The sequence below is a fragment of the Adiantum capillus-veneris genome, chromosome 15 (assembly GCF_014529385.1).
Source record: "Adiantum capillus-veneris isolate H3 chromosome 15, ASM1452938v2, whole genome shotgun sequence".
Lineage (NCBI taxonomy): Eukaryota > Viridiplantae > Streptophyta > Polypodiopsida > Polypodiales > Pteridaceae > Adiantum > Adiantum capillus-veneris.
Window position 1 is genome coordinate 80,405,278 of NC_140945.1, and position 144,179 is coordinate 80,549,456.

Below are 144,179 nucleotides of genomic sequence, written 5' to 3' on the forward strand. Positions count from 1 at the left end.
TATCCATGTAGGATACAAATAAGGAAGAAAAACTCTTAAGAGGTAAGAAAAGGTGGATTTCTTACAAGGTTGATGCTCCAAGTGTCTTGAGTAGGGCCGATTTTGACGCTTGTTGACGGTCCACTAGCTTTGATGGTACATTTTTTCTCCACTCTTGACCTTCCTTGAGAGACAAGGTAATTGAAGCTGAGTAATCAACCACCATGATGCTGTCTTTTAAGAGAAGAGGCTGAATTTTGTGGTTTTTTTGATAGATATGGGTAATTTGGAGGAGGAAAAATGAGACTAGGTGGTCAATTTTGGAATGGAATTGTGTGTGGGAGGTATGAGTTCACCATGGTTTCTCTTATTCTTCAAGGTTGAGGAGAAGGTGAGTAGGGTGCAGAGAGGAGTGGTGAGAGAGGTGGGGATGATGAGTGGAGAAGTGTGTGTGAAAGAGGAAAATGATAAAGTGGAAGAGAGAGTGTGGCTGCATAGCATGGGAAAACTGGGGTCCACTAATAGAATCATAGCTCACAGCTCGTAGCTCAAAAAAATATGAAAACATTTGAGGCAAAAGTTCAGTCCACGAGCTACAACTTTTTCTTGTATCACCTTTTCAAATCCGGAGAGCAAGTGAACTTTAAAAATTCAGCAAAACCGACCATTTTTTTCCACTGCACAAGGTCCTTGTGGGGTCCTTCTTTGGATGATTCTTTTGAATACCTCCAAGAGTGAGCCCTCCATAGTGCATGTATGCATGCCACCTACCCTTGACCTTCTTTGGTAGGTCTATAATTGAAGATATTGTTGAGATCATGATATAAGTGAATAGTACAACTAAGAAAATCAAATATTGAGGGGTCTAAAAAATATGTACATGTCAAATATAAATAATATAAGTGGAAAAAATATAAAGGGGTCAAAAGAAATCTCTCTCATTATGAGGCTACCATAAAAAGATAAATATTTTTGGTGTTCTAATTTTTTATAAAAAAAAACAAAATAGATGTAGGAAGGGAAAAATCACAATAGTGAAAAAATATACACATAAATAAAACTAGTTTTTTTGGATTTTTGTTTGGGTGGATTTACACCAAATATAAGAGAAGCTTACATGAAAATATTTCTATATGGAATAAAGAGTATGAAAAATGGTAAGAAAAATTGTGGTAATGGTGAGGCAATGTACAGAGCATAAATAACACACACCTAGGTAAAAATATTTAAATAAATACCAAAATAATTATGAAAAAATCTTTTATTTAGGCCCTATATACAAAGAAATATTTACATACGCATGGGCCATAGTATAATTATATTTTTTATATTTTTTATTTTTTTGGCTCAACTAGCCCAATGACTAGCTAATTGAGGGTTTTTTATTTCAGTAAGGAGATATGGGAAAAGTCCCCTAACTCACACACACCTATATACAGTGAAAGGGTGAGGGTACAGTGTTTGAGTGATTTGATAGGGTGAGATAACTCACTATGGCAATTACAGAGAGCCAAAAAACGGCTATCAATACTCTGTTTGAGATAACCAAATCAACTTCTTTGATATGTCTCTCTCAATGCGCATACCAAGTATATGACTTGCCTCACCCATGTCTTTCATGTCAAACGATTTTGCCATCTTTGACATCAAAGCTGAAACTTCTTCCAAGTGCTTGCTAGTGATAGCCGTTTTTCGGCTCTTTGTAATTGCCATAGTGAGTTATCTCACCCTATCAAATCACTCAAACACTGTGGTTACCCTCACCCTTTCACTGTATATAGGTGCGTGTGAGTTAGGGGACTTTTCCCATATCTCCTTACTGAAATAAAAAACCCTCAATTAGCTAGTCATTGGGCTAGTTGAGCCAAAAAAATAAAAAATATAAGTATATTATGGCCCATGCGTATGTAAATATTTCTTTGTATATAGGGCCTAAATAAAAGATTTTTTCATAATTATTTTGGTATTTATTTAAATATTTCTACTTAGGTGTGTGTTATTTATTGTTGAGATGTAGAGAGAAAGAGAGAGAGACGAGACAAGAGACACACCATATACGCTCCCAAAGACTGATTCATATTGAGGACAAGATACAAATATATAGGGGAGACCAAGTTCAGTAGAGTGAGCCATATATAGCTCCAACACCCCCACTCAAATAAAGGTCTCTAGCTTTGGATGAAAAAAACCCTTGGGGAGCTCAAGGGAAAAACCCAAGCCCCTATACAATGTGAAATATGAACCAGTGGTGATGATGTGAAAGTGAATTGTGCATCTATGTACAAATATTCAAGTGACTTAGATATCACAAGGTGCAAATGTGGAGTGTGCATAGTGCATGGTACCTAAAAGATTACAATGTCATATGTACAAAGCTATTACAATAGAAAAGAAGCTAATCTAGAAAGAGTGAGGCCGAAGCAACTCCAAGCTCCGAGCGCAAGAGGATGAAACGTGACTCATTGAGGCCTTTGGTCAAAGTGTTTGCAATCATCTGGTCACTTGGACAATGTTCAACCATAATGGTTCCCTTGCGTACTTCATACCTGACATAATGATAATGGACAACAATGTGCTTTGACTTATTATGTTGAACATAGTCTTTTGCAAGACTAATAGCACTTTGGTTGTCACACCGCAAGGGTTTGCTAGAAAGAGGAGAGTGACCAATATCAACCAGCATTTGTCGAAGCCAAATCAACTCACGAGCTGCAAGTGATGCCGCAACATATTCTGACTCAGTCGTAGAAATTGCAACACAACGTTGTTTCTTGCTGGTCCAGGAAACAAGACAACCATTTATAAAGAAGCAATTTCCACTAGTAGATTGCATAGATAAATGTGAGCTTGCCCAGTCTGCATCTGTGTAACCCAAAAGAGAAAGAGATTGCATAGAATCCGATGTGAGTTGTCGTCGATAGACTAAACCAAAATCTGTAGTGCCTTTCAAGTATTTCAATACACGCTTTGTAGCAGACCAATGCTTAAGAGAAGGACATGCAAGATGTTGTCCAAGATAGTTAGTAGCGAACAGAATATCAGGACGAGTGTTTATGCCAACAAACTGAAGACATCCAATCAAGTTAGCATAAGGTTGATTTGTGACAAGTTGACCGCCATTGTCAGAAGTATTCTTCGTAGAGCTCGCAAGACAAGGTGTGTTGGCGGAATGTACAGATTCCATACCAAATTTTTGAATAGTATCTGCAATAAACTTTGACTGTCGAAGGAATAAAATACCTTTTGTACGGTTCCGTTGGATTTGAATGCCAAGACAAGAGTGCATCTCTCCAAGATCCACCATATCGAATGCAGAAGACAATAAATTTTTCACTTGCTGAAGAAATCCCAAATCATTGGAAACAAGGATGGTATTATCCACATAAAGAGCAAGAATCACAAAACTGCTACCTTGGCGTTTTATGTATAAGTTGGGGTGTGACGAGCAAGAGATGAATCCTTTAGAGGTGAGAAAAAGATCAAATTTTTTATACCAGGCTCGCGAAGCTTGTTTGAGACCATATAGTGCCTTATGGAGTTGAGCAACAAGGTCTTCTTTACCTGGAATAACAAACCCTTCTGGTTGTTCCATATAAATTTCCTCTTCCAAGTCACCATTAAGAAAAGCAGTTCGCACATCCATTTGATGAGCTTCTAAATCAAATTGAACAGCAAATGACAATAAAACTCGAACACTTGTAATGCAAACAACTGGTGAAAAAGTCTCTTGATAATCAACACCAGCTACTTGGGAGTAACCTTTTGCAACTAAACGCGCCTTGAACTTGTCAAAAGATCCATCTGCTTTTACTTTTGTTTTATACACCCACTTACATTTAATAGCTGTACGACCAAGAGGTAATTCAGTTAGTATTCATGTACCTTTAGAGATAAGAGAATCGTACTCTGCTTCCATAGCCTCTTGCCATTGATCCTTTTGTGGTGAAGAGATAGCTTCATCATAAGTAATGGGATCTTCAGAAGTAGAAAAAGCATTATTAGCAATATCGTCATCATAAACATGACATGAGCCATGTTCAAAATCAATAGGCAGATCAACAAAAATATCAATATCATCATTGGCAACATTTGGAATGGATGGTTGTGAGGAGGAAAGTTGCTCTATAGGAAGTGTTTCATCTTCTGAAAGAAATGGAAAAGCCTGAAGCAATGATTTAGTATCATCAGAATCATCCATGGACCATGAGCCTCCCATAAGCTGTTCGTTAAAAGTAGCATCACGATTCACAGTTACTTTCTTGGAGGAAGGGTCATAGAATTTGTAGCCTTTGGAAGTGTCAAAATATCCAATAAAAATAACTTTAAGACCAGGAGCATCAAGCTTTGTTCGTGTTTCTTTGGGAACATGAATATAAGCAATACATCCAAAGGTTCGAAAATGAGATACAGAAGGAATGTCACCTGTCCATGCTGTGATGGGTATCTTACCAGAGGGTGCAGTAGTAGGAAGATGATTCTGAATAAATGTTGCTGTCAAAGTAGCTTCACCCCAGAAAACACGAGATAAGCCAGAATGAATCAGCATACATCTTACAGCATTGAGAATAGTGCGATTCTTTCGTTCAGCAACACCATTCTGTTGAGGCGAATATGGAATAGTGTGTTCATGATGAATTCCAGTGTCAGCACAGTAACTCACAAACTCTCGAGAAACATATTCGCCTCCATTGTCACTACGAAGCTTCTTAAGGCGACGACCAGTTTGAAGTTCCGCAGCCTTGTGGAATTGTTTGAAAACAGATAAGGCTTCAGATTTTTGTCTAAGTAGAAATACAGTCGTATACCTTGAGAAATCATCAATGAAAGTAATGAAGTAGCGATATTGTGATCTAGAAGAAGGTAGAGGTCCACATATATCAGTATGAACAAGATCCAAGATGTCATGAGAATGAGTTGTATTTGAAAGAGGAAAGGGTTTACGATTGTGTTTCCCAAGAGCACAAAATTCACAAATTCCCATATGGGGATGGGCTTTAAGATCCATGCCATGAACAAGATCACGACGTTGAAGATCAAGGAGTTTTGAGAAATCAGCATGAACAAAACGGTGATGCCATACTTTGCAATCATGATCACCTAGAGCGGTGACAATATTTGCTACAGCATCGTTGAGAGAGAGTTCAAATAAATTACCGTTTCAAGGAGCAGTGGCTATAGTCTGTCCATCTTTCTCAATTCGGCATTTGGTATAATCAAATCCAACAAACAGACCAAGATCAACAAGTCTAGCAACTGAAAGAAGATTACGTTGAAGATCTGGTACATGTAATACTCCTCGCAAAATTCGAGTGGAAGAAGATAAGGTACCAAGATATAAGTCTCCAATACCCTTTACTTGACAAGTAGTATCATCAGCAAGATAAACAACACGTTGAAGTGACAGTGGATGATAGTTATGGAGCCACTTAAACTGATATGTCATATTTCCTGTAGCACCAGAATCGACAATAAAAAGTGATCCATCACGTACATGAAGTATTCTGTCTGGAGCAGCTGAACATAGGATGCAGCTTGTTTCTGGTACAATGTTGTTTCGATGTTCAGTAGCATATGCTCTATTCCGATCTGTGTCGAATCGACGCTTATAGCACATATGAGTGGGATGATCAGATCGGCCGCAATATTCACAAGAAGAAGAAGAAGAGTCTCTAGATAAACGTGGTTGTTTTGTGGTAATATTGTGTTCTTCATCATATTGACGTGCCCAACAATCATCTTTAGTATGGCCATTTCTGTTGCAGTAAGAACATTGCTTATTAGGAAATTTGAGACGAGAGAAAATATTATCGCGACGGCCACCTCTGCGGTTTCCTCGTTGAAATGGACGCCTTCGAGCATAAAAAGCACGTTCCATTTGTTGTGACTCAGTCTCCTCTTGTGAAATCATAGCTGTATCGTGACCAGCATTCCGACGTTCTTGACGTTGAGAGTATTCAATTAAAGACATGCAAGCTTGGTCGAAATCAAGACCATCTTTATAAGAGAGAATAGTAACAATGTTATCATAAGAAGAGTCCTTCACCGTATCAAGGAGAAGTGTAATCAGTTGCTTTTGTGGAACAGGATCCCCGGCAGCAGCAAGTTGATTAATAATAGATTTGAAAGACTCAATATGTCCCATCATGGCAGTACCAACTTCATATTGTAACTTGTTAAGCAACCCTCTCAAATAAAGTATTTCTGTAACAGATTTCTTCTGAAAGTTTGCAATAAGGTACTTCCATACGTCATGGGAAGTAGGCAGTTCATACATATCAAGCAAAAGGGAATCAGTAAGAGCAGAAAGAATATACCGACGAGCTGCTTTATCACGTCGTTGCCAATCCGTATAGGCAACATTCCAATCTTCAAATATAGGTCCTTCAGTGATAAGCACGTTATCATTATCCGTATCAACAGGCTGAGGCGGACAAACACGATTTCCAAGAACAACATCGGAGAGTTCATCGCCTTCAAGAATTAACAACATCTTTGCTTTCCAGCCTGGAAATCCTTGACCTTGGAAAGGAGGAACAGAACGTTGGCCAGAAGGAAAGCCGTTCACGAGAATATTCATAGCCATATCTTTCTGCGAGAAGACGTATAAGATAAGATCATAGAATCTGCACACCATATATGGTGAAGGCCGCAATTGAGAATGAGAGAGATATGAGTACTGCATTCTGTCAACGATAAATGTAAGAAGAATGCTCAAGGAACGTCCAAAGATGTGAGAGACGTCACCCAAAAAAGACAAGGTAAAGGAGACGTTAATAATACACGAGTCCTCAAAATAGAGTGGCGTGAGACGCAAGATTGACGGCCACAATACGAATAGCAAAAAGCTAAATCTTCTCGAAAAAGTTAACGCCAAAATAAGAAAAACGATCGCGGACGCTTCACGAAGAAGTAGGACAAAGAAAGCTGCGTCAAGCTCTATTGCAGTAAAAACAGCATAACTTTCTGCTGCGAACTCCGATTGACGCAAACCTAGAACTCAAATCGAAGAGCTCGAGGAGACGAACAAGTTTTGGATAAAAACTATCATTGCGCTTTTCCGATTTCTCCAAATTTTGAGCAGAACAGCAAGAAAAATTGAGATGAAGTTCAGGGTGTCATTAACAAGAAAACGTAATCAACGATTAGATTGATTATAAATAAACGCCACATAAAACACTAATCATATTCTTCTTAACACAAAACAACCACAGTTAACAAGAATCAACGCTCAAAAATAAAATTTGTAACAATTTTGAATCTTACATGCGAATCGCATACACATACTGTTGTCACCATGAATTGAATCGGCGCGTGATCGTTACCGCTCTGATACCATGTTGAGATGTAGAGAGAAATAGAGAGAGACGAGACAAGAGACACACCATATACGCTCCCAAAGACTGATTCATATTGAGGACAAGATACAAATATATAGGTGAGACCAAGTTCAGTAGAGTGAGCCATATATAGCTCCAACATTTATGCTCTGTACATTGCCTCACCATTACCACAATTTTTCTTACCATTTTTCATACTCTTTATTCCATATAGAAATAATTTCATGTAAGCTTCTCTTATATTTGGTGTAACTCCATCCCAACAAAAATCCAAAAAAACTAGTTCTATTTATGTGTATATTTTTCTCACTATTGTGATTTTTTCCTTCCTACATATATTCTCTATTATTCTCATAAATTAGACCACCAAAAATATTCATCTTTTTATGGTAGACTTATAATGAGAGAGATTTATTTTGACCCCTTTATATTTTTCCACCTACATTATTTATATTTGACATGTACATATTTTTTAGACCCCTCAATATTTGATTTTCTTAGTTGTACTATTCACTTATATCATGATCTCAACAATATCTTCAATTATAGACCTACCAAATAAGGTCAAGGGTAGGTGGCATGCATACATGCATTATGGAGGGCTCACTCTTGGAGGTATTCAAAAGAATCATCCAAAGAAGGACCCCACAAGGACCTTGTGCAAGGGAAAAAAACGGTCGGTTTTGCTGAATTTTTAAAGTTCACTTGCTCTCCGAATTGGAAAAGGTGATACAAACAAAAGTTGTAGCTCGTGGGCTGAACTTTTGCCTCAACTTTTTTCATATTTTTTTGAGCTACGAGCTGTGAGCTATGATTTTATTAGTGGACCCCAGTTTTCCCATGTTATGCAGCCACACTCTCTCTTCCACTTTATCATTTTCCTCTTTCACACACACTTCTCCACTCATCATCCCCACCTCTCTCACCCCTCCTCTCTGCACCCTACTCACCTTCTCCTCAACCTTGAAGAATAAGAGAAACCATGGTGAACTCATACCTCCCACACACAATTCCATTCCAAAATTGACCACCTAGTCTCATTTTTCCTCCTCCAAGTTACCCATATCTTTCAAAAAAACCACAAAATTCAGCCTCTTCTCTTAAAAAACAGCATCATGGTGGTTGATTACTCAGCTTCAATTACCTTGTCTCTCAAGGAAGGTCAAGAGTGGAGAAAAAATGTACCGTCAAAGCTAGTGGACCGTCAACAAGCGTCAAAATCGGCCCTACTCAAGACACTTGGAGCATCAACCTTGTAAGAAATCCACCTTTTCTTACCTCTTAAGAGTTTTTCTTCCTTATTTGTATCCTACATGGATACTCCCATTGTAAATATCCAATTCCATTTGTAAATTAATACTAACTCTACTAACACTAACCCACAATGAAAAGTCCTATCACCTCCATTTCTCTCCTCTCTCTTTCCCCACCAACTTCTTGATAATTCCAAGCAAAAGAAATTAGATAAATTGCTGAAAATCTAACCCAACCATGGTTAGATGAGTAACCCTAGCCTTCAAAATTGCTATAAAAGGAGGGTGTACCTAGCACAAAAGGGGGGAGCCATAAGCAAGAGCACTATGCTATAGCTTGAGAAGCCAAGCTCAACCTCTCTAGAAGGAGCTCTTGAGTGGAAGCTCATTGTCTTATGCATGTGCATGTGTTGTAATAGGGGATTAGCAAGGGAACTCTATGCCATTGTAAGAGAGAGAGTGATCATTCAATTGAGAGTAGGAAATCTATCATTTCTCCTACTAGTGTAAGCCCAACATTTGCTGAATCAAGGAGGGTGGATTTGGACTAAGCTTGGATACTTTGTCTCCCTTCCAACGTGAAGTAATGGACAACAATGATGCGTAAGTGTCTTGGTGTTTTTTGTTAAGTTCTTGATAGCTTGTCTCTAGTGTTGTCATCAATCTAGCCATAAGTCCCACATACTGTAAGAGGGCGACAGGGTGGAGAGGACTCCCCTGGCCTTAAGACAGTGATTGGGGTGGCTTTTCTTGTGATGTGTTTACGCAAGCTATGCTGAACAAATACTAATCTCACTTTGATTTGTCATGACAGATTTGTAAGAAGGTATTAATGCAACAAGCACCCCCTCCCCGTTTCTCTCTCTTTCTTAAATATATAGTTGTGTTTGCTTGATCATTGCCGATACGTTTCAAAGCAGCCCGAGCACTCTCTCTCTCTCTCTCTCTCTCTCTCTCTCTCTCTCTCTACGTGTCCTAGTTCGCATCCAGAACTAGGTGGTGCCCCAAATTTGTGTAGGGTTAGGTTGCGGGTTTGTGTGTGTGTTGTTGTTTTTTTCCAACCCCAACCCAATTGAGCAGCATGAGAGCCTAGAAGAGTGCTTGGAGGCCACTCTTCTTGTTGCCCGCCCCAGACCGTCTCACCAGCAATCAACATGTCATCCACATACAAAATAAGGATCATCCAACTACCATCCTTAGCCTTCTTTGTATATAGACAGCGATAGAACTCACTACGTTTGTAGCCTTGAGAAAGCATAAACTTGTGGAATTTATGGTACCATGCCCTCGGTGATTATTTTAAGCCATAAAGACTCTTTAACAACTGGCATACCCAATCTTCCTTGCCTTTCTCAACAAACCCTTCTGGCTGCTGCATGTAAATTTCCACATCTAAATCACCATGCAAGAATGCTGTCTTAACATCCATTTGGTGCAACACCAAATCTAATATGGCAACCAATTGCAAGAAAGCATCTCAATGTAGTCATCTTGACCACCGGAGAGAAGACTTCATCAAAGTCAATGCCTTGTTCTTGCTTAAAGCCCTTGGCACCAAGCCTTGCTTTGTACTTTGGTTGACTATCATGAGCGGTGATCTTATACCTGTAAACCCATTTACAAGGTAGAGCCTTTTTGCCCTGTGGTAATTTAACTAGCTTCCATGTCTTGTTTTTATGCAGAGCTGTCATCTCTGACTGCATGGCCAATTGCCAATTCCCGGAGTCCTTCATTTGCACTGCTTCCTTGTAACATGAAGGCTCATTGCAATCAGTCAACATGACATAGTTCATAGATGGAACAAACCTATTAGGAGGTCGCGTGACACGTCCAAATCTACGCACAATAGGTGGCTCAGGCTCAGCCACAACATGTGGTTCCACTCTATCTTGTCCTTGCTCCTCTTGAGCCCTGACATTTTGTCTTGCACGTGCAGGTCCATCTTCCTGGAAGAAAACTCTTCTAATCTCCTCAACCCTCTCTGGTTTAGAATGATATTTGGATTCATTAAAGTGAACATCATTGCTACGGACAACCTTTCTGGATTCGGGATCCCAAAGTCTGTAGCCCATCTCACCAGAATTACCATAGCCTAGAAAGATGCACTTTCTACTCTTTGGCTCAAGTTTGTTCCTAAATTCCTTTGGAACGTGAGTATATGCCTCACAGCCAAAAACTCTGAGATGCTTGTATGAGGGCATTTTGCCTGACCATACCATCTTTGGCACTGAATCCTTCTGCAAAACCTTGCTAGGAGATCTATTTACAAGATGAACAGCTGTTGATACAGCTTCAGCCCAAAACCCATTTGGCAGCTGTGCATTAGACAACATACTTCTGACCTTCTCTTGTATGGTCCTATTCATCCTCTCAGCAACACCATTTTGAGGAGGATTGTAAGGAGCAGTAAGTTCACGTTTTATACCTTTTGACTCACAAAAGTCTTGAAAGGCCTTTGAAATATACTCTCCACCATTGTCAGTGCGTAAGCATTTAAGCTTCTTGCCACTCTGATTCTCCACAAGTGTCACAAACGTTTTGAAAACACTAAACGCTTCATCCTTGTGCTTGAGCAAGTAAACCCATACTTTCCTCGAGTAATCATCTATAAATGTCATAAAGTAAGAAGCTCCCCCTAGAGATAGGTTAGGCATAGGTCCACACAAATCACTATGAACAAGTGCCAACTGTGTATCTCTTCTACTGCTTCTATGCTTATGTGGCTGTTGTGTTTGCTTACCATACAGACAATGTTCACAGAATTCAAAATCATTAAATGAAAAGCCAGGCAAATAACCAGAACGAGACAAGATTTCCATTCCCTTCTTGAACATATGTCCTAACCGGCTATGCCACAAAGAAACGTTCGGCTGCTCGGTTACATTGATTACATTTTTAGAGACATTTGATACATAAATCATGTAAAGTCCTCTAGACTTTACTCCATGTGCTACTGTCATAGAACCCTTGGATATCTTCCACATGTTTTGTCCAAAAGTGGTGACGTAGCCAGCATCATCATGTAAACCTGTGCTGATCAAGCTCTTTGTAATTGCGGGAACATGTCTCACATTCTTCAGCGTGAAAGAAGAGCCATTCTGAAACTTCAATTGAACATCTCCAACACCTAAGATCTCACATGTCTGCCCATTGCCTAGCCGAACATGATCTTTAGTGGTCACATAAGAAGTAAACCACTCCTTGTTTGGAGACACATGAAGTGATGCCCCTGAGTCTATAATTCAGTCACTCAGTGCATTTCCATCAGATGCTGTAAGAAGAGCTGATTCCATTGTATTCTTCAAGAAGTAGATGTCTCCTGACACTAGACTGTCATCCTCTGCAACAGTGTTTGTCACATTTATTTCTTGAATCTTCAGTGAGGACTTGTTCTTCTCACCATGGTCTTCAGCTTTCTCTTTGCCTTTTTCTGCTTTCCATTCTCTGCAGTCTCTTTTCATGTGACCCTTCTTGCCACAATGGTAGCACTCTATGTCACTCTTGCCTTTAGCACTACGGGACTTGCTACGAGACTGATTCCTCTTTCCACCTTTGTACTTTTCTTTGGTCCTTCCCCTGAAAACTAAGGCTGTTCCTTTTACTTTGTCCATTGTCTTTCTATTGGTTTCTTCAGTAAGCAGACTTCCTTCTACACTTGCTATGTTCAAACCATCTGGAGGTGCAGAATTACTCAAAGCTGTGCGAAAAGTGTCCCAACTTTCCGGCAATGTGATCAACAGGAACATAGCTCTAACAGATTCATCAAACTTGACACCTTGAGCTGACAACTGACTATAGATTGTGTTGAATTCATTCAGATGATTGGACATAGGTGTCCCTTCTTTCATCTTCAAGTCAACAAGCTTCTTAAGCCACTATACCTGTGAAGCTGCACTCTGCTTCTCATAAAGATCACTCAGCTTTAACCATGCTTGATAAGCCGACATCTCGTCTGCTACATTGAAGTAAACGCTTTTTGCCAAAGTCAGCATAATGGTAGAAAGTGCCAATTCATCCATTTCGCTCCATTCATCTTCGTCCATATCTTCTGGTTTTATCCCCTTGAGCTTTATAGGTTTTATCTGCTTCTTTTGTACCAACACGTGCCAAATCTGCTGCTTCCACAATGGGAAATTGGTTCCATCCAGCTTCTTGATATTGTAAAGAGCAGTGTCCTGTGATCCAGCCATAGCTACGCTTCACAGTAGTTTACTTTCTTGGGAAAAATTCGGCAGAGTTTCCCCTATAAACTGACCTCTGAACCAATATCAACCTGTCAAATGAACCAAGAAAGCTTCAGATTCTACAGAAATTTTGGCAGAGTCTCCTTTGTAAAATAGCTCTGGTGTACTAAAAACAAACCAAAAAACAGCTCAAAAAACCACTGTCTCTCTAACACTGTAAGCTGTGGGTAAAACTGTCCTGCACCTGTACTGTCTCTGACTGTCCTGTCACTGTCCTATAAGCATAGACTGCGACAATGCCTCAACGGCAGTAAAGCAAAGATGCAATCCCAACTGTCTAACTCACAGTCAATACATCCTAGCTGCCTACCTAAGGGTGCTCAAGGGATCGCTCCAAGACCTGTATCACCGAAAGGATCTCAACATTCGAGAATCCCCCAACTCAATAAAACCTCACTCGACCCTCAACAAAGGCTGCAGTAAATTTGACAGTACATAGACTTCCCACAAAGTCATACATCCACAAATTTCCTACTGTATGCTGTAAATGCTGCGGCGGTTGTTTGCTGCGTGACTCACAGCCAGCAAACCCTCAACAGACATACATCATCTCTGAAAATACATCCCATGTGGAAGTACCTGCAATGTCAGGATGAAATCTGGAATATCAAGCAATAAACACAAGCTACCTGATGAACTAGTGGATGTCGCCTATAGTCTGTGTGTAGATGCGCCCGTGTCGTATGTGACACGTCTCCAAGAACTATGAGCCGTCCTTCGATGTGTAGACAGCCACAAATCAACACTCTGGGAGTGTCGATATCCTCAGCACCTGTAGTCGTAGGCCGAAAACCCCGAATTTGCAGAGTCGGATCTGCACCCGTCGAGACCACGTAGTCGAAAATGGCCTACGCAGACCTTTGTCGAAGCCGAACGGTGGCCAAGATGACCTCAGAATACATCCCATGTGGAAGTACCTGCAATGTCAAGATGAAATCTGGAATATCAAGCAGCAAACACAAGCTACCTGATGAACTAGTGGATGTCGCCTAAAGTCTGTGTGTAGATGTGCCCATGTCGTATGTGACACGCCTCCAAGAACTGTGAGCCGTCCTTCAATGTGTAGACAGTCACAAATCAACACTTTGGGAGTGTCAATAGCCTCAGAACCTGCAGTCGTAGGCCAAAAACCCCAAATTTGCAGAGTCGGATCTGCACTCGTCGAGACTACGTAGTCGAAAATGGCCTGCACAGACCTTTGTCGAAGCCGAACGGTGGCCGAGATGACCTCAGAACGGTGGCCGAGATGACCTTTGTCGAAGCCAAACGGTGGCCGAGATTTGAGGCCGTGTCTTCGCCTGTCGAAGTTCACTCCAATCTGAGTTGGTGACTCTAGCCTCCTACACTGCTGCCCCGAGCCTCGATCTGAGCTCTGATATCAGTTGAAGGAGTACGAGCGGAAGTGCGACGTGAGAGAGAGTGCAAGAAGAAGAGCACGACGATATGGTGAACTCACTCTACTGTAATGTGTAGAGCATAGTGAGTTCTTCTTAGGTTTTTACCTTGTCGACCACATTGGGCTTTATACCCCAACAAGCTAGAGGCTTATGAAAATTTGGTAAGAATCACACATTAGGAAGGGAATGGGGTCTAAGGGGGCCTCTTTATTTGCCATGGGATTAAAAAGGAGAGTATGGAAGGGGCAAATGGGTGGATGCCATGTGGATTGAAATGGTGGGTATGGCAGGTCCTAAAAGTAAGTGGTCAAACTTGTGCTCTTTTACAAAATACAAAGAGAAGATCTCTTATAATTTCAAAAAAATGAACTTTTCTCTAAATAGTTGAGTAGACACCACTATTTTCTCTCTCTAGTGGCTATCAGTTTCTCCCCCCTCTCCTAAAAAAGGGCCCGTCCAAAAATGTGTTAATCATTCCCTCCCTCTCTCTCTATTGTACCATCTCTCACTTCACTTTCAGTTTTCCCTCCCAAAAGCTCTACAGCAAAGGTTTGAACCTTCTTTCCCTCCTCAAGCTTACTGCATTCTCCTCAAGTTGAATTTCTCTATTTCTCCATGAGCCTCACTAAACACCTCTACCTAAAGCTGAAGATATGCTGCATATTCTTCTGCTAGATCATCCCTCTTTCTTTCCTCAACAGGTTTCCCGCTCCTTCTGTATTGTGCTCTCTAGAGAGGATCTACTTTCCTCTCAATCTTTGCAGCATTATCTTTCCAATTAAGCCAACAAGCAGGTGGAGCAGTATAGCAGTAAGTGGCATCCTTCGTCTGATGTACCATCGAGAATCTTGCTCTATACAACTGAGAACATGGATGTGCAATCTCTAATCATAAGTGTTTGTCTGTAGATATTGTGCCACCATTCTCCATGGCATCATCAGGTACTCGATGACCTAGGAGTGTCATTGACTCCATTTCATGTAGCAATGTACAAGACGACAGTGGATGCTGGGTGACGATGGAGTTAAAACGATTGATGTAGGTGACAATGCAACCCAGCTCAAGAGGTGCACACAAGGTCTCAAGGAGACACATGGCTTCTCGAGAACACCATTGGAAGGGAAGGATCATGGAGTTCAAGCAAACCCATGATGGAAAGCGTCTTGCAAAGGTGCAACATGTGTATGTTGCTTCACAACTGAAGCTAGAGACAACAATGGCTCCATCGAGGTTTCCTGCAAACTGTAATTTCACTCCTCTATCAAATTTTTAGATTGTATATTTTGTATTTGTGTTGTATATAATGATTTGATGTCTATAAGGCTTTCATTGCTTGTTCATGTTTGCAGATGTATTCCCATCTGATTTTGTAGAGTGGGAGCCATTAGAGTCCTTCATAGGAACTTTTGAGTCCATTCACGTTGACCTTGGCAAGCTGCTCTATGTTGGTTGTCCATCTGTGGAGCTTGTCTCACGGGACATTTTTTTTTATAACCATACTTATGGAGCACCTAGTCAAACTGGGTATGGTAATCTTTCTCTAGTTCATCCACGAGCCTTCTAGAGTATGGAATGGCCTAAGCATGATAGTGCCTTGATCACAACAATCAAAAGGAGAATCGAGGCAGATGTGTATTCAGTAATGAAGTGCACCTATGGTTCCCATAAAGCTTCCCTAACTTGGTTTATGTCCCTTCATGTGTTTGTGTTTATCTTTTGACATAGGACACCAACAATGTGACTTGCAAAGGGGAAAGTGAGATCAGCAGTTTCCTTGCAGTTGGATGGCAGACTAAGGTGGTCAACCACTAGGGAGATACAATCAAGTGCTTTGTAGTTGCTGAGAATGTGGTGTGCAGATACCATATTGCGAAGCAGAGCTTGTCAATTGTCTTTCCCTACAGAACATGGAAACTGACAAAGGGAGAATGGGAGGCACTAGACTCTGATGTTGCTCCTAAAGAATCAATTGATCTGCAAATATGCCTCCGTAATAATGCAGTGCATGACATCGCGGTGAATAATGACTGGAATCTCAGTCACCTTCGTGAGTATCTTAATATTAGATATACCTTGCCCAATCAATATGTTTTTGCAATCAATAAAAAGGTTGTTCGTTCCAAAAAAGAGAAGATCTTTCTGTGTGAAAACATTGGTTTTCTACGATGTATTAATGTAAAATCTTGTAACTAAAATGATTTCCCTCCCATTAATACATATGGCGTTTTGAATCTCTGTCTCATTTTTCAAATTGTTCAAGATAAAGTTTGAAATATGCAAGTTTTTTAGTTTTGCGTGTGAAGATTCTCAATGTTGGTGTCTTCCAATGCTTGTCGCGTGATTTTGTTTATAATTATAGTTTTAAGTTAATTTGATGTTACTTTTAAGTGCTTTAAAAAAGTGACATTGAGTATAAAAGTCACTTTGTAGGTTTCAAACTTCATTTCTCACATTCACAAAACATAAGCTTTCAGCTCTCTTCCCATCTTCTTTATGAACAGACCCATGGCAGCATCTTCTGATGCACTTCTCACACAATTACAAAAGATAGGACTTGAAGATCATGCACATGAACTAGTCAGTGTGTTTGAGGGGACAATCGACATGCATGCCATTGCTAACCTTGATGTAGAGGGATTCTAGAGCTTTCTTGACTACATGATGGAGCACATGGAAGAATATGCAATAGTCTTCGAGGGATCTAACATGGAGTGGTTTCCAGTGGATTTTCTCAAACACCTATGCGGCTGACAAAATTTTTTGCTATCGCTTGTTGAGGTTTATAAAGGGTTTACTGAGCGGGACTACAGGAAAGAGGATGAGGATGACCTCATAGACTTTGGCATGGGGTGTATAGGCACCCAATTCATCTCTTGGGACATGGTTCTGGTATTGCTTGTGCTTGAGGGCATGGAGAAGGGAAAATCAAAGGAAAATGCCGACAACAAACCTCCGGTAACCATTGTGGAGGAATCAAATCAATTTGTTGAAGAGGTTGATGAGAAGGTTGAAGCATCTATGGAACTTGTCCTCTTGCAAGGTCCCAACTCCATTAAGGAGGAAGATGGGATGATAGAGGGAGACGAGGTGCTCAAAGAAGCTCTTGACCTCCAAATTCTCACTTTGCATGCAGTGGTGGTGGGTGGTCGTCACTTTTTGTTCCTTGATGAAATTGTAAAGACAATAGGACTCAGAGAAGATAAGTCACTCTAAGTGCTCACTATCTATGCGGGAATAAAAGATCCCAGTGGAAGGCAAGAGAAGGTCAACTTTCAAATTGACTTTGAAGACCAAGGTCTCCCACCAAGCTTGTCATTCCTCCCTAGTGAAAACGAACAGAATTTGGTATAGACGTGGCAAATACACATATGGAAATCAAATCATGTGCCTCATTTTATGAAAGCATCCCGGAAGGCGCTTTTCGTCCACACAAACCACTGACCATTATGGGTGGATAAGATCGCTCTAGCATTGACCTTACAAGGAAAACTCTTAAAGAGATGGATGAGGAAACTCAGGCATCCACTTTTTAACTTTATCAATAGTAAATTGTTTCCTATAGCAAGTGTTGAAGTTGTTTAAAATGTTTTGCAGACCACATACCATGTTGATAAATTTGCAATGCATACTGGAGGTTCACGCAGCAATCCTATGGGTAGAGATAGCTCCCTGTGGCACTACCTTGGCCATATGGGGTCATCCATTCTTTGAGTTACACACACAGAGTTCTCTAAGCATGGTTCTGTGGAGTTTCTCAAGTGCAGGGCATTAAGTGCCATCCTTGCCGAAGATTCCCTTACCCTTAATGCTCACAAGTGTATCTTGGTGAATCGAGAGGCGACATTGTATGCTTTTACAGAAAAGCACCATGGGTCAGTCCTCTCCCACTATGCCTTAAGCCTAGGTCAACGGGTGACAAACCCAGAGGAGATTGTCAAAACGTTTGGTGTCAAGTTGGCCATTCGCCCTATACCAAAAGATGTAGTTTACAAGAAAACCAACCAGCCATGATGTAATATCCAGAGCAATATACAATAATTTTGTCTTCTGTCTTTTGTTTGTCACTTCATGTACCTTTTTTTCTATTGCACATATTGGCCAATAAATCTTTTTCTTCAACACGTTCACACCTCCTCGACCATCCCAACACCCATCTGACGTGGGACACCCACCTGTGAATAATTTGTGAAACGGATCCATTTTCGGTGTGTACGGAGGTTGTGGGATGACCAAAAGCGACGGATATGACCAATGACGCGAAACAAGACACAAAAAATCCATGTGCACCACGGTGCGCATGGGGCAGTTCTGACATTGTGGCGCACAAGGCTTTTTTGCGGCCCATTTCGCGTCGTTGGTCATAGCTGTGGCTTTTGGTCGTCCCACGGCCTCCGTACGACCCGAAACGGCTCCGTTTCACAAATTATTCATGTTGAGCTTATATGTGAAGCTACTCAATATATGGCTTCTCTATATATGGCACCCAGGTCCCCTCTATATATACATCATCTCATGTGTGTATTCTACACACTTTGGGGTTCTACTTTTGTGTTCTCTCCTTCTCTCTCAACATGGTATCACAGCAGTACGTTTTTGTTTTCGATTTTTTTGTTTTGGATCGGAATCGATGCGGTCTACAACTTTGCAGAAGGAAGTTTTTTCAAATTCTGCACCGATTTTGAGTTATCGTTCACGGACTGCGTACATACCTGAAAAACAGCTTTCGCGTTTTGTTTTTGATTTTTGTGCTAATTGGAAACGATTTTGCAGAAACTACTCGCGTGGGAGACCGGAATCGATGTGGTCTACAACTTTGCAGAAGAAAGTGTTCTCAAATTCTGCACCGATTTTGAGTTATCATTCGCGGACTACGTACATACCTGAAAAGCAACTTCCGCTTTTTGTTTTTGATTTTTGTGCTAATTGGAAACGATTTTGTAGAAACTACTCGCGAGTAGAGACCGGAATCGATGTGGTCTACAACTTGCAGAAGGAAGTGTTCTCAAATTCTGCACGGTACATCATCTCATGTGTGTATTCTACACACTTTGGGGTTCTACTTCTGTGTTCTCTCCTTCTCTCTCAACATGGTATCAGAGCAGTACGTTTTTGTTTTCGATTTTTTTGTTTTGGATCGGAATCGATGCGGTCTACAACTTTGCAGAAGGAAGTTTTTTCAAATTCTGCACCGATTTTGAGTTATCGTTCACGGACTGCGTACATACCTGAAAAACAGCTTTCGCGTTTTGTTTTTGATTTTTGTGCTAATTGGAAACGATTTTGCAGAAACTACTCGCGAGTAGAGACCGGAATCGATGTGGTCTACAACTTGCAGAAGGAAGTGTTCTCAAATTCTGCACGGATTTTGAGTTATCGTTCGCGGACTACGTATATACCTGAAAAGCAACTTTTGCTTTTTGTTTTTTAATTTTTCTGCTAATTGAAAACGATTTTGCAGAAACTACTTGATTTACAGACCGGAATCGACGTGGTCTACAACTTTGCAAAAGGAAGTGTTTTCAAATTCTGCACCGATTTTGAGTTATTGTTCGCGGACTGCGTACATACCTGAAAAGCAATTTTCGTTTTTTGTTTTTGATTTTTCTGCTTATTGAAAACGATTTTGCAAAAACTACTCGCCATAAGACCGGAATCGATGTGGTCTACAACTTTGCAGAAGAAAGTGTTTTCAAATTCTGCACCAATTTTGAGTTATCGTTCGCGGACTGCGTACATACCTAAAAAGCAATTTCCGTTTTTTGTTTTTTATTTTTCTGCTTATTGAAAACGATTTTGCAGAAACTACCCGCGTGAGAGACCGGAATCGATGTGTTCTACAACTTTGCAGAAGAAACTATCCGCGATGGGGATTGGAATCGATGTGGTCTATAACTTTGCAGAAGAAAGTTTCTCTAAATTCTGCACCGATTTTGGGTTATCGTCTTGGACTGCGAATATGTTTGAAAATCAAAATTTTACTTTTTGCTTTTGATTTTTCTCATAATTGAAAACTTCTCAATTATATTTTTTTTCATCAATCATATATTTGTTACTGACGTAACTTTGCTGCAGAAGCCAGTTACACATCGTTCCAATTCAGTCGAGCCGTTGATGATTGTCCAAATTCTATCGAGCTACTGTTGGTACATGATCTTTTGTTATATGATATACTCGTTCATTGATTCTCGTATAATTATTCTTTTAGAGATATAGTTTACGTCGTTTTATTGATAATTTCTCATTGATACCATAGTGATTTTGATGGTACCATGATGATGTTTTGTTAATACTTTGGTCATGGTGATTTTCGTTGATACCATGATGATATGTCATTGATACCATGGTTATTCTCGGTGGTGCCATGATGATATTTCGTTGATACCATGGTTATTCTCGGTGATTCCATGATGATATTTCGTTGATTCCATGGTGATTTTTGTTGATACCATGATGATGTTTTGTTGATACCATGGTTATTCTCGGTGATACCATGATATTGTTTCGTTGATACCATGGTTATTCTCGGTGATGCCATGATGATGTTTCGTTGATACCATGGTTATTCTCGGTGATGCCATGATGTTGTTTCGTTGATACAATGATTATTCTCGGTGATATCATGATGCTTTTCGTTGATACCATGATCATTTATTCATTTTTATTGATATAATGATGATATTTTGTTAATACTTTGATGGTATTCATTGATCACTACATTGATAAATGTTGTTTTATGTAGTATATACACATATCATTTGTATCACGTAATCACACATTTTGTACTTTTACGTTTATACTTTATGTACCATATGTTGTCGTGCGTATATATGTCGTCAAAAGAGTGGCATCGCGAACCATCTCTTATGGCATTGTGAACGTAATTACTTCATTAACGATGCTAATAATTTTCATGACATGTTTTTTTTTGGAGTCTATGATCTATGTAGGATTGATCAAAGAATTGATTTTATGAAGACAAACTTGGTGACAATAAAAGATTTATGAAGATATGTTTGGTGATGCCATATTGATGACAACATGAAGACATGTTTGGTGATGCGATATTGATGACAAGCTACACAGCAGATTCACGGAGACACTTTTGATTACAAGCTAATCGATAGCTTTTACACCTCTTTATTGAACCTTTGTATTCATTATTGTATTGATAGGATAGGAGTAATGTAACTCCTCATAAAACATTCATTGTAAAAGAAGTGATGTAGCTCCTCGTAAACATTTGTATATTCAATGATTTTTATAATATAACGGTGGGTGTATATAGAGCTGTGGGTTTTTCCCTTGATCCCCCAAGGGTTTTTTCATCCACAGTTAGGGACCCTTATTTGAGCGGGGGTGTTGAGCTTATATGTGAAGCTACTCAATATATGGCTTCTCTATATATGGCACCCAGGTCCCCTCTATATATACATCATCTCATGTGTGTATTCTACACACTTTGGGGTTCTACTTCTATGTTCTCTCCTTCTCTCTCAACAATTCACCGGTGGGGGTCCCACGTCAGATGGGTGCTTGGATGGTCGAGAAGGTGAAATCTAACTACTTGATTAATTCAAATAGTTCAACAATAGAAAGGACACAATTAACTATTAGAGTTACACCGAATGAGAGAAAATCGAGTTGTTTATATTATATCGAAAGATTACAAATCTAATAGACAGTGAGTACATGGGAAAACTAATTCTTATGGAGGCACCCTTCATTCCTCAGATTGAGCGCTAGAGCTAGTTCTGTATTTTTTAATGTAACTTGCTTTGCATGCACCATACAAGATGCACCATCTTGGAACAACTGCACCAGAATGTCCTCAGTGGTATCCTGTAAAGCAAAAGATCCGCATTCTGGATATGTGTAACTGAATCTAAATATTTGTCCATTATTTCTCTTACGACCCGAGAAAAATCTGCCTTTGGTATTTTTGGCTCCGTGCTCTTTTGATATTTGCAGATCTCACGTAGAGCAAGTGTTCCAGGCTTCCATCGCCTTTTCTTCTGCGTTGTTGGAGGTGGTGGAGGAGCCACTTGTTTGGCCCATTGAGGAGGGTCATTTTTATCATTCTTCCTCCTCTCTTCTTGGGCTTGCTCCTCTTCAGGTGTGAGCTTGTGCTTTTTCTTTTTTGCAATTTTTTTTTCTCTCTGAGGAATTTTTGCTGGTCTGGAGCTCCCAGCCTTTGCTTGTTGGGCGGCCTGATCTCTGTCCTCTTCTGCTCTCTTCTCAGCCTCTCCTCATGCTTGTAAATCAGCCAAGTGGGCTCTCTCAGCCTTGGCTCTCTACCATTCTTTTTGCTCTCTCTGCCTTCTTTGTTCTTCATGCAATTTCTGTGCTTTTCTTTGTGCCGCCTCTTTCTTTTCTAACTCTCTCATTCTCTTCCTCCTCTTGGCATCCCGTGCTATTGAAACAGGATCACCGGGTATTACCTTGATCACCCTTTGTTTGATTCGTGGAGGGAATTTCCGCGGTGTAGTTGCAGCTACTTGAGCTTCAAGTGTTGGCGTTTCTTGATCTATAGTTGTTGTTGCTGCTTGATCTTTAGTTGCTGCCATTGCATGAGCTCCAGGTCCTGTTTCTTGTGTTGGTCTTTCATGAGCTGCAAATGCTCCAAAATCTGATAGAGGTGTGCAATTTTCATGCTATAGCTAGTGGCTGGAGATCATCAAATATCTGTTGCATGGTGTTTTGATCCTCTGTAGTTGAAGGTTGGGGGAATGTTTGGGTGTTAGGAGCTAGTTCTTGTGGTTGAGGCCTTGGATTTGAAGCAGTGGATTCTGTATGAGGTGCTGGTTGCGTATTTGCAGTGTTGTCAGTGGCAGTGGTGTCATTGTTGTGCATGGTGGTGTGCTCTTGTGTATCGTCCATGTTGTGCAAGATATGAGTGCGTGTACGTTTGGGCTTGAGAGGATCTTCTAAAATGTGGAAACAAGAAATGAACTTTGAGTTATGAGTTTTGACTTATATAGTACTTAAACTCTTTTTTTTTTTTAAAGCTCAATAAAATAACTAAAAATTAAAAAAGACTCCAAAATAGATGAAACTTGAACCATTGGACTAATAATTTTCGGCTTTACAAATCACTTTGCATGACAATGCATGTTTACAATAGAAATGGTTAGTGTCAAAAGGAAATTAAATTTCCACCCAACGCTTGCCATCACGTTGCCTTGTCTCCAACCAGCGTCGGAATCGATATTTTGCACTCGAAGCATGATATGATTGTGATCGCCTCAAGCTAACCACTTTTTCTATTCTTCATTTTAAACTTCTTTGTTCTCTTGTCTTTTTTCTCTCTCTCCTTGCTAAAACTCTGTAGAACCAATTGAACATATTGTGAAGGGCATTGCTCTTTTTCCTTCGACCTCCATGTCGTGTATTTTTAAAATACACTCCTTTTGCTTGATAGTGTGAGAACTCCATTTCTTGGCTACTCCAAATGCCTAATGAACCATAAGTGTCGAGGAAAAAAGCACTATGTGCAAAAAGAATGTGCTGAAAAAAAACAAATTTTAGTTTTGCATACAAATGTATTTTGATTGAAAATATCAAATGTGCAACACACCATGTAATGTTTTATTTTTGTCTTCCCCCAAGCATCCACCATTTGTGTTGTAAAACTGTTGATTACAAAATTTAGGATGGATATCTCATCATCGGTTAGCTTTGCCTTTTTGAGAAGACGAAAATATCATCAGTAGACTGCCACACACGAGCACGCTTAATTCCTAGGACTGCTTCATTACCTTTGCAGGTGGTAATGTCACACACCTTTTTCCACAACTGAAACTCATTGGGACTTTGGGAGTCTGAATAGTTTGAAGCAAATGTCTAGCTTTACTACCACCCATACAAACTTTATTAGGGTGATCTTGTGTACTTCCAGACACCTTCCTATCTTTTGATAGCTCAACTACACCCCTATGTAGACCAACGCTCGATAGAATAGATTCTAGTTCTCGTATACACTCTTCTCTTCTTTTTGCAGGCTCCATATTCCAAGCATAATTAATATGGAGCATAAGCAACTTGTGAAGAATTCATAGACGGGCATGAAGGGTTCACACATGCGCATTTATCAATGGTATTGAAAGAATATGATCCCGATTTGGATCATCCATGTTTCGATTAGGAGGTACTTGCTGGTCACAATTGAGGATACCTTGAAACCATTGTTGTAGTGCTTTACCCACTGCTTGTGTAGTGGGTACACCTTTTGCAAAGTTGACTGTAACTTTGCCTCCCTTACCCTTACCACCTTTCAACTCGCTGGGCTTTGCAGTCTTGCCATCAGTTCCCATTGAGACTTTACTGTGGCAGCAATAAATGCATGGAAAGAGGGTCATTGCACCTTTCTTTCACCCTAACATACACTTGAGTGTTTTCAAGTCTCCTGCCAAATTCCAATCAACTTGGAATATTCACAGACCTGAAACATACAATGTTTGTCCTTCTTGTTGTTGTTAAATGACATCAATGATTGCTGTGTGATTGAAATACCTTTTGAGAGTCTCATGTGGGAGATGAAAAGCTGCCACCAAATATTTTTCTCTGATTGAACACCTAAACAAGTGTTTCCCTTCTCACTGGCATTTAGCTCCACATCAACATCCACCAAGGCCCTGCTCATCAACATAACGCTTACTCTTTCGAGACGTTGACCTTTAACAACTTAGCACTCATCAAGTTTCATAACAAATATCACTTTCCCATCACACTGTTCTTGTGTCAACCCATAAAATCTTATCATTGACTCTTGGAGCTTCAACAAGTCAACATACACATTGTTGAACTCATTGTAGGGGAATACTTTGTTGTCATCTAATGGCATGTCATCCTTCACATACTGAAATCTTCCCAACAAGCTTGCAAAATCATTATTGGCGCACTTTTTTGTAACACTGACACTGTAAGGCGTTGGCAAAAACCAAAACAAAACTTTTGTATGATGACCAAGTGTGACACTTTTAAACAAAGCTTCATAGGCCTTGAAACTTATTCCTGTGCTGTCACGCATGTCCATCATCTCTTGAGGCGACACAATGTCCTTTAGCTCACTGAAATACTTCTGCCTCAAAACATTAGCAGTGGCATCATTGAATGGATCATCTAGTAGCTCAACCAACTCCTTTGGCTTGATTATATGCTGCAGTAGAGCACGTCCGGTTGTTTGAGCATCGGGATCAATTCCCATCATCATTCGAGCCATGTTTCTGCATATTGAATTAGCATTACACAAACCTATAGAACATATAGGAAATCAGAACCTTGCATCAGTATTCTTATCGAGTTTGACGGACACGTTTCTTTTGAGCTCCACCACTTGAAGATAGCAAGAACATTGCTTGTCTCTTGTGCTTACGGATGTGGTAGCCGAGGGGAATGTGTGTGAGATAATCGATTCACCGACGCATATTGCGTGAAGTGTGTTGTAGTTGAACATAATTGTTTAGTCTCTGCTCCTGCTCTTTTTTTTGTTGTTGTACTTTTTCATTGAGATTTTCCATCTCGTCATTCAATTGCTTCATCTTCTTCTTGGATTCCTCTCTAACTTGCTGTAGATCTTTCACAGACTTCTCTTGTAGTAATGAATAGGCAGCCAAGAGATGTTTACTTGCTTTCCTTTCATTGACAAAAGCTGAAGACAATCTCCAGCTGTAGACAAACAGTCCACCTCTTCCATCTCCAATAAAACGCAAAAGCTCAGTGACATTACGAAAGGGTAGTGGTTCATTAGTCGTTGGATCACTTGGATAAATGTGGCTATCAACACATAATTTGATTGTCTTACACCCAATGCTTCGTAGCTAATCTGCAGCATTGGGATTTGATGTGCCAGGTCGCACAGTAGCATACTCCTACTCCAAATCAGTGTTTAATCAATATCGTTTTGGCCTGCTAGTAACTTCTTGTAGTGAAGGAAGATTGAATGGCATGTTTGTTAGCTAATCAAGAAAAATAGTGAGAGAATGTGTAATGGTGACTGTTACAAGCAAGAAAATCTGGCTATGGAGGGAAAAAGTGGAAGGTACTTAGAGATAGTAGAGAAGGATTATGTTGTGAAGGGAAGAAAGAGAGGGAGTGTAGCTCAATCTCTTTTGAATTCAAAATATTGATCATGAGGGATTTGGAGAGAGAAATGCAGCTGCACATTGAGGTAATGGACTTCTCCATTGTTGTCACCTGAAGCTAGAATGGGAGGAGAGAGAGCCTGAGAGAAAGAGAGAGACCCTGAGAGAGAGAGAGAGAGAGACAGGGAGGAGTGGGGGAGAGAGAGGGAGAGAAAGACATAACGGGAGAGACTGAGAGAGAGAGTAGATCTGCAACCTTGGAGGATCTCCACTTTCTGTTAGATGTAGGTAGCATAGAATGTACTCTTCATGATTGGGAGGTGGAAGTGACACGAAAGAAAAGTGGAGGAAAGAGAAAGAGTTGGATCACATTTTAGAGAGAGAATGCAAAGAGAGAATATGAAAAATCTACGTTTTGGGCAGGGGGGCTGAAAAGTGCTTCTTTTGATGAGAACTAAGTGAGAGAGAGTATGTGTTTTAGATGTTAGAGAGAGGAGAGAGATGGGGAAAGACATTTTAAAATTTAGTTACCCACCTCTCTTTTGTGTTGAAGTAGCCTATTTTCAAACTAAAAAATATACAACTGGTATTTTTAAAAATCTCAGCATAGGCCTTTTTGCTCTCTCTTTTAGACTTGGTCAAACCTGACTTAAGCTTTAAGAATTTCCTTAAACTACCAAATAAAGAGGCCCTCCTATACCCCATTCCCTTGCTAATGGCAAGAAATGCTGGAAAAACAGAAACCCAAGCTTGAAAGTATTGCAAAACCTAGGGAGCTTGTGTTAAGAGAAACGAAATAAAAAGCTAATGTGGTAGCAGAACCCCACCTTGAAACAAAAGAACCAGAAATTATAGTGCCGGACAATGAAGATGCAGCAGAAGAAATTCCATTCGTAGAGGAAGACTGGCCAGGACACTTATGGGAGAAAGTTGGAGAGATCAATGATAGGAGCCTAACTCTAAAGTCAGCTCCTATAGAGGAAGTTTTATTGGATAACCTACCTACTGATATGAACATGGATGTACAGACCTTGTACAGGAATTGCGGATTTGAAGCTTCAGGAAGGTGGAAACCATTGACCTTGAAAACATTACCTTCTTACTTGAGAGATAACTAAGATAACTCCATAGTGTTCAAAACCACTCAAATAAAAAGAGCTGAACAGACCCTAGAAGTAGACAACATTCATTCAATCATGTTTACACCCATCCAATGCACTCTTACATTGGGAGAACTGTTAAAACTTAGACCAAACTTATGGAATCATCTACAAGAAACCCTAGAGAAGGTGGGGATAACATGATCTATCTCAAAAATTAGAAAAAAAAATGGAAAACAAAGAGACTCGATCTGTTCCCATGAGCAAAGTCGAAGATTATTACAAAGGGGAAGAAGGAAACACCACCCTTCCAGTGAAATATAATGACATTGAAACCATGGCAATACTGGATAGTGGAGCAGGCATAGCCATAGACACGAAAGCAGTATGGGAATTGTGGGGACAACCCACCATTAAACAAACTCGAATGAAATTGAAATTGGTTGATGGACACATTGAGAGACCATTAGGGCTTCTTGAAAAGATGATAGTCAATTCCCGTGGAATTGAATATCAACACACTTTTGCCATAGTAGACTTTGGGAAAAAACTCAATCATGAAATCATATTGGGAAGATCTTTCATGCGATAGGTATAGCTTATCCAAGATTGGGGAAACAATTAGCTGTACTTGAAGCAAGTGGGATCTATAGCAAGAGTAAATCTAAAAGATCACACTTATAGAGATGTCTTGAAAACACCCATACAAGAGTTTGATTCAGTCTCTTCAATTGAAATTAAGCTTCCATCCTAGCTAAACAAAGACACTCCTATTTGGATGTGTGGAGCTTCAAGAGTTTAAAACGAGAAGAATGTATTCTAGAAAGTGACTGCACAGACAAAGCCTTTATACGTGAACTTTTTTCAAAGCATTTGTTTCAGCCATTCGAGTGGATTCAAATTTTAGCGTCAATGAATGTGTTAGTGAATACATCTTTGCCTACTCAATTTTGCAATGAAGATGGCTACGACATAATTCCCATCCAAATGATTTCAACCCTCAACACTGATGATGAAGATGAGGAACCTAAGAACTTAATGAAAGCTCAACAAGTCTTTTCAGATCTCTACTACGATACAACAGATGAGCTAGATGAACACTCAGCTATCTCAGAAGGTTTGGGGTCATAAAAAGAACATGTGAGAGCTAATCTACTCTTGAAAGGAGGGGAGGAAATTTTTTGACTTTCTCAACCATAAATCAAGAAGACAAAAATGGTATAGACAAAAAAGAGACACTAGAAATATAAAAACACGACCTATGCCATCAGTCTCTAGTAGAACACAATTCTTGATGCAGCCAAATTATTGTGTCAAGGATAAATCACTAGCAGGTATCCTTCAAACAAAAATTCAAAAATGTCTAAAATATTGAGAAAAACAAGGAAGGATACTCAAGCAAACCCACAGGATAAGAAACCGCTCATGACCCAAGTTGAGCAGAAAAAGAAATATCAAGAGTTGAAAAAAACTCTAAAGGAGACCACGGAATAAGATGGTAAGGATGTAATGAGTGTTCCATCCCATTATAAAAATTATACTCTCCAAGATCTAAAAATCATAGTCGAACAACCTATTAGGGAACTACAAAAACAGGGCGAGTCCTACGAAGGGCCTGAAAACGCTAGAAAGATAGACCTGATTGAACCAGGAGAAGAGCCTAGACCTGCTTACATTGCAAATGACCTTACAGAAAAAGAATAAGAGCTTTTGCTAAACTTGCTAAAGGAATATCGAGATATCTTCGCTTGGTCTTACAAGGATCTCAAGGGTGTTGATCCAAAAATATGCCAACATACCATACCCATGAGAGATGATGCCAAACCAAGTAGACAAAGGCCATACATGTATAATGAAACATTTGCCAGGAAGATAAAAGAAGAGATTGAAAAAATAAAGGAAGCGAAATTCATTTACGAAATTGAACAAACAGATTGGGTGTCTCCAATTATGGTAGTACCCAAGAAAAATGGAAAATTACGAGTTTGTGTTAATCTCAAAAAAGTGAATGCAGCTACCATTAGAGACAACTTTCCTCTTCCAATCACTGAGCATGTTTTAGAATGAGTTGCAAGAAAAGAAGCTTATAGCTTGTTAGATGCCTTTTCGAGATACAATCAACTTTTGGTTGAACCAAAAGATCAGCATAAAACTGCTTTTGCAACAGAATGGGGTATATTTTCCTATCGGGTTATGTTGTTTGGGTAAACTAATGCTCCAGCCACATTTCAAAGGTTCACGAGCCATGTTTTAAAGAATATCTTAGAAAATTCTTAGAAGAATATATGAATGATCTATGCGTACATTCATCAATCCGGGTTGATCATTTTGAACACCTCAAAAAGGTATTAAAAAAACGTAGACTTTATAAGATTTGCTTAAATCCTGAAAAGTGCACATTCATGGGTAGAGAAGAAAAAATTATTGGACATATAGTGTCTAAAAATGTCATAGCTACTGATATTGACAAAATTCATGTCATTACTGATGTGCCTAGATCAACAACAGTCAAGGGGGTACAAAACTTCACAGGTCATTGTGGATATTACCAACGGTTCATCCATATGTATGCTATAATTGCAAAACCCATGTATAGATTACACACTTTGAGTGGACCGAGGTATGCGAATAGTCCTTCATGAATCTTAAGCAAGCTCTCACCTCAGCTCCAATATCGAAAGCGCCAGATTGAAATAAGATATTCCACATGTATGTAGATGGTTCCAACTTTGCTATCGGTTGTATACTAGCCCAACCAGGAGATGGGAAAATTGACAGCCGACAGTTGAACATGGCGGAAAATAATTACACCACCACCAAGAGGGAAGGATTAGGAATGATCTATGGCATTAACTATTAGCCACCAGCTTTGTGTTCTTTGTGGACCACCAAGATCTGTTGTACTTGGTTAACAAGCCATGCAGCACAGGAAGAATAGTGATATGGTTCATCATTCTTTTGGAATTTTATTTCACTGTGGTTGTAAAAAATGGCACTACACATCAACGAGCAGATCATTTGTCAAGGATTGTTTCAGGAGAATCACCTAAAGGGGTAGACGATGGTCTACCAAATGCCTATTTGTTCTTCGTGGAGATGATACCTAGATGGTCGGAAAACATGGTGTCATTGATGACAATAGCTCAAGTGGATTCACAAATACCACTTCTTATTACGATCGGATTAATCAAGCAGTTGACTATGTATCAATTACTAGTTGGTAGGCTATACAAAAGAAATCGAGATGGAACATTGCTCTTATGCATTAATACTGAAGAAAAAAACAATACCCAAGTCAAGCACATGTTACCATAGTAGGACTTGACTTTGCGGAAGACCAAACTATGCAACGAATCTTGAGACTTGGAGTATTTTGACCAACTATGAGGAGTGATGTTCTATATTTTGTAAAGGATTGCCCTCAATGTAAAAAAAAAACACCCATACCTCATGTAACATTGCTTCAAATGTCACATGTTCCTAAGTGGAGTAGCTATTTGTTTACTTACTTATCAAGCTGAACATTTCATGAGGATATGAGTAAACATCGTCAAAGAGCAATTGAAACTGAAGCAAGAGACTATGATCTTATTGGGAACCAATTGTATAGGAGAGCTAAAGATCAACATTTGTGTCTTTGTGCAAATGAAGACGAGTATATTCCAATTATAGAACAAGCATATACTCGATTAGCTGGAGGTCACTTTTCTAGTGAGACCACTGCAAGAGCAATCTTGATGGCAGGCATATGGTGGCCAACACTTTTTGGAGATGCTAAAGAATATGTTCGAAGGTGTGATTCTTGTCAATGATCAAAAAAATACAACATGTGTATATAGCATGCCCTTAACACTAGAATGGTAACCTAACAGGACATAAAAGTGTGCTTTCAGGGTTTTGGGAAAAAATTCCAAAACCATAGTAGATCCACTCATTTTGAAAAATCCTTTCATGAGTTTATAGTTCAATAACTACTACATATGGAAAAAATGAGAAACTTGTAATTTTTCTCATCCCTTGGTCTCTACAAGCCTCCAAAGTTGATGGACCAATGCATTTTGCCCAAAACAACAATTTCTTACGGTTGATTGCATATAAATAAGAGTGGGGATTTTTGTAGGACATGAGATAAAATGCCCCATTAACTTCAATGGGTTGGTGACCAAAACATATGGTTTCTTTTACCTCACTAATTTTTTTTTGGGCAAAAAAAAAGGTACAAAAAAGTTGCACTTTTTCCATTCGGCGGACCTATCATCAAAGTTTCTATAGTCACACTCAATACAGATACTATATACATGTTTTCTTAGTTCCCTTTGGGCCTTTGAATTCAAAAGGAGCCATGAAGCGTGTCAAAAGGATAATGGATCTCTTACAATTGGAACCTTGGAGGCAATGATAAAGTGCTAAATACAGCAAACATGAAAAAATTGGGTTTAGCATTATGACCTCTAGAAACCCATAGAAACTACTTAATATCTAGACAAGTTTGTAGTCTATGATTAGATATGATTACTACCTACAAAATACACACAATTGGCCTAAGAAACTAGCAATATTGAGAAAGTTATACTTGCTACTCTAAAATGTATCGTATTCTTCAGTAATCAAAAAACTCAACCATCATCGTATACTATGCTATATAGCATATTAGGTCCCCCAAAACTCAAGGAAGATTAGCTTCATGTTATACATTACACTTACACAATCAAAATTGAATTTGGATATCAAGAACCAAAAAACTCATAAAAGTGCTAATTTTGGCCAAAAAACAGGATTATGCAATTCTTGTAAATTGGTCATAACTTTCAAATTTAACACTTAGCTCTCCCTACAAGCATCAAAACATGTTGAGAACTATGAAGACTTAACCTCTAGCCATCTAAACCTCACAAACATGAAGTTTAGAGTGGTATAGTTGCCAAAAATTGGAAAAAAGCCAAAAACAAGACCCGTTTTTTCACACAATTTAGGTTCAAAAATGTTGTCGAAGAATAAGGTTAATGGTGAGATCGATACTCCAAAAAAAATGCTAAGTTTTTTTCAGCTCATAAGGCAACTTTGTGGATATTTAGCACCTAGAAATTCATTTTCATACTCTTCAAATAATTCAAGCAAAATGGTCACTTAACAGGACACAAAAGTGTCCAAGGACATAAAAGTGTCCTGTTGACATTCTAGTGTTAAGAGACCAACGATGGGAGCTAGAGATTTTGTAAAATGGGGTATAGATTTTGTTGGGCCAATACATCCACTTGCTTATAGATCCCAAGCTCAATATATCATTATAGCTACGGACTATTTGACCAAGTGGGCCAAGGCTAAAGCAACTAGCTCAAAAGAATGATGCCAAAACCACTGTTGCATTCTTATATGAGTATGTATTTACGAGATATGGACTGCCAATAGAAATTGTCAATGATTAGGGAAATCATTTCCTCAATGAGGTAATCGAGTATTTTCTTAATGAGTTTATGGTCATCCATAACAAATCAGCTCCCTATCACCCACAAGGAAATGGACAAGCTGAGAATACGAACAAAATTCTTAGCTCGGTGTTGGCTAAAGTGCTTAGTTTAGGAAGGACAAACTAGGAAATTAATCTTCATGTTGTTCTATGGGTTTATCGAGTTTCATTCAAAACAACTTTAAATACTACACCCTTTAACCTTGTTTATGGTCTTTATGCCATACAGCCAATAGCATTTCTATTGCTGACATTAAGGGTAGCACATAATCTTGAGTGGACTGGACATGCATTGTTAGAAAGATTTGAAGATTGAAAAAGCTAGATGAGCAAAGGCTAACTCTTGTAGCTCACATCTATGCACAAAAGCGGAAACAAAAACAATTTTTTGATTCCCACTTAATCACAAAAATCTTCCAAAAAGGGGACTTAGTTTTAATCTATTCCCTTAAGCAACATATTCCCAAGTTTAAGAAAAAGCAAAACAAACCGTTTATCATTGAAGATGTATCTCCAAGTGGAGCTGTAAAATTTTCTACCCTAGATGGTGAACCAATGGCTAATTGGATTAGTGGAAGTCGTTTAAAGAAACACATTTTGCCGCTAACCAATGAGTTGCTAGAAAGCATGCATGTAGCCAAGCAAAGGAAGATTAAACGACAACAGGTTATTGATGAATCCCAACAGGAAGCTCGGCTTCGGGTTCTCAAACGGAAAGCTACTCTCAAGAGTCAACAGATATCAATTCCCATCAACACTCTAGAAATAGATGACCGACAATGGGAATCACCTAAAGTTGTAGTTTCCACAGACGATGATTGGTTAGACGGAATGGACATGTTCATCAAAGTACAACTCAACAGTCATAGTACCAATGCTTTCATCGACACAGGACCTAGAGTAAATGCAGTCAGTTATTCCACGTATAAGAAGGCAACAAGTCAAACAGTGACAACAGGAATAGCGACAATCAAAGGATGCACAACAAGAACCCAACCCCAACATTGGGAATAGTAAACTTGAATGTGATAGTACATAGATGTTCAGGTCCTCATCAATTTTTATGCTTACCAGATGAACACATGAATGAGATGATGATTCTTGGAATTCCCTGGATGCAGACATACAAAGCAGAACCACATTGGGATACAAATCATCTCAAGCTATCACCTAAAGGCGGGCAACTCATTGTTCCAATTACACCAAGCAAGGAGGAATGGAAGGAAGCAATCAGCAGACCAAACCACGAAGTAATCAATCTTCTCCATCCCCTCGACAAGCAAATGCTACAAGTAGCATGCAAGGAGTGAGGTAAATTTGGGTACCAAAAGCACAGCTTAGGGATAAGCCGATTCAAATCTGGGTGCCTAAAACTTCACTGTCAAAACAAAAGAAGTTTCAAGGGTAAAAACACAAAGATGCGCATCTTTGAGCAAGGAACCTAACTTGAAATGGATTTGGAAGAAAAAGGAGCACTTATCTTATCCACAAACCGTAAAACTAATGAAGCAATGGTGAGTTAAGTCTCAAAAGACTCCACCACACCATACAACACCAAGCAGATAAACCTACCAATGGTGAGAAAAAACTCGACAACAGTCAAAAGTGCTACCAACAGCTCAAGCAATCAGTGTGCTTAAGCATCCTGATGGTACAATCAAACTGAGAGCACACAAGCTACAAGATTTGCTCTTTGGAAGACAACATCAACAAACCTCGACATCAGAAACCCTTGAGTTAATTACCCAAGACCCAGTTCTTGCACAAGATAGTGGTTTGAATTGCATTGATCTTCAAAGCATGTTAAAACCAACCATGGCTATGCATAGACACAATTCTTCAACCCATGCACACAGTCGCCCCGGGGTACGCCACCTAGGAGGGGTGGAAGAGCACTAAGTAATAAGTAATTAAGGGAAATGTTTGAAGAGGGAGAAAAAGTTCGATGTTAACGTGTGATTTTTTACAAATTACCTAATAATGCCCTTTATAATTCATCATCCAGGAAAAATTCACTGATAATATCTTCTTGATGAATGTAAATAATGTATATACTATCATAAAATCATTAAAAAATAGTCTTTTTTGGTTATTTTTCATCATTTTTATTGATAATTAGACTTAAAAATAGAAAATCCAACAGAAAACAATAAATCTATATTTTCCAATGGATTTTCTTAATTATTGGATTTTCATTTAACTTTCTTAGAGCATTTTGTTATTTTCTTTGATTTTTTTAAAAAACAGGTCAAAAATTATTAATAAATAACAAGGAAGCTCAGATGGAAAAATGAAAGACACGATGGTGATCAGAAATACAAGATGGACAATCACAATAATTTTCAATGAAATCAGAAGATGGAAGCGAGACTACCGAGACACAAGAGACTGCCGAGACATCTAGGCAGCTAGCAAGAAATGAAAACTGGCAATCAAATGATGAGGTATTCTGCAAGTCAACGAATATGCAAGGCAAATGCAGGATATGACGGAAAGACTCCAATAAGCAGCAATTAGCCGCAACACAAAGACTAAAGAGCTAGAGATGGTGATTGACACTCTCCAAGGAGATTTAGAAGACATATTAAATGTCATCACCAAACTTCAAAGGCAAGTGCAAGAAATGAAATTTGAAGCTGAAAAAAGTCAGCTAGCAAGAGATAAACAGCAGAAGGAGATGGAGGAGTTAGGTGACCTACTTACAAAGCTGTCAGATGCTTGCAAAGCAAAAGATGAACAACTGACAGAAGTTACAAACAAACTTCTAACGACAACTCTGTCAGCTCAGAAGATTCAGATGTCGTGAGCACTTCTCTACAATACTCATAACAAAGAATAAATGATCAGGCAATTTTCTTGCGGCAAATACGAGAGAATCCAGCCATAGCCTTGATCAACAGAACAGACAAGGTCTACAAATCATTAGAAAAAAATAACAACGACCTTGAGATGGAACTACTAAAGTTAGAGCAATCTCAACACACAGACCTGGCCTTGATGGGGTCCAAAGAGAAGAAGAGTTGCTAAAAGAAATAGCCGAGCTTAAAAGAGTTAACCAGCTGCTGCTGAGAAGAAAAGCCAGAAACACAAGAAGAGGTAGGCACTTCGGAGAAGCCTCAAATAGAAATACCCTTAGTGTCATTTGTTGAACTGGATACATAGTCCACAGTAGTCCTAAAGGGCGCCATGTCATTCTCTCAAAGTCTACCTGATTTGTCATGCGCTATGCTATATAAGATGTATCGAATGCTGCTCACATGCATCGAGGTGTTCAATGAGCAAGAGTAAGCAAGCACCCCTTGGATGTCATTCCTCGATGGTAATAAAGGTTTGTGCTATGATCTCAATGGCCAACCATCCAAAGAAATCCTCTATGGCTTCTAAACCAGATGCATGTTTCTACCTTCACATAATATCCTGGCGTTTGAGGAAGCGTTCTCCATGGGACTCTTCACTTGGCGAATGAAGATATTTGCACTAGTGATCAGCAATCTAACATCAAGCTTTGTAGGCTGCTCAGTAGTGGAGATGAAGAACAGAGTAACTATGAAGTTTTTGCAAGTGGTAGATAAAGAAAGGAAGATCAAATACCAAAAGGCACTAAGTGCTTTTAAAGACCACCTTTCCAATCGCCAACCGAAAGACTACTTTAGCCCATAAAGCTGTGTAAAGGGACGACACAGGCGAGGAGGGGGGGAATGTTAGCAGCAAGCTAACACGGATACCATTTTTTGGGGTTCTCATTGTAAAACACTTATTATTTTGATAAAAAGGGAATATTGTAACTCCTATTTTCTCAGATAAACTCTCTAATTAATGAGCCGGGGCTACAAGTTTCTAGATTGTATCAACCTGTCATTACCCATCTTTGGTAGAACTCCCAGATTATTAGTTTTGACCACCAAAAACCTTGGCTAAGGTATAAAAGCCAATTTTTGTAAGTTATTTTTCAAGTTTTGGATAATGAAATACACAATGTGAGCTAACGGCGCTCACTCCTCTCCTTCTTGCGCTTCCTACTCCCTCCCCGGTTGTCACATTGCAGTCGTGTTTGTTGCATTACAACCGCAGGTAAGAGCTCTATGCATTGATGTAAGGAGTTCACAATAATTCATAGCTTTTGGCATCACCAACCCGCGGCCTATAATTTCATCATAACTAGGAACTTACACTTTCAAATAAAAAATTAAACATAGGTGGGGTATTGGGGCATCATTGCTAAGCATTTAGATGCATTTTGGGTCGGAAACGACTAGGTCAAAAATCCACTACTGTTAATAATCGCGATTTTGGAACTTGACCTAAAGTGGAGTTTGAGACTATAAGCTTGCGTGCTTAGGTCTTATGACCATGTACTAGAAGTTTGGTTATGTTTGGATGTCATTTGATGCTATAATGGATGTGATTTGTTTGTCAATGAGCGATTGGCTTTTGGTGATTTCAGTCACTTGAGTGTAGCTTGAGTTAGATGCGAGTTGTTAGTTGTTTTCTGAGAGATTGACAACCTCTTCATTAGGTAAAATTTGGACTCAGAAAGGGGCCCTTTAAGGAGTTTGACTTTATCTCTCTCTACCAAAACGGGCGCAAGGATAAATTTTTGCAAACAAACTCCAAAGTTGGCGGAGGTTTGACAGTTAGAATGTCCTCTTCAAGTTCTATCTACTGATATATAGCACGCCATGAGATTCCTCATATTTTAGAACATTCTTTGTTTGATTCACTTATATTTTGACAGAGTTGACACATCATAGGTGAATCAAAAAAAGAATCTTCTAAAATATGAGGAATCTCATGGCATGCTATATATTAGTAGATAGAGCTTGAAGAGGACATTCTAATTGTGAAACCTCCGCCAACTTTGGAGTTTGTTTGCAAAAAATTATCCATGTGCCCATTTTGGTAGAGAGAGGTAAAGTCAAACTCCTTAAAGGACCCCTTTGTGAGTCCAAATTTTTCCTAATGGTAGCCTCTATGCACTAAGCGAGTCAGCGTCATCCCATGGGTTGACAATTTAATCGTGGTTCTCACTGATACTGCAATAATATAGGATAGTGAGGCTAGACATGCGTTCCACATACATAATGGATCACTTTTTATTATCGCTTCTGGTACTACAGGAAATATGACCTATCAGTGTAAGTGGCTCCATAACTATCATCCACTACCAGCTCAACGTGTTCTTTATCTTGCTAATGATATGACTTGTCAAGTAAAGGGTATTGGAGATTTATATCTTTGTACCTTCTCTTCTTACACGCGAATTTTGTGAGGAGTATTACTTGTACCAGATCTTCAACATAATCTTCTTTCAGTTGCTAGACTTGTTGATCTTGGTCTCTTTGCTTCATTTGATAATACTAAATGCCAAATTGAGAAAGACGGACAGACTATAACAACTGATTCTTAAAATGGTAATCTGTTTAAACTCTCTCTTAATGATATTCTAGAAAATGTTGACACTACGCGATTTGACCGTGATGGCAAGGTAGGGCATCACCATTTTCCTCATGCTGATTTTTCAAAACTCCTTGATCTTTAGCATCGTGATCTTGTTCATGGCATGGATCTTAAAGCTTATCCTCATATTTTGTGATTTTTATGCTCTTGGGAAACATAATCGTAAACCCTTTCCTATCTCAAATATAGCTCATTCTCATGACATATTGGATCTTGTTGATACTGCTATATGTGGACCTCTTCCTTCTTCGAGATCACAATATCACTATTTCATTACGTTCATTGATGATTGCTCATGGTATACGACTGTATTTCTACTTAGACAAAAATCTGAGGCCTTATCTATTTTCAAAAAATTCCACAAGACTGCAAACTTCAAATTGGTCATTGCCTCAAGAAGCTTTGCAATGACAACGGAGGCGAAATTCATAATGAACACACTATTCCTTATTCACCTCAACAAAACGACGTTGTTGAACAAAAGAATTGCACTATTCTCAATGCTTTAAGATGTATGTTGATTCATTCAGGATTATCTCATGTTTTTTTGGGCTGAATCTACTTTCATAGAAATATTTATTCAGAATCATCTTCCTACTACTGCACCCTCTGGTAAGATACCCATCACAACATGGACAAGTGACATTTCTTCTATATCTCATTTTAAAACCTTTCGATGCATCACTTATATTCATGTTCCCCAAGAAACACAAACAAAATGTTAATGCTCATGGTCTTAAAATTATTTTTACTAGATAGTTTGACCCTTGCAAAGGCTACAAATTCTATGACCCTTCCTCTAAGAAAGAAATTGTGAATCCTGATGGTAATTTTAACGAATAGCCTATGGGAGGCTCATGGTCCATGGATGATTCTGATGATACTAAATTTTTTCTTCAAGATTTTCCATTTCTTACAAATTATAAAACTCTTTATATTGAGCAACTTTCCTCTTCACAACCAGCCATTCCAAATGTTTCCAAAGATCATATTGATACTTTTGTTGATCTACCTATTGATTTTGAACATGGTTCATGTCATTTTTATGATGTCGATATTGTTGATAATGCTTCTCTACTCCTTGAGATCCCGTTACTTATAATGAAGCTATCTCTTCATCACAAAAGGATCAATGGCAAGAGGCTATGGAAGCAGAGTATGATTCCCATATCTCTAAAGGTACATGGATACTAACCCAACTACCTCTTGGTCATACAACTACTAGGTGTAAGTTTGTGTATAAGACAAAATTAAAAGCAGATGGATCTATTGACAAGTTCAAGGCACGTTTAGTTGCAAAAGGTTACTCCCAAGTTGCTGGTGTTTATTATCAAGAGACATTCTCACCAATTGTTTGCATTACAAGTATTCGAGTTTTATTGGCATTTGCTGTTGAGTTTGATTTAGAAGCTCATCAAATGGATGTGCGAACTGCTTTTTTGAATGGTGATTTGGAAGAGCAAATTCATATGGAGCAGCCAAAAGGGTTTGTTATTTCAAGTAAAAAAGACCTTTTTGCTCAACTCCATAAGGCATTGTATGGTCTCAAACAAGATTCACAGGGTTGTTATACAAAATTTGATCTTGTACTCACCTCCAAAGGATTCATCTTTTTCTCTTTAGACCCCAACTCATATATAAAGCACCAAGGTAGGAGTTTTGTAATTCTTGCTTTTTACGTGGATGATACCATCCTTGTTTCCAATGATTTGGGATTTCTCAGCAAAAGTAAATAATTAGTGTCTTTTGTATTTGATATGGTGGCTTTGACAGATTCTCTCGTGTCTTGGCATTCAGATTCAAAGGAGACGCACAAAAGGTATTTTATTCCTTCGACAAACAAAGTTTATTTCATATAATATTCAAAAACTTGGTCTGACATCTACACATTTGGCCAACACACCTTGTCTTGCAAATTCTATGAATAACACTTCTACAGTGGCGGTCAGTTTGTCACAAATCAACCTTATATGCACTTGATTGGATGTCTTAAATTTTTTGGCAAGAACACTTGCCCTAATATTTTGTTTGTTGCTAATTATCTTGGACAACTTCTTTCACTTCCTTCTCTTAAGCATTGGTCTACAACAAAACATGTATTGAAATACTTAAAAGGCACTACCGGTTTTGGTTTGGTTTATCGACAACAACTGACATCAGAATCTATGCAATCTCTCTCTCTTTTGGGTTACACAGATGGAGACTAGGCAAGCTCACATTTATCTATGCAATCTACTAGTGACAATTACTTCTTCAAAAATGGTTGTCTTGTTTCTTGGACTAGTAAGAAACAACGATGTGTTGGAGTTTCTACTACTGAGTCTGAATATCTTGCGGAATCACTTCTAGCTTGTGAGTAGATTTGGATTTGACAAATGATGGTTGATACTTTTCATTCTCCTCTTTCTAGAAAACCCTTGCGGTGTGATAACTAGAGTGCTTTTAGTCTTGCAAAGACTATGCTCAACATAATAAGTCAAAGCACATTGATGTGATTTATCATTATGTCTGGTATGAAGTATGCAAAGGTACCATAATGGTTGATCACTATCCAATAGATTAGATGATTGCAGACATTCTTACTAAAGGCTTGAATGAGTCACACTTCATCCTCTTGTGCTTGGAGCTTGGAGTTGCTTCAGCCTCACTCTTTCTAGACTAGCTTCCTTGCTATTATGATAGTTGTGTACATATGACATTGTACTTATATAAGTACCCTCACTATGCACACTCCATAATTGCACACTCTGATCTCTTACTCACTTGTATATTTGTACATAGAGACACGATGCACTTTCACATCGTCGTCTTTGGTTCATATTTTCACATTTTTATAGGAGCTTGGGGTTTACCCTTGAACTCCTGAAGGGTTTTTTTTCATCCAAGGCTAGAGACCATTGTTTGAGTGGGAGTGTTGAAGCTATATATGGCTTTGTAGAAGGTGAGGATAGTCCCAGCAGGCGCAAAATGTCCCTTAGAAGGCCGAACAGCGGATCAATCACACTAGCATTAGGGAGAGAATGGGGTCTAGGAGGGCCTCTTTGTTTGGAATTTTAAGGAAGGAAAACCTTTAGTATTAAGAAAGTAATGAAAGGATAGCTTTTGAATTCAAACATGCAAAACAGCTAGTTTATTTGAATTCAAAGTTTCCCTCCAAAATGGAATTTAAAATCTAGTGGGTAAAACTATATCAAGTAGCATATCTATGGAAAGAGCTCGACGCATAGATTGCAGATCTATGATCTTCACTCAAATTGAGTAACATATGTGGGAGTTATGAAAGGCTCAAAATCATAAAATTATCGACCTTCTTTTTGGGGGAAAGAGTGCATCCTTTGACCACTCTTGCACATATGGCGTATACGTATTCATCAAAATATTAATCACATCCATAAGTTCATGGCAAATAGAGAGGCCCTCCTACACTTCATCCTCTTCCTAATGGCAGTAATTACCATAGGTAGTTATTGCAGTAACTCCTAGGAGCGATAAATAGGACCTGCTACATTGTAAATGGGCTTCTTGGCTTCTAGGTTTCCTAGCTACTTGTCTTTTGGCTTTTGCTTTCTAAGCACTTTCAGGTTTACGAGCTCTTTGTCTCTAGCTTCACTCTAGAATCATTACTTCTGTAATCATTTGAGCTTAAACCCACTATAAACTGTACTGGTTGTCCATGAGTTATTAATCTGAATATACAAATACTCTTTTTAGTCTTTCAGTATGTCTCTCATTTCAGTATAACATTCCAATTCATTTATCTATTTCAGTCCAGTCAGTTCTTTATGCAAGTCCCACTAACTAAACTGACGACATAACCAGTAGCTTTAAATTCTAACACTAGAATCAGTTGTCTGAAGAGACCAGCTCCAATTCCATTTTGGCGATCACAGTGGTTAGAGATGTTCGGTATTTGACCAAAAAAATCTTATTTACCAGTTAGAATTTTTAGTTGTATTGATGGGACCCAAATTCAACCGTGCTCCCAAACAATCAACCCAGTTCGACACTGATCCCAACCGTGTCGACCCTATTCCTGAGGTATTAGAAAGAGATTCTGATACTAAGAAGGATACAGAGAGAAAGAGTGAGGCTCAAGAGGAGCACACTCATGTTGAAGAGGCTAAGGAGTCTCAGCACTCCAGTCATTCCAGGAAGAGAAGGAATGAGCGGGAAGAATCAAAAACCAAGAGTTCTCGATCAATGCACATGGAAGATGGGGTCAAGGGCAACAAGGGAAATCATCACAGTTCCATCAGAAAAGCCAGAGAAGAGACAGAAATTGAGATTGAAGAAGAAACTGACTAGGATGCTGACACAGATCACTACAGAAAGTCTTCTTACGAAGTTAGGCTCCCAAGGGCAAAAGAAGTAGAGATAATTCCAACCGACATGATTATACTTATTCATTAAAAATATCTTTCCCAATGTTCAAAGGAGGAAAGAAAGATGATCCAGATGTTCATATTCAAGATTTTGAACAGTATACTGAGTTGAAGAATATTGATGAAGATGACTAGGGATAATAATTTCCTCAGACACTGAAAGATACAACAAGGAAATGGTATTACCATTACCCAGCTTGCCAACTTAGATCATACAAAAAAATTCTTAAGACTTTCAGACTAGAATATTCAAACCACAAGGGAGATGAGGACATCCTCTGCGAGCTAGATAAGATTAAACAAGTAAAATTGTTAGTTAGAAGCTATGTTGAGAAGATCAAGGAGTTAACCAGGTACTTGAAGGAGCCACCATTAGAAAATAGGTTACGAGCATGGTTTTCAAATGGGTTCCGCAGTAAGAAGCTTAGAGAACAGGAGGTGCCTGCACTAGCAAAGAAGTTTAATGATTTGGTGCACCGAGATCTGAAGCTTTAACAACAGGCTAAGAAGGAGAGAAGTCACAAGAAGAGGAGGTCCAGCGGTAGCAGTTCTTCCACTAAGAATTTTGATTCCAGTGAGACCTCTTGTAGCTCTGAAAGTGGCTCAAAAGAAAGGAGAAAGGACAACGTTAGGAAGGGATCTTGATCCAGAAAGATTGATGAAATGCCCCGAGAGATTGCTAAAATCAGACAACCAGTTAGGAGAACGGAAACTTGGAGCTCAAGGTGCAAATCTAAAGATCGTGTTTCCAATAAATGTCCACACTGTACCTATTGCAAAGCATATGGTCATTTATGGAACAATTGTGGCATTTGCATTCATCACTTCAAGAAGGGAAAGTATTTGTCTTTAGTAGCATTTACCAATGTTGAACCAGCTAGACTAGAGACAACTAGTGTACCCCAAGAGGAGAAATCAGGTACCAGTGGTACTGATACTGGATGCGGTAGATACCATGGAGGTACTGGCCGTGGTAACTTTCAAAATCACAGCCTTAATTGTTAAACTTGTGGCAAGTATGGGCATTCTGCAACTCAGTGTCTAGAACCACCTAGCACTGCGGCTACTCAGGTGAAAGTACCAGATCCAGTTCTATTATGGGAAGTTACACGAAGGAGTAGTCATTGAAAAAATCCCAGCTGAGTTAGCAAAACCATTCAATTTTGAAACTAACAAATGGGCTCAGTAGAGAGATGTATATAAGGCAAAGGGAAAAGAGAAGATAGTCAATGAATGGTAGGAGCAAAGAGAACTGGCAGCTAAGATCACAGAAGATCTAGCCAAAAAGCTACCAAAGTAGCCAGAAAGTTTTGATGCCCAGGTCATTAAGAAGATACCAGCCCAATCTTTTGAGAAAACACAACCAGATCATATAGGGTCTGGAATTCCTAAGACTATATGGCTGCAGTGCAGGGACTGGTGGAAGATCTAGGGAACATTAAATCAGATCTAACTGCAAAGGGAAACAATGAAGGGGGCCCAACAAGTACCAAAACAGATGAGTGACACCATGGAGATAGTCCTGACTCTTCAAGTTCTGATAATAACTTTGGTCAAGAGAGAGAAGAAATTCATGTTAAGATCTGTGAAAGAGTTCAGAAACTAACATTTGAATTAACTTAAAGACATCAAAAAAACTTTTCCTAAAGCAGTAAAATTCATTAGAGAACAAAGAAAAGCTGAAGTGAATGCCAGAGCAATTGACTTGGTAGCTGTCTGAGATGATGAAGTGCCGGTGATCCAAGTAGACTACAAAGTTAGGAAATAGTGGGAGCCACTATTGGGTGTCATAGAGGATGGAGGGACAGGAGTAAACATCCCAGGAGTACACCTTTAACAAAGAATGGGTATCACAAACTAGAAACTAGCACCCTTCAAAGTTCAAATGGACGATCACTAAGTTGTGCAGGAAATTGGGATGATAGAAAGTATGCAGATAAGGGTGGAAAAAGAAAAGTTCAAGAACAACTTCCTAGTACTGATGTGCAAGGTGCATATGGGATGCTACTAGGACACCCATGGTTGCAAAAGGCATAGGATGCTCATGTTTATGCCAATCAGACTCTGACAATACAGGGCACTTGTAGAAGAATTCAAATTGAGACAAACAACACTAGAAGCTGGAGAAAGGCACTGTGATCAAAGGAGCTTTGACAAAAGTATGGGATAAAGAAAATTGAGAGGTTGTTGGAAGCAATGAATATTTTTCGATTGGCCAAGATAGAACTAAATGCACTATTAATTGACAAAGATTAAGCTGAAAAGAAAAGAAAGCAGATTCCACGCCAGTTCATTGAACTCAATTTTAAAGAATGACAAGTTCAGCTAAGTGGACAACTAGAGAAACTAGTTGATTCTAAAGAATAACTCTTAGATTCTAGTATACCAATGGCCTCTGAACAAGTACACTTTAAAGAAGTTGTTGAAGTTTAGAATGACAATTTATAACTAACATGTCCGTCGTGGGATTATGCTGAAGAGTCAACCAAAAGGAAGGGAGGTGGGCCTAGCTGGTTGCTTCAAGATGATTAGAAACTTAAAGAATGGAACTTGGGTTCCGCGGAAAGTCCTAGACTGATCAACGTAAACAAGCACCTAAACCCATGACTGAAAGAAAAATCCCGACTCATGTTCCAGACGTATAAAGACGTATTCGCATGGGAACATACCAATGAAAAAGGTGTAGATCCAGAGGTCTCTCAACATAGAATACCTTTGAAGTCGGATGCCAGACGAGTGAAACTCAAACGGTACAAAATGAGTCCAAATTATGCTAAGAAGGTCAAGTAAGAAATTGACAACCTTCTTAAGGCTAGAGTCATTATAGAAGTCGCCATTAGTGACTGGTTGTTTCCTATTGTGGTAGTGCCCAAGAAGAATGGAAAACTCAAAGTTTGTGTGGATTATCAAAAGTTGAATGCTCAAACCATCAAGTATCCTTTTCCATTACCTTTTATGGATATGATTCTCGATGACATTGCAGGCCATGAGATGTATAGCTTTATGGATGGTTATAGTCAGCTACAAATTGCTCTTGAAGACCAAAGTACAACTAATTTTATTATTGAATGGGGTGCATTCATGTATCTCATTATGTCATCTGGTCTTTGCAATGCTCCAACGACCTTCCAAAAATGTATGATGAAAATATTCAGTGAATTCTTGCACTGATTTCTCGCCATATTTATGGATGATTTCACTGTATTCTCAATTGAGGAGGAGCACTTGCTATTTTTGCAAATGGTTTTTGAGTGTTGTAAGGAAAAGAGGATATGCTTGAATCCACTCAAATCCGTTTTCCTGGTTTGGAAAGGACAACTACTGGGTCATATAGTGTCAAGAAACGGCATAGAGATGGCCAATGATAAGATCTAGTGTGTTCAGTAGGGCAAGGCACACCGCACAAAATCAACCGTAGTTCATTCTTGGGATATATCAATTTTTATAGAAGACTTATTCATATATTTTCTTCCAAGGCATTACCGTTCTATGAACTCACAAAGAAAACCAGCAAGTTCACCTGGACTGCTGAATGTGAGGAGAGTTTCCAATGTTTGAAGAATGCATGATTATCAATAAGCTAGTACTTTGACAAGGGGATTGGGATGTTATTTTTTATGTGCATGTTGATGCTTTAGGACTCGCAAGGGGAGAAATACTGGCTCAACCAAAAGTGAGGATTGATTATCTAGTGTATTTTGCCAGTCGAAGATTTAGTCAGGTTGAACAAGGATATACTACTATGGAGAGAGAAGCCTTAGGGATGGTTTTCAGTGCCACTAAGTTTCGGCATTATTTGATGGTCAAGCTATTTCATTTCATGTGGATCATCAGGTATTATTCAAGGAAGATTGATTAGATGGATGATGTTCCTGATGGAGTTTGAATTCCATATATTTCACAAGACCGATAAATCCCATTGTGGTGTTGATTTTCTGTCCAGAAGTATTGATGGCTACTCAGAAGTATCCTTGAGAGATGAGCCAGTGGATGCACATCTGTTTCAGGTAACTTCTGATTAAAACACAGATCTAGAATGGTATGATGTGTATCAGTTCCTTTCCAAAGGTGGATTCCCAAAAAACTGGACTCAAAATTAGAAGAAGGCTTTTATTAGTAAGAGTATGAAGTTCACCATTAGGGGAGGATTGCTCTATAGACTGGGAGTAGATGGGGTTCTTCGAAGGTGTGTGCCAATGGAAGGCAGAATCCAAGTTCTTTTTGAGGCACATGATGGGGATTCTTGAGGACACTTTTCCATTGATATTACTTACAAGAAGATTTTGCAGGGCAGATTGTGGTGGCAAACTCTAATATCTGATGTTAATTTTTGTAAAACATGTGATATATGCCAGAGGATTAGAAGACCAACAACAGTTGATATGACTCCACTTACTCCAGTTCAACCAATGGGATTAATGAAATGGGGTATGGACTTCATGGGTCCATTCAAGAAAATCACTCCAAGGAAGAACCGGTTTATATTAATGGCCATTTGTTATGTCACCAAATGGTTAGAGGCCAAGGATCTTCTAAATAACACCGCAAAGTCCACTGCTATATTCTTATTTGAAAATCTTATCTATTATGGATGCCCTGTGAGATTGTGTCTGATCAAGGGACAAATTTTATTGATGATACTATGGATATTCTGATGGAAATTCTCTCACTGAAGCACAAAAAGTTAATGACATATTATCCTAGGTGCAATGGGCAAGCAGAGAGCAGTAAAAAAACTATCAAGACCATTTTCACCAAGATTGTGCAGAAGGATCCACACCAGTGGGATCTTAAGCTCCAAACTTCTCTATGGGCCTACAACATAGCTTATAAAATCACCACTGGACTAACACTATTCAGAATGGTGTATGGTACTGAAGCTAGGGTGCCTATGGAATTTTTGATTCCCAGTCTCAAGATGGTGGTTGAGTATGGATTGGATTTCAGTCACAATCTTAAACATAGACTAGAGGAATTAGCACAAATGGACGAGTTTAGACAACGGGCTATGCTGAAACAAGAGATAGCAAAGAAATAAGCATTGGCATGATAAACGAATCAAAGTTAGGGAGTTCGAGAAGGGAGACTTAGTTTTGCTCTATCAATCCAAACTGGGCCCTAAGAAACCAAATTTAAAGATAGCTTGGGCTGGTCAGTATGAATTAACCTGGGTGTTTTCCAATCGCATAGTAAGATTGAAGGTTTAATCTAGATTACTGATGCTAGGTGTTTATAATGGAGCCAAGATCAAGCTATATTATTCTAATGAGAAAGGGACTTCTAGAGAAGAAGATACTAGCATTCTGCGTACTAATGGCCAGGAAATTTCAGAATCATCCATTCTAAACCTCTTCCATGTACAACCAGTACCAGATCCAGTCACGATGTTAGAAAATTGTCAACGTTTTAAACTAGTGACAGTAGAGTCAGTGAAGTGCTAGAGCCAGTACCAATTTTTATCGGGGCAAGGGCCAGTGGAAATGCATGTGGTAATCATTAAAGGAAACATGGGGAGTATTAGCCAATTCATGTGTGCAATGTCGCCGATGGTGCACAAAACTCTAGGAACGGTAAGTAATGGAGCTTCTATGGTGCGAACAAGTATAACAGTAAGGTGAGTAGGAATTCTTTGTCATAAATCTCTTGGACAATTTATACCTGCTATTACACACTCTCCATCGCCAAGCTTTGAGGTTTCTTCACTACAACCACAAACCTCCTCGTCCAAAGAGTCTGTCGATCATTGTCTATCCCTACCCAACACACTCGGGTATGGCTTTGACTACCCAAGTAGTTCTTCTTCCTCTGCATACTTACCGTTCTCATAGTTATAGGTAGAAGGAAAATTTTAGAGAAGATGCAAGATACCATAGATGAAACTTCAACAATCGTCACATCTCTTAAATCTTCTCTACCACTTATTCCCCACAGCAAAATAAAAAGGTATGTGTTCACTGAGTAGGCAAAAGTTCTACTGCAGCTACGTAACTTGCATGTGGTGGTACAAGCTACAAGAATAGATTTTGACACGTTGGAGAGAAGGAATGGGGGAACACACCTGGCACAAACACAAGGGACTCTCTATAGCTCAGGGTATTCATAGCACCCCTATCCTCTCGGAAAACCCCTTCAAACACACAACTCTCACTAATAGCAGACCACCGCCTGCTCTATTTCCACTGCTCACACACTCCACAAAACCACCACACAAGGTACACCTACAACCACTGCGTGTCTCCACCCTTACACACACTCACAACAACTCAATATCACTCTCTGACTCAACACTGTCGGTCCGGGGGGGGGACACACCTCCACACAATCGGCACCGAGGAGAACCATGAAAGCAGGAGAAAGAGAAGGGGGGAAGGGGAAACAATAGCAAGGCGAGGCAATGACGACTCGATTGCACTCCACAAAGCACATGTACAAACTCACACTGCCATCATCATGGCCATTTACACAAGACAATACAAAGTGCTTTGACAGGCACACTCCTCTGTTAGTGAGCTCCCCTTTGTAGGCTTCAAAACGGCACCAAAACTAGGCAAAAAAAGCCCCTAATTTGATCAATTTTTGACTTTTATACGGTGGGGGGTTCAATTTGGGAAATTGCTATCTAATTGGTCCATGGGGCACCCTTTTTTGGTATCTCTTGGGAAAGAGGGCACCGCTTTGCTCTATTTCTCTCTTCTTCCCTTTTGCACTTGGGGGGGGGCATTAGCGACGTCGCTATTTCCCCCTAGCATTTTTTTATCTTTTACCTTTATCCTTCAATTCTCACCCTTGTTGGGCTTAGCTTTGTACTGCTTGATTTTTTATTTTTTTCCCTTGTTTCTGTCGGACTCCTCCTTGGCTCCCTTTTGGCTTTGACCTCCATCTTTTGGCCCTTGGACTTCGTTTATCTTTGCCCTCATCTTGGCTTTGTCCGGCCTCAACTGGCCCTTTGGTCTTTGCCTAGTTCACTTGGCTGCTCTCGGATTCTCCCTTCTCCTTCCTATGCTTAACCTCCACAGGACCTCTCTCTTACCCGAGGGGGGGAGGCAATAGCGATATCGCTATTTCCCCCTCTCTCTCTCCTTTAAAACTTCGGCACCCCATGGGCCGCGGGAAGGGCCTTCTACGGGTATGACACATCACTACTACCACTTCGCCAAGCGGACGCCACATCGCCTTCCTCCGTTACGGGCACGCCACCTACGCCGCCGCCCCTCGTCAACTGCCGCGAAAACCGTCGACATTCTGCCAAGCGTAGCGCCCCTCGCGCCGCCTGCACCTTGTGCCATTACCACCAGAACACGGAGCTCCAAGGTCCCCACTCCTCACTTGCATACCAAATGGGCCTCACAGCCTACGTCTTAAACTCCTGTGTTGAGACCTCCGCCTGCGCATATGGGCCAATAGCGCTGCCATGTGTCAGCCGCCGCTGCTGGCTTAAGCGGCCTCCAAGGACTTGAAATTCCATGGCTTTTTCCTCCACAAAACCTCCTCTAGCCCATTCTTTCACCTTTACTTGCCCTGCATGCCATACATCACGTGGTGATCCAATCATCGAATCACAAAGCAGTGCCGAGTCCCCCCTTTACCGGTTCCTGGCCATGCAAATCCCACTGCACTATGACTGCCCGAAGTTCGCTATCAAAGGCCACAAAAATGAGAAAAATCATCTGCGACTTGTTCATTGCCCACGGCTCCCAACTTCATCTCCCCGTATCTGGTCGACCAAGCATTCGATTGATGTGCAGTTGATTCATGCTAACTCCACATGGTACATCCTTCCACTGAGAATCTTGGCGAGGCCAAAAAGTTGCCAGATGGCACGCCCTCTCATGCGGTCAAGTGGGCTCAGACTAGGCCCCTGAAAAATCTTCAACCGACCATATCTTGCTATCCAGAGCTCCGATTCGCAATCCGAGAAGACAGGCATGCTCTACAACTCAAGCATTACACACATATGTACTGACATCAGCCCGGGCCACCTGTCCCCAGCTGCCCTGTCTGTCGGGGATCTGCTACACACTCTTTCTTTAAACTGCAATATCTTGCACATCGGGGCTCCGTTTGACGAGCCGTCTAGACCGGCTTGGAAAGCACACTAAAGACCACACTCTAGCATAGAAAACCCACACCTCAGACATAGTAGGCCACCAACCTACTTGGATCTTTGCATCACACATTTGGCCTAACAAACCACTTCAAGCATACACCTCCGCTATCCTTGGGCTGCCTAGGGCTTTGGTACCTACCCTAGCCTTCTGCAGTGCACTCACATGCTGACTCTGCCTAGCATAGACCATCTCCTAGCTCGGACCAACTTTAGTTGCACCATCATTGCCCACCCCCTCGTTGAACATTTATGTTCAACCACACATGGCCTAATTGTACTAAAAAAAACACCCCACAAACAGACTCACTGTACACTACAAAACACCCACCATATGTACAAAACTGTCACCTACTACCCGCTGTCTTTGCTCATGTGGGTTTCCCAACCCCTTGCTTTACCTGTAATCACCTGCCTGGGTCAAACACCTTGCATTGGTCTTCTCCATCCACCTGCAACCGCTTTGCATAGTGCCACACCAAGGCACACACCCAACTACATATCCAAACTGCCAACATCATACCTCTACCACTCCAAGCACCAAATAGAGCACCTTCGGGCTCACCATCCTGATCAATCCACACTTGCGACATACTTGAACCTTCCTCCCATCCATGTAAAGCTAGATCCTAATCTAGCAGATCTTGTACCTGCTCAACAGCATACTGCACAGCTATCTTTATCACCATTCCTTTCAACCATCACTCAAAGACCTCCTTACAAATCTTGGACACCACCTTGGAGTCTGCATCCCCTATCATAGAAGGCATCCACTACATAGGAAGCACCTCTAACTTTGACTCCGCATTGCCCTTCTCATGTGCCATGAACTAAATTCCAGCATCGTTGAGCTCCTCCTCATTAGTTGGCCCTTCAAGGTCAATAAGCAACACTTGTCTGTCCGCTTCAACCACCTACTCTTCTACTGCGGCATCATCAATCTCTGCCAAGGAAGAGAGAAACTCATTCTCTACCGCATCCTCTTCGTCCTTCTCCATAGGTACAATTGCTTCACACCTTTTAGCAAAATTTGGCACCTACTGCACCACTATGGAATATTCCACTGCTACCTCTATCAACATGGCCATTATCATGGCACTGCACACCAGTTTTACCTGATTTTCACCACTTGTAGGCCTAAACTGCTCCACTCGGTCTTCACTATGCACTTCCGCTTGCACTTTATGTTGCTCTTCGCACACACTCATAGCCTCTCCACTCACATGTAAGAGGTCGAACTCATCATACCTGGATTGGGATGACTCGGTCTCCCAACTCGTATCTGCATCCATAGAGCTTCTGTCACTTGACCCAGTCTCCTCTTCCATTTCAAGCTCAGGAACTTCCTCCAGCTTCACCGCTTCAACCTCGTCTGCAAACCGCACTCCTTGCTCTTTACCGCACTTCAATGGAGCTTCAACATCCACATTCGAACTTGGCAGCACATCCTTTGTCCATTCTTGAACCACATGCGCTTCCTCCATAATTGGAGCTGCTCTAGCCGGCATCTTTGGCATAGGAACCATCCTCTCTCTTTGTAGCCAAAGAACCATTGGTTCTTCTTGCACTTGCACTTCTCTTTGCACCATTTGCGGCTCCACTACCACCGCATTAAACTGCTTGGGCCTCACTGCACTTGGCAAACACAACCTAGCCTCAAGCTTCTTTGAAATATTTTTAGTTCGCCCTCTCGCTAGAGCTACCGCCTCTTCATACGACATTAGACCATCTATTTCCACCTTCTCTCGCACCTCCTCATACAGGCAATCCATGAATTTACACAATTTCAAAAAACTGGCATTTTTTGCAGCAGTTACCTTGATTAACTTCCCCCAAAGGGCTTTGAACTCCCACTCGAACGCTTCAAAATCTCCCCCCAAGATTTGCTTCAAACTGTCTAGCTTCCACTTTACCTTGTCTAGCTGCACATCCGCTACGAATCTGCTTCAAAAAGCCGCCTCTAGGGCTTTACTATCAGCTTTTTCTTATGCCCCAAGGCTATCAAACCATAGCCTAGCTTTACCACGGACCAGGAGCTGGAACACCTGTACCGCACCATCTTCTCTCAATAAACCTCTTTCTAACACGAATAATCCATAGTCTTGAAGCCAAGTCTCCGCATCTTCAACCCCAATGAAAATGGGAAATCCTGCCCAAGCCATCACTAGCAGCACCTTCTCTTCAAAGGCCGCACCTTTGGCATCACAAAAATCACTGCCTTGTCTTCAACTAGGAGCATCAACATACTCCTCTGTGGGGGCACCACAAGATGGAGAGGGGGAATGGGGGAACACACTCGGCACAAACACAAAAGCCTCTATATAGCTCATGGTATTCACAGCACCCCTATCCTCTCGGAAAACACCTTCAAACACACAACTCTCACTAGCAGACCACCGCCTACTCTATTTCCACTGCTCACACACTCCACAAAACCACCACACAAGGTACACTTGAAACCACTTCCTGTCTCCATCCTTACACACACTCACAACAACTCAATCTTACTCTCTCACTCAACACTGTCGGTCTGGGGGGGCACACACCTCCATACAACCGGCACCGAGGAGAACCATGAAAGCAGGAGAAAGAGAAGGGGGGAAGGGGAAACAACAACAAGGAGAGGCAATGACGACTCGATTCCACTCTACAAAGCACATGTAAAAACTCACACTGCCATCATCATGGCCATTTACACAAGAGAATACAAAGGGCTTTGACAGACACACTCCTCTGTCAGTGAGCTCCCCTTTGCAGGCTTCAAAACGGCACCAAAACTAGGCAAAAAAGCCCCTAATTTGATCAATTTTTGACTTTTATATTGTGGGGGGTTCAATTTGGGAAACTGCTATCTAATTGGTCCATGGGGCACCCTTTTTTGGTATCTCTTGGGAAAGAGGGCACCACTTTTCTCTATTTCTCTCTTCTTCTCTTTTGTACTTGGGGGCGGGGGGGGGGGGGGGGGGGGGGGGGTCGTTATTGCCCCCTAGCAATTTTTTTATCTTTTACCTTTATCCTTCAATTCTCACCCTCTTTGGGCTTAGCCTTGTACTGCTTGATTTTTTATTTTTTTCCCTTCTTTCTTTCCGAATCCTCCTTGGCTCCCTTTTGGCTTTGACCTCCATATTTTGGCCCTTGGACTTGGTTTATCCTTGCCCGCAGCTTGGCTTTGTCCGGCCTCAATTGGCCCTTTGGTCTTTGCCCAGTTCACTTGGCTCCTCTCGGATTCTCTCTCCTCCTTCCTATGCTTAACCTCCGCAGGACCTCTCTTGTACCCGGGGGGGGAGGCAATAGCAATATCACTATTGCCCCCTCTCTCTCCTTTAAAACTTTGGCACCCCATGGGCCGCGGGAAGGGCCCCCTACGGGTATGACACATCACCACTACCACCTCGCCACGTGGGTGCCACATCGCCTTCCTCCACCACAGGTGTTGGAATTAGGGTTGCAGAGAAACACACACAATTTGGAGAAGACGAAGGAAGCTCAAGGCACATAATAGAGAGTGTTTTACTTAGTATGCAATGGAAAGATAGATAGCCCTAGAGTGATGGGCGTATATACAATGCTCGGGGGAAAAAACCTCCTAAAGAGGGAAAAAATGCCCCGGCAGTCCTTGTGTGTTCACACACATCACTACCACATGTATATGGTAACAAATCCCCCCTGGAGTGCTGTGGTGAATGAGAGTTGGCACATGAGTAAAGGGAAGCACCATTCCCTAAGGACATGATCAGGCCATGGAGCTTCAAGCTTATCACGAGAGAATGCCTTTGTGAAAAGATCTGCAAGGTTTTCCTGTGTTGGGACATAAGCCAAGCTGATCTCTCCTACTGAGAGCCTCTCCCTGACATAGTGCTAATGCACCTCAATGTGCTTTGTGGGAGCATGAAAAACTAGGTTCCTCGCAACTGCCAATGCGCTCTGACTATCAGTGTAGATATTGTTGGCAGTGTCCTCTCCAACACCCAAATTAGCCATAAGGCGTCTGAGCCATACACACTCAACCATTGTTGGGAAGACTGCCCTCTATTCAACCTCACAACTCGAAGTGGCCACGGTAGGTTGCTTCTTGCTCAACCATGATATACATGAATTGCCAAGCATGAAACAAAAACCACTTGTGGACACTCACGTGTCAAAACAACCAGCCCAATTTGAGTCCAAAAAAGCATGTAAATCTGGTGGCAATGATCCGCCCTTGGTATAAAACAAGCCAAGATGTAAAGTGCCACTAAGGTAGCAAAAAATCCTCTTGACAGCCTGCCAATGCTTATACCCTAGGCTATGCATAAATCTGTTGACCTATGAGACTGCAAACTGAATATCCGGCCTCATGTTGCATACATAAATGAGGCAGCCAACAGCAGTTTGGTAAAGAGTGACATGAGCAGGATCGCCAGCATCATGTAGACTTAACTTCAAACATGTTTCCATGGGAGTGGCAATAGGTTTGCAATCCTCAAGTCCAAGCTTACATAGCAATGTCTCTATGTAACTTTTCTGACACAAGGCAATACCACCATCACACTACTTAAACTGTGTACCCAAGTAATGATGCAACAGCCCCAAATATTTCATTTTGAAAGTAGCATTCAAATCAGCCTTAAATTCAGCAATATGTCTCTCATTTGGTCCAGTGATCAGCAAATCATCGACATAAAGAACCACAATGAGAAGTACATCACCCTCACGCTTTACATACAATGTATTTTCTGTTGGACTGTTACAAAAGCCTCGTTTGACGAAATGAGTGTCAGATTTCTCATATCAAGCATGAGGAGATTTCTTCAACCCATACAAAGCCTTCTTACATCCGCACACTTTGTCCTCTTGTTCTTTTATGACAAAACTGCGAGGTTGCATTACATAAACTTCCTCAAATATGTCACCATCTAAGAAAGCAATAACAATGTCTGATTGATGTACATCCCAACCAAAATGGGCTGCCAATGCACATAGAAAATGCACAGTAGTCATACGACAAGTGGGAGCAAAAGTCTCTTCATAATCTATGCCTTTTTGTTGTGCATAACCCTTTGCAACAAGTCGAGCCTTATGGTGATCGATCTCACCATCTGGCTTGCATTTCAACTTGTAAACCCACTTCATACCAATGGCCTTTTTACAAGGAGGCAAATCACATAAAGCCCACGTGTCATTTTCTATAAGTGCATCATATTCTGATTGCATGGCAGCCATCCAATTTTCTGAATTTTGTGCTTCATCAAAAGACAGAGGCTCCTCAACATCATGTAAGCTAGACAAAGCCAAAGCATCACAATCTGATGCATAAGATGCATGGCGAGATCCTGAATGAGTACGACTTGACAGAGGTGCATCCCATTTACTGTCATGAAAAGTGTGCACCAACTATTATGGCATACCTCTAGCCTGCTCATTTCAGCCCTTTCATCATCAAGTACATCATGTACATCTGCATCAGCAATAGGCTGATCTATAACATTTTGAAAAACCCCCATAGGCTGTACATTAGCCTCATTTGAAATTACATTTGTATTTTCACCCCACTGAAAAGAGGCAACAAAGTGTCATAAATGTCCTGTGAGCTTACGTTATTGTCTCTCGTACATGACAGGAAGGGCTAAATAGAATCTTCCACAAACACCTGTGAAACCAGAATACGTTTTGTTTGCGGATGATACAACCTGTAACCTTTTCTTTCAACACTATAACCAACAGAAATACATTTGACACCCTTATCATCCAATTTTCTACGCTGTGTTTGTGGCACCAAAGCATATGTCAAACAACCAAAAACATGCATGTGCTCAATAGAAGGCTTTCTATCATGCCATGCTTCATATGGAGTAATAGACAACAAAGCTTTGATAGGACACATGTTTAGTACATAAGTGGCACACATGATGGCCTCAAGCCAAAAGAATGCGGCAAAGCTTGACTTTTGACCATACATTGTGCCATTTCCGTAATTGACCTGTTTTTCCTCTCAGCAATACCATTTTGTTGAGGTGTATAAGGTACTATACATTGGTGTTTTATCCCACGACTAGCCAGAAATGCATTGAATTCATGAGACATATACTCCCCCCCTAGATCGGAACGGAGGCTGCCCATAGTACATTTTGAGACATTTTCAGCCATAGCCAGAAATTGTTTAAACTACTTCGCTTTCAGCGGAAATACCCATGCATGCCTAGAGTAATCATCAATGAAAGTCACAACGTACAGTTAATTGCCAAGGACGGAGTTTGCATGGGCCCACAAACATCACTACGCACAAGTTGCAACCTACATGTGGCCCAAACTGAACCATCCTTTGGAAATTTAGAACGCTACATCTTACCCAAAATACAACCTTCACAAACATGTTTGACAGGTTCTTCAAGAGGCGGCAAAGAAGCAACCATATCAGATTTATGCAAACGCAGCAAACTAACAAAATTCAGATGACCAAAACGTGCATGCCAAAGTTTTGCATCTAAAATAGCCCTTGAATTTGCACTAGAATTTGCAAAATTTTGTCAATACTTGCCATACAAAGTGAGCTTAAACAGTCCATGGCACAAAAGGCCAGATGCAACAATTTCATCACCAAGTGAGATCATGAACTGTACATTTGTCATCCACAAATTTGACTACAAGTCCAAGTCTAGCAAGTGCGGATATAGACAAGATATTCTTCTTGATCCCAGGTACATAAAGTGCATCAACAAGTGTAAAGAAACTTCCATTTGGAGCAGTAAGCACAATCTTTTCAACTCCTTCAACCAAATAAGAGGCATTGTTGGCACAAGTGATTGAATTCCCATGAGGGACAGACTCAAGAGAGGTGAACAATTCACGATGTGAGGTAATGTTCTTTGTAGCACCATTGTCGAAATACCACACATGTGAATCTGCAGCAACTGACAAGCATGCATCATGGACAACGGGATTGTAAGTGCACTCTGCGCTAAAAGCCCATTCTGCATCAACATCAATAACATAGTCTCCTTTACAAAAGACTCAACAATGGCTGCATTTGTAGTGGAACCAGCATTTGCAGTGGAACCACCCTCTGTCTTCTTAGCCTCTTTGGCCTTCAACTTAGGACACAAGTGATCATTAGCTTTACAATAATGGCAACGCATCTTCTTTTTGCCTTTATCACTAGAATTTCCAGACAAAGTGCTGCCAGCAAAAGCATTAGGAATAGAAGTTTTGTCACTCGCAACAGAACCATAAGAAGTGGCTGCGTTGTTGTTACCATCCTTTCTTTGAGAAGCAATAAAAGCCTATTCAACTACATGTTATCTAGTCCTGTTTTTTCAGGAAAGTGACTCGTGCAACAACAATGTGCATAATGCATCAAACTTGATTTCCTTGGGTCATCAGTCTCCAAGTACTAGCAAAAGTCTGGTAGGAATCTGGTAAGGCATCAAGAAAAGTTTGCACAAGGGAAATGTGAGAGATGACTTCACCTGCAGAAATAAGTTGCTCATTGATATCCTTGATAGTAGCAAGGAAAGTGTCCATGTCATCTTCCTCATGCATAATCTTTGACTCCAGCTCTTTACGTAGCAAAGCAATTTTAGCCTCATTGTGGCTTGCATAAAGACCTCCTAGAATATCCCAAGCCTGTTTTGCAGATTTTGTTGAACGAATGTGAGGAACAATGGTGCGCTTCCCAGACAACACAATCAATGCATGAGCCTGCGCATCCTTTACATCCCAACGAGCTTGTTCTGCCGTAGGCAAAACAACTCTAATAGCACCAATCCTTGCAGCAAGACCTGCAACATCCTCAACATCGCCTACATCCTCAGAACCAGGACATACATCAATGCCGTGCACAATGTTCCAGACGCCCTTTGACACAAGAACATGTTGCATCATATAAGCCCACATAGGGTAGTTGTCCGCATCCAACTTGTCCTAAGTAGCAAACATCTTGAACACATATGTGTTGTTGTCAGCCATGGTAAATGTTGCACCTAATGTGAGAACTACCCAAAAATAGGAGAAACGGAGCGGGAACAACACGTGCTAGATATCACAAACCGTAGAAGACTATGAGGCACCTGCTATGCAGAAAACAATACTGACAAAAATCTGTATAAAATGACGAAATATATAGCCTATGCAGTACTTCCTGTAGTGGAGACGGAGACCGAAATGAGGCTTGCCAACCCTTGCTAAAGCTCACTAAAATCGGAGAAATTGAGCAGGCGTGTGCTGGAGCAGCTGGCGACTAAGCCCGGGAGGACGCAACCTGCTCTGATACCAATCGTTGGAATTAGGGTTGCAGAGAACGCATATAGCTTGGAGAAGATGAAGGAAGCTCAAGGAACACAATAGAGAGTGTGTTACTTAGTATGCAATGGAAAGATTGATAGCCCTAGAGTGATGGGCGTATATACAATGCTCGGGGGAAAAAAACTCCTAAAGAGGGAAAAATTACCCCGGCGGTCCTAGTGTATTCACACACATTATTATCACATGTATATGGTAACAACAGGTTTTTTGATGAGGCTGTTAGCCTAAAAAATAATCCCACACATGTGTCAAAAAAGTTGTTTACTATGCTTCTTGTAAAATGATTAAATGCTATGGCCAAATCAATTTATGTCAAATATTGTCTCATAATGTGCTCTTATAGAGTGCCAAGCTAAAATCTTGGTATATCTAGCAGTTTTTGTACTAGGCAATTGCTCCAGAAGCTCATTTCCACGTAAAGATTTCTTGGAGTCTGAAGCCCATTCCAGAGACTAACAATGTTGAGTTGTCTTCAAACGAAGAGGCTCCAGGCAACCAGCTGGCCCAAACTGGACAAAAGAGGAAGGCCACACAAGTGGAAGCCAGTGATTCAAAGAAACTAAGGATTACATTGGCCAAAAGCACTGCTTTGTTAAAGCAACTAGAGAGTCAAGCTAAGTCTTTGCCTACTAGGAAACGTTCAGCAGGCCAAACTTCAGCCACACCTAAAGAATAGACTCCATCACAGACCAGTGCTGGGAAGGGCCAACAAGAAGAGCAGACTCCAGCAGACAACATCACTGGAAAGGGCAAGGAAGAAACGTCAAGTGCTAATGAGGCGACAATCAAAGACAAGGGAAAGGACTCAGTACCTGACAGTCCAGCCAATAGAATTTCTTTAAGTGCATTGAATTTATCCATAGCCAAGAAGGATAAATTGCAACAGTTACAAAAAAACCCTCTTAAAGACCTACTACATTTTTTTAAACATCTAATTTGTCACACTTACAATACATGGCTCACGTTGTTGTTTATGATCCAGTTCAATTTGACTAGGCAACAATAGTTGATGGCTTCACAATGCTTATCCAATCATCATGGAGCACCATTGTCAATGCTTTAGGACAGATGATGGATGCATTAGCTCCCAATGAGCAGATGGTTAAGAAAAAAGAAGAACTAGAAAGCAACCAGTAGCAGGTTTGAAAACTTCAACAGGATGTGGTTGCACAAACCTCAGGCATACTATTGTTGAGAATGAGTCAGTAAGGACAATTAATGAGCTGCAGACAAAGTTGTTGAGGATAGAAATTGAAAATTGGAATTAAAGTAAGACAAGGCAGCAGCCTTAAGAGATGCTGATAGATTTCAGAATATGCTAAGAACGAAGCGAGCAGACTTCAAAGAATTGATGACAGCCCACACTGCAGTAAAGGCTTCTCTTATAGAGAGATGTGTTTATAATAATGTTTCTCATATTTTGAGTCCAGAAGGCAATATCACTCTAAATATAGACAATTTGAAGGCACTTATGGAGACCATGCAGAGTGATCTACAAGACAATCTCTCTAAATACAACACGGCATTTCCAAATCAAGCCATCATGGATTATATGAAAAGCAAAATTGTCATGATGAGGATGCTGAGAGGGAAGAAGAGAAGGATGAGGAAAGGGAGGACAATCCGCCCGACAAACCTGAAAACTTAGTCAAAGTTGATGTTTTTATCAATGTCAATGTTTTCCTTTTATGTTTTTTAGCTTAAAGTACATGGGCAAGCCTAAAATAAGTTAAAAATATTGTGGAGACCTAAAAATAGGCTTTTTTATGTATCACATCTTAAAAATTGTGTTTTTAGCCAAAAGAAGAGGGTTTTTTGAAGTTATGTCTATGCTATGTTGTAGATCAAACCTCTTCCCATCGTTTTGAGTATCTGGAAGTATATATTCTGAGTTTGTATGACAAACTTATGGCAAATACAAATTGCCAACAGTGGTAGGGTAGCCTACAAGCAGCAACAAGTTAGCTTACAAACAAATTTACATAGGTATTATCTCTTTTGTTTGATCCAACCAGGAAGTGATTGTACTCTTTTATGATCGTATAACATTATGTTTTCTAATTTGACTATAATGTTGAATTGGTTGAACGAGTATATACTTTTGGCTATCTTATAGCATTGGATAGGGGGAAGGGGGTACCCACCCAGAACACAAACAATTTGACTCTCTACAACTCAGGGTAAACACAACACCCCAATTCAGTGGGATTCACCTTCAAATTCCTCTTTCCTACTAGCAGACCATCATTTGCATGCCTCGTGAGTCGAACACACTATATAAGATCACCATCAAACACATATGCATCGCATGATACACTTCGCAACTTCCCACGCACACCCAAAGCCTCTTTCTTTCTCTTTTCCACGAGACACCACCTGCTCGATGGAGGCACACTTACCTACACACTCACCCCCGACACCTCAGACACAAGCACATAACAGAGGGGGGGAGGGGAAAGGACACCAAAAAATGCAGTCAATGATTGATTTTCTTCGCTCAAAACATCTAGGCATAAATGGCTCTATTGACACAACCTCGACTAGCCCAGAAAAACACTCGCCATACTTGGCTTTGTATCCACGTAGCTCTCCTAACTTAGAGCAACACCAAACCTCCTCTTAATAGAACCTTCACTGGTACCAAAACAATCCCAAAGCTTCTCCCAAAAAAGTCCTTGGCGAGGGCCGCTCGTCTGAACATACTAGCGCAATTACCTGCCAAGTCATCACTTTGCTTACCTCAATGGTGACACCGACCAAAACCATCTCATGGTTACCCGTCTCCTCCGCAAATGTCGTCCCCACTAGCTATTTGATATTGTTAGTAGCAAGCTTACACGGACACCATTTTTTGGAGTTCTCTTTGTAAAAAAAATATTATTTTGATAAATCGGGAATATTATAACTCCTATTTTCTTGGATAAACTCTGTAATTAATGATCCGGGGCTACAAGCTTCCAGATTGTATCAGCCAATCATTTCCCAGATTTCGTAGAATTCCAGATTATTAGTTTTGACGACCCAAAAACCATGTCTAAGGTATAAAAGCCAATTTTTGTAAGTTTTTGGATAAGAAATACACAACGTGAGCTAACGACGCTCACTTCTCTCCTTCTCGGGCTTCCTACTCCTTTCCGGTTGTCACATTGCGATTGTGTTTCTTGCATTGCAACTGCATGTAAGTGCTCTACGCATTGACGTAAGCCATCCACAATATTTCGTAGCTTTGGCGTTGCCGACCCGCGGCCTAATTTCATCATAACTAGGAATCTACACTTTTTAAATCAAAAACTAAGCATAGGCGGGGTATTGGGGCATCATTGCTAAGCATTTAGATGCATTCTGGGTCGAAACGACTAGGTAAAAAATCCAGTGTTGTTAGTAATCGCGATTTTGGAACTTGACCTAAAGTGGGGTTTGGGACCATAAGCATGTGTACTTAGGTCTTATAAACTTGTCCTAGAAGTTTCATTACGTTTGGATGTCATTTGATGATGTAACAGATGTGATTTGCTTGACAATGAGCGATTGGCTTTTGGTGATTTCAGTCACTTGAGTGTAGCCTACATTAGATGCGAGTTGTTAGTTATTTTCCAAGAGATTGACAACCTCTTGTAGCCTCTATGCACTAGTCAAGTCAGCTTATCCCATGGTTTAACAAATTAATCGTGATTCTCGCTAATACTGCAATAAGATAGGATGGTGAGGTTAGACATGCGTCCCACATTTGGCATCGCTCCCGGGGATCGAAGAGACCTAAACTAGGAAAAAACACGAGCATCTTGTGTAGTTGTCATTTAACTTCCTCCAGGTTCGTCTAGAGTTCAAAACTTTCTTTTAGAAATCGCATAGCTTAAGATTGTCATCTTTTGCTGTGTAGAGGTAGCTTGGAAGTAATTGTACTTGCCAAGTACCTTTAGGATTGTAGGACTATAGATTTAGATTAGGATATAGAGAATGATTGGTAGAGGAGACAAGTCTTAAGATCAAGGCTCTGAAACACATAAAAAACACAAGAAAACGAGTATTTGTGGACACTTTCCACAACCCCATTACATGAGAATCTAGGAGTAGGGTAAGTAGGATCCGAGGTGTATTTTAAAACATTGCTCTCTCTGAAATAATCAATTGTGAGTTGTTATTGGAAGTCGAAAAATTTCACGTCTACGGCTAGAAATAGCACGAAATGACTCGAAACCACTCAATCCGACTTGAGAGTAAGCTTAAAAATTGTCTGAACCAGTTGATAAGCTCAAGGACACTTCGAGGTAAAATTCAAGAGTTGGACAAAACTCACATTATTTACTTTTTCTTGACATTTTAGGCCAAAGTAAGTTTTCACTTGATTCATAGGCTTCAAATAGCTCATATAAAGGTTGTCCTTGAGAAAATTGCAAAAAATTGCTCATTTTAAGCCTAAAGTTAATAATCACGATTATTAACTTTCTGCTCTAAACTAACCAAGGTTCATACCATTGATTCATTGCATGTGTACAAATAACTTTTGTAAAGACCCAAGAGAGTCGGATCATTAAATTGGGTAAAAACTAAAGTTTGTACTGACTTTTTGAATCTTGAGTGTAAATTGGGGGAAAAATTATCCAAACTTGTTGAAATTTGATTCATAGGCTTATGTTGATGTGATAAACATGTGTATATGCTCAGTTGACCAAAAATTGATCAAAAGTAAATAATTGCGATTATTTACTTCTACCCTATTTTTCAGCTTTTTTGACCTAGTCAGCATACCACTAGTTTTACCATGTTTTAATAAGCCCACAAACCAAATTTGGTAAGATTTGGATCACTGGATTGAAATTTGTGACTAAAATTGCAAAGGTAGTCTGTGGACAGATAATTGATGACCATTTGACCAAAAATCATCCAAACTTGATGAAACTTGGCTAGTGACCTAGGTGTTTAACAGATTTGTGTCGAAGTTGGGGCAAAAACTTGCAAAAATCTAGCTAGAGTAAATAATTGCGATTATTTACATTTGCTTCAAAACTTGGTGATTTTGCAAATTTGAGTATACCACAAGGTCAATCACATCCTCAAAAGTGAGACTTAAGCCACATTCTTGAAATCAGAGTCTTCGGACACTAAACAATTGATAAACTTGATCAAATTTTGTCCAAACTTGTTGAAACTTGTCCAGGGACTCTAACAAGTTGTATACTTACCAAATCTATCAAAAAAGTATAAAAAACTGTCAAAAGTAAATAATCACGATTATTTATTTTTGTTATCCAGAGACATAATTTTTGAGTTTTGAACATTGTTTAATGGTTGGTTTAGCCGAGTAGTTTTGTACATAGATTCTGACAATTCGTCTGACATTTCACTCTGACAACCATAGAAATTCAGCCTACTGCACACGCATCATTTCAGCAACACACACTTCAAACTGAACACTTTTTCACTTATATTGTACTCAGAACATGGAATACACAGAGAGAATGAAACAGAAATACGATGACTAATCTGAATTCTGCATTTGATAAACTGTTGCATTTGACAACTAGAAATCCACCATTACACAGAAAATCCACCCATCCCATCACGCTACATAACTGAATGGCTTTCTTCCTCACAAGAACGATAAAAAAATGACCCTTAACTTCCAAAATCCCAAAAGTCACTTAAAATAGACTACGGTTCACACCTTTGTCAAAAGTAATCCTCCTAATGTCTAACTCTAACACTTGGCATAGCGCGGTGGCCTGAGCAATAGGCTGACCTCGGACCCACAATCCCTTGATCCGTAAACTAGATAAAATAATAAACTTGCAAAGATAAAACAAAATCAGCATAACAGCCATCTGAGTATCCTCCTCTTTGAAATTTTGCAAATTCTCTGAATTTTCTTCTACAATATAATCCTCCACTGGTTTTTGATGAATATGCCACACTGCTGACTTTTTGCTTCTCTGACTTCTTGCCTTGTCATTGACTAAATTCTTCCTCCACATTTTGAAAATTGGACCATACTCCCTTGTCAAACTGAATGAAAGAAACTTGACTGTCAAATCACACAACACTTTTGCAACACTCAAAATTTCCGCCTTGATGAAGAAAGTCCTCATAAACTCCATCGGATCATCCTCCTAAGTAAAGCACATTCCAATGAATGCATTTGTTGATTCCTCTTGAACTTCTTGAACATCCATACAAATTTCTTGAACATCCATACAAACTTGTAACACGTTTCTCTTCCACAAATCAGCAACAAAAAAATCTGGAACACATGAAAATCTGAATTCTAACAATCCGCCATCCACATCTGTGAGGATTCTATCTGATCCATTCTTATCAAAATCTGACCATAAAACAATCCGCTCAGCTATATTCTTTGCAACTGAATGTTCTCCTTTCACATACTCTTGCACTTCTTGAACATCCATACAAACTTGTAACACATTCCTCTTTCACAAATCAACAACTCCAAAATCCGGAACACATGAAAATCTGAATTCTAACAATCCGCCATCCACATCTGCGAGGATTCTATCTGATCCATTCTTATCAAAATCTCACCATAAAACAATCCGCTCAGCTATATTCTTTGCAATAGAATGTTCTCCTTTCACATACTCAATCTTTGACATCAAAATATTATTTTGAATTTTCCAAGCTTCAAGATAAGCTTCCGTAAATTTTGCTATTCTTGTATCACTTGCAATGTAGCCATAGCATTTATCTGCAACAAAAATGCTTTGACGACCTAGAATGGATTTGCCTCTTGTTCCTCCATATTCATCGTGAAGAAATTCAATTGTTGAAAATTCCTCCCATTGATAAGTTGATTCCAACTTCTATTTATAGGATTGAGATATCACTTCTGCAATATCCTTTGGCTGTATATCCTCTTGTTTTTGCTGGTCTTCCACATGTTTCCTTTTTTGATATTTCGCCTGTGGCTTATTCTGATATTCCGCATCATACTTCCTCCTTGAATCCAATTTGATCCTCCACACTTGTTTTGACATGATTGGACTTGTAAAACCTGCTTTAGCTCCTTCAAATATCTGCATTTGACATCCACTAAGCTGAATGCTATCATAACAACTTTTGTCAAATAAATTTTAACCCAAACTTCAGGATCTGACTTCCATGATGACAACTCAGCTTTGCATTCATTCTATATCTCTGCTCAATTACTAAAATTGCATCTTCTTTCACATTAAACTAATGCTTGTACACATTTGAATCCATACCTTTCAGATTTGAATAATCCCAAGCACATACACGAATGAACTCCTGCAATAACTTCTTCAAATTCAATATAAATGTGTCATCAAGATGAACACTGATTTTGACAATTTTTGGACTCAGTTTAGATCCCAAATTAAGCTCTTTCAAGGCATCCTTCTTCACCCTTGAAATTGTCTCCATCAGCTTGTCATACAAGCGCTCAACTCTTGTATTTGCTTCTTTTGTTGCAATATCCCCGTCCAAATTGTTGAAATCCTCCTTCACATTTGACCTCTAATTGACTTCTGTCTTTTGAATTAAATTCTGATGTTCATGTGCATTCTATGACTTCTTAGAGTTCTCCTGACAAACTGTAAATTCAGACACAATAAAATGACTTTTTCCTTGAATCTGTAAACCATCACAATCAGCATATGTAAACTCCTTTATGGTTTTTTCAACGCACTGGGATCCGGATTTGAAAATTTGCTTATGGGATTCATGTATCAATTCCACATCATCCGACTGCAAATCCTCGTGTGAATATGTTTGGTAGAAGTTCCACAGTCACTTCGTGAGCATACTCTAGTGGTAAGTTAGGATTATCTAAGGGATCTTTGAGGCTCTCTTGGCCAAGCTCCTTTTGCACTTCCTTCTCCTCCATCTTTGCTACCCCGGTGACTTTCAAACTCCATACCAATGCAAATGTCATCATCATCACTTCTCTCAACTTCTCGCATGCTTTTTGTAATCGCCCAATGCTTTTCCTACTTGAACATGACTTCCGCGTGTCCCCTTTATGAGTATCCAACCATTCATATGGATTCTCGAAGTCATCCTCAAAATTAGTTAGCCTTTGTAATGTTACGGAATTGATATTCTATTATTTGTTGCAGCTGACAGGTGGAAAAGATTAGACCCAGCTTGGCCTATGCGAATGGATATATATATCATGTACATTTTATTATTCAAGTGCTCTTTTATGAGCTTTGGCCATTTATGACCGGCCGGCCAGTTTGTAACCAATTTTACCATTCAAGAAATCTATATAAAAAATACATACAAGAGGGAAATGGTCACTCTTGCACGGGGGGAGATTGCACCCAGTGTCTGTGTACTTCTTCTCCCCTTTCCCCTCTTCTCTCTCGCCGTGCCGGCGTAGCACTCCGCTCTAGGAGGTTCGCCTGCCCGTGCTATCTCGTTCTATCACGCTCTCTTTCTCTCTCTGCTCGTGTACAACGTGGATTAGGTGTCGTGTGATTCGAGGTATGCATATTTAGTCCTTTATGTCTTGCTATGTGCTATTTTCGAGTATTTTGTAGGGCAACCAGGCTTCCCGTTTGTAGCAGTGGTATCAGAGCGTCGGCGACGCTCGAAAGACAAAAGATAATTAACAGCTAAGTACCTTGTTTTCTTTGAAATGTTTGTAGAGTTTGTCATTTGCTTTAATTTGTAGTAATTAGTGTGATTGAACAAGACAATTAGGGGTCTTGAAAATGAAAGAAAATCCTTTCTTTGTTGTCGTAATATAGTGATTAGCAATGGAATTATGATAATTAAACATAAGAACATATTAAAACTTAATCTTATGAGAATACTCATACAAAAATGAAGAGCTTGGAGATGTTGCTATATAGGGAAGACATAGGGAGTACTTTATTTAAGGGATTAATATAGAGTAACAATGATTTTCTTGTGAAAGCGTAGCGAGATGATGGTTTATGAGGGCAAGACGATCAAGGTATGGTAGCAATTTGGATATTAAGCCAGTTAGGAAGGAGACGACTCAAAGAAGAAGGTGGAGCTGTAAAGGATTTATTATTATTTTATTTTTTTCGTCTCTCTCACAAGCATTGACCCTCGTCATCCTGCACAAATCATCAAGGCGAGTAGCCCCGGGTGCAAGCAGTGCGTCATAATGTTGAGCACTCATAGTCGATGTAATCAGATGAGCAAAAACACAAGATTTAACTTAGCAACAACTTCTATCACCAACGACGTCTGCACTTGCAGTAGCTAGCCCTCACGGTTGGCGAGCCCTCACGGTTGGCGAGTTAAATCCACTGCATTCCCACTTTTTCAAGCATGCCAAATTGGCTCTGTAAAACAGCAGAAGCGGCCGCCACTTCCTTGTGTGCATAGCATCTTTTTGTATGTCAAGACCGAGTTGCCCATTGAACACTAACTCCAGCTACGAAAATGCTTCCCATCTCTCTCTCTCTCTCTCTCTCTCTCTCTCTCTCTCTCTCTCTCTCTCTCTCTCTCTCTCTCTCTCTCTCTCTCTCTCTCTCTCTCTCTCTCGCACGACGGTGCCATCTGTTGTAAATCATTGCTACCCACACCTTTTTGGACTCCTCTTGCTTTGCATGCTCTGTCTCTCCTTAATGTGGCACTTCAACCCACTCTCGGTTGCGAGTCATGCAGACTCTATCAGCTCGCTCTCCCTCCCTCCTTCTGACGGCGTAGCTTGTTCATGTGAGCCAGCTCGGGTTAATCCAACTACAACCACTCACCAACAACTGACACTCATCTCCAAACCACTTACTCTCCCTCGTAAACTCTCTCTCTCCCGCTTCAGGGAACGTCCAAAAAACTCTCTCCCACTCTCACTCGCACTGCAATGCCTACGAACCCATGCAGTGCCCACCAGTGCTTTGCATGCAGAGTAGGACTAGTGGCAACAACCCACCATTTGAATGGCCACCCGTGACTCTCTATCTCTCTCAAAATCTCTCACATCGCCCATTTGTTTTCTTTTGTGCATGGAATTGGTAGGCCACGACCACACACACACGGTCTGTATCTCTCTTGACCATTGCTTTCTGTCTACAGTCTGCATGTGTTTTCTCTCTCTCCCCCACTCTCTCTCACACACACACACACACACACTACTTGAGCCCTGTACTACACGTCCACCACATGTAGTGATTCTCTTCCTCTCCCTACCTTCATACTGATGCCTGTGACGGCTACCAACCAACCTCACTCACTCTCAATTCCAACAGCGCACCTCCCCTCTTAAGCTGGAGTTCGCTATCTCTCCTTGTCCTGGCACCACATCAACAGCTTTACACACAGCCCAACCTACCCCATTAAGCATGGCAGTTATGGGTCCAGGCATCTCCAACACACACACAGAGGAGTGGGACACTGGATCAAAACAGGCAGCAGCACTGGGGCTCATCGATGAGAAGAAACAGGCATGGAGTACGCGGACAAAGATTCGCAGTGCTAAGGTTGTAGCTCATGGCGGAAGCTTTTGAAGTGGCAGCTTGGCTCAACTCACTACCATAAGCGCGGGAGTTTCAACCCACAAAAGTCAAGTTCGCGGACCCCATAGCCCACATTTCAAAAAAAACAAACTTGAAGCAGAATTTCAAAGTTTGAACCTATAGATTCCCAGTTTTTAACCTTACTTCATTTTAATTTGTATCCTGCCATTAGATTAGATTCATACAGATTGTAGTTTTAATTTTTTAGTTATTTCTTCCCAGTTTTTAACCTTACTTCATTTTAATTTGTACCCTGCCATTAGATTAGATTCATACAGATTGTAGAGTCTCTGGCTTCATATGGAGTTCAAGCCTTTTGTAAACTATTCATATAACATTTCATTTCTCCATCTCTCTTCCCCTTCCTAGTGCGACTACCTCCGGTGGGAAATGATCGAGCACATGAGGGCCTGATAGGGATCTCTTGTAATGGCCTGCTTCAAGGCAATCAACGCTCTAGCATGACCTGCCACCTCCTCCCAGCTTAAATTTGTGGAGCAGTTGATTGCAGCTGCACTATTACATTGCATGCTCATGAGCCCCACCGTTAGCAATAGCTGTAACAAATTCTGGCACCACCGTTGCTCGCGAAGTGAATATCTCTCTTTTTGTATAGTTATTACAGCTCATCGAAATTTCCATCTCCATATCTAGAAAGAAACACGTCTACATATGTTCAAATTCAAATTTTTATTATTTATTTTATATGTTTATTTATTTATTTCCAAGGTGAACTTGACGATAGCCTACACATGTTCGCTTTGATCGTCGCCTATAAAAAAACTTTGAAGTGCAAGTTTTGGGGTATTAGGGTTATGGAAGATGGTATAATCAAGTGAGGCATTAGATGCGACAGTATATTGCAGCGATTGGTATATTGACAAACCACACATCCAAAGCTAGTACAAAATGTTATATGCTCCTATCCACAAATAATCCTACTGCTACCCTCCTTTGTGACCACCTTGTCCACATTCATCCAATTACAGCTAGGCTATACCACATGATTTTCTTTGTGTTTCTATCCATCAATTTAGGTTGTCCAATGTCATGAATTCATTAGTGGGTGTTGCCTTTTGTGTTGGAGCTATATATGGCTCACTCTACTCAACTTGATCTCACCTATATATTTGTATTTTGTCCTCAATATGAATCAGTCTTTGGGAGCGTATATGGTGTGTCTCTTTTCTCGTCTCTCTCTCTTTCTCTCTACATCTCAACATGGTATCAGAGCAGTAACGATCACGCCCCGATTCAATTCATGGTGACAAAACAGTATGTGTATGCGATCTGCATGTAAGATTCAAAAATTGCTACAAATTTTATTTTTGAGCATTGATTCTTGTTAACTGTGGTTGTTTTGTGTTAAGAAGAATATGATTAGTGTTCTGTGTGGCGTTTATTGCTAATCAATCTAATTGTTGATTACGTTTTCTTGTTGATGACACCCTGAACTTCATCTCAATTTTTCTTGCTGTTCTGCTCAAAATTTGGAGAAATGGGAAAAGCGCAATTGAGCATAGCGCAATGGCACTTTTTATCCAAAACTTGTTCGTCTCCTCGAGCTCTTCGATTTGTGTTCTAGGTTTGCGTCAACGGAGTTCGCAGCAGAAAGTTATGCTGTTTTTACTGCAATTGAGCTTGACGCAGCTTTCTTTGTCCTACTTCTTCGTGAAGCGTCCGCGATCGTTTTTCTTATTTTAGCGTTAACTTTTTTGAGAAGATTTAGATTTTTGCTATTCATATTGTGGCGGTCAATCTTGCGTCTCACGCCACTCTATTTTGAGGACTCTTTTATTATTAACGTCTCCTTTACCCTGCCTTTTTTGGGTGACATCTCTCACATCTTTGGACGTTCCTTGAGATCCTTCTTACGTTTATCGTTGACAGAACGCAGTCCTCATATCTCTCTCATTCTCAATTGCGGCCTTCACCATATATGGTGTGCAAATTCTGCGATCTTATCTTATACGTCTTCTTGCAACAAGATATGGCTATGAATATTCTCGTCAACGGATTTCCTTTTGGCCAGTGTTCTGATCCTCCTTTCCAAGGTCAAGGTTTTCCAGGCTAGAAATAAAAGATGTTGTTAATTCTTGAAGGCGATGAACTCTCGGATGTTGCTCTTGGAAATCGTGTTTGTCTGTCTCAGCCTGTTGATACGGATAATGATAACGTGCTTATCGCTGAAGGACCTATATTTGAAGATTGGAATGTTGCCTATACGGATTGGCAACGACGTGATAAAGCAGCTCATCGGTATATTCTTTCTGCTCTTACTGATTTCCTTTTGCTTGATATGTATGAACTGCCTACTTCCCACGACGTATGGAAGTACTTTATTGCAAACTTTCAGAAGAAATCTGTCACATAAATACTTTATTTGAGAGGGTTGCTTAACAAGTTACAATATGAAGTTGGTACTACCATGACGGGACATATTGAATCTTTCAAATCTATTATTAATCAACTTGCTGCTGCCAGTGATCCTGTTCCACAAAAGCAACTGATTACACTTCTCCTTGATACGGTGAAGGACTCTTCTTAGGATAACATTGTTACTATTCTCTCTAATAAAGATGGTCTTGATTTGGACCAAGCCTGCATGTCTTTAATTGAATACTCTCAACGTCAAGAACGTCATAATGCTGGTCATGATAAAGCTATGATTTCACAAGAGGAGACTGAGTCACAACACATGGAACGGGCTTTTTATGCTCGAAGGCATCCATTTCAACGAGGAAACCGCAGAGGTGGCCGTCGCGGTAATAAACAACATTGTACTAGAAACAAGCTGCGTCCTATGTTCAGTTGCTCCAGACAGAATACTTCATGTACGCGATGGATTACTTTTTATTGTCGATTCTAGTGCTACAGGAAATATGACATATCAGTCTAAGTGGCTCCATAACTATCATCCACTGCCAGTTCAACGTGTTGTTTATCTTGCTGATGATACTACTTGTCAAGTAAAGGGTATTGGAGACTTATATCTTGGTACCTTATCCACTCAAATTTTGCGAGGAGTATTACATGTACCAAATCTTCAACGTAATCTTCTTTCAGTTGCTAGACTTGTTGATCTTGGTCTGTTTGTTGGATTTAATCATACCAAATACCGAATTGAGAAAGATAAACAGACTATAGCCACTGCTCCTCGAAATGGTAATTTGTTTGAACTCTCTCTCAACGATGCTGTAGCAAATGTTGTCACTGCTCCAGGTGATCATGATTGCAAAGTATGGCATCACCGTTTTATTCATGCTGATTTCTCAAAACTCCTTGATCTTCAACGTCATGATCTTGTTCATGGCATGGATCTTAAAGCCCATCCCCATATGGGAATTTGTGAATTTTGTGCTCTTGGGAAACACAATCGCAAACCCTTTCCTCTTTCAAATACAACTCATTCTCATGACATATTGGATCTTGTTCATACTGATATATGTGGACCTCTACCTTCTTCGAGATCACAATATCGCTACTTCATTACTTTCATTGATGATTTCTCAAGGTATACGACTGTATTTCTACTTAGACAAAAATCTGAAGCCTTATTTGTTTTCAAACAATTCCACAAGGCTGCGGAACTTCAAACTGGTCGTCGCCTTAAGAAGCTTCGTAGTGACAATGGAGGCGAATATGTTTCTCGAGAGTTTGTGAGTTACTGTGCTGACAGTGGAATTCATCATGAACACACTATTCCATATTTGCCTCAACAGAACGGTGTTGCTGAACGAAAGAATCGCACTATAATCAATGCTGTAAGATGTATGTTGATTCATTCTGGCTTATCTCGTGTTTTTTGGGCTGAAGCTACTTTGACAGCAATATTTATTCAGAATCATCTTCCTACTAGCTACTACACCCTCTGGTAAGATACCCATCACAGCATGGACAGGTGACATTCCTTCTGTATCTCATTTTCGAACCTTTGGATATATTGCTTATATTCATGTTCCCAGAAACACGAACAAAGCTTGATGCTCCTGGTCTTAAAGTTATTTTTATTGGATATTCTGACACTTCCAAAGGCTACAAATTCTATGACCCTTCCTCCAAGAAAGTAATTGTGAATCGTGATGCTACTTTTAACGATTAGCTTATGGGAGGCTCATGGTCCATGGATGATTCTGATGATACTAAATCATTGCTTCAGGCTTTTCCATTTCTTTCCAAAGATTAAACTCTTCCTATAGAGTAACTTTCCTCTTCACAACCATCCATTCCGAATGTTGCCAATGATGATATTGATATTTTTGTTGATCTGCCTATTGATTTTGAACATGGCTCATGTCATGTTTATGATGACGATATTACTGATAATGCTTTTTCTACTTCCGAAGATCCCATTTCTTATGATGAAGCTATCTCTTCACCACAAAAGGATCAATGGCAAGAGGCTATGGAAGCAGAGTACGATTCTCTTATCTCTAAAGGTATATGGATACTAATTGAATTACCTCCTGGTCGTACAGCTATTAAATGTAAGTGGGTGTATAAGACAAAAGTAAAAGCAAATGGATCTTTTGACAAGTTCAAGCGCGTTTAGTTGCAAAAGGTTACTCCCAAGTAGCTGGTGTTGATTATCAAGAGACTTTTTCACCAGTTGTTTGCATTACAAGTGTTCGAGTTTTATTGGCATTTGCTGTTCAATTTGATTTAGAAGCTCATCAAATGGATGTGCGAACTTCTTTTCTTAATGGTGACTTGGAAGAGAAAATTTATATGGAACAACCAGAAGGGTTTGTTATTCCAGGTAAAGAAGACCTTGTTGCTTGTGCGCTCCTTGCCGCACTGTCGAAGCAAGGGACTTGCCGATACACCGTATGCGAGCCACAAACGGCTCCAAGCACACAACAAGCCTAAACTAGCAAGCTCAAGAAAACAAAGGGTGTGTCACTCACCGCTCTACGCTCGCCTTCGTGGTGGATTCCTCGCCGCGATGAAGAAGAAGCTGCAGTCGTGCCGCGCTCAACCGCTTCGCCGCCGTCGTGCCTTCGTAATGCTCGATCGCACACACACTCTCCCTCTCTCTCTCTCTCTCACACACACACACAAGGAGGTGAAGAAGAAGAAGAAGATGGAGATGGAGCAAGAGCACTCTTCAATTGCACAAATGAGAGAATGAGTAAAAATTAGGTTTAGTTGGCTTTTATAGGAGCTCACCCCATTCACACTTGGGCGCCCATGCTTAACCAACTAATCCCTTGAATGTCCCAGTTAAAGCGCGCCTCTCATCGGCGATCACTCTACCTTTCCCTATTGGACCGACAAGCCCGGTACCTGACTCTACCAAATACATAATACACGTCCGTCGTAGGTGATGTGGTGTCCGTGTGCCGTGAGGGTTAACATGCCCCCCTTCCTGATGTAGATTCCGTCCTCGGAAGCTATTGAGTTGAAGCTGGTTCGTCGAGGTGGAAGAGCATTTGAGATGAATGTCCTTAGCCTTCTTCAGTCACTGCAAAATCAAACAACATTGGCACAGTAATTGCATTCTCTTAAAAAGCATATGCAGTTTTAGGTAGACACATTGATTGGTAAAAGAATTTCAAACAATTTGGTAGCAATGAACATTAAATTGCAATGTAATCAAATGCATAAACTGATGTAAAGGCAAAAAATTAAACAAGTCTGGGGTCGCTAATTTGACGGTCGAAAAGCACTAGAGAGCGAATATTAATACCATGGGTAAGCTTCTTAACTTTCTGTGGTCAATTAAGTTGTTTAATCGCGAGAGCCAAGTATTCATGTTCGAGGGCTGACTAGAGGCTATATCTAGAAAACCTTGTAGTTAAGCTACCATAAAAGGAATTTCTCATGAAATCATCGCCTGGCTGATTACTTTTTCTTTGACCCCCCAAGGTCTTTTCACACTGATTCAATTTTGAAGTGGGTGCTTATTTTGTATGCCTTGGGTTTTTTGCTTTTCAAGGAAAAGCGCCCACACTGGGAACCTCTAGGGCTCTAGTACCATAGGCAATACATGTGAGTGAAGTACCAAATCAAGCTGAGATTTCTCTTCCAGCTTAAAATTTTACATTGTGGCACTTTGATTTTTTGTTTGTTCATTTTCATCATTTTAATTTTGTAACTTTGGGGGGTCATATAACACTGTTACCCTCCCCAGGCTCATCACATTAGTAAACTCCCTTTATAACACTTAAGCTAAAGGTCAATAGGGTTAAGCCCACTAGAAAGCCCTAGTACATTTCATACAATGCTGCCTAAATCGGATTAAGAACCTAAGTAACCATTGTTTATTAGGAAGGCATTCCCCATGGTATTAAGAGAAGATTTCTAATACCTAGCTTGGTCAAACTAGCTTAGTCGGACTGCTTGATTTTTACACCTAAACAAGTGATTATGACAAAAGATTGCATTGAATTAAATGTTGGATACTAAGCCAATGCGCTGAATAGTATGCTACCAATCACAATCAAAGCAGACAATCATAGATGCAAAAAAGATAAGGGCAATGCTAATGGACAAGAAACACCTGTTTGTGTTGATGGTCGCGCTTGATTTGAAGGTTCCATGAAGGTCCAAATCCTATCAATAGCAACACGCTCCTGTACACACTAGGAAACACAAACAATACCTCTAGGAGGCACATCAGTGGGAAAAGAGAACTTTTCTAATCACTCAACTCTAAAACAGAAACACTCTATCGTACTAATCTTACCTACCCTCCATCACTCAAGTGATGAGGATCAAAGGTGTTTTATGGCATAGGTTTCTGTTTCACTGTACCAGATGTGACATGTGTAGGTCTGAGTCAATGTTTTGACTTTTAATGTGCATACTCGTTTGCTAATTGCTCTTGCTCTTTTTTTTTTTTTTTGTGAGTAGAAAGCTTTATATGTACATTCCCTAAGATTGGAATTGAGAGGTCAGGGAAAAAGGTTGAGAGGGAAACAAGTGAATAATGACTGTCAGCAAACACTCCCCCCTTCCTTGGGTAGATCATACCGTTTGAAATGAGCTTGTCACCCTTTGAAACCAATTGTTCCAGTTGGTCATAGGTGAGGATTTTTGCCAGTAGTTTTCTATTACCCTAGGTGCCTCGTCAAGTTGTAAGGGTGGTAAGGTACTCTCCCAGGATTTTATTTGCAACGTTGTTGTAGGTGGTGAACTTACCCCGGAAGGTGCAAACTCTTTCGTGCTTGGATGGATATGTACAGTGGTAGGTGGAGGTTGTGTCGAAGCTTCTATTTGCATATAGGAACTACATGAAGAGCAAGAAGCGTCATTTGATTTCCCTGTTCCTGAGCTAGGTGGAACAAATCGTTCTTTCTTTGGTACCCAAACTAGCTCTAGAACGGGTGTGTAACATTCCATGACTTTTTCCTTTCCGCGATTTTCAATTTGTTTTGGAGCCACAGGATTGGGTTTACATGGGCCAGGTGACAGGTAAGAGTACACTTTACGTTTGGGCACCCAGATTTGATCATTTCCTTCATAGTATCCTTGGGCTTCCAATAGTCGTTTAGGAATCCAACGCAGCGTTTCTTTACAGTTCTTGGAGTGAGTGGTACGGTTCTTACTAGGTTTCCGTTTTTTTGCATTAGCTATGGTCGCTAAAGAAGCTTTAGGGACCCACTTGTATGTTTTCTTCGTTACATTAGGATGAGTCTTGTCGGAAGCGATATGCATTGCTTGTAGCATATTTAAGGGTATAGGCATTTCATCCCCCTCAGGTGTTACCCAGGTCGTCCCCCTATTTCCCCAAGTGTCTATGGTTGATGCTAGGTGGACCCAATCCACATTGTCTGATTCAGTCATACCCGGTAACACATCCATGTAAGGAGAATCTTGGCCAATGTCTGTATCCTTCTTACAAGTGTAACAATATTGTAGTGGGGCCGAGTGAACTGTGGTGTCAGAGCGATGATCAATAATGGTTTTACTCCCTAAGGGGTGTACCTTACCAGTCACCAAATCCACTCTAAGGACAGAGTCTTGGAATTGCAAATAGACATGATTTTTAGACCAATCGTGAACCATTTGTGCTTCCCTCATGAATGGTCGTCCTAAAATCATTTCATATGACATAAGGTGTTTAGAGAAATCCATTACAATGAACGTATGTCGTACCTTGTATCCTAGAACTTTGATCTTAAGATCCTTGAGCATCCCCATAGGTTTGGCTATGGTACCATTTGCCATCTTTACCACAATGTTAGTAACACTGAGGCGGGGTTTTCCCATGGATTCCCAACAATCTTTTGTAACGATGCTAACTCCCGCACCACCATCAAGAATTCCCTTTATAGTTAATCCCTTGGTAGTGATGGGTAGGGTCGCATTAGACTCGTCGCCTTCAAAATACTGCCCTAATTCGTTAATGGGTACCTCAATCACAGACTCGTGTCCATCTAAGTCAAGTGATTGCACATGATTTTCCTCATCAATCATAATCGAGTCAGGCCTATTTGGTTGCGCAAACTGCGGTAATCCCGTTCGTAGCTCTCCGTTAAGGAATGCTCGAAGTGCAAGGAATAACTCAGGATCTCCATACAGCTTTGCTATGATCGTGGTTCGGACCTCAGAAGACATGAAGTCCACTAGTTTGGCAACATTCATTGGCGTTTTGCAGGGTGTAGGTCCTTGACTAGGAACTGGTGAGGATGGAATCTCATATTCCTCAATGGGATCAGGTATTCCTTCGTTAAACATCCTTTCCAACAAGAAGGGTGTATGCTCACTTTCTGATGTCCTGTCCTCACTCCCTTCTTGGATGATACTAGATATGGCTAACGGCCTATGGTTCATGTGGGGTGGATGAACTTGCGTGGGAAACACTGTGTCATGAATTTTTACATGCATGGGTTCTGGTTCTAGTTTCCTTTGAGTCTCCTCCACTAAACCTCTTAGATGTTTCACCTGCTTAATCTCATCTACTGGGTTTGGGTACGTCCCAATCTTCTGTTTACAATTCTTCCCTTTTTGCCCCTGCGGTTTATCTTGGGGGTCTTGGATTGGATTTGGAAACACTTGTGGTGTTTTCAGAGGCTCTTTATGGTTTTCTCTCATTCGGTTTTCATTTGGTTCCATGTTACGGTTTTCTTTGTCGGTCTTTCCCTTTGTGGTATTGGTTCTAGTCTCCATTGTCTCGACTGAATCTGAATCATCTTCGAGGTCATTCATATACACGGGGTCATCTCCTGTTCCTATGTTTGTTTTGGAACTTGGCTTTGAATTTTCCGTATTCTGCGACTTCTTCCTTCGTGTCTTCTTTTTCTTTGCTTGGATAATTGACGCGGTATCTCTCTCTTCGAGGATATGTCTTGGCCCTTGAAGCATGGACCGTGTAATCGCACAAGCGGGTGCGACGGGTGGTATTGGTGACGTCACACTAGCAATTTCGACCAAATTCAGGGGTGTGATTTTAGGCGCATTTGGGTTATAGGGGCATTGGGCAATCAAGTGATCTATGCCACAACGATTACATGTGAGTATTGGCATTGCAGACGTGCTCCCTTGATTCACTTGCATCTGTGCAGCATTCTTTTGCAGCCTAATAGGGCATTCCGCTACTCGATGTGGTCCACCACACTCGTAGCATTGAAGAGGTGGCCTCCTAGCCTGGGTGTTGATATTTTGACCTCTGGATGCGAGAGCAGCAGCTTGATAAACCGGCTTGACTTGTCCCCAACAATCTTCCATGTAGTATATAGGACACTCTTCCAATGTATCAAGTCCGTAGGCAATACTAGTGTCTATTTCCTCCTCACAACCATCTGCATAAGCGTTTGATGGCTCGCAACCCACTTGGTTCATAGGGGCGACTCTTGGATGCGGGGGCTGCGGTCCTAGCACAGGAGGTGGTAACGGTGTAGCTTGTACAACATTTTGAGATCTAGGGACCATGTGTTGCGGTAGTTGCTCAACAGGTGGAGCAGGCATCAATACAGGAGCTCGAGGCGCATCCGTGTAGGCTACAGGTGGTCTATTTGCCATCATACGTTTGATCATTAAACAATCCTTAGCTTGGTGACCATACCTACCACATGCGTTGCAAGTTCCATTAAATTTTACTCTAAACGTAGGGCACTCACTAGTGCTATGTGGACCTAAGCAAATGGAACACCATTGTTGCTCCCTTCTTGGATACATGTGACTATTTTGAGGGGGTCGATTATCCTTAAGAGACTCTTGGATTGCCTTGGTGAGGTCTGTCAAGAATGTCTCAAATACCTTTGGCTCATTGGCAATGGGCTTTGCAGTCATGGGTTCATACTCAATGGCTTGTGAGCTAGTGGATCTCGTGTCAGTAGACACCCTCATGCCTGCTATCATCAAGTTGTCCTCTAATTGGATTGCATTGGCAGTGACATCTTCCCAGGTTGTGATACCTCTAATCACTAGTCCATTATAGATTCCTTCATTCCTCAACCCTCGAATGAATCGATCAAGTAGTTGGTTATTGTTGAAGCGCTCATTTACAGGGCAGCGAGAGTTTAAGTGCTTTAGACGACTAATGAAGTCCCTTACTGACTCTCCTTCCTTACGTTCGGCCTTCTGTAGCTGAGATGCTACACCCCAAAGCACACCTTCTCGTATGTACTCTTTTAGAAACAACCTTCGAAGGGTAGGGTAGATTGTTTTCTCGTCCACCCTTAGGGTCCTATACCAATCTCCAGCCTTCCCACTTAATGTCAAGCTTAAGGCATTGCACTTATGTAGTTCGTTGCGTTCCCCTAAGGAATCACATACTTGTTCAAACACTTCAATGTGTTTCCTAGCATCTTCGTCCCCATTGAATTTTTGCGTGAGTTTGGCAATTTGTACTGCCTTACTTCTAGGCTCTCTATCAGAAGCATGACGCATATTTTCCGCGATAGATCGACCTATGGTTTGAGCAAACGCTGCCAAGTCACCTATGTGAGGAGGCAGGGCCGGTGGAGGTACTCTTGGAATCATATGTGGGAGAGGAACGGGTATCGGTCTTGGCATATGTGTAGATGATGCAGGATATGGAACATAACCGGGCATAGGTCCACTCGGATAAGAGCTAGGGAGCGGCACTCGAGGAGCATAAGCAAGTGGTACAATTGGAGGTGTGGGGGCCATGTGTGCATAAGGGGCTAGAGGCACATATGGTCGAGGCCCCATATTAGGTACTATGACACTAGGTAGTGGCACTGCGCTAATCGTAGATGTCATTGGTACATTCTCTGTCAGGCTTATCCCTGGAGGGAGCACTGTGTTTTCCTTAATAGAGGGTTGAGCCAAGTTAGGGAAGCTAAAGTTTTCGCTCGGAGGCTCAGATTGCATAGAGACCCCAGGTGAAATGACGTAAGATGGGTCCATGGGGCTCATTAGAGGAGTCTCCATTTGTGATAGAGTAGGCTGTTGAGCCTTGCTCGTATCCAGAAATCTCATGGGGCCAGTTGAGAGTATATTTACCCCTCGGTTTTGCCTTTCTAATTGAATAATGCCATGGATAACATTACAGATCATTTTCTGTTGATCTTCGATGCTCGTGGCACTAGAGGTGGATTGTACAATCTCTATCCATCCTACATGGTAGGCGTGGCCAGAGTGTAGATCCGTCAACACCTCAGTGTGGAGGTCGTATGTCCAATGATCATTAATGAACAATCCTTCTAGAGTCGACGTGTTAACGGTTTCTTGTGAGGTAGAAGCAATGTTGCTTCCCGTGGTTTTACTTGTCACCAACGGTACTCTAGAGGGAACTTCTGAAGGAGGCAGCTCAACAGGGCCTTCTTGGTAAGAAGTTGGCAGGATATCCACATGGACACTCTTTGGGGGTGTGGGGTCCACGTGCGATGTGAAAGGAGATTCCACTTCCCCACCCCCTTCGTGTGCTTCATTTGCATCAGGTTCCGAGCGAGTAGCTCTACCTAATGTTTCCATGAAACGGCTAAACATACTAGTACTAGGCTGTGGAGCTTCGGGAGGTGCATGGCCTTCTCTCTCAGTGTTTTGGTTAGGGTATGCTTCCATGATTTCTGAGTCGGAGGAGGAATCACTAGCGGCTATTTTAGGGTCTTGGGTGGTGCTACCTTGTGTCCCCGCTGAGGGTCTAGAGCTTATCGTGGATGGGTAATGGGTATCCGTATGAACAGAGGCACCCTCAATATGCTCGTGTTCTAGCACCCGCCCAGAGCGTAAGTGCATGTGCTTTTGATACCCTAAGGTGTCAAAAAGCTGCTCTAGGAGGCCTTGTGACTAGTTTTTAGCGTGTCTTTTGTTTGTTTTTTTTTTTTGCTAGATTTTTTTTGAGCGTGTCGTGGAATGGGCCGTGTGATAGCTCAAAACGAGCGTATCGGTCAGAGGGTCGTGCCGTGCTTTACAGCCCTCCGTTTGGTCACTCTATGCCCTCGGAATCCCTAAAACTGTCAATTTCCAGTAGGGAACTAGGCCCAAACTAGAAAGTCTAAGGGTGCAAGTGGGAAGAGAAAGGAGGAGAGTGGAGGACTTGTCCCACATGCTCTCATTCTCTCTTGAGGGAGTAGGGTATATATATAAGAGTGAGTCTAGTATATATCATAAGACTGAGGACTGAGACCTGGGCTTGGGCTTGGGCTTGGGCTTGGGCTTGGGCTTGGGCTTGGGCTTGGGCTTGGGCTTGGGAAAATGATCCCGATCCCGATCTATCTTTTATACAAACCAACCCGTACGTTTTAAGAGTCGTGTTTTTTATTTTCGAAAAATTTTCGCCACCCACTCGCTCGCGTTTTTAATTTACGAAATTATTTTTTTTTTTTTTTTCGAAATTTTTTTTTTTTTTTTTTTTCTCAAAAAACTTTTTTTTCCCAAAAAATTATTTTTTTTGTTTTCTTTTTTTTTGATGCAGAAAAACGCAGCAATTAAAAAAATGCAGAAAAACGCAAAAAAAGCAGAAATTGCAGAAAAATGCAGAAAATACACAGAAATTGCTGAAATTGCTGAAAATGCAGGAAAAACGCAGAAAATGCAGAACTTGACAGAAATGCGAAAAATTGCAGGAAGTGAAAACGCCGAACTTGAAAACGCAGAAATTGCAGAATTTGGAAAACGCAGACAATAACAGAAATTGAAACTTGACAGCAATTGCAGAAAACGCAAAAAACAGAAATCTCCGCACACTCCTTCCCTGCCTTTCCTATGATAGAAATTGCACCACAAGGAAGCGTAAAGTGCTAACCGAGCTTAGTGTAGGGCATATCCCCGGCAGCGGCGCCAAAAATGTGCGCTCCTTGCCGCACTGTCGAAGCAAGGGACTTGCCGATACACCGTATGCGAGCCACAAACGGCTCCAAGCACACAACAAGCCTAAACTAGCAAGCTCAAGAAAACAAAGGGTGTGTCACTCACCGCTCTACGCTCGCCTTCGTGGTGGATTCCTCGCCGCGATGAAGAAGAAGCTGCAGTCGTGCCGCGCTCAACCGCTTCGCCGCCGTCGTGCCTTCGTAATGCTCGATCGCACACACACTCTCCCTCTCTCTCTCTCTCTCACACACACACACAAGGAGGTGAAGAAGAAGAAGAAGATGGAGATGGAGCAAGAGCACTCTTCAATTGCACAAATGAGAGAATGAGTAAAAATTAGGTTTAGTTGGCTTTTATAGGAGCTCACCCCATTCACACTTGGGCGCCCATGCTTAACCAACTAATCCCTTGAATGTCCCAGTTAAAGCGCGCCTCTCATCGGCGATCACTCTACCTTTCCCTATTGGACCGACAAGCCCGGTACCTGACTCTACCAAATACATAATACACGTCCGTCGTAGGTGATGTGGTGTCCGTGTGCCGTGAGGGTTAACATTGCTCAACTCCATAAGGTACTATATGGTCTCAAACAAGCTTCGCGAGCCTCGTATACAAAATTTGATCTTTTTCTCACCTCTAAAGGATTCATCTCTTGCTCGTCAGACCCCAACTTATACATAAAACGCCAAGGTAGCAGTTTTGTGATTCTTGCTCTTTATGTGGATGATACCATCCTTGTTTCCAATGATTTGGGATTTCTTCAGCAAGTGAAAAAGTTATTGTCTTCTGCATTTGATATGGTGGATCTTGGAGAGATTCACTCGTGTCTTGACATTCAAATCCAACGGAACCGTACAAAAGGTATTTTATTTCTTCGGCAGTCAAAGTTTATTGCAGATACTATTCAAAAATTTGGTATGGAATCTGCACATTCAGCCAACACACCTTGTCTTGCGAGCTCTACGAAGAACACTTTTCACAATGGCGGTCAACTTGTCACAAATCAACCTTATGCTAACTTGATTGGATGTCTTCAGTTTGTCAGCATGAACACTCGTCCTGATATTCTGTTTGCTGCTAATTATCTTGGACAGCATCTTGCATGTCCTTCTCTTAAGCATTGGTCTGCTGCAAAGCGTGTGTTGAAATACTTGAAAGGCACTACAGATTTTGGTTTAGTCTATTAGCGACAACTCACATCGGATTCTATGCAATCTCTTTCTCTTTTGGGTTACACAGATGCAGACTGGGCAAGCTCACATTTATCTATGCGATCTACTAGTGGAAATTTCTTCTTTATAAATGGTTGTCTTGTTTCTTGACTAGCAAGAAACAACGTTGTGTTGCAGTTTCTACGACTGAGTCATAATATGTTGCGGCATCACTTGCAGCTCGTGAGTTGATTTGGCTTCGACAAATGCTGGTTGATATTGGTCACTCTCCTCTTTCTAGCACACCCTTGCGGTGTGACAACCAAAGTGCTATTAGTCTTGCAAAGGACTATGTTCAACATAATAAGTCAAAGCACATTGCTGTCCATTATCATTATGTCAGGTATGAAGTACGCAAAGGAACCATTATGGTTGAACATTGTCCAAGTGACCAGATGATTGTAGAAATTTTGACCAAAGGCCTCAACGAGTCACGTTTCATCCTCTTGCGCTCGGAGCTTGGAGTTGCTTCGACCTCACTCTTTCTAGATTAGCATCTTTGCTATTGTAATAGCTTTGTACATATGACATTGTAATATTTTAGGTACCATGCACTATGCACACTCCACATTTGCACATTGTGATCTCTAAGTCACTTGAATATTTGTACATAGATGCACAATTCACTTTCACATCATCATCGCTGGTTCATATTTTCACATTGTATGGGGGCTTGGGTTTTTCCCTTGAACTCCCCAAGGGTTTTTTCATCCAAAGCTAGAGACCTTTGTTTGAGTGGGGATGATGGAGCTATATATGGCTCACTCTACTCAACTTGATCTCACCTATATATTTGTATTTTGTCCTCAATATGAATCAGTCTTTGGGAGCGTATATGGTGTTTCTCTTGTCTCGTCTCTCTCTCTTTCTCTCTACATCTCAAAATTTTGAAGACGCCTCATAAAATAATTCATTTCATTTTTCTCTATTGCCCTCTCAACCTTAATGACTTTGCTCGTCAATACACCTTTGGTATAGGTGACCTCAAAAGTCTGCCATGAAGTTTGATTTTTTCAATACCGTGTCTCTAAATTATCGCATTCAATGATCTCCCTCTCTAAATATCCCCCCATTGTTTCCTCGTCTCAAGAAACTCTCCTAGCGTCTATTCACTTCTAACCAGCACAAACAACCTAAGGCATCTCTGTTCCTGCTCAATAGTCTAAAATCACTCTCTAAATAGACAATACAGGTGGCTTCCTATCTCATAGTATACTAGACGAGGCCATACTGTGATATCGCTTTATCTTGGTACCTGTATCTTGGCCTCTACTCGTATCCCTGTCCCTTTACCCCCCCCACCTTCAATTACATTGCCAATACACCCCATCAACAACTCCAATCTAGCTAGATAATAATATATCCACAAATCTACCTAAAGCACTATGAGGGACATTAATGAATAATACACATTTGTGATGGGTAACAACACAAATTTACGTAGCAAGTGTTTCGAAACACATGATGGATTATATCACACTATTTGCAGAGACTTTATTTTACTGAAGATTTTTTTTTATGGTATTCTGTCGGTGGGTAGCACAATATTTTAAACACCTTTGCGATTCCTAGCAATGCTATTATCATTTTATATTCAGTTGGTTAATGCTAGCACACGTAAGTACAAAATGTTGTATGCTCATGTTCCAACTGCCAGTTTTCTCGGTAACCACTTTTTGCAACTTCCTCTAATTACAACTCGACTCTATTGCATGCTCCTTTTGAGATTCCTTGTATTGATCAACATTGTCAAATATCCTGCATTCTTAATTAGGGACTTAAAAATTGTTAGACTTCTCAAACTGTGAAGATTTTTTGGATTTTCTCCTTTTCGAATAGCTCATTTTTACATTTCACTAGTTGTTGTACATTAGCACTGCTCCACACTACTATGTTTAGTTCGTTTACCACAGTTTTAAGGAAATAAACGCATCTGCCTTGCTTGACCGTAATCAAATGATTTTTATCATAATCTTCATTTGTTTTTGTTACATTTATCTAACTCATCTAAGGATACTCAAACACCGCGAAGATGGTATTCAAAGGAATTTTTGTTGAGATGATTTCGTTGAGATGATTTGTCAATAAGCTATGCAGCTACTCAGGCGAGCTAAGGTGCTCTGGGATAGTGAGCAACAGTTTGTTAGGGCTTTGATATACTACACCGTGATGTCGGCAACGTGGTAAATATATTTTCTCCTTTATGTCTAGCCTAGTCCATTGGTCACCAACACACAGATTCGCCGATTTAGGCAGTGTGTAAATACTCATCTTGGTGCAGATCCGTCGATTAAGGCAGCACATTCATAAACTTCAGATTTATTCTTTTTAAACAATATCCAATGCAGATCCACCGATTTAGGCAGCATTAGTGCAGATTCGCCGATTTAGGCAGCACGTTTTATTGGTGTAGACTCGCCGGATGATGCAACACCAATCACAAAATCATGCTACAGTGGCTGGCCATCACTGTAACTGGTATGATTTTGTTACACGGGTACATAATAAAAGTGATTTGGACTTGGACTTATATTATGGAATTGGAATTGGATTGGGATTTGGTATCTAGTGATTATTATGGCAGTGTTTATGTGATGAGACTTGACATTATGAGATGAATGATGAGTGTGACCAATGATATCCTGATTCCTCAGGGTATGACATATACTGCTTATTCTAGTGGTATGGGATACTAGAATAGGTAGTATGTGGATGACGGCAGGCATAAGCTAATGTTGTTTAGTTTCATAAATATATATATATTTTTTAAAAATAATTATAATGTGATGTTTTTTGACACAACAGACTAATCACTATTTTTCACAAGTATTGTTTGCAAATTTTTATCTTCGCAACTGAGGACAGTTTCTTTCCAATGGAGAGGTATGTTATGGAATTGATATTCTATTATTTGTTGCAGCTGATAGGTGGAAAAGATTAGACCCAGCTTGGCCTATGCGACTGGATATATATATCATGTACATTTTATTATTCAAGTGCTCTTTTATGAGCTTTGGCCATTTATGACCGGCCGGCCAGTTTGTAACCAATTTGACCATTCAAGAAATCTATATAACAAATACGTGCAAGAGGGAAATGGTCACTCTTGCATGGGGGGAAATTGCACCCAGTGTCTGTGTACTTCTTCTCCCCTCTCCCCTCTTCTCTCTCACCGTGCCGGCGTAGCACTCCGCTCTAGGAGGTGCGCCTGCCCGTGCTATGTCGTTCTATCACGCTCTCTTTGTCTCTCTGCTCGTGTACAACGTGGATTAGGTGTTGTGTGATTCGAGGTATGCAGATTTAGTCATTTATGTCTCGCTATGTGCTATTTTCGAGTATTTTGCAGGGCAGCCAGGCTTCCCGTTTGTAGCATGTAATGCATTCTTCATTTCCCCCAAATCTAATGCTTTATACACTTTACGGATTATTGTCACTACAAGAGGTTGTGTGCTCTTGTGACGCTATTAGCGACGGAAATACACTGGGTTTTTATAACCCCCGGCGTCGCTAATAGCGTCGCTACGAGAGCGTCGCTATAACCGTCGCTATAGGCGTCGCTATATGGGTCACTATGAGCATCGCTATATAGCGACGCTCATAGCGTCGCCTATAGCGACGCTGCTCATAGTGACCCATATAGCGACGCCTATAGCGACGGTTATAGCGACGTTTACACAGAAGACTATAGCGACGCTCATAGAGACGCTATAGACCCATAAATAGCGACGGTTATAGCGACGCCCGAGAGAATTTTTTTTTGGTGACAGGGCATTGAATGCCCTACCACCCATCAACCATATTGTACTTGATTCACTTTTTAAAAAAAGTGCAAGGGTAGATAATAGACCCAAAATAGTCACCCACAAGACGCATTGTTTACAAAATTGACAAGCGTAAAATTGTCAATTGTACACATCATAGGCAAAATGAATTGATTGGCAAATGTAATAATGACAATTGTACAACATCATAGGCATAAAGAATTGATTGGCAAAAGGAACTGCGGTGACAAATGTAATAATATACATGGTTCAAAAAGACGTATAAAATCCGTCTCATGATACATAAGCTATGAGAAACCCTAAACTAATGCTATCTAGCTACGGCTAAACTGACGTCGTCTAGTCAGACATCTCATCGCGTCCAAGCGGCGTATCTGTCGGATTCTGCAAAAAAAGACAATAAGACAGCTTTCAGTAAGTATAAACATATAACGACATTTATAAAACAATACAAAAAATAAAAAAGAGTAAACCCTAATACTAACCATGCCACCGCGAGAACTGAGAATGTCCATCAGGGCGTTTAAGCCCTTCCTGCCTGCGTACTCGCGCTCGTACGGTGTGGGATCACGTCCTATCATCGACCACTGTCAAAACATACAAAGATTTCATTATGTTAGAATTAAAAAACTCATAAACCCTAAACTATCGAACATAAAGAGCAATGTGAAAACACTTACAAAATCGGCCTCAAATGATGCCCATCCACCTCTCCCCAAGTGGTGCGAGCTCCCTGCCTCTACTCGTGCTCTAGCTGCATCCTTTTGTTGCTTCCACTTGTCGGGATTCTCGCGCGCTGCTTTCTTTGCATTCTTCCAATCTTCTTTGGCCAACCAATCTGGCCTGTTCCACCCATTCTTGATTGATTTTTGCACTTCGGAACACTTGTGTTTGCAGTATTCGCGCATTCGAATCTTCATCAGGTCTTCATTGAAGCGCTGATCCCGTGTTGGAATGGGAAACTCATAATGAAGTATGCTGATGACTCTGTTTTTTAAATCACGTGGTACTTCACTCCATTTGTTTAGTATGTAGTGTCTAAACAGCTGAGAGCAAAGACCACGCATGCGCGAGATCACCTTCTTGCCGTCATCATCCATGATGATGCCGCCGCTGAAGTCGATGGAGTAAGACAAGTCCTCTGGCCGGTGACGCGTGAACCTGGGTGTCCCGGCAGGGGTCTCTAGCGGCGTGTCGATGGGGGTACGGACGTCAGGTGTCTCCACCGGCATCTGGGCCCCGAAGCGAGGAGTGTCGAGTGGGGTGGCTCCTGGCGGAGTAGGTAGAGGTGTGTAGCTTCTAGGAACAGTCAGCCGTGCAAAACTTGGCGTAGATGGCGATGCTGTGGCTGGTGTGGGGGCGGGCAAAGAAGGGGAGGGTAAAGAGCCTCGTCGAACACGAGGCGGTGTGGAGGCATCAGTGGCGGAATCCCCACAACAACCGCCACCGCCACCACTAGAGCGCCGGTGTCTAGACGAGTGTGAAGCTCGTCTTGTCGACGCCGAAGCTTCGGAGCGCGCCGAATGCTCCGAAAGAGAGGGAGATGTGGATGGAGTAGGAACGCGCGATGATGCACCAGAGCGATGACGCTCCACGTACCACTGTCTCTGCTGCGGTGACAAAGAAGAAAGAAACTCCTCATCATCCATACCTGCATTAAACACACGAATATTTAAACTTAATATTGAATGAATAGAGTAGACAATGACGCAAAGACCATTAAATACAATGACGTAATGACGCATATAAATACAATGACGCAAAGACCATTAAATACAATGACGTAATGACGCATATAAATACAATGACGCAATGAATTGAGTGATAGAAGAGGCAAGTCGAAAACTCAGAATTTTCAATCAAAAGATGTGAGCGCGAGTAGAAAAGAGCGTTATACACCATGGAAGGTACTTAGAGAGCCAGAGCTTTTACAACACGGAGCAAAATTGTTCAAATACAATATTTGTGGCTTTAAGAGATCTCTCTCTCATCCTCGCATAACTCAGCATAACTTCCTATATCTATATAGAGCTCTCCGTTTAAACACATATCCTCTGTTTCATTTTGTAGCTCCTCTGCATGCACCCCATATAGAGTAGTAGCATCTTGATGCTCGTCTGGCACCACCGCAGCGGCTTCTAATTGAGCTTCTTCTCTGATCTCCTCCATTGATGCCGTTGTGATTGGCACATGGTAGCCTTCATACGTCCTTGCACTATGAGGGGCTACCTCTATGACGTACCACCAGTTTGATGTAGACTTTGTAGGATGAAATATTACCTGCCAGAGCCACATAACTTACATGAGAGCTTTCAAGCACATAACTTGTAAAAGGGGGATGTTAACTATTTACATACTTACTTGTTCACAATGCTCGGGTAGTACGAAAGTGTCTCTTAGGTCAGTCCATTTCTTAGTAGAATCCACCTCAAGAAAACCAGACTCTCCTCTACGCACAGTAGCATTGCGACCCTCCATGATTATCTTGAACCATTGCACATCGAACAAGTCGACAAAAAATCCTCAGTAATCGATCCTCAAAATCTCTTGCAGCGTGCCGAAGTAAGTGAGTTCCGCCACCACAGGATCTGCATCAGAGGAACATCGTCGACTAGACTGTTCAAATTTTGCCATGATTCCACAATCTTGAGTAAAACGCTTTTTGTCGATTCGTTCCACCCTAAAATGTCGACCTTTACACCATGCTGCTGTGTATGACTTATACTACAACGAACAAAGATTATGAGTGGCCGTTCAAACGTTTATAAATAAAGTCACTTGCTAGTCGTACATTGCAAACCTACCTTGGTCGCGCAACCCCGAGAGTACTCCCACTCTTCCTCAGTCACTTCGTCGCCGCATTGTTGTGCGCTTTTCAATTGGTTGTGCAACCATCTTAAACTCATGAAGGTTGGTAGGCTCTCCAGAACCGCTGGATAGTGCATCGGTGGTCGTCTTCCTCGTCTCCACTCGATTTGTGCCCTTTGTCGCTCTTGCTTTGCATCCTCATATTGTGAAATCCACTTTTGCATCACTGGATTGTGAAGCATGCAAAATCGGTTGATTTTAGCCTCTAGATCTTCCGTCATCTTCTTCTCAACACCGAGATTGCACATGACAATCCCAGATATGCGCTCATCATCTATGGTTTGCCATAGCGTGTCCCGGGATTTATCAAATCCGTCTAGCCACTCTCCAATGTACACTAGGGACTCTAATACCAACCAACCTTTTGCCATGCTACCCTCCGGACGTGCCTTTTGACGCACATATCCCTTAAGCTTTTTCATGAAACGTTCTAAGAAGAACATCCATCTGGAATGAACTGTGCCAGCTATTTCCACCTCATCAACTATGTGAACAAGAAGATGCACCTGAATGGTTAGCATTGTAGTAGGAAAATGTTTCTCAAACATGCACACAAGCTCCGCAGCATTTAGTTTGGCGAATGGTATGGAGTCTACGTTGATCTCCTTTTGTGAGATCCATTGCACCAGCTTTGCAAGTTTGTAGATTGTGTTACGGATGTCGAGAGACAAACATCCCTCAATGGCAACCGGTAGAACAAACTGTAAAGTATGTGCAACAATGATATTAAAGTCCACATTTTATGCAATGATATTAAAGTCCACTATGAACGTACCTGACACATTTTATGCCAATCGTGTGACTTCAAACCGGTAAGCTTTCCTTCTTTAGTAAAACACGTTCGGAGCGAGTGCATTACGCCAGTGGGGGTCCGCAAAGATCGAATGGTCTCTTTTACTTTGCGTTCTTGGGCTCCTGTGAAAATCCATGGTGCTTTAGGGAGTTTTATCGATCCATCAGACGCTGTTTGCGGCCAATATTGCTCCATACGATCCACATTTCTAAGGTCAACTTTGGCTCCCAAAGTATCTTTCTTGCCGGTCAGATGGTCCCATAGTAGATTACCCACATTCTTGAATATGTGCATTGGATCGAGCAAGTGATTGATCATGAGTCGGGGCCAGTATGGTAACTCGTACCATAGAGATAGTCTCTTCATCCCTGGAGCCAATCCGTCATCGCACATCTCCTTCTGCTCTAACCATCCTTGTGCAGACATCCTTGGTGGCTCTCTTCCCAAAAAGCCGTCGCGTAACACATGATTCTCTGGAAGATACGCTTGATGACCTTCGTAGATTTTCTTCTTCAGTGAGGGTGCCCTACGTGCATTCAGTCTAGGTCTACATGTGACACATGCTCATTATCCGCTTGTTTGAAGCCCTACATGTATACACATGATAATAGATCAACTATGGGAAAAAACAAGATTTACAGTGTCTGAGTGAGGAGTGTCAATAGATCACGTGAGCATTCTGTTAGCCCGGGATAGTCATGCATGGTCCACATTAGAATGCCTTTGATCAAAGCATTCCGTCGTCCTGTGTGTCGGCTCATATCCACCACCTCTATGCCAATCCACAATTGTTGTAGCTCTTCCAATAGTGGACGAAGATACACATCCATATTCCCCACTTTATATCGCCCTGGCACAATCAAGCTTAGCCATAGGTGCCCCTTCTTCGTAGTCAACCACGGGGGAATGTTGTAGTTGACGATGACAACGGGCCATACACTGTAAGATGTTGATCTTTGACCAAATGGATTTACGCCATCAATAGCCAGGCCTAAGCGCAAATTTTGAGCTTCCCTGGCAAAATCCGACCATGTTCCATCTATATGTTTCCAGGCTGCGCAATCTGCAGGAATTCGTAGCACACCATCCGAAGATTTATTCTCCTGATGCCATGATGCTAGAGCGGCCAGGGACTTACATTCGAAGAAATGCTTGATGGGAGGAAGCAGAGGAAAATGTCGCAAAACCTTTTGTGGAATTTTTGTCCCGTGGAGATCTACTCGATATCTTTCGGAATCACATTTCGGACACTTCTCCATGTCTATGTATTCCCCTCTGAAAAGAATGCAGTCATTAGGACAAGCATGGATAGAATTGTAATCCATCCCCAAGTTTTGCAAAATCTTTCTTGCTTCATCTCGGGAATCTGGCATCACATTGTCAGCTGGTAGTATGTGCTCTTTAAGCAATCTACACAACATAAAAATACGATACAATCGTGTAAAAATCTATCAGATCATTATACATTTAGAGTTTTATTAAAGTAAACTAATTGTAATAGATCACCTGAAAAGCGCTGTGACGCTAGTGTCACTCCATCCAAACTTTGCCTGCATGTTGAGAAGAACCAGGAGTGCTTTCAATGTAGACATACGTGCTCCATTATACAATGGCATATCGGCTTCACTTTTCATATCATCATAGATAAGCCTTTCTGAATCCATGATCGTCTCGATCATTTCATCAATCTCGGGCTCAAACATTGCCTCGTTGGGAATGTGCTCTGCATGATCATCCCCCGAGCTGTCAGAGGCTACATCTTGTGGCCTCACATATGCTGCTTGACCAAAGCGCCTGCGAACACGTCTATTGGGTTGCAAGATTGCTGCTTGTTGGCCAGCGTCAGAGTCCGACGAGTTATAATTGGCAACAACTCGATCTATAATAGATGGATCGAACTTGCCAAATTCGCGAACGTGCTGCAAAGAAACACGTCTTGTCCGTCGCACAGCATGCTTGCATTGATTACAAGGACATAAGACCCTCGTTGGGAGATAGGTGTTTCGGTTGGACGGTCCCACATCCTCGTCGCTACTCATAATGAGGATAAAAAACTTATAACCTGGACAACAAATTTAATATTCTATTGGAATTCTTCATCTTATCTCTCTCTCTCTCTCTCTCTCTCTCTCTCTCTCTCTCTCTCTCTCTCTCTCTCTCTCTCTCTCTCTCTCTCTTTACCTCAAATTCTCTAGTCATGTCCAATCCCCGCACACCTCGGTCTAGAGGTGCACGGAGATCAGAACCACCGGGTTATAATCTCGTCTTTATTGGTCAATACCTATATTTGTGGGTACAAGAAATCTACACACCCACGTCTACATGATACTGCATGTAGTGGACAAAACCCCTTTGCCTCTTCTCTAGCTGTAGCACTTCACAGCATCTTAACATCTTTTCACAGAAGATCTTTTCACTGTTCGTCTAACTCTAAACCCTAAATCGTAAGTAATTCTTGCGTGGACTCGATCTAACATAAATAAGCGTAAATCTAAATAAACATAAATCTAACTAAAAATAAACCTAAATCTAATTTAACGTAAGTCTACATCTAACCTAATCTTTAACGTCTTTTGGGATAGTTTCCTACGACGTTAAAACTCTCTTCTTCTTGTGTGTGTGTGTGTGGGTAAACCCAAATAAACCTAAGTCTAATCTAATATAACATAAATCTAAATCTAACGTAAATTATGTTATATTAAAAACAAAGAACTAAACTAACAGGGGTTATAAGAACCTTAAAACTAATTTAACACATAATTTTTCACATAACTCGGCAAGAGTTGGCATTCTCATCACTAAAGATGTGAGAGTTAACTTCCGGCGGTGACGCTGCCTCATCTCCATCCACATCTGACGACAGCAATTGGCCCTTTAGATCGTTCTTGCTCTTGTTACTAGCTTTGAAGTTGCTGTTGAATGACTAGAGGTTGTCTAGATGGTCATTGTGTCGGGGATGTAGTGACTCTTGCCGCCCTGAAGATCCACCTTCTTCCCTATCTTCTGAAGACATTTCACCAGTACTTTTGGATCGACGGAGCCCACCATGAGTGAAGGCAGCAATACCCTATATTCCATTGAGGGCTTTCTTCACCCGCTTCATGCAGGCATCGCAGTCTATGGAGACCTAAATCTAATCTAATATAACGTAAATCTAAATCTAGCGTAAATAAACGTAAATCTAGTTAAAAATAAACCTAAATCTAATTTAATGTAAGTCTACATATAACCTAATCTTTAACGTCTTTTAAGATAGTTTCCTACGACGTTATAACTCTCTTCTTCTTGTGTGTGTGCGCGTGTGTGGATGTGTGTGCCAATAAAAAGAGATAAATGGTATAACCTTTTTGTCACCCATGCCAAGTATGATAGATTGATTATGTCATTTCCCTCTTAAATAATAGGTCTTGAGTTCAACTCCTCGTCGGCTAGATCTTTAGGTCTTTTAATTTTAATTAGTTTCCTACGACGTTAAATTAGTTTCTCTCTCTTTCTCTCTCAATGTGTGTGCGTTTTTTTTGGATCGTATGCATGTTTTCTCTCTCTTTTCCTCTCTCAATGTGTGCGTTTTTTGTTTATGCATGTTCTCTCTCTCTTTTCCTCTCTCAATGCGTGCGTTTTTTGTTTATGCATGCTCTCTCTCTCTTTTTCTCTCTCAATGTGTGTGTGCATTCTTTGTTTATGTATGTGTGTGTGCGTTTTTGTTTTTGTTTGTACTCTCTCTCTCTCTCTCTCTCTCTCTCTCTCTCTCTCAAAAACACTATGTGTGTGTGTGTATGTGTGTGTGTGAGAGAGAGAGAGAGGGAGAGAGAAAGAGGGGAAGGGAACATGAGAATGAGGAGAGGGAAGGAGCATACCTGGCTCTCCTTCCTCTCCTCGTGTGTGTGTGTGTGTGTGTGTGTGTGGAGAAGAAAAAGAGAGAGAGAGAGAGAGAGAGAGAGAGAGAGAGAGTGAGGGAGAGCGTTACCTGCTCCTTGCTTGAGGGCGCCAAAAAACTCAGATCTGAGATCTGAGTTTTTGGGTGTGCTCGGTTATTTTTTTAGCCCAGCCGGCGTCGCTATGAGCGTCGCAAATTTACAAAGAAATTTGCGACGCTCATAGCGACGCCGGGAATTTTTTTTTTGAGCGTCGTTGTGTGAGCGTCGCTAATATGAATAGCCTCTTGTAGTGTGTATGAAACTTTGTGCATAAATCAACCATACACCATTTCCTACATGCATTTTTCATCAAGCATTCATCAACCGCACATGGACAGTCATCCGCTTCATGCTTCCTACTCATACAAATCTTGCACTTCTTCTTCTTCTTTTTACCCCCCATTACTTTGATTCTTCTCGAAAACCTCATGATAAAATGTTACCTTCTCGTGGTTGGAAATTAGATCCCATCTCTGCAATTCAGATTTCTCCTTGTATTTTGATCATCTTCTTCATTCTGCTTAGCAAATTTTTTGCCTTTTTGTAACTGTCATCATAACTGCTACTCAATAATCTTCTTGGCACTCGTCAATCCCACAAGAGAGAGTAAATCCGACCATGAAGACGCTTCATAAGCACTGTGATCGCCAATGTTTTATGGTTGGTTTAGCCGAACAGTTTTGTACATAGATTCTGACAATTCGTCTGACATTTCACTTTGACAACCATACAAATTCAGCCTACTGCACACGCATCATTTCAGCAACACACACACTTCGAACTGAACATTTTTACACTTGTATTGTACTCGGAACATGGAATACACAGAAATAATGAAAGAGAAATACGACAACTAATCTAAATTTTGCATTCGACAAACTGCTCCATCTGACAACTAGAAATTGATCATTACACAGAAAATGCGGCCATCCCATTATGCTACATAACTGATTGGCTTTCTTCTTCGCATGAGACAGATAAAAACGACCCTTAACACTAGGTTGGTAATGGGACACTTTTATGTCCTGTTAAGTGACCATTTTCCTTGAATTATGTCAAAAGTTTCAAAATGTATTTTGAGGTGCTATCTGTCTAGAAATTTGTCTCATGAGTTGAAAAAAACTCGACATTTTTTTGGAATATCAAATCCATCTTTAACCTTGTCCTTGCACAACATTTCACAACCTAAACTGTGTGAAAAAACGGGTCCTGTTTTTGGCTTTTTTCAAGTTTTTGCAACTATACCACTCTAGAATTCATGTTTGTGAGGTCTATAATGCTAGAGAACTATCTTTAGTAGTCCTCAACATGTCCTGATGCCTCTAGGGAGAAATAAATGTTAAAGTTGTAAGTTATGACCAAATTACAAAAATTGTCAAATCCTGTTTTTTAGCCAATTTTAGCTCTTCTAGGGTTTTTTTGGTGGCTTTCATGATATCCAAATGCAGTTTTGATTTTCTATGTCGCATATTGTAACATAAAGCTAATATTCCTTGAGTTTTGGGGCACCTAATACCCTATTTTGCATAGTAGACAACGATGGTTGATTTTTTCAATTATGGAAGAAAACGAAACATTCTAGTATATCTAGTATAACTTTTTCAATATTGTTAGTTTCTTGTGACAACTACATACATTTTGTAGGTAGTAACCATATCTAGTCATAAGGATCAAATTTGGCTAGATATTGAATAGTTTCTATGGGATTCTAGAACTCATAATGTTGAACCCAGTTTTTCCATGTTTGCTGTATTTAGCACTTCATATTTGTCCCCAAGATTCCCCTTGGTAAGAGATTTATTATTATTTTGACATGCTCCATGGCTCCTTATGAACCTAAAGGACAATAGGGAACTAAGAAAACATGCATATATTATTTGTATTGAGCGTGGCTATGGAAACTTTGATGATAGGTTTGCAGAATGGTAAAAAGTCAACTTTTTTGTACCTATTTCTTTTGGCAAAACAAAAAATAGTGAGTGAGAAGCAATCATATGTTATGATCACCAACCCATTGAAGTTAACTAGGGAATTTATCTCAAGTCCTACAAAAATCCATAATCTTATTTTTATGCAACAAAGCGTAAGAAATGACTGTTTTGATGAAAATGTATTGGTCCATCAACTTTGGAGGCTTGGTGTGACCAAAAGATGAGAAATGTTACAAGTTTCTTATTTTTTCCATGTGTAGTAGGCCTTGAACTATAACCTCATGAAAGGATTTTACAAAATGAGTGGATCTACTATGGTTTTGGAGGTTTTTTTCAAAACCCTGAAATGACACTTTTATGTCCTGTTAGGTTACCAACCTAGTGTTAACTTCCAAGATCCCAAAAGTCACTTAAAATAGACTATGGTTCACACCTTTATCAAAAGTAATCCTCCTAAGGTCTAACTCTAACAAACATATAGAGTGATAGACCATCATATATAAAGCCACAGGGCAATGTTGGATTCAATCACATCCAAATTGATACATGTACACTTAGTTTTTAGGTTGAATATCAAACCTTTGTTTTTTGCTAAAGTCAAATTTTGACTCTCATAGCTCAAATTCAAGTGACACCCAAAGACCAATCACAACAATAGAAAAAACTCTATTGTCTTTATAGAAGCATAGCTAACTTGATCCAATTTGTACAAGAATAGATTGCAGACAAGGAATCAGTTGCTTGATAGTAAGTTGTAATTGAATCAAATTGAAATTGACGACAAGTCAATCCAAAGGCGAGGACTCTATCCAGGGCTTCATAAGTCTATATGAACCTTAGATCTGGTCGTATACTAGGAAATCAGGGCATACTCGGTGGGGCAAGGACCATACACAATTCCAATAGATGAACATTGTGAGAGATCATCTGAGAGTATTGTGAAGAAACAAAAAACCACCTCATCACGTAGAAAACCAGGTGATACAAAGGCTAGTCCGGGGCTACATGAGTCACTATTTTCAATAGACTGGTTTGAAGGACTCGGAACAGGACCAACTCCAAAAAGACCTCAAGTTGAACCAAACAGACGCGTCAGACCAGCGGATTTTTAAAAATGGATCAATAAATACAGTGGATAAAGGGATCCATGCGACCACTTAGCAAGCTTTAGGCAAGTGCTAAGAGCAGAGCGTATATTCGATTTCCATACTCAATTCAAGGGGTTTGGAATGACATTAGAAGAAAAAGATTTAACATGGTTCCAAAACATTCCACCAAGGTCAATCATGGATTTGGAAACATTAGCTCAAGGATTTGTAGTTGTTTGTTCCAAAACGGGGATCAAACATAATACGATATCTCAAATCTACAGCTTTAAACGGCAACACGGTGCATCTGTTAGTGACTGTGCAACTCGAATGAAACAATACATTGCCAGATGCCCAGAGATGGAGATGCCTGTAGAAGAATGACTTGTATCTTTGTTTCTGGAGGGACTACTAAACAAAGAACTTCATGCTATACTCTATAGTAAAAAGCATACAACCCTAGAAGCATGTGTGTCTAATGCTATTGACCTAGGAGACAATTGTGAGATTTTCAATGAAGAAGATGTTCCTAAGAATAACCAAAGCTAGAAGACAACGTCCACAAAACTAGAGAAAATGGGAACGGTTGCTACGGTACCACTCTCAGCCATAGAGGATATGCTAAAAAGGATGAACGACATGATGAACAATATGCAAAAAGCACCTATGAGAGGACTAGGACAAGGAATACCTCCACAGGCACAACCAATTACGCCACAAAAATGGTGTGAAATCGAGGGTAAATGGACCAACCATGAGACCCACGAGTGCTACTTCAGACCAAAGTATGATGGGAATGTTCAGTACATGCCCATGTGGCCACAAGGACAACCCATGTACAGATATCAGCTTGATATGGACCAAGCTCAAAGACCATCAATGGGTATGGAAAGACCTCAACCTATGTTGGGACAAAGACCTCCGTATCCAGGACATAATGCAGTGCATGTAAAGTACATGCACTCTAAAGGAGTCATAGATGAACAAACATTAGTGCGTGTTACACCCTATGCAAAGCCTAGTCCATCTACAACAATGGTAGAAGGAGATTGGTATAATCCACATCCACCACCAATGGAAGAAACCGTGACTTATGCTCCACCAGAGCTAGCACCGATGTATTATGTAGCTAATGAAGGTTTCAAACCTTCCATGGGAAGACCCATGATGAAGCCTAGAACAAGAAACTGACATAGTTGTGGTGTTGATGACCATTGGAAAAATGAATGTCGAGAGCCTGACAAAAACCTCAAATCAATTGAAGCCTATTGCATACAATGTTGCAAAAAGGGAGGAAACCTTCTGGAAGATTTTCCTAATAATCCCTTCAGCAAGGAAAAAACTGTAGTCAACGTAATCCAAGTGATGCCTACTAGCTCATCAGAGAGTGAAACGTTTGTTCTGATCAAGGTAATCACTAGAGCCGAGGCAAAAAAAAAGAAACACAACTCCTCTAATGATTCAAAAAATATGAAAGTTTCTTTTCAAAGAATCAAAAGGAGCAGAAGCAAAAGATATGAGATGAGAAAACAAAAACAATGGGTTGAAATTGAAGAGAAAGCAAGGAAGCTAGCCCAGGATGAGTTGAAAGAAACTGACAGTGAATTCAAGGAAACAACTGTGAAATCTGGAGGATCCATTGTGGTTGATAAAATTTTTGAGCCTATTAATGCCGCCTTTGAAGCCTACCAAGCAAGACTTAAAGCAAGCCAAAACGTGAACAAAAAATAGAAAAATTATCCATCTCTACACATGGAAGCAGCTAAGCTGGATGCTTATCAGAATTCGATAAGAATCACGCAAGAAATGCTGGAAAAACAAAAACCCAAGCTTGAAAGTATTGCAACACGTGAAGAGCTTGCCGTAGAAGAAACGCAAGCAAAATCCAATGTGGTGGCAGAGCCGCACCTTGAAACAAATGAACCAGAGCTTATAGTGCCGGACAACGAAGATGCCTTAGACGGAATTCCATTCGTAGAGGAATACTAACCAGGACACTTATGGGAAAAAGTGAGAGAGATCAATGATGGGAGCCTAACTCTAAAGTCGGCTCCTACAGAGGAAGTCTGCCTAGATAACTACCTTCTGATATGAACATGGATTTACAATCCTTGTACGGGGATTGCGGACCGGAAGCTTCTGGAATGTCAAAACCATTGACATTAAAAACATTACCTACTTACTTGGGAGATAACAAAGATGAATCCATCGTGTGCAAGACCACTCAAGTATAAAGAGCTAAGCAGACCCTAGAAGTACACAACATTCATTCGATCATATCTATACCCATCCAATACACTCTTACTTTGGGAGAACCATTAAAACTCAGACCATACTTGTGGAATGATTTACAGAATACCCTAGAGAAGGTGGGGATAACGGGGTTAATCTTGAAGAATTTGGGAAAATTGAAAAATGAAATGGAAAACAAAGGGATTCGATCAGTTCCCATGAGCAAAGTCGGAGAATATTAAGAAAGGGGAAGAAGGAAACACCACCCTCCTAATGAAATGTAATGACATTGAAATCATGGTGATACTGGATAGTGGAGCTGGCATAGCCATAGCCACTAAAGCAGTATGGGAATCCTGGGCACAGCCGGCCATTAGAGAAAGTTGAATGAAATTGCAGTTGGCTGACGGACACATTGAGAGACCATTGGGGCTGCTTGAACAAGTGATAGTCAATTCCTGTGGAATAGAATATCAACACACTTTTTCCATAGTAGACTTTGAGAAAAAACTCAACTATGAAATTATATTGGGAAGACCTTTCATGCAACAGGTACAACTTATCCCATTAGTCTCTTTAGCTGAAACTAAACTCCCATCTTGGTTAAACAAATATACTCCTATCTGGATGTGCGGAGCTTCATAAAACGGAAGCTTAAGACAAGAAGAATGTATCCTAAAAAGGGACTGCACTGACGAAGCCTATGTACCTGAACCCTTTGCAGAGCATTTATTTGAGCCATTCGAGTAGACTCAAATTTTTGCAGCAATGGATGTATGTGTGAATGGATTGATGCCTACTCAATTTTGCAATGAGGATGGCTACAACATATATACCATCCAAATGATTTCAATCCTCAACATTGAAAACAAAGATAAGGAACCCAAGGACTGAATGGAAGCTCAACAAGTCTTTTTAGACCTCTATTACGATGCAACTGATAAGTTAGATGAACACCCAGCTACCTCAAAAGATTCGGGATTAGAAAAAGAGCATATGAGAGCTAAGTTACTCTTAAAAGGAGGGGAGGACAATTTTTTTGACTTTCCAAACCAGAAATCCAGAAGACAAAAATGTTATAGACAAAAGAGAGACACCAACATTGTGAAAACACGACCTATTCCATCAGTCTCCAATAAAACAAAATTCCTGATGCAGATAGATGCTAATGATTGTGTCAAGAACAAACTAACTAGCACATATCCTTCAAACAAAAACTCAGAAACGTCTTAGACCTCGATAAAAACAAGGAAGGGTACTCAACAAAAATCACATGATAAGAAACCACTCATGACCAGAGTCAAGCGAAAAAAGAAATGTCAAGAGTCGAAAAAAGCTCTAAAGGAGATATACACAACCGAAATAGAAACCACGGAAGAGGATGGCAAGGATGTAATGCATGTTCCATCTCATCACAAAAAGTATACCCTCCAAGATTAGAAAATCATAATTGAATAACCTGTTAGCGAACCACGAAAACAAGGCAAGTCTTACAAAGGGCCTGAAAACGCTAAAAGGTTAGACTTGGTTGAACCGGGAGAAGAGCCTAGACCTGCTTAAATTGTGAATGGCCTAATACAAGAAGAAGAAAAGATTTTGTTCAGCTTGTTAAAGGAATACTGTTTGGAGGTGATAACAACATACAAGTGCCCACCTAGCCAATGCGCCCGTTGGGTCAGCCGGCCAAAGTTTTGATGTGGTCACATTATTTTTTCGATGTTTAATACATCAAACAATGTAAAAGCCTAATGACAATCGTCTATGTCAAGTCTAAGTCAAACATGTAATTTTCCCAATGATGTATGTAAAGGTCCATGAGAAGTTGGCTACCGGCCACTTTAGAAAGCCCTAGGTATATAATACACTAAGGTTAGTGGGAAGCAAGTTTATTTTTTGAAGATAAGTGACTATTGTTGTACACACAGGGAATGACCTATTGGCTCCAACTTGTAATCAATGCTATTGTGGCTACGGTAATCCAAATTCAGTTTTGTTTATTGCATTGTGTTCTTCTTACTCTACTCTTTCATTCAAGTGTAAGCATTCAAGATTCGATGTAGGTATCAAACACAACTGTTGTGGCCTTAAATCGTTGTTTTGAGTATTTATGTGCGTATTTTATATTGTTTTGACCCTAGGAGAGGCTTTAGGGATTGGGACGAACGATCACGATCAGTCTACCCATCTAGAATGCTATGATAGTGATAGGATATGCTCTTGATAGTCCCATGTATCTTCCCTTCAAGTTTTCTATGAATCCGATATGATTTGCATGGTAAACAGGCGTGATGATTGTAGAGCTGTGTAGAAGGACATAGGCAGATTACTTGGCTTTAGTACGTTTGATTTTCTTGTAGAGTTAGTAGTTGCATCTCTTCGAGTTCACTTCATTAGGAGTGACACCCTAGTGAGTTTCCATGCCTCATCCGAATCGCTTCCCGCGTATTGATATTTATGTTGATGCCTGAAGGCTATGCTATGGACGTCCGTCGCGGCGACCCGTAAGCATTGGCGTCGTTGCCAGGGAATGAATCTTAGGTGATGAGTGACCAAGTGCGTATTCAGAGTTTTGTTATTGTTCCAAAAGATAATTTGCATTCCATTTACATTTCAGTGAAGCATCTAGATAGGGGTTTAGTGCTTAGTGGAGTCTAGGGTCGGTGGACTGGCTAGATTTACTCTGGAGAGATATAGGGGGTTGTGAGTGAGGTTGTTTTAAGCATTTTTTCTCTTCAAATTTCTTTGTATTGATTGAGTATTGATCCATCATCAGTTTTTTATCTTGTTTATTTTGTTTGATTCATTTCCTTGTGTTCTTTCATTTTTGTACTTAGGATAAGTAAGTTACATTCCAGTCAGATTTGGGGCAAAAGATAGAGTCAAAAACACCAAAAAACCATAACTTTGGAAGAAGGGCCATAAGACTCTGAAATTAGAAAATCTGACCGAATGGAGCTGAAATTGATTCAAATCACAAAGTGGTAGGACCAAACACTGGGAGATACTTGTCAGAGAGAGTCTGTAAAATTTCATCGGATTTGACTCTGGTACTATGATCGCGATCGGTGTACCTTAGTGTCAGAATTGTACAATATTTGACATGTGCCTTCTTGATAAGATTCTAAACAAGTTTGTCTAAAGCAACCAAACCCAAAAATATCAAAAATCAAGGAGATCAGGCCACTTGGGTAAAACTAGCCTTACAGACCCAGAAACTATAAAATCTTGACTTTTGGTGATCCAAATGCAAAAACACTTGGGGGATAGCCTTAAAACATCAGTGTCTACAAGCATGCCAAATTTGGTTGAATTGGGGTTCAGAACTACGATCGTGATCGGTGTACCTAGACCACATTTGTACTAGATTTGATGAGTAGACTCTTCAAGGTTATACAAACATAAAAGTCTAAAGGACATAGGGTCAAAAACCACAAAAAATTGATCAAAACCATTGAATACAGATCCAAGTCAAAAATTGCTAAACTGGCATAGAAATTGACTTTCACTAGACCAAAACACATCAAAACTGGGAAGAAACCATGCAGAGGGAGAGCCTATGCATAGGACAAGCTTAGGTATCTCTCAAATCCCAAATCAAACATCAAAATCAATCAAACCTGATAAAAATGGAAAACCAGGCACTTCAGAGCAAGAAACTGTAAATTCTTGACTTTTTGGAGTCCAAATACAAAAGTGTGTGGCAGGTAGTCTTAAAATAGCCTAGTGAACAAGCTAGTTAGGTTTCATCCAATTTGGGCTCTAAACTACGATCGCGATCGGTGTACCTCAGTCCCAGATCTGACCCAGATTTGACCCACACATACACCTAGGTTATATAAAATACCGGGAGATGTCAAAATTTTTTTAAAAAGTCACCAAAAAATCCAAAAACACTAGACAGTCAAAAACCACTAGAGCAAACCAAGATCTCGTAAAAACTTGACTTTTTCTTGTCCAAATTCAAAAATATTTGAGGAGTAGATTGTACACATCATTGTCTACCATATCCACAAGTTTCACTTGAAAAGGAGCTAGAACTACGATCGCAATCGGTGTACCCCAGTGACATTTTGAGTTGAGACTTGGTGAGTAGGTAGCTGACATTAGGCAAAATTTGGACTCACAAAGGGGCCCTTTAAGAAGTTTCACTTTACCTCTCTCTACCAAAACGGGCGCATGGATAAATTTTTGCAAACAAATGTTGGGATTAAAGCCCAAGTGGCCTCTTATGCGGATATGGCCGCCCGCCCGCCTAACTCACTTACCTCTAACTCTTTGTATATACTAACATATTCTTTGTGAATACTAAGGATATTAGGAGATAACCCTTCTAACAGATCTCTGCGTACTGTACTGTGTAAGCTCACTGTGTGTGTGTGTGTGAGAGAGAGAGAGTCGACCCACGCTCCGCTCCGCGACTTCAATTGGTATCAGAGCCTTGGTTCAGTGCGGATTTGCGCAATCGCGCGCGCGCGCACTTTTCCGGCAGATTCTGGATCCGGAGTTCGAAAATTCACACTCGGCGTTCCGGGAGCGTTTCCATCAGGCGACCTGGGGTTTTACCCCCCTTTCGAAAACGTTTATGCCCTCAGAATTTCGTTCTGAGCACTACAGCAGAAGATAGATTTCAGCCGCAAAGAAATCCGTCTTGTGTAGATTGGCAAGCAGGAGGTGGTCGACATCAATATTGACATCGACATACATCACTTATTCGTCTTCAGAGCATCATCTATAGACCAGGTACACATATATATCATCAGATATATATATTGCAGTCTGCATTGCTACTTCTTGTGCTTGCCAGGTTCCAGGGGAGGTGTGGCCATACGACGGCTTGACACCACTGGCATGTATGGCAGATTGATGTACTGTGATTGTGGGTCTGCTAGTTGTGAGTCACGCTAGCAGACAGACCGCCGCAGCGGTCATAGGACAGTGATTGGTCTATTATAGGATGTATGCTAGTTCTGGGCAGTTTGCTGAGCCATCTGAGAGGGTCGTGTGTGAGGTTTTTTGAAGCCAAGCACTGGGGGCTGGGTTACCCAGTGTGAGGTGGATTAGGTTGCTGGAGTTCCCCTCTACACGCATCCTCTTCGGCGACTTTTATCCCTTAGGATGTATGACTTTGTGTAGACACTGGATTGCATCTTATGCGTCAGGCCGTTGAGGCATTGTTCAGAGTTCAGTCTTGAGACAGATACAGGTTCTGTCATCGCCCAGAGAGGAGACAGTGTATGCTTACAGGACAGCATATTACAGGGATTTTTTAGATTTGTCATTGGTCAGCTATTTATGATTGTTTCTTGAGCTATCTTTTGGTTCCCAGAGCTCAGTTTACAGGGGAGACTCTGTCAAAAATTTTCAAAAATACTGACAGTTCCTGAGGAGAGGTGTTCAGCTTGTTGATTATAGCTTGTTTACTGTGTACAGAGGCCAGTTTACAGGGGAAACTCTGCCGGATTTTTCTCAGGAGTAAACAGTTTGGCAGATATGGCATCTTCTCACAGTGAGACTCTTTACAACATAAAGAAGCTGGATGGCACAAACTTTCCATTCTGGAAGAAGCAGATTTGGCAGGTTTTGGTGCAGAAAAAACAAGTGAAGCCACTGAAGCTCAAAGGGGAGAGACCAGAATTTATGGCTCAAGATGAGTGGGAAGAGCTTGACGAGTTAGCTTGTTCCACAATCATGCTGACACTGGCAGAAAATGTTTACTTCAACGTAGCAGAAGAGACTACAGCGTATGGCGTATGGCAAAAGCTATGTGATATGTACGAGAAACAAAATGCTGCTTCTCAGATTTACTGGCTCAAGAAATTGGTGGATTTGAAGATGAAGGAAGGGACAGCCATGTCAAATCATCTGAATGAATTTCACTCAATTTTCAGCCAGTTAACAGCACAAGAGATAGTCTTTCCAGATTCAGTGAAGGCTATGTTTCTCTTAATCACTTTGCCAGACAGTTGGGATACTTTTCGTACAGCGTTAAGTAATTCTGTCGCGCCAGAAGGTCTTACAAGTGCCAATGTAGAAGGCAGCTTGCTCACAGAGGAAGTGAACAGGAAGAACATTGACAAAGGCAAAGGCAATAGTGCTTTGGTCGTTCGAGGGAGACAACAGTTTAAAGAGAAGAAGGGTAAGAAGGCACAAAACCGAAGTAAGTCTCGTGATTCGAAGTCAAAGGATGACATAGAATGCTACCATTGTGGCAAGAAGGGTCACATGAAGCGAGACTGTACGAAGTGGAAACAAGAAAAAGGCAAAACAAAGAGTTTTGAGCAAGATGAAAAGAAGAGTTCAATGAAGATTGAAGAGGTGAATGTCACAGGATCTGGTTCAGACAGTGATTCTGGTATAGCAGCTGGTGACATCTTCCTTACAAGCAATCTTGATTCTGTTTTCTTGACTGCAGAGGATGGACATGCTATGAGTGATTGGATTATCGACTCAGGGGCATCTTTACATGTTTCTCCGCACAAAGAGTGGTTTACATCATATGTGGCTACTAAAGACTATGTCAGACTTGGCAATGAGCAGGTTTGTGACATACTTGGAGTGGGAGATGTGCAGTTAAAGTTTCAGAATGGCTCTTCTTTATGGCTCAAGAATGTCAGACATGTTCCAGCAATCCGAAAGAGCTTGATTAGTACAGGGAAGTTGGATGATGCGGGTTATGTGACAGTTTTTGGGAACAGCGCTTGGAAGATCTCCAAAGGTTCGATGACTGTAGCACATGGTAGCAAGTCAGGAACTCTGTACACTTTACATGTTTCAGAGGTTAAAAACCATGTAATTAATGTGATTGAGCAGCCAAGTGTGTCACTGTGGCATCGTAGGTTGGGACATATGTCAAAAAGAGGAATGGAAATACTTTCTCATTATGGTTATTTGCCTGGCTTTTCATTTCAAGATTTCGAGTTTTGTGAGCATTGTGTTTATGGTAAGCAAACACAGGAACCGCACAGATCAAAGAGGAATCGTAGGGACGAACGGTTAGCTCTTGTACACAGTGACCTATGCGGACCAATGCCTAGTTTGTCACTAGGGGGAGCAGCGTACTTTTGTACATTCATAGATGACTATTCTCGCAAAGTATGGGTTTACTTCTTGAAGCACAAGGATGAGGTGCTCAAGGTCTTTAAGACATTCTTGCAGCTGGTGGAGAATCAGAGTGGTCAGAAGCTGAAGTGCTTGAGAACTGACAATGGTGGAGAGTACGTTTCCAAAGCTTTTCAAGACTTTTGTCAAGAAAAAGGGATTAAGCGGGAACTTACTGCACCATATAATCCTTCACAGAATGGGGTTGCAGAACGTATGAATAGGACCATACAAGAGAAGGTCAGAAGCATGTTGTCAAATGCTGAGTTGCCTGATGGATTTTGGGCGGAAGCAGTGGCTACAGCAGTCCATTTGATCAACAGGTCTCCTAGTAGGGTTCTGGATAAGAGTGCAGTGGCCGAGATGCTATGGACAGGCAAGGCACCTTCGTATAAGCATCTCAGAGTCTTTGGTTGTGAAGCTTATAGCCATATTCCTAAGGAGTTCAGAAATAAGTTAGAACCAAAGAGCAAGAAGTGTATATTTCTTGGCTACGGAGAATCGGGCGAGATGGGTTACCGGCTTTGGGATCCTGAGTCCAGAAAGCTTATTCGTAGCAATGATGTGCATTTCAATGAAGCCAAGTTTCACGCTAAGCCAGAGAAGACAGAGGAGATAAGAAGAGTTGTCTTCAGGGAAGATGGACCTAGTGCTAGCACATCAAGACAGCATGGTCAGGCTCAGGAACAGCCTATAGTGGCTAGAGAGGCAGAATCAGTTGTGGTGAGACGTTCTGAGCGTGTCTCCAAACCACCTGATCGTTATGTGCCATCTCTAAATTATGTCATGCTCACAGATTGCGGAGAACCATCTTGTTACAAGGAAGCATTACAAGTGGTTGACTCGAAAAAATGGCAGTTGGCCATGCAGTCAGAGATGACAGCTCTGCATAAAAACCAGACATGGAAGTTGGTTAAATTACCACAGGGCAAAAAGGCTCTACCTTGTAAATGGGTTTACAGGTATAAGATCACCGCTCATGATAGTCAGCCAAAGTACAAAGCAAGGCTTGTTGCCAAGGGCTTTAAGCAAGAACAAGGCATTGACTTTGACGAAGTCTTCTCTCCAGTGGTCAAGATGACTACATTGAGATGCTTTCTTGCATTGGTTGCTATATTGGATTTGGTGTTGCACCAAATGGATGTCAAGACAGCGTTCTTGCATGGTGATTTAGATGTGGAAATTTACATGCAGCAGCCAGAAGGGTTTGTTGAGAAAGGCATGGAACATTTGGTATGCCAGTTGTTAAAGAGTCTTTATGGCTTAAAACAATCACCGAGGGCATGGTACCATAAGTTCCACCAGTTTATGCTTTCTCAAGGCTACAAACGTAGTGAGTTCGATCACTGTCTATATACAAAGAAGGCTAAGGATGGCAGTTGGCTGATCCTTATTTTGTATGTGGATGACATGTTGATTGCCGGCAAACACTTGGAAGAAATTTCAGCTTTGAAGTCAAAGATGGCAAAATCGTTTGACATGAAAGACATGGGTGAGGCAAGTCATATACTTGGTATGCGCATTGAGAGAGACAGATCAAAGAAGTTGATTTGGTTATCTCAAACAGAGTATATTGACAAGGTTTTGCAACGTTTCAATATGGAGAAGGGAAAGGCATTGAGTGTTCCATTGCCACCATATGTGAAACTTAGCAAACAAGATTGTCCTGTGTCTGAGGAAGAAAAGGCTGAAATGGATAAGATTCCATATGCGTCTGCAGTGGGTAGTTTGATGTATGCAATGATTGCTACACGTCCGGATATTGCATTTGCAGTGGGAGTGGTTAGCAGATATATGTCAAATCCCGGCAAGAAACATTGGGAGGCAGTGAAAGGTATCATGAGATACTTAAAACATACAAAGAGTATGCGCATATGCTATGGTAGTCAGGATTTGAGTGTCAGAGGATACACTGACTCAGATTATGCAGGAGACTTGGATAAGAGGAGATCTACATCAGGCTATGTCTTTACATTGGCTGGAGGTGCCATATCATGGCGATCTCGATTACAAGATTGTGTTACGCAGTCTACTACAGAAGCTGAGTATGTTGCAGCAAATGAGGCATGCAAAGAAGCTATTTGGCTTGGTAGATTGGTTGCAGACTTGGGAATCAATGCAGATATGCCAGAGTTATATTGTGATAGTCAAAGTGCTATACAATTGGCAAAGAATCCAGTGTTCCATTCGAAGACTAAGCATATTGATGTGAAGTATCACTTCATTAGGGAAGTACTTGAAGACAAGCAGATACAACTGCTGAAGATCCACACCAAGGACAATCCTGCTGATCTACTCACAAAGGGACTTCCAGGAGAGGGCTTTGTGCATTGTCGTGAGTTATTGGGCATTGGATAGATGGCAGCCATGTAAATCTTTGTACATTTATGTTCATAGATTTACAGTTACTTAAAGTGCCACATTGGACTTTAAGTGGGAGGTTGTTGGGATTAAAGCCCAAGTGGCCTCTTATGCGGATATGGCCGCCCGCCCGCCTAACTCACTTACCTCTAACTCTTTGTATATACTAACATATTCTTTGTGAATACTAAGGATATTAGGAGATAACCCTTCTAACAGATCTCTGCGTACTGTACTGTGTAAGCTCACTGTGTGTGTGTGTGAGAGAGAGAGAGTCGACCCACGCTCCGCTCCGCGACTTCAACAAACTCCAAAGCTGGCGGAGGTTTGACAATTAGAATGTCCTCTTCAAACTCTATCCCTACTGATATATAGCACGCCATGAGATTCCTCATATTTTTAAAGATTCTTTTTGTGATTCACCTATGATGTGACAACTCTGTCGGAATCTAAGTGAATCAAAAAAAGAATCTTCTAAAATATGAGGAATCTCATGGCGTGCTATATATCAGTAGATAGAGCTTGAAGAGGACATTCTAACTGTCAAACCTCCGCCAACTTTGGAGTTTGTTTGCAAAAATTTATCCATGCGCCCGTTTTGGTAGAGAGAGGTAAAGTCAAACTCCTTAAAGGGCCCCTTTGTGAGTCCAAATTTTGCCTAATGTAACTAGACAAATAACTTTCGCAAAGGAACGAGGGTCAAAAAACCAAAAGACACTTGTCAAATAGGGCAAACACTGATCCGTCATACCAACATTTTGAGAAAATTCAAGTTTTTGTGATCCAAATGCAAGATGGGTTTGGGAATAGACTAATCATACCCATGTCTATCAACTCCTAAAAATTCATGCAAAAAGGAACTGGAACTACGATCGCGATCGGTGTACTCAGTGACATTTTGGATTGAAAGTTTATGAGTAGGTAGCTGACATCTAGTGCAACATATTTTCCAAAAGGAGCAAGGTCAAAAAAGAAAAAGAAAGTGGTCAAAAGTCCCAGTTACACAATCAGGCCAATAACCACCAAACCACCTGGGATTTGGGTTTTCATTGGTCAAAACATCTCCAAATTCAAAAATACAAAGACACTTGGTATCAAGACATCAAGGGCTAGCTACTGTGCAAAAATGTTCCAAATCTGTGATATGAGGTCAACAATCGCGATCGGTGTACCTCTATATAGTGACGGTATTTGACTTCATAAGTTTGTAGATCTACTTGAGTACATCCCAAATCTCAATTTTGAGTGAAAAATACTCTCTGGAAGCCAAGATACAAGCCCAAAATCTCTTTGTGTCCTGATCTTGAAATTGTTTTGAGTGCTATTTCAAGTGCAATTTACCAAAACTGCTCTAACTTTTGACACACAACTTCAAACTGAGTCCCCTATAGCTAGGAAGAAAGCTAGGATTCCCATTTACTAACTTTGAGGGTACCCAAAACCAATATCCAAAGGTCAGTGGGGCACCAAAGCTTGACATTTTAGAGACTTGACTAGGGACAAAAAGGGATTGTGTGCACTAAGCCAAGGTGTTCTTATCAAGGACCATCTTGAGAGTATTGAGTGAGGCTTAAACATGACAACTCATCCATCATTAGGGTTTCCCACTCAACTCAGATCTATGCCACCTACACAAACAACCAGAAATACTGCAACACCTATAACAAGAGGGTTGAGACAAGACCGTGAGGCTTATCAATCATATCAAGCCAAACCTCAAGACATGGCTCATGGATATTTGTCAAGTGATCAGTAGATCACTAGAAGCCAAATCAATCAACTAAAATGTGGGAGTTTGGAGGAGCAAAAGTGGAAATTGCTGGAGACTTAGAGGAGAAGCATCCTCTAATCAACAAACCCAACGTGAGGTTCATCAAAACCAATGAAGCCACGAGAGTTCTAACGGATTACACTTATGATGGCCTTTATAGGTTACCTATTGGGGATCAAAACAACTTCTATAGATGTTTAAATTCCATCATTGAAGAGTTGACAGACTACAAGAACCTTTATGCCTTCACATACACAGATGACCAGGGAGTGCAAGTTCTAATGGTAGATAAGTATGGACGAGAGTACAAACTTATCAGCCCAATTGAGCTAGAAATATATACATATATGGGTCCTCCAATCTCTGCTTGCTACTTTCAACCGAGTGTAAGCGTACCAGGGTTTTTTGAGACTGATTTGCAAGAAGCTAACATTGAAACTATGGAATCAAATGGACCTCAAACATCCAAAATAGCTATTCATGGGAGTGTAGCTCCTACCTCATTGAGTGGAACCAAGAGACCACCAATTAGACTTACAAATCCATCAAAATTTCCAAAACATGTCTCAAAGGGGATTCCACCAAGATTTGCTCCAAGAAGAGAAGAAGGAACAAGGGATGTCTTTGTGAGAGACCCCAACACGCTAAGATACATGGTTGAACCAGAACCAATGAGACCGTATAAATTGGCCAAATGTGTCAAGAAGAAGTATGATGGATTAAGGTATCCATACGTACATGCATCCTTGTTCAAACAAGTGTTAACACTAGGTTGGTAATGGGACACTTTTATGTCCTAGGACACTTTTATGTCCTGTTAAGTGACCATTTTCCTTGAATTATGTCAAGAGTTAAAAAATGGATTTTGAGGTGCTATCTATCTAGAAAGTTGTCTCATGAGCTGAAAAAAACTCGGCATTTTTTTGGAATATCAATTCCATCTTTAACCTTGTCCTTGCACAACATTTCACAACCTAAACTGTGTGAAAAAACGGGTCTTGTTTTTGTCTTTTTTCAACTTTTTGCAACTATACCACTCTAGAACTCATGTTTATGAGGTCTATAATGCTAGAGAACTATCTTTAGTAGTCCTCAACATGTCCTGATGCTTCTAGGGAGAAATAAAAGTTAAAGTTGTAAGTTATGAACAAATTACAAAAATTATCAAATCCTATTTTTTAGCCAATTTTAGCTCTTCTATGATTTTTTTGGTGGCTTTCATGATATCCAAATGCAGTTTTGATTTTCTATGTCGCATATTGTAACATAAAGCTAATATTCCTTGAGTTTTGGGGCACCTAATACCCTATTTTGCATAGTAGACAACGATGGTTGATTTTTTCAATTATGGAAGAAAACGAAACATTCTAGTATGTCAAGTATAGCTTTTTCAATATTGTTAGTTTCTTGTGACAACTACATGCATTTTGTAGGTAGTAACCATATCTAGTCATAAGGATCAAATTTGGCTAGATATTGAATAGTTTCTATGGGATTCTAGAACTCATAATGTTGAACCCAGTTTTTTCATGTTCGCTGTATTTAGCACTTCATCTTTGTCCCCAAGATTCCCCTTGGTAAGAGATGTATTATTCTTTTGACATGCTCCATGGCTCCTTATGAACCTAAAGGACAATAGGGAACTAAGAAAACATGCATATATTATTTGTATTGAGCGTGGCTATAGAAACTTTGATGATAGGTTTGCAGAATGGTAAAAATTCAACTTTTTTGTACCTATTTCTTTTGGAAAAACAAAAAATAGTGAGTGAGAAGCAATCATATGTTCTAATCACTAACCCATTGAAGTTAACCAGGGAATTTATCTCAAGTCCTACAAAAATGCCTAATCTTTCATTTTATGCAACAAAACGTAAGAAATGATTGTTTTGATGAAAATGTACTGGTCCATCAACTTTGGAGGCTTGGTGTGACCAAAAGATGAGAAATTTTAAAAGTTTCTTATTTTTTCCATGTGTAGTAGGCCTTGAACTATAACCTCATGAAAGGATTTTACAAAATGAGTGGATCTACTATGGTTTTGGAGGTTTTTTTCAAAACCCTAAAAGGACACTTTTATGTCCTATTAGGTTACCAAACTAGTGTTAAGAGCTGAACAAGTATTTTATTTTCATACACAGTATGAGGGATTTGGCTTAACCTTGGAAGGGATAGCATTGAATTGGTTCCAGCCGTTGGACAAAGATGCCTTCTCAAACGTTGATCACCTGTTGCAAGAATTTGTTGTGGAGTTCTCTAAAAGGGGAATCAAGCATAACACAGTGTCCCAAATCTATGCATTCAAGCAAAAAGAAGATGAGAGAGTGAAGGAAGCATCGCCACGCTTCAAACAATATATAGAGAGATGTCCGGAACGCGAGTTACCATAGGATGAAAGATAATCAATTCTCTTCATAGAGGGTTTGAAAAATGTAACTCTCAAGAAAGATTTTCACTTAAAAGGATGTACTTCTTTTGAACAAGTCACGAGAGAAGCGTTATACCTAGTTGACAATTGTAAAGCCTATGGCGAGGAAATTGTTGATACAAAGATCACTTTGGATAATGATCCTTTAGCATCTAGTGAAACCAAAACATGCAAGGCAAGTGGTTATGTCTCAATTAATAACAAACCTAGATGAGATAGCAGCGCAAGTAGCACAACGAATAAAATGGTGTGCCATTGAGCAAAAATGGACCAATCAGAAGATGAGTGAGTGCTACTATAATCAAACCTACATGAGGGGGATACTATTTGGACATCAAATAGAAAAACAAATGCCATTACCAGATCATTCATTATTTAAAAATAGGGTTGTATCAACGGCTTTACAAAGAGCTGAGGTATCACAACCTATGCTAGGGCAAGAACCTATGAGAAAACTCTATTCATTTAATGAGGACACTCTGATGTTCATAGCCAATCAAGAGCATAGACTAGAGACCATTATGGCTAAGCAAGAACAACCATCAATTGTTCCACCAGTGACTCAACAAGATGGAACATGCTACAAGTGTGGAGGTAATCATTGGGCCAAGAATTGTTCTCGTGTAGAGATAATTGGATATTGTTTGGAGTGTGCCATTACACACGGTACTCCTAATTGTCCAAAACACCCAAACAAACAGGGGAAAACAACAATGAATGTTGTGGGAGTGTTACCTTCTCTAAGTGGATCAGAGGCATAACCCAAAATTCCTGTGACGGTACTGACTAGAGCCCATGCAAAAGAAAATGCTGAGGACCAAGCTAATGAGGAGAAAGATCAACAACCCAAACAAGGGGAAAAAACTAGTGTGTCAATGAGGAATAGTGTGTCCAAAACACCCAAACAAACAGGGGAAAACAACAATGAATGTTGTGGGAGTGTTACCTTCTCCAAGTGGATCAGAGGCATAACCCAAAATTCTTGTGAAGGTAGTTACTAGTGACTAGAGCCCAAGCAAAAGAAAATGCTGAGGACCAAGCTAATGAGGAGAAAGATCAACAACCCAAACAAGGGGAAACAACTAGTGTGTCAGTGAGGACTGGGAGAAAATCCTCAAAAGCCAAAAGAGACAGAATTAAAGCAAAAACAATTACAAATCAAACTGCACTACAAAAGGAATTACAAGAGACAAAGGAGCAGTTAAAACAAGAACGGGAAAACAAAACGGTGGTGAGTGATAAGAAACCAAGTAAGGCATCTTCTGGAGGATCTGTGTTGGTAGAAAAAGTGCTAGAGCCATTAGATGCTGCAATGGAAGCATATGAGGCTAGATTGAAACCCAACCAAACCCTAGAGCAATGAGGGATGAAATATCCTCATGTTGAGGTAGAGACTGAGAGGTTGAAAATGTGTAAAGAATTGGTAAAAACTACACAATCAATGATGGAGCCTGAAGCACCAATTCCACCCCCAAAAACAAAACCAAAAAGTGTTGGGTTTCAAATTCCTGAGGCAAAGGTTGTTGAAATATTAACTCAAAGAAACATTGAGCTAGAATCACAAAAGGATGTGCAAGCAAAGACTGGAACACAAGAAACCACCAACCTAGAAATTCAACTAGATGATCAAGTAGTGGCCAACACCACTAATGATGCAAGGTCAAGATCACAATTTATGGCACCTATCCCAGAGATAGATGAGCCATGGCCAAATGAATTGTGGGAAGCAATTAGAAGTGCAAAAGATGGAAGTGCAACTTTCCAATCTGTACCCATAATTGAGGTCAATACAGGGCTTGAAGTCTATGAGGGAGACATTCAATCTCTAAATGGAGATGCATGGACGGAAGTTTCAATTGAAAGCAAACGTTGTGAGCGGGATGAAAACACACACACACTCTATAACGACCCGACACACACTCTTGGAAGGATATACACACACACTATGTGGCACCACTCGGCTTACACAACACACCTGGCTGAGACAGGGAACACACCTCTGGAGTGAGAGGAGAGAGACTATCCACTTGCCCACTCCACATAGACACACACACATGCACACACACCCAAAAAACTCAGCTCAAAAGAGGATAATTTCTGATGTTTAGATACAATTGAGCTTGGGCCAACACAAATGGAGCAAACAGCTCACACAGTATGGGTAAAATAAGCCAGATACAATCACAAATTGGAGCAGAAACTTCGCTCATAGGAGAAACTTACACAACAAAAATAGCAGAAAAAGAGTGAGGAATTTGGAAAAATGGACAGCACCATCGCGTTCGGAACGGCCCAAAACCCCAGTCTACAATGTCAAATTGCTCAAATCCGACTTGGGATGAGCAGTTTACGGCCAAAACAGGCTCCAAAAACCCCAAAAACACACCTGCGGTTGTTCCTCCTCTCTTCTCCACGTTTTTTCTGGTCTTCTCTCCATTTTTTCAGTTCCCACACAGCTTTATTAGTTGGGCACCCGTGGCCTTTTAGATGACCTCAAACAGACCCCGAACAGGCCAAAAACTGACCTCGCGGTGCATAGTTGTCACCTTTTTGCATCATCCGCACACCTAGCACTCAGTTTTTCCAAATAATGCATCCCGCAACCACGTGAAGTGGCCCCAAAAAGTGGTCTTCATGATGACCTTTCTGCATAAGCATCACAAGAAAACACCCACGTCGTGTCCATACTTCTCCGCGTGCAAGTATTGACCCCGTTCGACCTCCTGACGCCACTCGATGCCATCTGAGGCACCTGCTTACCTCATGTCGTCGGCCTGCGGATAGCTTCCTCGAGAAGTTTTACGCGCTACTAACTCCTCATTATTGTAGAAAAAACACACTGGTACTGGTAACGATGAAAATCAATGCACTATGTACATGTTGTCCTACCTGTACACATGTGGGCCCCACGTGACCACCTGGCTCTGGAAAATGGGCAATTCTTTATTTGACGCACCATGCATGTGTATGTACATACGCGCAATCCCTTGCTCCAAAAAACTCCTGACAACGTGAGTCCTTGAAGACCTTACCCTCATACATAGGAGAACATGAGGCAGACTCAGAGACTAGAGTGGTTCCATCTAAGAGGAAATCCATATCCAAGATGATGGATACAAAGAGTATGCAAGTGTTGATGTCAACTCCAATAGAGTGCACCATTACTCTATCTGACCTGCTTAAGATTACACCACATGTATGTGATGAAGTAGGCAACAATTTGGGGAAGATAGGATTAAAGATACCTCTTCAAGATCTACCCTCAAATGAACAATCAAACAAAACTCAACAAGAGAGTGCAAACGCTAAACCTGTGCAAATAAGCAAGGTGGAGGAATATTGAGAAAAGCATAAGGAAACACCACCTTACATGTGGAATACAAAGGAGTTAAAACATTGGCTATACTTGATAGTGGGGTTGGAGTAGCCATAGCCACAAAAGACATTTGGGAAAAATGGGGTAGACCAGCGCTTAGGAAAACTAGAATGAAGCTGCAACTTGCAGATGGATACACGGAAAAACCTTTGGGTATCCTAGAGCAAATTATTGTGACTTCTTGTGGAATTGAACATGAACATACACTTGCAATAGTAGATTTTGGAAAAGGGAAATATTTTGATATCATTTTAGGAAGACCTTTCATGCGTCAACTTAAGATGGTTCAAGGTTGGGGCTATGACTATATCTACTTGAGACATAAAAAGATCACCACAAAAATAAGCATAAAAGACCATAGCTATAGAGATGTGAATAGAACTCCTTTAGAAGAAATTGACTCTACTATAGTCAATGGGAAAGAGATACCCACGTGGCTACAAACCAAAAAAGAACTTTGGATGTGTGGTGCTTCGAATTATTGAAGCTCAGTGAAGGAGGATTGCACCCTAGAAAGATCAATGGACGATGAAGCTTACATACCAGAACCCTTTCCAGAGCAATTATTTGAGCCATTTGGATGGACTCAAATATTGGAAACCTTGGATGTGTGTGTAAATGAGCTAACTCCAACCAAGTTTTGTGATAGAGAAGGCTACGACCTAGTTTCATGTTTTATGTTGAAAGTGTTGAGAAATGCTAATGAGATTTGTGAGAATGAAAATAGAGGGATAAATAGCTATGTCATGGAGGATGCTGCACAAACACAAACTAGGAGATCAATACAACCATGTGGAGATGTCATCATTGACATAATTGAAGAGTCAACAACATCTACTCCAAAGAAACTAACCTCAAATGATGTAGAGTTGAAAGTACAGGAAGAATCAGATGTGCGAAGATCCACATCAACAGATGTTCTACAAATTCAAGATCAAAGGAAGAATGAGGAAGAAGCCAAAGATGAAAAATATCCCACATTGATCAAATTCAATTTATGCGGACAAACAGGGCTCAAGGTTACATGTTTGGCCGCAATTGATCCTTATGCTACTAAGAATATAATGTCATATGGCACTTGGATAATGATGGGAAAGCTGACAATTAAAGAAGTGGAGGAAAGAGTATACACCACTGCCAAAACACCAATCCCAAGTTTTGGCATAGCGCAGGAAATACTCAAGTTGAGTCATGGGGAGTTCAAAGACAACTTCAACATAGTTGACTTACATCACATCAAAGAAAGTCTAGTCCTAACAAAGAGTTGGAAGAATATCTTCTTCGGGCAACAACCAAAAGCATCAACAAAGACAATCCAAGAGACATCAACAAAAAAGACACAACCATCTGCAGCAGAAAAAGCTAAGGCCAAATTAACACTAGAATGGTAACAGGACACTTTTATGTCCTTGGACACTTTTGTGTCCTGTTAAGTGACCATTTTGCTTGAATTATTTGAAGAGTATGAAAATGAATTTCTAGGTGCTATATATCCACAAAGTTGCCTTATGAGCTGAAAAAAACTTAGCATTTTTTTTTGAGTATCGATCTCACCATTAACCTTACTCTTGCACAACATTTTTGAACCTAAACTGTGTGAAAAAACGGGTCCTATTTTTGGTTTTTTTTTCAATTTTTGGCAACTATACCACTCTAAACTTCATGTTTGTGAGGTGTATATGGCTAGAGGTTAGGCCTTCATAGTTCTCAACATGTTTTGATGCTTGTACGGAGAGCTAATTGTTAAAATTGAAAGTTATGACCAATTTACAAGAATTGCATAATCCTGTTTTTTGGCCAAAATTAGCACTTTTGTGATTTTTTTGGTGGCTTTCTTGATATCCAAATTCATTTTTGATTGTGTAAGTGTAATGTATAACATAAAGATAATCTTCCTTGAGTTTTGGGGGACCTAATATGCTATATAGCATAGTATATGATGATGGTTGAGTTTTTTGATTGCTGAAGAATACGATACATTTTAGAGTAGCAAGTATAACTTTCTCAATATTGCTAGTTTCTTAGGACAATTGTGTGTTTTTGTAGGTAGTAACCATATCTAATCATAGACTACAAACTTGGCTAGATATTGAGTAGTTTCTATGGGTTTCTAGAGGTCATAATGCTAAACCCAGTTTTTTCATGCTTGCTGTATTTAGCAATTTATCATTGCCCCCAAGGTTCCAATTGTAAGAGATCCATTATCCTTTTGACATGATCCATGGTTCCTTTTGAATCCAGAGGCCCAAAGGGAACTAAGAAAACATGTATATAGTATCTATATTGAGCGTGACTATAGAAGCTTTGATGATAGGTCCATCAAATGAAACCCATCAAACCCATCACTATTCTATTGTATATATTCATTCCATCAAATGAAACCAATAAATAATTTGTTACACGATCTTCAAAGAGATAAAGTGGGGCCACATTGTTCTCAACTACGCTTTGACAAGAGAATCTCTTATCTTCAAAGATACCAACAAAGCTCTATTAACAAAGTGGCAAAGAAAATTAAATTGGAGATGCCAGTGCACACATGTCAAAGTCTCATACATTTTGAGATACTAGCTATAATAAAAAGTCAACTTGTGAGGTCCCTTCCCCTTTTTGAGAGGACCGGAGTACCTTTGATAGGTCTCCAATCCTGAAAAAGAAAAACCAACGAACATTGCCGTAGCTACTACGTAGCTACCGGCATGAACCGTTAGTGAAGGATTGGTCCTATCTCGCTATGGCGGAGCGTGACCACCATAACCCTATCTAAAAACAATCTATTATCAATTATACCTAAAAGTATAAATCTTAGAGTGATCAACATGTGCGCTTTTTTGTCCATGTTTCAGAACCACAGCCGCCAAGGTTTGTCTATTTTAAGATTTATGACTTAAAAAAAATAATTTCTAGCGTTGGAAAGGTACCCGACTCATCGGGTCCACCCGTCCATAGAATGATACCGTCGGGGTATCATTCTCCCACTTTCCACACCACACTCACCCTTCTTTTGTTATCTAATTACTACCACATTGTTTAAACATACATGTTCCTTTACTTTATTTATGATACTGGTTCGTTAAAACAACCCTTCAAACAATATTACAAACAATAGTCAAACAATAAGTCATCCAATTTTAAATCAAAAACCCTTGGATTAAGTTCACTCAAGAATCTCTACTGGCGCTATTAGGTCCGATCCGTATATACATTACTTATAAAAACCCTTGTCCTCATGAGCGTCCCATACCGCTCGACAAGTACTCGTTGTGCTAATCTAGATGTACTCCTACCACAACAACAACGGTGCCAATCTGGGCGTCATTCTCACGCCACGAAAAAACAAAACTGCAGTATCTAGCTGGGCTACTATGGGTGTACTCCCACGACAGCATTAGCGGTGCCATCCTGGGCGTCATCTCACGCCTCGGCAACTGCCACATAATGCCAGCGCTAATAAGTAGAGAGACTTGAGAGAAACCATACCAAAGGTTTTGGACAAACATTCTTTCCTATAGCAACCAGTTTAACCAGACAATCTTTCCTACTTGTCAAACATATGACGAGTTTCTTGGGGTTAAGCCCCGTGGTTTTGGTCCGTGTTTTCTTTTCATAAGGTAAATAATATATTGCTATGGTCTCGCATATGCAATGATGCATAACTTGAAACTGCAATACTAACTTGTACCATTGGTCCGATTGGTGGAGACATAGCATGTTCCGCAGGGGTTCCGCCATTACTTGTACCAGCTTCATGATCGTTAGCGCCTTGGGTTCGAGCACGCTTTGGAGCCATTTTTTTGTACTACACTTATGTTATACACTTAGAACTTTAAATTGGTCAATTTCCCTAGTAATCTCTTGTTTCCAAAGAGAGTCTGTAATTTGAACCCTCGCCAACTCGGATTCACACTTATTGTTGTTGTTCTACATCTAATTTCTATACATCAAATATTTGTTAATCGTAATTAAAAAAAATTAAGTGTGTAAACTATGAGTGAAAGTTTAGGACTGCATTACTTTTATGCATGACATTTCTAATCCAATTCTAACTTCCATTTCTATACTTCAACTAAATCAATTTTTAGTATTATTCAAAATTCTACTTAATAAAATTGTTGAATGATAATTTCATCATGTATAATAAGAACATGATGAGTTCTCTTATGTATTAACTTTCAATTAACTATGCATAAGTTAATAGTGAAGATGTACTAACAAGAGAGAGTAGGTATACTTAGAGAGATTAGAGTAAGAGAAAACATATACACACATCTTTTCTAAAGTTAATTGAATCTTACTAATCCATTAGAAGATTAGAGTAAAAGAGAACACACACACATCCTTTTCTAAGAGACAACATACACATGCACACATTTTTTCTAAAGTTAATTGAATCTTACTAATCCATTAGAAAATTAGAGTAAAAGATAACACACACACATCATTTTCTAAGAGAAAACATACACACACATCTTTTCTAAAGTTAATTGAATCTTACTAATCCATTAGAAAATTAGAGTAAAAGAGAACACACACACATCCTTTTCTAAGAGAAAACATACACACACATCTTTCCTAAAGTGAATTGAATCTTACTAATCCATTAGAAAGATTAGAGTAAAAGAGAACACACACACATCCTTTTCTAAAGCTAATTGAATCTCACCAATCTATTAGAGAGATTAGAGTAAGAGCTAGCACACATACACACATATCCTTCTTAAAACTAATTGAATTTTACTAATCTAGTAGAGAGATTAGAGTAAGAGATAACACACACACACATAGTTAATTGATTCTTACTAATCTATTAGAGAGATTAGAGTAAGAGATAGCACACACACACACTTAGCTAATTGAATCTTACTAATCTATTAGAGAGATTAGAGTAAGAGATGGCACACATACACACATATCCTTCTTAAAACTAATTGAATCTTAATAATCTAGTAGAGAGATTAGAGTAAGAGATAGCACACACACACATAGCTAATTGATTCTTACTAATCTATTAGAGAGATTAGAGTAAGAGATAGCACACATACATCATTCGTAAAGTTAATGGAATGCTTGATTAATACGCACCTTATTAGTCCACTAGAGTTTTTGCTCTCTTAGTGGTTTGTGGATGCCTTCTCTGTAAGAGAAGTGGCAGCACTTCGTGAGCACTATAGAGGCAATCTCTATGTCTAAAGTGTGAGCATAGATGCTCTATTTATAACAGAAAAGAAAACTTCCAACTTTTTTTTTCCCAATTTTTCCCCCCCCCCCCTAAAAAAATCATACCTGCGTTTTTGGTACCATTGTGGTACCCATCAACTTGACCACTTTGTCATTATCATCAAAAGATAAGGCCACACAGGCCCCCTCATTAAGATTGGTCAAGACTAGCCTCTCCGTTTCATGTGACAGTGTGTCCCATTTTGTCCCCTCCTATGTGAGCCCAGGTGAGTCCATGTGCTTCCTTTGTCATCCCTGTGTATTCTTTTGTCTTTATAATTATTTTATTTTTTTCCTTAATGATAATTTACTTTATATTTTTAAGTTAAACTTTACAGTCTTATATTAACTTTATAGTAGTAAAAGAAAATTCTACAATCAGTAAATAAGTCTTACAATAAGTTAATTAGTGATTCATATAGCTAAACATGTCAGAATTTTGTAGCATAAATTTTAAATTCTAGGTTTTCTCAACCTACGATATATAATTTGAACTTGAATATCTTAAATAATGAGTGATGGTTAAAAAATTCAAATACGTAATAGAACTTGTGTGAAATTTGAAAGTAGAGACGTTACAATCTCCCCAACTTAGAATTTGAGATGCCCTCATCTTAAGAGCAGTGAAGGGTAATCCTTAAGAAGGGATGTTTCATCTTCCCAAGTAGCATCTTCTATAGGGAAATCCTTCCATAAGATAAGATATTCTTTGATGGATCTATTCCTAAGCTTTCTCTTCCGAGTTTCTAGGATAGTATCAGGTTGGAGTTGTAGAACATCTTGAGAAGGTAAAATGATTTGCTCATCATCAAGGACATCGTCAGGGTTATATTAATAAGGTTTTAACAAACTTACATGAAATACATCATGCACTTTGAGATGAGAAGGGAGTTTTAGTCTATAAGCTTGATAACTTACAACCTTGATTATTTCGTAAGGTCCACAGTATCGGTAGCTATGCTTCTTATACCTTCCAAGAGATAGATTTCTCTTTTTCGGCTTTACTCGTAAGAAAACTTTGTCACCTTCTTTGAAAATCCGATCAGATCTTTTTAAGTCGGCGTACTTCTTTTGTCAATCTTGAGCCGCTTGAATATCCCTTCGAATAGCTTTGGTTTGAGCTTCCATTTCTTCAAGAATCTTCTTTGAGGCTTCTACCCTTATAGTGCGGTCAGAAAAGTTAAGAGGTGATAAACATTCTTGACCATAAAGAGCATTAAAAGGTGTCATGCCAATACTTCTATGAGTAGAGGAATTGTATGCATACTCTACCAAGGGTAGGTATTGAATCCACTTGCGAGGTTCTCTATTGCAGTAGGCTCTGAGGATGTCTTCAATTACTTGATTAACTCTTTCATTTTGGCCATCAGTTTGAGGATGATAAGGAGTACTAAAACATAACTGGGTTCCAATAGCTTGAAACAATGATACCCAAAACTTTAAAGTAAACTTGGCATCACGATCACTAACAATCCTCTTGGGTAAACCATGAATTCTAAAAACCTCCTTCACAAACAAACGAGCAATATCTGAAGCTGTAAAGGTTGTCTTAAGTGAGCCACTTTAGTAAGCAAGTCGACTATGACCATGATTGAATCATAGCCAGCTTGGACAGAAGGAAACCCGGTGATAAATTCCATGCTAATACATTCCCATTTCATTTGGGGAATATCTAAAGGATGTAATTTACCTGGCATCTTTAGTCTCTCTGCCTTAATCCTTTGACAAGACAAACACTGCTTGACATAGCGAAGGACATCACCCTTCATACCTTGCCAATAGTAACTTTTGCGAATTGCATTGATGGTTTTGGCATAATCTGGATGTCCTGAAGTTGGGCCATCATGTGCTTCATATAGGATAGAATTCCTGAGGGTAGAATCCTTAGGTATGCATAGTCTATTCCTATAGTAAATTTTCCCATCTTCTAAGGAATAATGTAGAGGTTTAGGCTGATTTGATGATACCCTCTCTTCACGTAGGATACTAGTAAGCATCTGGTAATCTGCATCTCTGACAGCAGAATCGGAGACCTTGTCTAAAATAGGGTTGTTAGCCATGGAAATTGCCCCCAGAAAAGCTTTACGGCTTAGGGAACCTGCCACAACATTATCCTTACCTGGTCTAAATTTAATATCAAAATCATATTCGTGCATGAGCTCTATCCATCTCCTCTGTCTCATGTTAAGGGTAGGTTGGGTAAAAATCCACTTAAGACTTTTGTGATTTGTTACCACTTGGAATTTGCGTCCCAATAGATAATGTCTCCATAGCTTGAGAGCATGAATAACTACTAGCAATTCTAAATCATGTGTAGCATAATTCACTTCATGAATCCTAAGCTTCCGAGAAGTATAAGCTACAGGCCTTCCTTCTTGAATAAGGACTCCTCCTAATGCAAGGTTACTAGCATCTATGATCACCTCGAATTCTTGGGTGAAATCTGGAAGTTTTAAGAGAGGTTCTGAAGCAAGATACTCCTTAAGCTGTTTGAAGCAAGCTTCATGTTTTTATTCCCAAAGTATCGTAGCTCCTTTCTCTAGCAAGTCGGTTAGTGCTGCAGCTTTAAGAGCATAGTCCTTTACAAAGATCTTGTACCACCCTGTGATACCTAAGAATCCTCTGACTTCGGTTTGTGAAGTGGGTTGAGGCCATTCCACAATATCCTTGACTTTGTCAGGGTCAACAAAGACTCCTTCAAGTGAAATGATAAACCCTAAGTAACAGACCTTAGGGGTAAAGAAGGTACATTTTCTTTTCTTTGCATACAGCTTATTTCGGCGTAAAAGCTCTAACACTTTCCTAACATGTCCTTCATGCTCTTCCTCTGATTTGGAATAAATTAAGATATCGTCAAAGAATACTAGGACAAAATCGTCCTAGAATTCTCTAAATATATCGTGCATCAGGCGATTGAAAGTTGCAGGAGCATTCGTAAGTCCGAAAGCCATCACTGTAAATTCGTAATGACCATAATGAGTGTTGAAAGTTGTTTTGGAGATATCAGCCTCCTGGATTCGAATTTGATGATAGCCAGATCGAAGATCAGTCTTCCTGAATATTTTGTCTCCATGTAATCTGTCCAGCATCTCATCAATACGAGGAATTGTATATTTATTCTTGATGGTAACCTGATTTAAGCCCCTATAATCTATGCAAAGTCGAAGAGAGCCATCCTTTTTCTTTTGGAAGAGAACAGGTGCACCCCATGGAGATGTACTAGGTCGGATAAACCCTTGCTCAATCAACTGCTTGAGCTGCTCCTTGAGTTCTATAGCCTCTGGAAGTGACATCTTGTACGGCGCTCTTGAGACTGGTTCAATACCTAGAAAAATTTTGATTTCCTGGTCTACCTCTCTAGGTGGTGGTAGTTCAGAAAGTTTGACGGGGAAAACATCTGAAAATTCTTCTAGCCACATTGGTTCAGAGTTGGAAGAATGTTTTTCTACTTTGTTTAGCTTGACTACAAAATTTTTTTGACTCTTGCGTAACCCTTTCAAATGACGATTAGCTTTGACCAAGTAAGCTTTTGGTCGTCCATTCTGGCCTTGAATAGTGACTTCTTGACCTTGGTTGTCCACAAAAGTAACACTTCCTTGGGCACAATGGATATTGGCATTATGACTAGCTAACCAATCCATTCCAAGAATGTCCTAGCTCGTTGCATTCATAGCATCTAAGATCTGCATTTTGAGCTCCATTTGTTGAAGCTGCAACTATTGGATGAGTTTGGTGAACTGGGTGAACTTGCCTTTGGTTCCACATCAAAGGCCGTCCTCTCCTTCCATAATTCCTTAAATTTCCATTTCGTACCCTTTGAGACTTTGACATCTCTTTAGCTAAGGGTTTAGCTCTTAAAAGAGTATCTTGCAAATTTACAGGCCTCATGGTTTCTAGACGAGTATTTAAAGGAGCATTTAGCCCTTGGCAGAAATGCGCTACTTGTTGATCTGCGGTCATTGGCGGAGCATAGCGCCTAAGAGTTACAAATTTGGAGTAGTATTCTTCCACTATAAGATGAAACTGACGTATGTTGAAGAATTCATTCATCTTAAGGGATTCGTGTGCAGGTGGAAGATAACGTCCTTTGACAACATACTTAATATCTTCCTAAGTTTGAGTGTTTTGAGCTACTTGATTATCTTTGCAGTGTTGTTTCCACCAAAGCTTGGCATCCCCCGTGAGACAAAACATAGCCAACATTGCTTGGTTATCGGGAGTAGTACCAACAGTAGCAAAATAATCCTTCATCTCTTCGAGCCACACTTCTGCATCGCGCTCAACTAGGGCTCCTTCCCCTTTGAAAGAGGGAAGTTTAGCTTGCTTGAGAAGTAGCTTTTTCTCTTGAAGAGATGTGTACACCGCACTCTGTACCATATAGATTAAGTGAAACTTTATTGGATACTCTAACTTTAATCCACTTTAAGGCAAGACTTGATCAGACAATAATACAAACAAAAGATAATATTAATCCAAACTTTATTTATATACACATTATTTGCTACCAAGGTTGGTAGTCTTTAGGTACAAGGATTGTAATGTCTCTATATTTTGAGTTTAGTGACTACAAAAGGATAGGCTAAAGGATCAAAATAATAAGTTTCTTTTGACCCTTGAAAGCTACGAGATACATATATGGGTCAAATCCTACGACCATGGATAACTTTTGTAACGTGGTTATAGACCCATTGAGTTTGAGATATCTTTTCTCCTCCCAAGGTAATGGTAGCATTCAGATTCTTAGTACAATGAAAAGATACACTTCGATGACTTTTAACTCCTTTGACCATCGAAGTTTCTTAAGGTTGGTATCCATGCACCATATCTTATCAGCATCGATGATATAGATTCCTCCAAATGGACTCCAGTTGATGCCCCATCCTCTATGCACCCTTGGAATAGGTGGTGCAAACACCCTATCCAAAATCATCATCATCCTTTTTCGAAACTGATAATTTGGTGATTGGCATGCATTTTCAAACATGATGGTGAACACCTGGAATTTCTGGTAGGCTAAATGAACATTTTCTTGTACCAAGAAAGTTCAGTCTTCAATACCATATAAAAATTCAAATCACTTTTTCTAGGTTCTTCTATTATTTCAAACATTTGCATCCTTCAATATCCAAACATCAATCTAAAAATCTCCCCAAGCTTTAACCTAGGCTCTGATACCAGTGTGAGTTCCCTGCCCCTTTTTTAGAGGAGCGGAGTACCTTTGATAGGTCTCGAATCCTAAAAAAGAAAAACCAACGGACATTGCCTTAGCTACTACGTAGCCACGGGCATGAGCCATTAGTGAAGGATTGGTCCTATCTCGCTATGGCGGAGTGTGACCACCATAACCCTATTTAAAAACTATCTATAATCAATTATACCGAAAACTATAAATCTTAAAGTGATCAACCTGTGCGCTTTTTTCTCCATGTTTCAGAAGCACATCCACCAAGCTTTGTCTCTTTTAAGATTTATGACTTAAAAATAATAATTTCTAGCGTTGAAAACTTACCCGACTCATCGGGTCCACCCGTCCATAGAATGATACCGTCAGGGTATCATTCTCCCACTTTCCACACCACACTCACCCTTGTTTTGTTATTACTACCACACTCTTTAAACATACATGTTCCTTTACTTTATTTATGATACTGGTTTGTTAAAACAGCCCTTCAAACAGTATTACAAACAATAGTCAAACAAGAAGTCGTCCAATTTTAAACCAACAACCCTTGGATTAGGTTCACTCAAGAATCTCTACTGGCGCTATTATGTCCGATCGGTATATACATTATTTATAAAAACCCTTGTCCTCATGAGCGTCCTATACTGCTCGACAAGTACTCGTTGTGTTAATCTGGATGTACTCCTACCACAACAACAACGGTGCCAATCTGGGCGTCATCCTCACGCCACGGAAAAACAAAATTGTAGTATCCAACTGGGCTAATCTGGGTGTACTCCCACCACAGCATCAGCGGTGCCATCCTTGGCATCATCTCATGCCTCGGCAACTACCACATAATGCCAGCGCTAATAAGTAAAGACTTGAAAGAAACCATACCGAAGGTTTTGGACAAACATTCTATAACAACCAGTTTAACCAGACAATCTTTCCTACTTGTCAAACATATGACGATTTTCTTGGGGTTAAGCCCCGTGGTTTCGGTCCGTGTTTTCTTTTCATAAGGTAAATAATATATTCCTATGGTCTCGCATATGAAATGATACATAACTTGTAACTGCAATACTAACCTGTAACATAGCTCCGATTGGTTCGATTGGTGGAGACATAGCATGTTCTGTAGGGATTCCACCGTAACGTGTACCAGCTTCATGATCATTAACGCCTTGGGTTCGAGCATGCTTTGGAGCCATTTTTTTGTTCTACACTTATGTTATACACTTAGAAATTTAAATTGGTCAGTTTCCCTAGTAATCTCTTGTTTCCAAAGAGAGTCTGTAATTTGAACCCTCGCCAACTCGGATTCTCACTTATTGTTGTTGTTCTACATCTAATTTCTATACATCAAATATTTGCTAGTCGTAATTAATAAAAAATTAAGTGTGTAAACTATGAGTCAAAGTTTAGACTGCATTACTTTTATGCATGACATTTCTAATCCAATTCTAACTTTCATTTCTATACTTCAACTAAATCAATTTTTAGTATTATTCAAAATTCTACTTAATAAAATTGTTGAATGATAATTTCATCATGTATAATAAGAATATGATGAGTTCTCTTATGTATTAACTTTACATTAACTATGCATAAGTTAATAGTGAAGATGTACTAACTAGAGAGAGTACGTATACTTAGAGAGATTAGAGTAAGAGAAAACATATACACACATCTTTTCTAAAGTTAATTGAATCTTACTAATCCATTAGAAGATTAGAGTAAAAGAGAACACACACACATCCTTTTCTAAGAGACAACATACACACACATGTTTTCTAAAGTTAATTGAATCTTACTAATCTATTAGAAAATTAGAGTAAAAGAGAACACACACACATCCTTTTCTAAGAGAAAACATACACACACATCTTTTCTAAAGTTAATTGAATCTTACTAATCCATTAGAAAATTAGAGTAAAAGAGAACACACACACATCCTTTTCTAAGAGAAAACATACACACACATATTTTCTATAGTTAATTGAATCTTACTAATCCATTAGAAAAATTAGAGTAAAAGAGAACACACACATATCCTTTTCTAAAGCTAATTGAATCTCACCAATCTATTAGAGAGATTAGAGTAAGAGATAGCACACATACACACATATCCTTCTTAAAACTAATTGAATCTTACTAATCTAGTAGAGAGATTAGAGTAAGAGATAGCACACATACACACATATGCTTCTCAAAACTAATTGAATCTTAATAATCTAGTAGAGAGATTAGAGTAAGAGATAGCACACACACACATAGCTAATTGATTCTTACTAATCTATTAGAGAGACTAGAGTAAAAGATAGCACACACACACACATAGCTAATTGAATCTTACTAATCTATTAGAGAGATTAGAGTAAGAGATAGCACACATACATTGAGGCGGTCCGGGGCGGGCAACAAGAGAGGCGACCTCTAAACACCCCTCAAGGATCCCGTGCTGCTCAATTGGGGCTAGGGCAACCATAAGCACAACACAACAACAAACCCACAGCCAAACCCAAACAAGATAGGGACACCACCTAGTTATGGTATGCGAACTAGGACGCAAGAGAGATTTTGGCACAACCAAGAAGATGCACCATACAACACACACAAGCAACCTCACACCAAGACACACATGAAATGGACCAGAGAGAGCTAGAGCAAAGGGAAGAGAGAGAGAGGAAAGGATCTTGCGTAATACCTTATTTGTGATTTGCAAATGGAGATGGTTCGTTATGATGCTATCGTAGAACTTGTACAAAACTCACTCAATGCTTAGTGATTTCTAATCATTGCCAAAACACACACACACTGTCTTAGGGTGTGGGAGACCTCTCACCACAATACCCTCTTACAATGGACACAAAACTGGCTATGAAAAACACACTAAAACACTTTCTAAAATCAAGATCAACCGATAAAAACTCAAAATACACAAGTCACCTTGAATTCACCAAACCGTATTGCACAAATGGAAGGACGAAGATTTGAACGTCGAATCACGCCTTTGATGCACCAAACCTCAATTTATTGATGATGAAGGAGCATGTACAATAGTGGTTTTGAGATTTGTAGAACTCACGCTCTCTCACTTGCAATGTGTAGCTTGAAGGCTTCTCTCACACCAAGAGTGAAGCTCACAAGTGGTTGCTACACATAAGTCTCTCCTCACGCATAGAGTGTTGGGGTGCTATGTGAGATGTTGGAGATTGTTTTACAAGAAGGAGAGGGGCCTATTTATAGGTTGGAGACCCCTCATAAAGATTGTTGGAAATCCTAATTTACAAGCTAACAAATCAGGATTATGATTTTTCTTAATATCAAAACATTGCGGGCCTTCTTTATCTACTTGAGTCATGGGTGTGGGCTCAAAAGAGATCATTATTGATGGTAGATAAGATGAAAGTAAGTAAGGAGGAGGAGGGAGAGAGAGAGAGAGAGAGAGAGAGAGAGAGAGAGAGAGAGAGAGAGAGAGAGAGAGAGAGTTACTATACACATGTCTTGAGGTGAGGTGTCTTTTATGGTTAGGTCAATGGCTATTTTGTGTTAGTATGTTAGTCGTTAGTAATCACTAGAAAGTTAATGTTACATTTACAATGGGTAGAATGAGGTGGATGGTTGAAGTAATATGGTTGAATGAAGTGAGAAAACCCTTGTGATGGTGAAGCTTAAAGAAGTTTTGGACTTACTTGTGTAGGTTCTCAAAATGACTATCGATCTTCTTCTTCGTCTTCCCTTCTTTACGCCACCACCGCCAAGGTTGATTATCGTGATGAAAATGATAATTTTTTTGATGACATCTCTTGATTTGCAGAGTTTAAGCATGGTACACATGCTGAATCTATGTATATATATAAGGGTTAAGATGGAATTGTACTTTGGAGATAATAGAGAGAGGCATAGAGATGGTGTATGTACATGTAGAGCTCATAAAAGAACTATAGGGATGAGAGAGAAGGGTAATGGTGAAGAGGGTGGGAGAAGCCATGGAAATTGCAGGTTTGAGTGAGGGAAGGAGAGGGAGGGATGGGTAAGAGTGAGTAGGTGTGTGGAAGGGTGAGAGAAGACTAAGGGCTACTTGTGAGAAAAGTGGGCAGACTGGGGTCCACTCAAAAAATCATAGCTCACCGCTGGTAGCTCCAAAAATCATGAAAAAATTTGAGGTGATTATTCAGAGCGTGGGATACATTTTCTCTTTTGACCACCGCTCCAAATTCTGAGTGGAAATAGGTGCCAAAACTCTCACCAGAAAGCCTGTTTTTATGCCTGCAAAAGTCTTTTAGTGGCCCCCTCCTTTGTTGAATTTGTACAATGCATCCAAGAGTGAGCCCCTCCTTTGTCATATTATAAAACAAAGCATCCAAGTTGCCCTTGACCCATGCATGGAGGAGGATTATTAAAGAAATATATAAATGGTGGGACTAGTGTATGGACTATTCATGGACTTTAGCTCAATGAGCACATGGTGTTAGAATAATGAGTAAAGATAATAATAAAAATATGGATGAGTTATGGATATGGAAAGATATTGGAATCATATGATATGGTCCCTCCTTGAATTATTTTGGGTGAAAGAGGAAAAGGTATGCAAGTAAATAATATAATAAACGTAACCAATGAGTAGAAATCAATTTTTTGTTTTCACGAGGGTGAGGGTGAAAATGTGGGAGTGATTTGTATAAAGAAAAAATATGAGGTTAGAGTATGTACATATTGGCAAAAAATATAATTATGGTGTAAGAGGATGAAAGAAGGTGTACATAGGTTTAATAAAACACACACCTAGATAAAAATATTTAAATAAAATACCAAAATAATTATAAAAGATCCCTATATTTAGGCCATATATACAATGAAATATTTACACACAAAGAAGCCATAATATTTTTTAATTTTTTAATTTTTTTTGGCTCAACTAGCCGAGTGACTAGCTAGCTGAGGGTTTTTAAGGAGATATGGAAAAAGTCCCGTAACTCACACACGCCTATGTACAGTGAAATGGTAGGGATGGCCATAGTGTTTGGGTGAATTTGGTAGGGTGAGGTAGCTTACTATGGAAATTACGGAGAGCCGAAAAACGACTATCAACATCATTCCTAAAGTTAATTGAATGCTTGATTAATACGCACCTTATTAGTCCACTAGAGTTTTTTCTCTCTTAGTGGTTTGTGGACGCCTTCTCTCTAAGAGAAGTGGCAGCACTTCGTGAGCACTATAGAGGCAATCTCTATGTCTAAAGTGTGAGCATGGATGCTCTATGTATAGCAGAAAAGAAAACGTCCAAATTTTTTTTCCCCAAATTTTATTTTTTTTTTTCCCCCCCAAAAAATCATACCCGCGTTTTTGGTACCCTTGTGGTACCCATCAGCTTGACCACTTTGTCATTATCATCAAAAGATAAGGCCACACAGCCCCCCCTCATTAAGATTGGTCAAGACTAGCCTCTCCGTTTCATGTGACAATGTGTCCCACTTTGTCCCCTCCTATGTGAGTCCACGTGAGTCCATGTGCCTTCCTTTGTCATCCCTGTGTATTCTTTTGTCTTTATAATTATTTTATTTATTTTCTTAATGATAATCTACTTTATATTTTTAAGTTAAAATTTACAGTCTTATATTAACTTTATAGTAGTAAAAGAAAATTCTACAATCAGTAAATAAGTCTTACAATAAGTTAATTAGTGATTCATATAGCTAAACATGTCAGAATTTTGTAGCGTAAATTTTAAATGCTAGGTTTTCTCAACCTACAATTCATAATTGGAACTTGAATATCTTAAATAATGAGTGATGGTTAAAAAATTCAAATGCCTAATAGAACTTGTGTGAAATTTCAAAGTAAAGACCTTACACAACTGCACCAGGAGGCAAAGTATCCAAAGAAGCAGGTATCATCGACCCAATGCACAAATGGAAAGGTAAAGCAGGATGTGCAACAACATGCACAAATGCCTCGTCCACAACATCCAAATCACAAAGAACACATGTTCATCAATCAAAGACAAATGGGCACCCCATTTGAATAAGCAAAACATGCCAGATATAACTCAATCAAAGCACGAGGTAGTCTCACCAACAAGAAGACGACTACAAATGGTCGTGTCAAGGGACGACACAAGCTAGGAAGGGGGGAGTGTTTGGAGGTGATAACAACATACAAGTGCCCACCTAGCCAAAGCGCCCATTGGGTTAGCCGGCCAAAGTTTTGATGTGGTCATATTATTTTTCCGATGTTTAACACATCAAACCCTGTAAAAGCCTAATGAAAATCGTCTATGTCAAGTCAAAGTCAAAGATGTAATTTTTCCAGTGATGTATGTAAAGGTCCATGAGAAGTTGGCCGCCGGCCACTTTAGAAAGCCATAGGTATTGAGGCGGTCCAGGGCGGGCAACAAGAAGAGCGGCCTCTAAACACCCTTCAAGACTCTCGTGCTGCTCAATTGGGGCTGGGGCAAGCACAATCAGAGACAACAACAACCCACAACCAGAAACCAAACAAAAAAAGGGGCACCACCTAGTTGTAGATGCGAACTAGGACGCACGTGATATCTCCTTGTACTCAAACGCACAAAGAGAGGGGAATGCAAGATAGCCACACACACCAAACACAAACATTCACCACGCCAGAGAGAGGTAAAGCGCACAAATCAACTTGAGCAACTCAGTCTTAGCCTTAAAGACTAGATGCACACAAAGCTTGATGAGAAATAGAGAGACAACACAAAACTTGACCTTGTTGCCAATACACAAATTGTCTTAGGGTCATGGGAGCCCTCTCACTGAGCACCCTCTTACAATTGAAAGTTTTGGCAAACAATTCAACAAACCCTCAAACCACCAAGCATGAAATGGCACAACAAACTTCAAGGACAATATACCTTCAACCACCTGATGAGCCAACTTATCAAGTCAATTTGGAGAGAAGAGTCGTAGTTGCAGCATACAATTGCACCCAAAACTATGAATCTTATTCATGGACAAGAGTAGGCTACAAGTGTAATTGCAGAGTATAGTATCACTCCACTCCTCTAGATGGCATAACTAACTTCAAGATTCTCCATGCACCTATGTGTAGTGATGGAATAGAGCACTCACAATGCTTACACTCTACACAACTAGGCTTGAAGAGTGGTGCGTTATGTGTGAGAATGGTGTGGTGTAGTGTGATCATGTGATGATTTACAACGGGGACAACGGCTCTATTTATAGGTTTTAGAAGCCCCGATTAGGATTAGGCCTAATCAAGTTTATTTGAAGGAATAAAAGATTATGCATATATATATATATATATATATATTTTAATGAGGGTGGGTCTCTCTTGTCCTTTGAGTCACATGGATGTGGGCTCAAGGGAAGAGAATTATTGAGGATGATAGGAGAGAGGATTGAGTGAATAATTTGGGAGTGCCTACTCTAGTAGAGGGTGCATTTTACAATAAGGTTAGTGGTTAGTAGTTAGTAATTATCACTAAAAAATATTTACAAAATCATTCACCAAATGGTGAGATATATGATGAGAAAAGTTAGAGAAGGGATGATCTTGTAAAGAGAGGTTGAATCTTTGGAGAAGTTGACATTCACCTCTTTACAGCACCAGAAGAAGAAGCAGTAAGCATGGCGAAGCAGCGCGTGTCGATGAAGCTATGTTATTTCAAACCTTGGAAAATTCATGATAAAAGCTTTCATTTGCAGAGGTTATCCTTGGATTTTTGCTAATTTTTTGAAGTTCTTTACAAAGCTGAAGAGAGTATGGTAATATGGACATATATGTAGAGAAAAAGGGGGACACATAGGGTGTAGAAATGGAGGATGAAGGCTATGGAGGTGTGAGAAATTTTGCAATGGTGAAGAGGGTGAATTAGGACATGGGAGTTGCAGGTTTGGGAGTCGGAAGGAGAAGGAGGAGTGTGTGTGAAAGAGGAAAATGATAAAGTGGAAGAGGGAGTGTGGCTGCATAGCATGGGCAAACAGGGGTCCACCAATAAAATCATAGCTCACAGCTCATATCTCAAAAAAATATGAAACAATTTGAGGTGAAATTTCAGCTCACAAGCTACAAATTTAGCTTGTATCACCTTTTCAAATTCGGGGAGTATGTGATCTTTAAAAATTCAACAAAACCGACTGTTTTTTCCACTGCACAAGGTCCTTGTGAGGTCCTTCTTTGGATGATTCTTTTGAATACCTCCAAGAGTGAGCTCCCCATGGTGCATGCATGCATGCCACATACCCTTGACCTTAATTGGTAGGTCTATAATTGAAGATATTGTTGAGATCATGATATAAGTGAATAGTACAACTAAGAAAATCAAATATTGAGGGGTCTAAAAAAATATGTACATGTCAAATATAAATAATACAGGTGCAAAAAATATAAAGGGGTCAAAATAAATCTCTCTCATTATAAGTCTACCATAAAAAGATGAATATTTTTTGTGGTCTAATTTATGAGAGTAATAGAGAATAGATGTAGGAAGGAAAAAATCACAATAGTGAAACAATATACACATAAATAGAACTAGTTTTTTTGGATTTTTGTTGGGATGGAGTTACACCAAAAATAAGAGAAGCTTGCATGAAATTATTTTTATATGAAATAAAGAGTATGCAAAATGGTAAGAAAAAATATGGTAATGGTGAGTCAATGTACATAGCATAAATAACACACACCCAAGTATAAATATTTAAATAAATACCAAAATAATTTTGAAAAATCCTTATATTTAGGCCCTATATACAATGAAATATTTACACACAAATGGGCCATAATATACTTTTTTTTTTTTTTTTGGCTCAACTAGCCCGGTGACTAGATAATTAAGGGTTTTTAAGAAGATATGGGAAAAGTCCCCTAACTCACACACACACCTATATACAGTGAAATGGTAGGGATAGCCACAGTGTTTGGATGATTTTGGTAGGGTGGGTTAACTCACTATGGCAATTACGGAAAGCCAAAAAATGGCTATCAGTATATAATACACTAAGGTTAGTGGGAAAGGGAGATTATTTTTTGAAGATAAGTGACTATTGTTGTACGCATAGGGAACGACCTATTGGCTCCAACTTGTAATCATCGCTATTGTGGCTACGGTAATCCAAATTCAGTTTTGTTTATTGCATTTTTTTCTTCTTACTCTGCTCTTTCATTCAAGTGTCTGCATTCAAGATTCGGTGTAGGTATCAAACGCAATCGTTGTGGCCGTCAATCGATGTTTTGAGTGTTTATATGTGTATTTGATGTTGTTTTGACCCCAGGAGAGGCTTTAGGGACCCAAAAACGACCCTTTAGGATCATCCATTTACTATTTTTACATACTTTGGGACGAACGATCGTGATCCGTGTACCCATACAGAATGCTATGAAAATGATAGGATATGCTTGCGATAGTTCCCTGTAGCTTTTCTTCAAGTTTCGTGTGAATCTGATATGATTTGCATGGTAAACAGGCGTGATGATTGTAGAGGTGTGTCGAAGGACATAGGCATATTACTTGGCTTTAGTGCGTTTGATTTTTTTGTAGAGTTAGTAGTTGCATCTCCTCGAGTTCACTTCATTAGGATTGACAACCTAGTGAATTTCCATGCCTCATCCGAGTTGCTTCCCTGATATTGATATTTATGTTGATGCCTGAAGGCTATGCTATGGACATCCTTCACGGCGACCTGCAAGCAAATACTTAGATATCTTTGCTTGGTCCTACAAGGCTCTCAAGGGTGTTGATCCAGAAATCTGTCAGCATACTATACCCATGAGAGATGATGGGAAACTGATGCATGGTTTTTAGGACCCCTTCTGAAGATGCAATAAAGGCACAGTCAGTTGTTGGGGAGATGAGGATACTCTAGTCCAAGGGATCTCGAAAGAGAAGAAAAATCTACTTCACAAGCACCAAAGTGTAAAAAGTGCCATGGACAGAAGATAGTGGGAACGAGCTCTTATGCATGCCTACAACCTATATCTTACAGAATAGCCCATTCTAGGTGTGAATTTCTAGTGAAATTTACACGAGGATGTTCGTGTGGACTCACAGCACAACATACTCCGTTTTCACTTTTTTTTACCGACAGTAAATATTTTTTACCACAGTAAATATTTTTTACCTACAGTAAATATTTTTCACCTACATGGTAAATACAAATCACTTTTTACCTACAGTAACTTTTTTTACCCATGGTAAATATTTTTTACTGCACCATAAGTATTTGGTAGGTAACAGTTCACTGTTACTAGAAGCAGTGATTGGGCATCAACAATGCAGTTACAGGAGGAGAAAAGGGGAAAATCTTATGGTAAAGGTGAGTCAACAGGGATAAGGACTTTTGAGTTGAAAAGAGACATACTGATTTTTTCAAAGAACACATGTCAAAAGAAGCCATGGTTGAGGATTTTTTGAGAATTTGATATTCAGGAGGACCCAGCAGGTCCCCCCTTGACATGTGCAGAACCTCCAGTTTCAACAGCCACCTACCTGCTCTTAAATGCTTGTCAAGGCCTTATCCCCATGTGTCACAATCAGAAAAATCAGCATTTACCCTCCCCTCTCACATCACTCTAGAGAATATCTTGATGGTGACATATCAGGTGACCTCAATCTGTTGACCACCCTAAGCAAAAAGTAACCCCAATCAGCGGATTTAAGCATGTTTATCCCTAATCCTAAACCCTCTCAGAAACCTATATAAGGATGCCTTCTCTCACTCAAAACAACAACACTTCACCCACTTCACCAAGCAATGAAGCTATGACGACATTGCTCACAACGAGGAGCTATGGATGGAGCTCTACTCTCTCTCCCTCTCTCTCTCTCTCCCTCTAGTATGCTACATTACTAGCCCTAAAACCTAAATAAGGAGTCTTCTCTCATGCTCCATGGCCACCATCCTCGCCATCATTCTCTAAGGTATTGATGTGTTGCTAGTAGGATCATACCTACTTGTTGGGTTGATTGTTTTTGACAAGGGATTATGCCATCCTTGGCTTGCTTCTCTATATCCTTGTTATGTATGATCAGATGCCGTTGTATTGTTAAGCTGATGTCTTGTGTATATATATGCTACATAAGGTCCCTAAGCTTCGTTTCTATGTGTTTTGCCATATGTTTTGATGCCATCATAATGCCAGAAGTCTCACTTGCCTATGTGCACTATGTGTGAGGTCCCTAAACCTCTTAATTTAGGGTGGTGCCCCCTTTGTTTTGTTCTTTGCTTGTTTGCATGAGGAGTGGTTTGTGGAGTGTGCACGAGTATAGAGGCCACCCGATTGCACTGCTGTTTTTCCCGCTATCAGAAACCAAGTAGACAGAGACCATACACGTATAATAAAACATTTTCCAGGAAGATCAAATAAGAGATTGGAAAACTAAAGGAAGCCAAACTCCTTTACAAACTTGAACACATAGATTGGGTGTCTCCAATTGTGGTAGTACCCAAGAAGAATGGAAAATTATGAGTGTGTGTTAATCTCAAAAAGGTGAATGCAGCTACTGTTAGAGACAACTTTCCTCTTTCGATAACTGAGCATGTTTTAGAACGAGCTGCAGGAAAAGAAGCTTACAGCTTCTTAGATGGCTTTTCGTGATACAACCAACTTTTGGTTGACCCAAAAGATTAGTAGAAAACTGCTTTTGCTACACAATGGGGTCTATTTGCCTATCGGGTTATGCCATTTGGGTTAACTAATTCTCCAGCCACGTTTCAAAGGTTGATGAGACATGCTTTCAAAGAATATCTTCAGAAATTCTTAGAAGTCTATATGGATGATCTACACGTACATTCATCAATCCGGGCTGATCATTTTGAACACCTCAAAAAGGTATTCGAAAAATGTAGACTTTATAGGATTTGCTTAAATCCTGAAAAGTGCACATTCATGGGAAGATAAGGAAAACTTCTTGGACATAAAGTGTCTAAAAACGGCATATCTACTGATATTGAGAAGATTCATGTCATTGCTGATTTGACTAGACCAACAACAGTGAAGGGGGTACAAGCCTTCTTAGGACATTGTGGATATTACCGACGGTTCATCTACATGTAAGATATAATTGCAAAACCCATGTATAGCTTGATTATGCACTTTGAATGGACCGAGGCATGTGAAGAATCCTTCATCAAGCTTAAGCAAGCTCTCACCTCAGCTCCAATATTGAAAGCACCAGATTGGGATAAGGTATTCCACGTACATGTAGATACTTCCAATTTTGCTATTGGTTGTATACTAGCTCAACCAAGAGATGGGAAAATTGACTTTTCTATTTCTTATGCTAGCCGACCATTTAGCATGGCAGAAAATAATTACACCACCACCAAAAGAGAAGGACTAGGAATGATCTATGTCATAAAAAAGTATAGACATTACCTATTAGCCAACAAGTTTGTGTTCTTTGTGGACCACCAAGCTTTGTTGTATTTGGTCAACAAGCCATGTAGCACAGGGAGAATAGTGAGATGGTTCATCATTCTTCTCGAGTTCGATTTCACTGTGGTTGTAAAAAAGGGCACTAGTTTGTCAAGGATTGTTTCAGGGGAATCACTTAAAGGGGTAGATGATGAATTATCAGTTGCCTATTTATTCTCCGTAGAAATGATACCTAGATGGTGGAAAACATTGTGTCATTAATGACGATAGGTCAAGTGGATTCACAAATACCACTTCCTATCACAATCGGATTAATCGAGCAATTGGCTATGTATCAATTACTAACTAGAAGGCTATACAAAAGAAATCGGGACGGGATATTGCTTTTATGCATTAACCCTCAAGAAAAACAACAATACCTAAGTCAAGCACATGCTACCATAGTAGGTCTTCACTTTGCGGAAGACCAAACTATGCAACAAATCTTGAAACTTGGAGTATTTTGACTAACTATGAGGAGCGATGTTCGATATTTTGTAAAGGATTTCCCTCAATGTCAAAAACAAACACCCATACCTCACAAAACATTGTTTCAAATGTCACATGTTCCTAAGTGGAGTAATTATCTGGTTACTTACATATCGAGCCGAATATTTCTTGAGGATATGAGTAAACGCCGTCAAAGAGCAATTGAAACTGAAGCAAGAGACTATGCTCTTATTGGGAACCAATTGTATCGGAGAGGTAAAGATCAACATTTGCATCTTTGTGCAAATGAAAACAAGTATATTCCGATTATAGAACAAGCACATGGTAGATTAGATGGAGGTCACTTTTCTAGTGAGACTACCGCAAGAGAAATATTGATGGCAAGCATATGGTGGCCAACACTTTTTGCAGATGCCAAAGAATATGTTTGAAGATGTGATGCTTGTCCCATCGAGCAAAAATGCCGACACAAGTAGATAGCATGTCCTTAAGACCAATGATGGGGGCTAGAGCTTTCACAAAATAGGGACCAATATAGCCAGCTGCTTATAGAAACCAAGCTCAATATATCATTGTAGTATACAGACTATTTGACCAAGTGGAACGGGGCTAAAGCAACTCAAAAGAATGATGCCAGAACCACTGATGCATTCTTATATGAGTATGTATTCAAGAGATATGGACTGCCAATAGAGATTGTCAGTGATTGGGGAACTCATTTCCTCAATGAGGTCATAGAGTATTTTCTTAATGCGTTTATGGTCATCCATAACAAATCAGCTCCCTATAACCCACAAGCACATGGACAAGCTAAGCATACAAATAAGATGCTTAGCTCAGTACTGACTAAAGTGGTTAGTTCAGAAAGGAAAAACTGGGAAATGAATCTCCATGCTATTGTATGGGCTTATCGAGTTTCATTCAAAACAACTCTAAATGCTACACCCTTTAACCTTGTTTATGGTCCTGATGCCATACTTCCAATAGAATTTCTATTGCCGACATTAAGGGTAGCACATAATCTTTAGTGGACTAGACATCATGAATTGTCAGAAAGACTGAAGATTTGGAAAATCTGGACGAGCAAAGGTTAACTGTTGTAGCTCATATCTATGCACAAAAACGAAAACAAGAACAATTTTTGGATTCCCACTTAATCACAAAAATCTTCAAGAAAGGGGACTTAGTTCTAGTCTATTCCCTTAAGCAACACATTCCCAAGTTTAAGAAAAAGGGGAATGGACCATTTATCATTGAAGATGTATCTCCAAGTGGAGCAGTAAAATTGCCCACCCTAGCTGGTGAACCAATGGCTAATTGGATTAGTGGGTGTCGTTGAAAGATATACAATTTGATACTAACCAATGAATTGCTAGAGAGAATGCATGTAGCCAAACAAAGGAAGATCAAACGGTGGCAGGTTATTGATGAAGTCCAAGAGGAAGATAGGCTTCGGGAACTCAAGCCAAAAGCTGCTCTCAAGAATCAATAGATATTGATTCCCATCAACACGTTGGAAATAGATGATCGAGAATGGGTGTGGAAGAAGAAGAATCTGCTAGTGATAGCATTTTTGGAGAGAGTTTTCAATTTCGGAGTGGATTTGTTAATGCTTGGAGTGATGATCTCTTAGCCATAACAAATGAAGAGCAGTTGATGCGCAATTTATGTGCAATTTATGGTTGTCAAACAAAGATGATGTGAAATTTATGGTTGTCAATCAAATGGGATCTAATTATGAGATGCATTTTGAGGTATCTACGGTTCTGAATAATTGTGATAGCTTCTGGTGTGAGATGGCATGTAACAACCTTCGAGGTGATTTATATCGTGCTTGGGATCCCAGTGGACAATGGCATTTTGGCAAGAAAAAGGAAGTTTTTTTCTTTGATAGGGGTAGCCTGCTTGAGCATGTAGTTGGTTCTATGCGCATGTGTAAGTTTCCCTATGATCCTAGAGGAAGTTTGCAATCGATCATTTCTATAGGTTTCTTTTGTCACAATTTGATGCAAGTGTTGAGCATAAATGCTCAACTATGGGTTGGGCAATGATGATAAATCACTTTTGGCATGTACAAAGTAGCATTTATATGCATGTTCATATGTTCAAAAAGATGTAAATACATGCATTTGGGAGATTTTCAAAGTGGTTTCAAGTTGTGAATAGTCAGGTTCGCACGCTAGCAATCGGACACATGTACATGCTCGTATAGGGTATCGGGGCCTTGTATATGGTTCTAGGTGGGTTATTTTGGCTCTACATAATGTGTTTGAGATTTCTAGAATGTAAATAATTCAAGTGACAAGTGTGGGTACTCTCATCCCGCTTGAGAAGTTTGACACATGCGGTAACTGTCTATTTGCGGCGCTTGATCTACGGTGATACGTGCATCTCCCTAGAAGTGGTCAAAAATGGAATGTGAGGATGTGGAAATGTGCTTTGGGTATTGAGGATCAAGCGTGCAAAAGTTGGTGAATTTTCGAGTCCGTTTGGGGTTTTTCCTGCGAAAAATGCCCGCCAAAGGTTAAAACTGGCCAAAACTGGGCCAAAATATGGTAAAAAAAGGTGTGAAATGGCTTCAAATTTCCACATCACTCACGGTGGCGTGAGTGTTCCAGCTGAGGGAGGACTTTTGGAGAGCAATATCAACACTTTCACCCCTCTGTGTGTGGGAGGAAGCAGGGTTCGTACAGGTGGTCTAGTGCAGTTCCGTTGCGTTTGCGTCCTGTTTTCGAGTGTGTAGAGGAGTGAATGAGAGCTTTCTCTCTTCAATTTTGTACTTGGGAGAGTCTATGGAAGGTCTGAGGTTTCCATGGATGTGTGTGTGCAAGGAATTGAGGGAAGGTGTGGCTTTCTGCAAGACTATGTGACCCTGTATCGGTGCCATTAGGGTTGGCGCTACTCCAAAGAGTCCAACAGAGTGGAGTTTGGTGAAGCTTTTGCAATGGTTTGAGAGTGGTCATTTGTGTCTGGAGTTTTTGTGTTTCTCATGGTTTTATTTGTATATTTTGGTCACCATCAAGCGTGATTTCAAGTGTTGATCACCTCGACTCACCGTGTAGTGTCTGCGGGCAGGCAAGGGCTTGTAGGTCGAGGCGTTTCGAGTTTGAATTGAGCTTGTGGGTAGAGTTTTCAGGAAGCTTTTGAGTGGTAGTGAGTGAGGTGAGAAATTTAAGTAAATTCCTTGTGTTGTGTTGAATTGTCTGGGTGTGTGAGTGTGAGCACGACATCTTTTGCTCCATCAGTGGCACTAAACTTCAGAAACGGCATACACACAAAGCGTCAAATAGCTCTCGCGGCCAAACCGCATGTCCGTT